The 144,179-nt window shown below is 36.6% G+C and overlaps 8 protein-coding genes and 5 long non-coding RNA genes across 16 annotated transcripts; 11 read left to right on the top strand and 2 right to left on the bottom strand.

Annotated features, from left to right (window-relative positions):
- The first annotated feature begins 2,958 nt into the window (after nucleotides 1–2,958).
- Nucleotides 2,959–5,316, top strand: LOC139152066 (uncharacterized). The gene is made up of 3 exons (XR_011556545.1): nucleotides 2,959–3,132; nucleotides 3,578–4,125; nucleotides 4,816–5,316. It is a non-coding gene; the product is annotated as an uncharacterized lncRNA (long non-coding RNA).
- Nucleotides 5,317–6,335: 1,019 nt separating this feature from the next.
- LOC139152065 (uncharacterized) lies at nucleotides 6,336–9,747 on the top strand. The gene is made up of 2 exons (XR_011556544.1): nucleotides 6,336–6,921; nucleotides 8,043–9,747. It is a non-coding gene; the product is annotated as an uncharacterized lncRNA (long non-coding RNA).
- Nucleotides 9,748–18,452: 8,705 nt separating this feature from the next.
- LOC139152063 (uncharacterized) lies at nucleotides 18,453–23,764 on the top strand. Of its 2 annotated transcripts, none has more exons than XM_070725154.1 (3): nucleotides 18,453–19,609; nucleotides 20,399–21,118; nucleotides 22,903–23,764. In XM_070725154.1, the coding sequence occupies exons 2-3, from the start codon at nucleotides 20,442–20,444 to the stop codon at nucleotides 23,150–23,152; spliced, it is 927 nt and encodes a 308-aa protein (XP_070581255.1). In that variant the 5' UTR covers nucleotides 18,453–19,609; nucleotides 20,399–20,441; the 3' UTR covers nucleotides 23,153–23,764. The 2 variants fall into 2 exon arrangements, with proteins under 2 accessions (XP_070581255.1, XP_070581256.1); XM_070725155.1 differs by having other exon boundaries at nucleotides 18,600–18,738.
- A 4,880-nt stretch (nucleotides 23,765–28,644) lies between these two features.
- LOC139152056 (uncharacterized) lies at nucleotides 28,645–31,329 on the top strand. The gene is made up of 2 exons (XR_011556542.1): nucleotides 28,645–28,822; nucleotides 29,651–31,329. It is a non-coding gene; the product is annotated as an uncharacterized lncRNA (long non-coding RNA).
- A 17,569-nt stretch (nucleotides 31,330–48,898) lies between these two features.
- LOC139152062 (uncharacterized) lies at nucleotides 48,899–52,973 on the top strand. Its single transcript, XM_070725153.1, has 2 exons — nucleotides 48,899–49,097; nucleotides 51,508–52,973. The coding sequence occupies exon 2, from the start codon at nucleotides 51,533–51,535 to the stop codon at nucleotides 52,202–52,204; it is 672 nt and encodes a 223-aa protein (XP_070581254.1). The 5' UTR covers nucleotides 48,899–49,097; nucleotides 51,508–51,532; the 3' UTR covers nucleotides 52,205–52,973.
- A 2,673-nt stretch (nucleotides 52,974–55,646) lies between these two features.
- On the top strand, nucleotides 55,647–64,349 carry LOC139152061 (uncharacterized). Its single transcript, XR_011556543.1, has 4 exons — nucleotides 55,647–55,931; nucleotides 56,652–58,222; nucleotides 58,554–60,365; nucleotides 61,226–64,349. It is a non-coding gene; the product is annotated as an uncharacterized lncRNA (long non-coding RNA).
- Nucleotides 64,350–65,468: 1,119 nt separating this feature from the next.
- LOC139152060 (uncharacterized) lies at nucleotides 65,469–91,593 on the bottom strand. Its single transcript, XM_070725152.1, has 5 exons — nucleotides 91,410–91,593; nucleotides 89,079–89,253; nucleotides 79,802–79,919; nucleotides 79,252–79,540; nucleotides 65,469–67,460 (listed from the first exon to the last, which is right to left on the bottom strand). The coding sequence occupies exons 1-4, from the start codon at nucleotides 91,460–91,462 to the stop codon at nucleotides 79,494–79,496; spliced, it is 393 nt and encodes a 130-aa protein (XP_070581253.1). The 5' UTR covers nucleotides 91,463–91,593; the 3' UTR covers nucleotides 65,469–67,460; nucleotides 79,252–79,493.
- On the top strand, nucleotides 67,293–71,734 carry LOC139152057 (uncharacterized). The gene is made up of 3 exons (XM_070725145.1): nucleotides 67,293–67,531; nucleotides 68,432–68,614; nucleotides 69,207–71,734. The coding sequence occupies exons 1-3, from the start codon at nucleotides 67,293–67,295 to the stop codon at nucleotides 69,610–69,612; spliced, it is 828 nt and encodes a 275-aa protein (XP_070581246.1). The 3' UTR covers nucleotides 69,613–71,734.
- LOC139152058 (uncharacterized) lies at nucleotides 71,782–74,493 on the top strand. 3 transcript variants are annotated; one of them, XM_070725149.1, is made up of 4 exons: nucleotides 71,807–71,864; nucleotides 72,343–72,750; nucleotides 73,388–73,720; nucleotides 74,125–74,493. In XM_070725149.1, the coding sequence occupies exons 2-4, from the start codon at nucleotides 72,449–72,451 to the stop codon at nucleotides 74,213–74,215; spliced, it is 726 nt and encodes a 241-aa protein (XP_070581250.1). In that variant the 5' UTR covers nucleotides 71,807–71,864; nucleotides 72,343–72,448; the 3' UTR covers nucleotides 74,216–74,493. The 3 variants fall into 3 exon arrangements, with proteins under 3 accessions (XP_070581247.1, XP_070581250.1, XP_070581251.1); XM_070725150.1 differs by having other exon boundaries at nucleotides 71,811–71,864; nucleotides 72,373–72,750; XM_070725146.1 differs by having other exon boundaries at nucleotides 71,782–72,750.
- On the top strand, nucleotides 74,698–78,440 carry LOC139152059 (uncharacterized). The gene is made up of 2 exons (XM_070725151.1): nucleotides 74,698–76,127; nucleotides 76,946–78,440. Exons 1-2 carry the CDS (start codon nucleotides 75,721–75,723, stop codon nucleotides 77,046–77,048), a joined length of 510 nt encoding a protein of 169 aa, XP_070581252.1. The 5' UTR covers nucleotides 74,698–75,720; the 3' UTR covers nucleotides 77,049–78,440.
- A 2,639-nt stretch (nucleotides 91,594–94,232) lies between the features above and the next one.
- On the top strand, nucleotides 94,233–98,664 carry LOC139152055 (uncharacterized). The gene is made up of 3 exons (XR_011556541.1): nucleotides 94,233–94,786; nucleotides 95,387–96,313; nucleotides 97,645–98,664. It is a non-coding gene; the product is annotated as an uncharacterized lncRNA (long non-coding RNA).
- Nucleotides 98,665–99,967: 1,303 nt separating this feature from the next.
- LOC139152406 (uncharacterized) lies at nucleotides 99,968–102,252 on the top strand. Its single transcript, XM_070725530.1, has 2 exons — nucleotides 99,968–100,741; nucleotides 101,596–102,252. Exons 1-2 carry the CDS (start codon nucleotides 100,170–100,172, stop codon nucleotides 101,717–101,719), a joined length of 696 nt encoding a protein of 231 aa, XP_070581631.1. The 5' UTR covers nucleotides 99,968–100,169; the 3' UTR covers nucleotides 101,720–102,252.
- Nucleotides 102,253–113,076: 10,824 nt separating this feature from the next.
- LOC139152053 (uncharacterized) lies at nucleotides 113,077–142,083 on the bottom strand. Its single transcript, XM_070725144.1, has 5 exons — nucleotides 141,742–142,083; nucleotides 125,664–125,713; nucleotides 120,463–120,586; nucleotides 114,504–114,674; nucleotides 113,077–113,572 (listed from the first exon to the last, which is right to left on the bottom strand). Exons 1-5 carry the CDS (start codon nucleotides 141,770–141,772, stop codon nucleotides 113,535–113,537), a joined length of 414 nt encoding a protein of 137 aa, XP_070581245.1. The 5' UTR covers nucleotides 141,773–142,083; the 3' UTR covers nucleotides 113,077–113,534.
- Nucleotides 142,084–144,179: the final 2,096 nt, after the last annotated feature.

The raw sequence follows: 144,179 nt of genomic DNA, 5'->3' as shown, positions 1-144,179 counted from the left end.
GTTATGAAATGCCATGTCGTGTCGTTCACGTCATAGCTTAAGTTATAATGAGAAGCGATACGATGTGAAGCAGTGTGATGTGGTATACCGTAATGTTACATGCCATCGATTAGATATTATTGTGATGTGATTTATTGTTACGCCAGGTTGCCAGTATGTCATATTTTCCCATAGCATGAGATGTCCAATTGATATGATATCGTTGTGATGTGATGAAATGGCATGTGATCTGATCTGATCTGATGCGATGCGATTCCATTAGATGCAGTGAAGCACGGTGCAGTGCAGCGCAACGTGACGCGATGCAATTTGGTGATGTGGTGTGGCGTCATCTGATGAAGCGTTATGATATGATGTAAAAAAAACACTGCTTTGCTGCAAACAGGTCAACAAGTTTTCCAACTCAATGATATCATACTTGCCACCTCTGTGATGACAACATTTGACAAAATTTGTAACTCTAATTGTATGCAAACGGAAGTTCACTCATTCGAAAAAACAAACAAAACAAAACAAAAAAAAACAAATACAAGGTGCAATGCACATTAGTATGGAATTTATCCAATGTTTGTTATATCCAGTATCTCGATAATAAGCCTGACCCCTGCATCACCATTTATAGTCAATACACTCAAACAGAATAGTAATTCTATATTCTCAATACTACAATAAAAAGTAAAACCCTATTCTTCTTATACATTAACAATATTGGTCATAGGGAACGATTCATTTTACTTTAAAGGTACATATTTCTATATCCTTCGTACGAACTGAAATCTAACTGTCCCTTGAAGCAACATTTTAAAACAAATTCTTAAAATGGTCAGGTGTAATTGTATGAATTAAAAGAACCTGGTTACTTGTTAACACCTTCATCATGTATTGATAAGATTATAGCGGAACATTTCAGGGATTTATTTATTTATTTATTCAGCAAATCATTTTTATTCTTAGCATCATATCATGATAAGACAAAAATGTAAAATACGGTGAAATAACTCGAATGAACTAAACACACTACATATAAATGTCGATTGTTCAAATTGTGACACCTTGTACCTTATTAAGACTGTTACAGGTGAATGCGCTGTTGAACCCGATCAAAATAGACCACGGCGCAGTTAAGCCGGCCGCACACGAGAGAAATTAGCTGAGCAAAAATCCTCGCGAGGAAATTGCTCAGCAAACTTCTCCCCGTGTGCGGTCGATTTTTGCGCGTTGCATCACTCTTTTGCGCGTTGAGTAAAATATCCAACATGTTTGATATTTTTTTCCTCGCGAGGAAAATTACTCACCGTGTGCGCTCGACTTAGTAATTTTACTCACGACTTTCTACCTACGCGCATGCTTGGAATCACATGACAGTACAAAATGGCTGCCCCTATGGAAAACGATAGTATTATTAATGATGCAGTTATTGAGGATAAATTAGTTGAAATTAATTTTCAGGGTAAATTTCCCTTTAATTATTTACACACCAATTGGTTTCTGATTAAAATTGACAATTCGGCCAATTGTTTAAAAATTATTTTTTATTAAAATGAGAGAAGCCATAACTAATTTATAAAAGTAAAATTACTTCCTGCAAACATGCTTTTCCTTCTCTCCACCCACCCTTACTTGATAAATCAAAAAGGCGAAACATTCAGATTTTATCCTGATCTTTATAAGATAAATATAAAAAAAATTATATGCTAAAATTCATGATTGGTTTTTTCCTATTTCTTTTTTGTTTATGTTCCCCTTTTTCTGAAAATCACATAATTGCCTATGAGTGCCACAGTATCGAAATGAAAGGCGCCATACAACAATAAGATATAGGCCCCATTTAGCATTTTTGTAACAGGTGACAAAGTGCTTCGCCGCCATAATAAAATTAAAAAGAAAAAGTGACACCTCCCCACCGAAGATACTTACCTGCCCCTGTTATGCTAATTACCATGTCGCTGTGCCTTTATTATTATTCAAATTATTTTGTGACGGTCTTCGCATATGTTTAATCAGCTTATAAGTTTCGTCGTGCGGCGCACGCTTCGTGAGGGTGTCCCCCTTGTTGAAAACATATCCCAAGATGCCTCACTAAATCAGTGGCCTTTCTGTACGCAAAAACGAACTTGCCAAAACTAACACGCAATAAAAAGATCCGTTGATCCAATTTAAATATCTGCTAAATATTGAAAAAGGATTACATTATATATGTTAAAATCACATACGGGTTGCATAGAGTAAGGTTTGGACAGTTACTATCTCACCCCGATAGAAACCGAGAAGTTCTAGGTGTACTAAAATAGATGTTTATCAACATAAAAGTCGCGCAAGCGCGGCACGACGAGACTAACAAATGAGGGAATTTTTAGGGGAGAGGAACTCTCAATCTCCGGAGCGGAGTTATATGTTTGACTTGAAAGAACACAAATATGCGAATCTCCCATTTTTACCTATTTTTCCAAGCTTCGTCCCTATCGCTACAAGTGCATGTTCTTTTTTGTCCCTATTCTTAAAATCGGGTGATCTAACGTCGTATAAGGCGGATAACTTGACCAGATTTCAACTAATTTATCCTCAATAACTGCATCATTAATATAACTATCGTTTTCCATTGGGGCAGCCATTTTGTACTGTCATGTGATTCCACGCATGCGCGTAGGTAGAAAGTCGTGAGTAAAATTACTCAGTCGAGCGCACACGGTGAGTAATTTTCCTCGCGAGGAAAAAATATCAAACATGTTGGATATTTTACTCAACGCGCAAAAGAGTGATGCAACGCGCAAAAAATCGACCGCACACGGAGAGAAGTTTGCTGAGCAATTTTCCTCGCGAGGATTTTGCTCAGCTAATTTCTCTCGTGTGCGGCCGGCTTTATCGTGTTCCCGTTTGATGAGCGCCACCATGTGTCAATGTCCGTACTTTTTGCGTCATGATCACGATGTAAATAAATAGACAGAGCTATCATTTATTACAGATACACAACAATGTGTAACATTTTTACTACTTATCTATTTTGTCCAGAGGCGATAACACTTCTTTCCCGTGTACGCTAGAATACTGTCCATCAGACAGAAATCACATCAACATTTTCACAAACCACCTGTTGGTTGTCGTCCAGGCAGCACTCACGACATTTGGCTCACTGTAAGTAACAACTTTCGAATTCGTATTTTCCTCCACCTTTGTAAATTAAGTTAGTAAGGTAAACATTGCATTAGTGTGAACCAGTACAGCGTATCGTTTGTTCGGTATTATCATTTCAGGGGTCACAACCAACGTTTCGATACGAAACCATATTTGAGGTGAACAATATAGACAGTTTTGACTGTGGTGTCGTTTAGATATTTAATTTTTTGGGAAGGTTACCGACTGACTCTGTATTGGCATAAAACCATATCATCAACAAATAATGCACGCTATGCTTCTATAAACTGTACTATAGCTGTGTGAGGGCGCTACTTACAGAACCTCTGGTGTCTGATAACCGTGGTTGAGCTCCAGAAATAAAATGGTGGATAGGAACAGGTACAAATAAACAATTTAAGTTCATTGCTACATTCAATTTTTATCACTCTGTTTTTCTGAACAGATCGAGGGGGAAGTGACTTTTGATTGATTTCAAACACTGTAACTGCTAAATTTGGACGTAGTCTTTCGGACACTACCAACATGTGTGTCTCCACATCGACGAAACACCGTATCCTGTAACTATATCAACTTTGAAACAGAGAAGAACATGGAACTAAATGGTCCTTTGCCTAACTCTGGTCACACTGAAAATGGAAACTTTGAAACGGCAGAAAAATACGCTGTCGACAGAAGTTGTTTGTATGTGTCTACTGGGATGGGAATCATACTGGCCATCAACGGTATCACCTTAATTGTTGTTGACAGAACACATGATAACGAGGATTCCAAAAATTCACCTTTACACATCGGTGGTGTGGTGATATCCATGGTTGCTCTGTTATGCCTGTCAATGTCCCTCTTCGCGTACCGTAGAATGCGATTACTGTCGAAACAAAGGCGACACGATTATGGAAATGAATTAAGCCTTGCACATGACCAAAGTACATCGCAAACACACGCTAACACCGCCGACTTAAGCAATGAAGACTGGTGTCTGAACTCTCAAAGGTGAGATGGTAACAAAATGGTCATCAAATCAAAATCATCATTGCATAAACAAACACAGATGTGATCATTCTGTCTATATTTCACCGATCCAATCCTCTTCCCCTCTCTGTTACTCTCTCGTCCATAAAATTATATCTAATTCAAGTGCACATATCAGTTAGCATATGGATTTGTCAGTGTGAGTATGGAGTGCGATTGCAGAGGGTATTTACTGTAAGAATTGTATATTTCTATCTCATACAGACATAGATACACACATAGATACATGCAAGCATGCATACATACATACGTATGTACGTACGTACATACATACATACATACGTACGTACGTACATACATGCATGCATGCATGCATGCATGCATGCATGCATACATACATACATACATACATACATACATACATACATACATACATACATACATACAAAAATACATACATACATACATACATACATACATACATACATACATACATACATACATACATACATACATACATACATACATACATACATACATACATACATACATACATACATACATACATACATACATACATACGATGCAACCCTTGTTTATCAGGAAAACTACTAAGCTGGGCTACGTGTCCGATGATTGCGGAGAAACCAGAGAGAAACGTAATTACAGATGAACGTGAACGTAAAGATCTTATCTATCATTTTATTGCAGTATACTCACTCAAGAGCGACTCGATTGGTTTGCCAACACTAGCAACACGATTCCATACGATGGAACTCATAGAAATCGTATTCCTGGGCTGCCATCTTATGAGGAAGCGATGGAACAAAAAGATAAAGATGAAAATGTTACCCTGACGGAAGAAGCAATCAGAAACCCATTAAACTCACTTTAAATTTTTTACAAGAGTATACTGTTTCGAAATTTTCTTCACCTTCAATATCCGATAGAAGACATCGTATTATTAGGTGCAAACGTTTTTGATATGAAACAACTGTAAGCTGACGCGCTGCTTCGTTGTCAGCCACTGGTCTCTCTTCGACCAACCTGGGTAGCTACTCTGAGTAGCTCAGTTTCGCCATGGAGCTACCAAAATCGCGTATCTTCGTGGAGCGTACTTACAGCTCTGGCTAGCAAAAGTATGTCTATGGTATTATTTTCTGTCAGTATATAGTAGAATAAGTCGGGATTTTATAAGTTGAGCATAGCTACTGTGACATAGCAAGAATACCAGAAAATGGATATGAAATGTATTGTTAGAATGATTTATTGACATTAAATTAAGACATTTTCGAAGTAATTCAGAGTTCTGTAGTTCTTTTAATGAGTTGACCACGATTCGTGGGCAATAAAATCAATCTATACACGCAACGAAAGTTACGGCAATGTATATATGTATATGCATAGGCAATGTATATATGCATAGGCATATCAAAAATATGTCAAAAAAGAATCCCTTGGTCCCTTTTTGTCATCTGAAAAAAGCTTGAAAGGCTCTTGCCACGAAAATTATAGAAAACATTGACTGTTACGGCACTTCAAATGCGTAGTATTTATCGTTATTATCTCGTCTACTAGAAATGTAACGAACGAGTCAATCATCTGCTTCGTATAGAAGTTTTCAGTCTTTTTTTTTCTCACACGAAGTCTTGCAGAATTTCGTCTTGAATTTTTAAACAGTAACTAAGCTTATTGATTTATTGTGTACGTTCATTCCATCGTAGGACAATTGGCTAGCTGAAGAGGCAGAAGATTAATTCGTGATGTTTTAAATGAAATCATAATTGGATTTGCACTGCAGTTTGTTCGTTATTTATTTCCTCCGTAATTGCTGCAGCAGAACACAGGTGAACTCAGCTTGTAAAAAACTTTGAAGATTCGCTGAGAAGAAATATACATAACTGTGTAACAAAGGAGAACATTTTTTTCAAAATAACTGGAGTATTTCTCACTAGAGAAACATGATAAGAGCAAATTTGGTTTAATAACATTAAAAAATCGTATCTTTGTATTTCACGTAATGTTGTCGTATTTAGTATATCACGTCACGTGTATCTTCCACGCTAGTTTGATTTACGAAACATATTGTCACAAGTGCATGTACTTCATTGTTACAACTGAGCATGCCTGGGAAAATGCAAATTATATATTGTGCACCAATCAATGCCGTGTAACACAGATGTTTCCAATCTCATTTATATTCAACCGATTTTTGAATTATCGACATGTTCACCTCTCCTATCTTGCCTGCCCTTTCCAGCTGTCTTGAACACAGTCCTTCTTTACTGATATGCGGTTAAACTGATATTGCAATTACAAACTGTTTGTTTGTTAGCTGGACTAGAATTGCCTTCACTCCCCCGTCTTTGGTTTGGTTCCATTAAAATTGCTGGAGGAGAGACTGGTGTGCCGGCGTTGCACCATCAGGTGATTTTGTTCCTGTCCTACCGCCTGTCACTCTGCACACACACTCATCAAATATTAACAGCTGATATTAGTAGATGTACAATGTCCAAAGCGAATAAGAGGCGAATCGTGTTTGACTTAGATAGAGGGCTAACGGTGACATTCCTTTATCTACGGGGAGAAATATTAACTTCAGAGTTCCATCATCACGTCATTGCATCACAATAGGGAGAAGTGTGGCAGTCATCTGGTCAGTGAAGTAGCAGTTGCGGAGTGGATAAACGTGGGTAGTATTATTTTTCCATCTAGCAACGAAAGACATTCGGTTATTGAGACGTATATCAGTAACATTAGCTATGGAATCTGCGTTGACAGTTTGGTGCTGACATATGGATGCTGCCAGAACTGAAGGTAAGAGGTCATTTCTTTATGAAAACAGAGGGGTCTGCCTTTTCAGATCTAGCCCTGGGCAGTTTCCTGCTGTACACCTAGCAAATTCAACTTGAAATTTACCTAATATTTTTGCGAATTCGAGAATGTTCTTTCTGTGTCTTTACTGCGTGACCGATGTGAACGTTACGAAACGATTTAACCTCCGTCAAATGATGGTGTTGAACGTTAGATATTGAATCTCAAGATGAGATAAGATTGTACGATATAGAGACTGTGCCCTGGATGTAAATATCTTGAATATGACAGGAACGATATGGATTGAAAAAGGAATTTTAGGGCTGCTACAGACAGTATAACTGCTTCATTCAAACCCCATAAATTGTCAGACTGTATATCGCAGGTACTCTGTGCTTGCCATGGACAATCCTGTATGTCAGGTTATGATATAGACAATGACCCTGTCGATTATAGTCCAGTTTTTATGTGACCTATCGAAATGAGGTACATATTAGACTGAGGTTTTTACAATTTTTGTACTAAACCTCCTGGTAAAATGCTACTATTTTGATTCATTTCGTTTTATGCAACTATGACGTCTCGCACACCGCTTTATCTGTATCGGCGACATGACTCACAAACTGGGGTGGTTACATACAAATAAGTACTGTGTACAAAGGCTACTACCTTGGTGTGTCCATAGGCTATGGGAAGTGGCACCGTGTCAAATAACAACTCTAGTAATACATGCATTGACACACCAGCGACTTCTCGATTATGTTTTCCAAGCTTGATTCATGAACAGCAAGACCATAATCACCCATCATTTTCATGGTAACCATCAATGCGCCATAATCACACTAAAAGTGGCCATAACTTCGCCATGAACAACAAATTACTCCGATGACTTAAAGTACTTACTAGACAGTAATAGCCAGGACTGCATTATTCCATGCTGATGATTGGGATTACACTGTTATTTCCACGTTGACACTACAGACCAAACAGTCCAGGATTCAATTATTTAACATCAATCAGGAATACTCCAGGCTGTCATTTTACTTCACTAAGTTCCGGTACCATTTTCATAAAACATTTGATAAGGAGTTTAAATTTGGCTTTATTTTCTTTTTTGTCGACAGTTTGGTCCTTTATCTTTGAGTCACGTGGAGATGCAGTGAGTGTGCCCATCAGGGACATGTATTTTGTGAGTCAAACCTCGAATCATGCTTCCAATAGTTGATCTGCTGTGCTACGAATGAAGCAACATGCCTAATAGGTCTAATAGAATCCGTACACCAACAGAAATTCACCATCAAATCATTCAGGACAAGAGTTACAAGAAATACTCCTATGCCTCGTATTGTGGTTTTGTTCTTCTTGGCCTTGGGGTGATAACCCTCCTCCCAATGATAGCCATAACAACCTTCCTAAACAGATCAGAATCAGGCGGCGAAAACGGAGACAATGAGCTGGATGTTGTCTTCACCTATCTGGGTCCAGTGTTGATCGCCTTTTCCATTGTCGCCATCATCGTTGGCCTGGTGATTTCGAAAACCGCTTCTCGTCGCAAAGCATCACGGTATTTACTGAGAAGACGCGAGTTGATGAACAACGGCGATGAATCAGATAGCGTTTCACGATACGACATTGAACTTGTGCCTACTGATGTGATTATGGGGCTTCCTTCGTATGAAGAAGTTGTAGGAGTTGAACACCATAACGGTGAATTCAGCGTAGATGAGATGACAACTACTGTCAACGAAGAGGTCACTGAGTCACGTGACAACATCACGTGTTTGCCTGATGAACCCCCTCCCCCATACGAAGAATCTCCCAGTGTGCTTGAGTCAGGACACGATCAGTAAAATGGAACAACTTTCGAGAATGTTGGGAAATATCATAATATGGTGGATATCGGATGTTTGTTCTATCACTTCTTGTACCGGACCATTCGTGATATTCTCACATAATTCGGTTTAATTACAATAAACCATTGGTTTTTTTTCTGCAAACTGCATCTCTTCAGGAACGGAAGTTACGGCGTATAAAATGTCATATAAACATTTCACAAAACAGAAAGATTTACACAGGCTGAAATAAAAGGCTGAATAAAATTTACACGTACCATACAGCATAGGTCCAATATTCTGAAATACATTTGTGGAATGTGTCAATATTGACATGGTAGGATCGCATGACATATATGTAAGCAAATAAATGATACTAATGACTTATTAATTTTTTACTATACAATGCCGTGACAGCATTACGCATCATCTTGACATTACAGTAAATTTCCCGCTGGTTTGTCATAACAAGATTCTTTTGTGCTGGATATTGGTTGTCACACAAAGAATAGTACAACGATAAAAACACACTTAAATTGGCCTTCACCTGATACAATGTCAATTTATGCAAACCGGCAGCCAAAATCAACATCTTCAAGGCCATTGTTGCTGCATAATCAAGGGACGTCTAATCAACTCATCGGGACAAGCACTGAACAGCGCATGCCCATTGCCAATCGGTTGTCCCACTGTCCCCACCAGAGCATGAGTATTACAGTGGCATATATGATCTCTTTAATTTAATTTGCTCAGGTATCAAGTTAGCAAATCAATTTGCATATAAAAATGAAATTCTCCCTTATTACAGTGCGGATTACGTGGCCAAGAAAATGTAAAATGCCGAATGTTACGGGTGGAAAATTGTTGAAAGAGTTGCCATATTATTGGATAACTCCTGTAATTAATTTTGATAACGTTAAGCTGCACGATTCTGTTAATATACTTTTTATATATATACGCGCTGTATCAATAAAGACATGTGGGATATGGTATCGTACGTGGATAATTTTATTTTGGGTGTGAGTATCACAAGCATCGTTGCCCTTCATGTATTTGAACATTAGAAACCGTACACCAGCTTTGTACAGTATTTTATCGGCGATAGAGTGTCTTTATCAATGTTCTGCACAGTTTTTGATATCACTGAGATGAATATCTGTTATCTTTCATTTCTACGTGCATACATTCCTGTAAGTCATTCCTCCCATATCCATACATTTCATCTCTCAGGCACTCTATGAAAACACTGCCATCACTCTGTCAGTCTCTGTATTTCAGTTCGTACGTCCGTTGACCAAATACTCAGGGCTCATAAATTGAAAACTAAAGTTACTAATTGTCAACGTTTTTGGTAATTCTCTAGAACTTATATGGGTCTTATAGATGGGACTTACTAATGAAGATAAAACTCAGATTATGTAATTTTTTGTAAGTTACTGTAGTGATATTTGGTAAACATATTCGTATAGATTCCTTCCACAGCTTGAAATTTTGTTTCAAAGTTTTTAGTAAACCTCATTTAAATTTATCTGCGTGATGATAAAATTCGCATGTGTAATATGTAATTGTAGGGTAAATTTCTCGTTTTTAGTGGAAACATCGTATGAAGAAACAGCTTCCTCGAGTAGTAAATATATTAATTATACTGGACCAGACTGCTATAATACTTATCTATGCTCGTTGTTTTAAGGAGATAACCTCACTCCCATTACTTTAAAGTATGATGTAATCAAATATTTTAATTAAATATTTTGGCTAATTTTGCCGTGTTGGACAAGATTCGTTTTTTCTGAAATTTGCTTGCTAACGTTTTCATGTTCACCCTATAGATTCTCTGCAGTCTTCTCATCAAGATGTTTTGGCTAGTCTCGTTCTCCAATTATATAAAATGATATGTCAAATATAATGAGAACATAATCATGACAGCTCTTCCTCTTGACTTCATGTTTTAATAAGTTGGTTTGCACCATCCTTTTATTTCCATCAGATGTATTTTTTTACACTCAGAGCATGATGGAGATCTTGCTTTCATTTCTACTTTCGAATGGAGATCTTGCTTTTATTTTTACTTTCGAATGAATATGTTTGTCTGCTGAAAGTTATCTGCGCTCTCTCTCTCTCTCTCTCTCTCTCTCTCTCTCTCTCTCTCTCTCTCTCTCTCTCTCTCTCTCTCTCTCTCTCTCTCTCTCTCTCTCTCTCTCTCTCTCTCTCTCTCTCTCTCTCTCTCTCTCTCTCTCTCTCTCTCTCTCTCTCTATATATATATATATATGTATATAATTAAATCAGATTTGTGTAAATTTGTGATTTATGTAAATGTTATATGCAAGAATGCGATGTGAAAGTGTTTCCGCCCAAATTCTATTGTCAGAACGGTACTATAGGAATGCTTGTTCAATCCTATAGTTACCTCAGGCTGTCGGCTGCTGACGACGCACAATTTCGAGATAGCTAAACCGTTTGTATTGACGTAAATTGTTTTGAGCAAAATTACAATTTTTCAAGGGAAGCGAGAGCTTCTAGCGATTTGGAAAAAAATCATGTCCTGTCACAAGTTTCCCTGTCCCAACTCTCCACCAGAAAAACCTCCCCTTGCCCTTCCCCGAAATACCAAAGCGCCCCTCCTCTACAGAATGTCTTATCTCCCCCATCCTCCAAATGAATTTCCTTTCCCATGTAAACCCTGCAAATGACGATTCTTAATACTTGTCTGGCCTCTGTAGTTCCCCCAGGTTGCAAAAGATTAAAATTTTCAAGCCCGATGATGATAAAAAAATCGGTGGCCCGCCCTCCCATTTACCTCCCGTTTATATGAGAAAATTAGAACACTCGCCCACCTGCAAAGGAATAAAACTACCTACGAAATCATCGTAAAGCTTTGTTAAGTGCTACACAACGTTGCATCGGTCCATCGAGTACAAAAGTGTGGTAAAAATAACAAGATTGCTACGTGATCAAATTCTCGTACAACTGCCATGGGAGTGACGGCCATTGTACTGGTATTGTGTAATAGCTGCCCTCGAAGTCTGCTATCTAACACCCTGTCTGGGGGCTGTAAACAGATGTCTTTGTACATAGATTACAGCGCAATTCCCTATTATATAACCGTAAATTTCCGTTCTGTTGCACAAATCAAATGCAAATGGGTGACTCAGGGATGTGCTTTTGTCATCTGTGCATAAAACCATAGACCCTCCTAAAACAGCTTCTCATGCATCACATTACATTACTCTTGGAGGTACCCTACTAAGCCATAAGGGAGCGTTCTGTCAAAATTTGTGAACCCCAAATTTAAATAAACGAATCGATGACCCCCCCCTCCTCTTCCGCCCTATTGCTAGAGTACATACATGATTGTGTAAATATAGTTTTCCTTATGTTATTCAAAACTATGTTCACATAAGCAGTATAGTTTGTTTGGCATCAAAGTTTACAGGTATTGGGGGCGCTGCACCCAACACAGCGTATATTGCTCAAAAATCACTTTTTAGCAAATATTAAATTTAATCAATTTGTTAACTGAAAATTAAAATGTTGGTTCGGTCCACCTTTCAGCCTGTCAAGCAGTTGTAAGTTGCTTGATAAAGAAGTGTTAATGTATGCAAATGTATGCAAATCACCCGATTTATTGGCTTCTGTTTTCTCCAAATTTCAAGATTTCCAAAGAACTCCACTTTAGCTGGGTCAAATTTTCTGAAATGTTCACATTATGTTCAGTAAATACTGCATAAAAAACGACTATTTTGTTTGGCAATGAAGTACTCACATTTGGAATAAGAGGCATTTTAATTTTGCTAGACATTTTTTTCACTTTTTTGCGTGTCAGTCTTTCAATCCATGCCATTTTAGAGTGAGGATAGATATAGTCGTTATTTTTTCTGCATGTACTCTTCTTTCAAGCGAAATATTACATTTAAGGAAATAGTGTCAAGTTTTTGACTTAAATTAATTTTTATCATTAATACCAAGATTGAGGTGTTTTACCCCAAATATACACCTCTTCATCTTTTTAGTAAACTATTGCTACCATCCTGAACTTAAGATTCTCTGTTTTTATGAAAATATATAGTATGAGGGGGTTTCCTTGTCATCTAAGATGAGAAATATTCCTTTGAAAAAAAAAATGTGTTGGCAACGTGCAGCTCCACCTTTCAGTCCAAAATTCTGAATCATGAATGTCCTACCCGAAATACTGAAGTGTACGGCCATGGATGGTCACGAAAATGACCGATGGGTACCTACCGCCTATTGATAAGGTAGAAAAGCAAAGAGAACTGAAAGGTCCTTGTTGAAGGACACAATATCGCAACCATGTCCAAATATGTCAAGGCTCCCTGCTAGGAAAGGATACTATGGCCCTCGCGGTGTGATACAAACCGAATTTTATGTTACAGTGTTTCAGAACTTTCATTTTCACTCTGCTGCCTCAATTTAGAAAATGCAAGTTTTATAGTCTTACCAAGGCAGGATGTACTATGACCGATAGTAAGTCTTGTATTAGAACAAATGATGAAGTGACTTCTGAAAGTGAAAACATGCCAAGAAAAAGGTCCAATTTTCTGAATATTCTTGTACGCTGAAACAAGGCTTTTGAACTAGATTGACACTTTTTTCAAACTCAAGTCACCCACCGTCTCTTCCAATGCTAAGCGAAAAATGACCCCACCCCACTTTTACCTTCACAGTTCTTTCAATTTAAAAGATAACAATCCCCTCCCCCCCACCACACACACATGGGTTTTGCCGGCCAAGCCCCGACCATAAGTTAACGCTTCATTATCTTTAATTTTTTTACGTCACATCCGCACTGCCCGACAATGTATATTTTGGAAATCTCCTCGGCTTCAAATCCCTTATTTCGTTCCAATCTCATCAACTCGCCCGCCTTGGTTGCGGTAAATATCGTATCAGCGTTTGTTCTAGCAGTCATGGTTCATGCAATTTATCTAAGTCAACCTGTATCAGACCATAGGGTACTATTGTCATGTCCGTCCCTAGGGGTGGGGCGGAGGAAGGGATGTCTTGGTCCCTGCACAGGTTTCTTGTTGCTATCGTTTATTTCAATACTTTGGAGCATGTAATATAGTTATAGAGATGGAGTATGTTATCTATTGCCAATAAAGATTTATACTTGGTCTGCAATGGTATAACAGAGTACTGTTATACCCTAGTTGATTAGTTCATTGTTGACTTTGTCAAAGTTAATCTGGTGATAATCTGGTGACAGCGTCCACAGAGTAGAAATTTACACTTGCATGCTTTGGGGCATTAGACAACCATACAGCGTAAGATTATCACAGGACAAGTACATGACTCTATGCATGCAGTCATACAGGGTTTTCTTTCGACTGCGCAATTGCACAAAGAGCGCATTTCGAGCCACTTTTTGCCCTTTTTTAAAAGTTACTGACAGCGCGAAAATCGCGCACAAAATACAGCAAGCAATTGCACCCATATGATGGTGACCCAAGCACATAGGGTAACCTGTTGTTTCTGCCCCCCTAAAATGTCAAGTCAAGTCTGCCCCCTAATTTTGATGAATGGGGCGGAAATTGCCCCTTCAGTGAACATACAGAGAAAACACTGAGTCATAGACTGGAGAAAACTAGGGTCTATGATACAGTGAAGAGAACAATTTCAACAAGAAATATTCAGGAAACTAGTTCTATATGAAGTTGATAGTATAAATCTTTATTGCCAATACATATCATACTCCAACGTCTAGCGACAAGAATCTGTATTGAGACCATGACACCCCTATCCCTACCTTCACCCCTGGGGACGGACATGACAACTGTTCCCTATGATCAGACCTTCATTCGAGGTCCTCATTCAATGGTCCATCGCCTTTTTGAGTAAACGCAGTGTGCATTTTCAATCGACCGTTTTGTAACCGCTTTCAAACCTCGTGCTCTCTGAAGACACTTTTGAAGAAGGTGGCCTATATTTAAGTGTACCAGTGACTTTTACATGCTCCATGAACACAATTGGAACTAATTTAGGATAATTGGATATCATATTAATGTTGGTTTAATCATCAAATGTAAGCTCATCAAATTTTCCTTCTCGCAATTCACTTGTTTTTCTGAGTAATTTGTAATATCTCTACTTTCAGCTATATGGCACCGGTCACTTTTGATAAATTTGAGCAATTAAAAGATCCAATTATCCCAAATTAGTTCCATTCTTATTCATGCCAGTCATGAGGCAAATGTATTTCTTTTCCCTGTCTCCGGTGTGGCTCAGCAACGTTCGTATTATGTTAACATTATCATTGCAAAAAAACACACCTGGCGGGTCACACGATTTGAACTCGACATCCTTCAGTAATTTCATGAGCTAATTTGTTTGTTCAGAAAGTCATTATTGACGCTTAATCACAACCTTCATTCATTGCATTATCACAGTAAAATTAAAAATTAAAACAAGGAAAGGGTGAAGATAGGTGTTTTCAAAACGTTTGTCGTCAAGCAGTCTTGGGTATTTGTTCTTTCATCCTATTTACATCGATGTAAGATTTAGAGGCAGCGAGAAACATTACTGGGGGATTAGCTATTTCTTTTCCGTCTGTTACTAGGAGTGGAATTATCCTTCAATTAACTTAAATTGCAGTTCTTGTCGTCGAGTTCTAGGCCTATATGCACAGGGAAATCTTTGAACAAGTCATAGTTAGCTGGCTTGCTAGGAGGATCAAGTCATTGCTTTAATTTCATTTCCTTTTTGCACATCAACAGGTTACCTTTGGATGTGGATTGATATGGTCAAACTATAAGTACCAAGACATGGACACATCTGAATACTCTACAATTTACAGCTGACATTCTTCAAGCAAAATGGCGCGTCATCACGAAATCCGCACACCAACTGCAATCCACAATCAAATCATACGCGACAAGAAATATAAAAAATATTCCCGCGCATCATGGGTTGGTGTTCTGTTCATTGCAGTAGGTGTAATGGTTCTTATGCCGATGATTGCTGTAACTACGATGTATAGGGCAGGCGACGATGAGGACAGCAAATTCGACGATGCGGTGGCGTATATGGGTCCTATCCTTATTTCAGTTTGTATCATCGTGATAATTGTTGGCGTAGTGATTGCGAGGCTTGCATCGAGACGAATGACATCTAGATATTTATTGCGACGAAGTGAGTTGATGAACCGTGGTGTGCTGCCAGACAATCACGATCGCAGTGAACATTACGACATTGAACTCGTCCCTACAGATATGATCATGGGTCTTCCTTCTTATGAAGAGGTTGTTGGAGTTGAACAATATAGCAATGACTTCACAGCCGATGAAGTGACGATTCAACCTGAACAAGGAGAGCCAGGAGACTTGCGTTACAACGCTGCCTCGGTACCTGATGAACCTCCGCCTCCATACGAAGAATCCCCGAGTCAGCAAAGTCAAACCGAAAACGTTAATTCAGAATGAAGATACTCGTTTGCTCAGGATGAAATAGGGCAAATTGACAGTGGATAAACTATGCATAAAGTGTGAATTAATCAACTGCACTTTTACATTATATTTACATCGTAAACTGAGACTTATTACTCGTCTGTTCCTGCGACGAAAATGATAACTCGTTCGATTGACAGAGTTTTAATTTTGCATTGCCACGACAGGTAATGGTAACATTTAGATGGGATATTTAAGACAAAGGATTTGTGAAGTTATATCCCGACTTTCTTATTTGCATCTGTTCTTGAAGTGCCTTAATATAACTTTCTGATGACGTAATTCGGAGTCATGTCTTGATACTGGATCCTCTATCACGTGACAAGTGGTCACCTTTATTCAAAGTCCATTAGTCATATGAAGGTGGTACGCGTCTCGAAAGTGAAAAACTTAAACTAATTCTGCTCAACCTTTCCACAATGAAACTTTCAACCGCCATTTTAACAAATTAAAAAGGAAAATCTAGGGTCACCGTGCAAAGTTTGGAACTAGAAAAATACATGAAATTTACTCATTGATAGTTGAAAATCAAAATGGCTACCATCCCTGTGTTAACTCTATGGGAAAAATGAGATTTTCTATTTTCAAAAATTCGAGACAGTGAAATTTTTTTCTTGCGCCAAGATCTTAAAACGAGCCCCCGCAAGTAGACTAGAAAAGTGTTTGAGAAACTTGAGTCAGAATATCTGCCCCCGAGGCGCGTCAAGATAGAAGACTATCCTTCCTAGTACCTCGACAGCTAATTCTTAATGCTTTGCATGTGACAGAAAATATTCACGAACGCTTTAGTAACGGAAGCAACACTTAAAAAGGACATAAATGCGATCGATTTCAAAACAAAACTGCAAAAGAATAAGATGCTAAAGATAACTCTCTCACCATCCCTTCACCAGTAACACAAGCTGTCTTCATATATTTGAAAGTCACATATAGAGGATCGTTTTAGAAATCTAAGACAATATTTCTATCATAATCAACAATGCCTTGATTCTTTGAAGGCTGAAACTTACCATAAGTCGTGTAAGTCGTACAAAATCATAAGACAAGATGTATTTCACGCTGTGTATCTGACAAACTATGTCGAGAACTTTGCTGATCTCTGATACATACGTCATACGGAATTATGAATCAAGTTACGGGCTGTTTATTTTAAGTCTCCGCCATTAAGTCATTTATGCAATATTTTCTTATCATTGTCTTCGAGTTCTTCTAATTTAAAAAGTATACATCGTTTTGATGCATATTCCTTACATTTATGACACAAATTAATCATAACGTAGACGTAACTATGTGAAGCCTACGATACTCTGAATTGTGTCTTTTTACGTTTTTGTCATCATTTAGTAAATCTGCCAGTGTTAATGTCACATTTGTCACATTGTGTATTAAGTATTTTTGTGCTTTCAGTGGAATACTTACAATTAAAATATCAAATCAATGAGTATTAAAAACTAACGCAGTGGGCATTTACTTTAAATTTCCCTGCTTCAAAATTTTGACGTCTTTCGATGTCTAAAACATTTTTTCTTACAATTTTTCAAGAGTGGTTTTGCAGATCAGTGCTTCATTTCTGACATTATAAACAGGAACGCAGTCACCGTTCGACAAATGTGCAAAGTATTTAACGCTGTGAATAAAATATGTAACTTTTTTGAAATAGGAGATGTCTTCTGGGTCTGTTCAGATACTGTTGACTGGCCGAATTCTATGACGGAATCGTCTAGAATTGTAGATGTATCAAAATAAATATAGGTTGGCATTTGCAATAAGGCAAATATGACCTATAAGTAGAGGAAGCTCAACAAAAGTATGATAACTTTCGCTTCATCGTACTGAGTAATTTGACAACCATGATCTACAGGCACGTCTCGAAGACTGGTTTGATCTTTTTTCCAGGTTAGAAACAACATCATACTGAGTTTTTCCTATATTGAAACGCCAGCTAGTCTACTGCAAGCGTTGAATGTGTACACTGATATGAAATGTGTTGATGTTTGTTGAACCCTTTGACCCGACCAACCCTGACTTTTGTATGTTGATGCTATTGTAGAATAGTTGCTCCTATAACTCAACATAGCAGTCAAACTGAAAATGTCGTGATGCCTAAAATATCTCGTTTTGTAATTTGGAAGCCTGAAAAGCATTGAAAACATGTCGCAATGTTTATACAAAAGCTTGTGGATGCTACTGTTTTGTAGATTTTCACCCTTGTTATTTATGCCCAACATGGCAAGCTATATTTAACCTACGTCAATTTGGAAGGAACGGGCTTATCGGAGGCATACAAGCTAGTGTTGACAGTCGAACCTGAAATCATTTGTCATGTCGGTCTATCACTTTGAGGTGAAGTGTCAACAAGCAGGAATGCACTGTGTGTGTTTCTCCAAAGATAACTGTCAGTTCATTGACAAAACTGCAAACAGTTTCAACATGCACGGATGTGAAATAAGTGGGGGATACTTTTACAGATAAAGCATGCAGACTTTGAAACAGGATTGTATTCACTGAATGGGAACATTGGTATCCGGTAAGTTATTGGCAACCGAGATTGGGAACGATTAGTGTGGTTTAGCGGAAGGCAACTTGAAAAAAACGTGGGATAACGAGGACACGGATGAGTGGAGACATTGAGTAGAGTACAGTCCCTCTACCCACACTGTGAGTAGAGTGTGGTTACAATGAAACAAGACAATTATGTAGCCGCACTATGTTGCTGTGACTGCGTTACTTGTTGAAGAAACACTGAAATCAGTACAATCTTAACGTGAGTGTCTGCCTATCATGTTGATTGTGCTTTGCCACAAACAGACAGGGAGTTTTGATTCCAAATTCCGATGCCTTATAAGGCAGTCAAGGACACGTTGTGTCTAAATAAATCACACTAATTCCCTATAAATTTTGCCATAATAATCGATACTAATTTGCAATGTAAACCCATATAATGTTTTCATAGATATATTTGTCGTGACCCTCTGTCAAAGTTTACATAGTTTTACATTGTGCTGACGCGTCCACGCAGTAAGCTGACCGCAATAATATGCGCATGCGTGTGACACCTGATCCGAATTGTCTAAATTATTTCCCCCTCAGTTGAAAATTAACAGACGTGTTGTACAGCGGGTCATAACTATCGCCAAACATTGGTTTAAATTTGACGGCTTATTCGAACATACCCATTAGTCTCAACCTCGGTACTATTGACTACGTAGCTGCGTAGAGAGACGTCATTTGTGACCTGACGCCCGGCGCGTACCCCGAACTCTCCCAGTACTCTACGCGGTGTAGCAGGAACCACCCATTCAACGTGTTGTGTTTCCCCGCGTACTCGGTGGTTCATTCACTATGATGTAATATCAAACCGTCGACTGAATAGCCTGCCTTCCAGATAAAACCAACAGGTGAGATTAGGAAATATAGAATTGGTAAATACTGCCTGAGGGCATATATCGTCCTGAGAACGATTCACAGTGTTTATAAGGGCAATATTTCATCACGTTAAGTGTCTAACAGTATGTACGTGGACGTTGGGCTTTAAATCTATCACAGTGTATAGCGGATCGATAGGTGTGTTTATGCTGTCCTTACTGACATTTTTAGTATTCTATCAGTCGCCATCAACTTTGATCCAACCTTGTGATATAATCAATAAGACTAGCACATCTCAGGTATCCTAGCCAAGTTGTAATGTGTGTGTATGTGTGTGGTCAGCGACGTGTCTATTATGAGCGTAAATTGCCTGGCTGCCGCCAACAATGTAAAGGAATACATTAGTGTTATTATGAGTTCGAAAATAAACCTCTATAATCGGGTATTCGACGCAATGCTACAGGCAACATATATGCCATCGCCACGGTGCGGCAGGTTTCATAATACACCATTTTCCGAAAGCGATAGACATGTAACTGTATACATTGAAATTAGGAGCGCCTGCGTGGGTGAATGATAAGAATACCTGTTGGTTTTGTCATCGATCAGCGAAGGAGTGTTTAATCCGTTACGTCATTGTTAAACCTATCCGTCATCATACCGAGCACATATTTACTCTCATAGTAACGTGTAGGTGTCAATTACAATTACAAGGACCAAATATTATACCGAGTATGTGAGGCCGCAGATATATTTCAATAAGAATAGGCTTACGTGTTTGACAAAGACTGACAAAACGCAACTTTTGGTTCTGTTCACAGCATCACGCTTCCTTCATACAGAGAGTAAGTCGCAGAGATTAACATGTCGTCTGAGCCTTTCCTGTCAGAGACCCAGCCCACGACAACATCCGGAGAACAGGATGCGGCGAGAAGCCAGAGTAGGACAAGTTTGAGGCTTGAGTTGTCGGCCATCGATACCACGTCGGCAACCAGTGAATCCAAGTCACAACGGAGTAGGAGATCATCTGTGCCCAGCATACCATCAACACCATGCACGCCTGTATCGGCCATTCACGCTCAGCATATGAGCGAAATAGTCTACGAAGAAATGAGAGAAAAACAGAAAAAATATCGCATTATAGCAGGCGTGATTTTCAGTATTTCCCTTGTACTTTTGATATTCGGTCTTACAGCTGTGATACTCGGTGCAGGTAATAAGATTAATGTGTGGGCCATCGCTGTGGGTTCATTTTGTCTTCTTCTCGCAGTGACACTATTTTTCGTTGGACTAGGTTTATGTTACAAAATAACGAGATTAATGGACCAAACGAGACAGTTGGCTTGCTCTGAACATATCGAAAGGAGTTCAACACACACCTACACCCATTTCCAAATTGCTCCAAGTCCAATGATTCTAAGGAGTCTGTTAACATCTGTCAAGAGGGACTTCCAGAGCAAGAAAACCACAGACGATAATCTGAGCAATAAAATACATCGAGTGTCACTCAACGGTACGGTAGAAGATGATAACCGTCAGAGGTAAGGTGTATTATTCATTGTAACATTCCATGGTTGAGAAATACATACTAAACACGTTTGTTACTCAGCATCCAAAATTGCAGACTAAATCTCAAATTATATTGACGTCCAAGTTAAGATCCTTATATGTATATCTTGTCGTAATCTTATGTACTTTGGAACACATATTTATTACATAGCACCTGCATTTTTATAAGATACAAATCCTACTGGTCCCATGAAGAATCACGTTTGTTTGAACAATCTTCCAGAAACATATTTTTTATAGAATGTGAAGAAACTATTTCATAGTCTGTTTGGCCTCCCTTAACTTGCGAGAGGATGTAGATTCACTGGAAAATTTACAGTATTCACCATCAACATGAGAATACAGTCCACTAACAATGATTTCTTTGAGGACAGTTAGGTTAAACACTCATAAAACGTTTGTTTCCGGTAACTCGACTCATCTTTTTCTTTCATTACTGACCCTCAACGTATTTTCTGATTATTTAAAAATACTTGGCCAATTTACCAAATCTGCCATTTTCTCTGTGTATGGAGAACAAAAATGCCGATTTATCTAATTTTCAGGGGTGTGATACCGGAAACACGTTTTTTATTTGTTTTTTTGCCTACCACTTCCTACAATACATGTTCATGGTGACTGTTAATCTCTCATCGCGTGTCTGATGTCTGGGGTACATAGAATTGTGAGTCCGATGGTATACCTTGCGGTTACATAATGTGATACATATGATATTGCAAGTTTTCAGTTCAAAAAGATTCGAATTTCTCTATCTTTATATTTTCTCTATTTCTCTGTTTTCAAGTCAGTGAAGAGAACCAGATATCATTTGATGTACAACTTTTACGTCGCACGGAGAGACATCGCTTGATTTTTTGTAATTCAAATTAGGTTACTGTATCAGTCCACTTTGTGATATTATATTGACATTGAAACATTGTCAGAAGTAATAATAGGATTTTGCTGAAATTCACTTCAATAAGGAAGTCAATGACGATATAGCCATGACGATGTGTCATAATTATGTCGTGTCATATTTGTCTTTAGTTTCAAATAGACGGTCTGCACGTATGTTTGTTATCTTTCCACAGTTACGCATGACGATCATATATCATATCTGTAACGTTAGTAACATTGAAAGACACCAAATTGTATGGCGCATGCTCATCTCATTATACTAAATAGATTAAATCGCTTTTCGATTTGTAATGTGTGACAGGAGACTAAAACAAAGAATTTTCTGCTTCGTTCTCTTTTCTCCGGCCCATAATTTCACTGCCGTAAATGAACCAAACGAGGCCTGTTTTATCGTCTTCATAGGCCATTGTCGTCGACTTTGTCGTTTCTACATCCCGTGTTATGTTTCTTTCGCAACCACTCAAAATTTCCGTTTTCAATTCCCTTTTCCTTTTAAACGCAACTTCCTCTTGTATGAAGTGAAAGAGAAATTTTCTTCAGAACATGGCCTAGATAGTATAACGTAGTCTTCCGTCAGTAATTTTAAACCTTGGGTTGGTCGGGAAGTTTTCTAGTTTACAGCTTGATCCAGTCACTAGAGGTCGCTCCTTCGTATATGAGTTGATGCAGGCGGGTGAAGTTGAACGGGGAGTTATTTATGTTCCGTTATTCTCATCAAGTGAACCGACCCTAACCTATGTATAACTCTCAGAGCAAGTCTACGTTTTGAGTGCTATGCTTTCATACATCGCTTAAAGCCAAGACAACAACATAACATTGTTCACATGTTTCTTTTTTGTTTCCGATTCTTTTTATGCAGAGGGGAAACAAATCGCCAATCATCAGCATCGCCCTCTTCACCGTCAAACAACGTCAAAAATCACACCGCACAACAAAGGGATTCCAAACAGTTAGGCAACACAAGCCTGTCTTCATTGGAAGAAATACAACGTTCTGGTAGCCATTCTTCGACAGCACGCCCCCAGTCGTCAGCACAGAGAAGTTCTCCTCCGACACAAGACATTCAAGTTGAAATAGAAATGTCTGTCCCGGCGAAGGAAAGAAAGTGAGAGGCTCCTGTTGTAAAACTTACTCGTTTTCAACCTTCTATTCAACTAGGAAGAGAGACAAAATATTGATACCTGCGTGCATGAGTTCTTCACGTGAAATAGAGAGGAACATTACCATGAACCTGCATTTCTACAGTCTCAGTCCAAACTGGCCAATGAGGCTTGGTCGATGATATCATCAGTGACACCAGGCAATATCGATTCATCATTTTGGTAGTTACAAACACTCCTAACACATATACAGGTAATTCATTCAGGATGAAACGCTTGTACATACTTGCCTGACATTAATGTTTGCACCTTAGAGATTGCAATACTGCACATAAGCCAATTGTCTTTCACATATGCACATGATTTAACCACTTGAATCAATAAGTAATAAGCCGTATCGATGTAACAAATGTTGCTACATTTTTGAACTTACTGAGAAAACTTTCCATTTTACATCATCTTTACCCGTTCATCATTTGTTCTATACATTTCCTTTTTTAACTTTACCACAAGTGTTTTGTACAGGTACGATGTGCAAATGCACATCGATATGACTGAATATTGTCTTATTGAACTATTTTTACACGTTTTCTAAATAAAGATATCCTTACCACCAATCTATCAGGATTAGTTTATGAGAAGAGTTTTACTTTTAATGACGACTGTCCATGCAGCGAACAGTCTCTTCCCAAGTACATACATGGCCTCACATAAGTTTTCGACAGTTTCATGTGAAACATACGGGACCATATCAGCCAGTGAAATCAGTTGGGTGAAAAATTAGCCGACTTTGAATTAGCGACATGTCATCATTGTAAAGGAAAGTCACAATAGCAAAAAAAGGCGATGAACATTAATAATGAGGATACCTTTCTCAAAGTGCAAGCTGTGAGTTTACAGTTCTAGTGCGATCATGTATTGTACCAATGTAATACACTATAGGAAAAATTGCGAGACTGGAGAGAGAAAGTGGCGCTTTCTCGCAATTGGTGAGAATCTCTTGTTATTCTCACCGCTGTCGGTGAGAATTTTTTAATTCTCACCGGTGAGCTGCGAGAAATGCACTTCTTGGAGGTAATAGAGTATGATAACAGATCATCACCGGTGAGACTGGAAATTCTCATCAAGCACGGTGAGAATGTATAATATTCATCATTCACTGGTGAGAATCAACCAGACTCGCCGTTCATCGGTGAGAATCAACCAGACTCACCATTCACTGGTGAGTTGTCGGGTAAATCATATAATTCGTACCTATTCTAGGGCACTATCTTGCCTCACTGTGTACGTAAGAATTTTCCAGAAAATAGGCACATGCGACTCTCGACAGCTTAGGTTTCTCCACTCAGTCCATAATTAATTGTACAATATAGAGTTTCTCTGGACACTTCCACATTTAATCAATGCACGTATTTACTGGTAGAGAATGTTTTACTGTCTCATTGCTTGCACAATTTACCGACGGTACTCTGGCGATTCAGAAAGTAGGCACTGAATATTTTAAGGTAGACTTTACGTGAAATACTATGGCGAAATTAATCTCTCTTCTTCGATATCCTGATCTCACACAATAATTGAAAGTGAAATTCTGTTCTCCGGCTATGTCGCCCTTTTTATGATTTTAAAGCTGAGCTTATGCAATGCTCGAATGAATACACAAATTTTATTCTGCAATGTTTTCGGAATAGAAGGCCACAACACAGGGAAATGCTGGCTTTGAATTACTGACACCACAGCACAGACGATTCTAAGCCAGGAACTCCGATGGGATTAAATTCGGAGAAGTATTTCTTTTAAACAACACGGTCACGATTATAGAACAATTCTCTGTAGCTTAGCCTATACAATCGTTCTCTTCTTTCTGCTTGTAAAATTTTAAACACACAAATCGATTGTGAATTATATGTTGCAGTAGAGTTATCACCTGGTTTCGACAAATGCAAATTATTAAAGCAACTGGCCGTCGTTTGCTTTGATTTGAATTGCTGATACATACAGAGCAGAGTAGCAAATCAGCACGATTGGCGTTGTCTTCAACAGCATTTGACGACCATCGACCATGGAGATGACAGGTGGTGGAAGTCACAGCGATTCCAGTTACAACATGTCTTCCAAGATATTTCTTTGGACGATGCAAGCAACTGTATCAGTGCCGAATTAGACTCCGACGACTTTCTGACCAACAAAGTTACATGGCAGCAAAGAATCGTTGGTGAATGCAAACGAATTAACGACGTCGAACGTGACCAACCGTAAGACATTTATCAAAAGTTACATGGCTGACAATATTTACAAGAAGAGACGAATTAGACATTGCATTCGTTCAAACCATAGGGAATTACGATAAAGACCTCTGTAGCGAGAACGAAGTTTCTCGCCCCATAGTGCTTGGACCCTTGTTATGGAAATGACGACTGCAATCGAAGACGGTAGGAAGTGCATCGACTTCCTGGTTGTAATGTCGTCTTCAGCATTCTTGTTCTGACACCACAACTTGAAGCCTTCATGAAGTACTCGGAGTCCTGAGACATTGCAGTCACTGTGCCAGTTATCAGAATACCTAGGCAAGAATTGGTACACTCTCCAAACTATATCAGACCATATACTGTACCAGATCCTTTGGCGTCTCTACTAGTCAACACTTCATTACAGACTTGACAAGACTCTTCAACAAACAGTAGCTACGAACAAAGCTTTAAACCAGTCGCTGAAAGCCGTCACATTTAAACCCGGTCGTTCCATGATTGTCGTATGGCAAACATCAGCTGTGCGTCTCTCAGTGCATACTGAAAACATGAGAGGGCGGCTTTCTCATCTAGGGCTAAATGACTTTGGAATTTCCGTATGACATTCTGCAAGCATCGACCGTAGGGATGGCGGGGAACATCGATAAAATTATGAACATGACCCCCTACAAATGGGTCATTTGATCCTTTACACAGTATTGAAAGAGAAGGGCATCTGCTTTCTAAAATAAATGTTTAAAAATATCAAGTCTCTCAAAAGAGTGTACAAAAATATTCAGGAAAATAGTAATTCCGCGTGTGTTGTCGTTCTCTGGAGCCATATCAATATTAGTCTGAATATGAGAGCAGTCGGTCTCATAAACAATCTTGCCTTGCTAAATCTATGAAGAATTGCCATAAAGTTGTGGCAGCAGAGTGGAATCATCCGTTCCTCGAACTTTCCACTGTGCAATATGTTTTATACAGTCGTTACCGATCAAAAACTCTTCTGCTTAAATCTCTTCTGCTTTCGATCGCGCTTGATCGTGGGACGTTGTCACATCAATAAGGTATCGCTCGCGCGACATCGTTGTCACACCTTGCGCTTACTATACCTGTTCGGGGTACATGTAGACCGTGCTCTGACAATGGTAGGATGTTTGCTAACTGGGAGCTTGTCTAAAAAGTTACAAGAACCTTAATGGAAAACCCACGGGAAAAAATCACAGAATCCAACATATTTTTCCTCAAAGCGTTTCAATTTTTTTTATGTCGGCAACATCGCATCGCAGGCTGAGAGCAACATTTCCTTTTTTTCTTTGTTTACTATCAAGTTGCAAATGTAGTTGGGAACAGTTAACAACTGATGACGTTTATCGTGCATTCCTCGACGTTTACCGTTACTCTACGGTAAAACGTCACCGGATGAAGCGCCCTTTAAGGCTTTGAGACGCATTCTCTGTACAATACGTTGTCACAATCACCAGGCATTCTGTCAGATTCCGACCCCTATCGGCAAATGTTTAAAGCAAATCCCGCAAAGAATAGTAATGTGGCATCAGGATTGTTGTCCGATGTTAAGTAATAGTTACTTTTTCAATACGTGTCAGTAAAGTAATTTTGACAAACCATGTAAACTTACAGTGTAACCAAAGCTTTAAGACATTGGCAGACCCGACTAGAGCATAATATTATTTTCATAGTCGAAGAAACATCACTTTGTTGCCAACTTACTGAAACACAGAGAAATACCCACCATCGATGACGTGTAAAAGTGACTGTTGAAGACCATACTGTCGACACACACCCTTGCATTTTCGAAACTCTCTTGACAGGCCGAGTATCCTTTGCCAATTCACAGGAGTTCGTCAACTAGCATGCATATCCCGATTTTCTTGCCAAAAATACGGGATAACGTTGGCACACGAGTGGTCATCTTACCTTTCAAGTCAATTTTGATGCGAAAAGAAATTCTTTTTACAATTGAAAGCAGTCAATGGTACATGATTATGGCGACTTAATATGGCAATGGTTGAGATCTACATGAAAATCACTGCAGTTTGCCATCACTGGTACATGACCATTGTAGGGTACCACAACAGTCTTGACCGTTGGGTGAGAGGTGCTAATGGTAAACTTGTGCAACTCTTCGCATGGTTAATTGCGGGGTTTTTTTGATAAACAGAGGGATGAATCATCGTGCAAGCCGATGATCTCCATATTAATGGTGATATATATTATGGCATATTTGCAGGTACAAAAAAATGCGTGCACTCTTGATGTAAGGTCAAAATTCTTAAAAGTTTTTCTTGAAGGAGGGAAATGGAAACCAGGCACATACCGTGGAAATCTGAATGATTGGGGAGTTTTCTATTTTATGTGTTTATACAGTTACGTAGAATTTGTCGGCAGGATTTGCCATAAGAGTAGCAGGTATACACTGTACCTCATGCAGTGGACAATCATTTACACAATGGTGACATTTAAAAAAGGTAAAATAATATTATAGGGGCCATGTGTTTTCAACCATCTATCTTGTAGCTTACCTTCGAATCCCTTAATAACAGTGGAATGTTGCACGAAGCATTACAATACGTAATTTAAAATATAACCAATGAATCACTGATGTCTTAGAATTGGTTGAGAGTCGAATTGTTGTTTGAAATTATTTACCAATCGTGTCAAAGGTTTAACACAGTTCGATATTTTTCGGCTCAATAAAGACTATGAACATTGTTAAAGTAATCCATGCTTTGGCATTTTCCTCGATCTTGTTCTCGTGACGATTCGGCAGAACCTATGAAATAGCACAATGACCGTTGACGATGGCATCTGCGGAGGCCATAGTTAGCCCCTCACTCCCGGTTTGTCAAATATAAATCTGTAGGATGAATCTTATGCCACCGAACCAGTTTCAAGTTTTCGCCGATGCGAATAAGGCGGAGACTGAGTTTACTTTCAAGGAGTAAATATTTTACCTTGAACTTGGATTTTAGTTGTGATGATGCTGGATTGAAATGTAAATCAACACTTTCGGTTCCAATCAATATATTCACTACCCCTTCTACAGGAGTTCAATGTAAGTGGTCATTGTGAAGGATAAACATTGTGAAATGAACACCGCAGTTATTGGAATATTTCTGCTCTGACCTTTGCAAATAATAACAAAGTGTCTGTGTCAGAGAGCGAGTTAACGTACAACCTGATAATTTGTTCAAGCAATATTTAAAACACATGGGTACGAAGGTCATTTGAAACCTGACCAAGATTTATGAGACTGCGCAGTTGGATTCGCCAACTTCAAGCGAATATATCGTGTTATTATGTCGATTCTTAAGTGGAATTCTAGAGATCCAGCGGCGCAGTATAGAAACAGAGATCCACAAGAGTTGACATGACCGGAGGCCATCATTGAATGCGATCACACGCTGTGAGAAACAAGTTTAATCAACAAGTGAGTAGTATGTAGACTGCAGCTGTCAGGGCAATGTCCAAGGGTTATCCGAATGTTCTTGTTGTCAGATCTATAAAACGTTCGTAATACTGTTTGCAATATGACGATGTGAAGCGATCAAGCTCAATTTTAGGTCACCTGGGCATGTGTAACAACTGTATACTTAAGGAGAACTATCTATACCTTCGTTTGACGGATACTATGGGAAGAGACTGTTCATAAACGAAGTAGATATGCCACTACCATTGGACCAACACCTTGCTTTCAGTAGACAAGCCATCTGAAACATACCGCGGTTATGCGTATCTGTGTTGACTATTTATTGCGTCTCTGTCCCGGTAATGTCGCCTCTGTCCCAGTAATATCGCCACAGTTATCTTGAAGAGTTATGAGAAACGTCACATGGATTGTTAAATTTGATTGACAAATGAAACATTACATTGTCAATCAAGTGATCTTGTATTGTCATAGATCAAAATTCTGATTGGCGGAAGGAAACTTCTATAGCTCAACAAGAACCATGACGGCCAATAGCAGCCTCTCTCAGGTAAATTCGCCCTCTCTCATAGGAAGTGTGAACGCTGTCGTTCTGGAATCTGCAAGTTTTCGGACGAGGCCGCTACGTATTGCCGATACGCAAGAACGTGAGATATTCTATGAATCAATCCGTATACATAGAAAGAGAGTCTGGACTTTTCTTTTACTAGCTCTTGTATCAATGGTTATTGCTTTCATATTTTTCGAACAAGCTTCCGATGATGTCTGGGGACTAACTCTTGGTATTACACTCGCAATATTCTGTGTCCTGTTTTCTATTCTGGCGACCAGAAGTTGCATTAAAGTGGAAAAGGCAAAGGTCGGACTTCAGAGCGTTGACTTCCGACCTGAACCAGTAAATAGTCGCAGACGATTGGGACCAGACAGAGCTGATCAAGACTGCAGAAATATAGACATGACGCTGGCTCACCCAGACGACCTCAACGAAGAACATTACTCACCATCCTTGGATTTCGTGCCAACTGCGCCCCCATACGACGATGTTGTATCCATGTATGATACAACATGTATACCAAACGAGTGCGCCCCTGATGAACCTCCGCCATCCTACGAAGAGACAATAAGGGAAAGCGTTGAAGTAGTGGACAATACGGAATCGCGTGGTGAAAGTGCTTTCCTTTCATCGTCTTTGTGCGAACAAACTATCGTCTAATTATCATTTCAGACATTTAATACTGGCCGACAATTCAGAAAATATTGAATTGTGGCGAGCCTTCTAATTCGTTATATCTTCAACCAAGTGAAAATAGCTAAAATGTACAAAGGACAATTCTAAAACGATACTATTGCTCGACAGTACACTTATGAACTTAATACAATTTAGATCACAATAGGGCGAAAGCTCAAAATTATTTATCAGAGGTTGGTCACCATCATTACTTTGTATTCGATTGTCATCAACATTTTCTAAAAGTCTTTCAAGAACACATTTTTTAACATTGTGCAAAGTACATCTATTTTTAAAGTACCTTCAATATTACCGCTCAACATAATAAGTTGGGCGGTTGGTCTAGAACTTTATTATCGAATTAGAAAATGCTAAGGTTTCACTCATCGATGCACTAATACGTGTACTTCTAAATCCAAACTTCTATGAGTTTCTTCTCCATTACTGAATGTATTTCAAATTTCATTTACAAGTAAAACTACTTGACATGCTGAAACAAAACATAGAAAACATATCTTCTTGTAAACTCCGTCACTTTCAGATCGATGATTGAAACAGATAAGAAAGACATAAGGATATTATGATTGATTGCAATATTATCTCATTGTCGGTATCTTCACATATAACAATGATACGAATTGAAAGGATGTTACTCTGACGACAATCAATTGATCAATTCTTATTTTAAAAGATAGGTCACTTGCTTTTCTTATTTCCTGATTAAAATTTCTATTTTGATATTTCAAAAAACAGAGAAACCGAAGAAAATCCTATCGAAATGTAGCACATTCATCATGAAGACGCCAAAACAAAATTTAGTATATTTTGAGAAATTTTCTAAACAAGCAGCTCTTTCAGACAATCGCGTTTATCTAATGACAATATGACTGGCTAGCAAGGCCAGAACTGGAGCAGTGATAGCTTATTACAGTACATATGTGTTCTGGTTCGCGTGGTGCTTATTCGTGTTGTGCTGTCTCGATATTTGTTACAAGATTTTTTATATCTCGATATCATGACTTCCATGTAAAGGCCTGGTATTTTACCGCCTGTTGAACTATCGACTCCAAACAAATAAATTTATCATATAATTTGTAATATCCATTCGTTTGTCAACGCGAGTTAACTTACACCAAATTCATGTGAACGGAATTATAGAAAGACTCACCAATCAAAATGCTCTTGCGAAAAACCTGACCGTGTTGTCTCGGTATTTTCTGGATTTCAACGCATCTCAGACTTGTGTTGGCGTAAAATAAAACACACATTGTATACGAATATATTAACCTTGTACACATGCTTAATTCCCATTTTGAAAGTGTGGTTTGATAGATATCTGCAACTATTTTGTCCCATTTGACGACAATGGTCAGCACAACGGCTATGGTATTGTATTCAAACCATGTATTGTGTGCTCACTAAGAGTTAACTGTTGGAGTTTAAAAATCAAATATTCATGGTTTCCCGTTTAGTATTTTGGCATTTTTCAAAAACACCCCACGCAATCAACAAGTACGTTACGACGAAAAGTGCGAAGATATTATCTATTATCGATTGAGGTTTGATTTCGCAGAGGAGAATTAGAGAATGAAAAAAGCTGAACAGATACCGAACAGATTCATAAATTGAAATAAATATAATTCAAACTGAGTGATGTGAAATCATATGGAAAATCAATATTATATTGCATTTGAAAGTGGTTTTATTTTGATGTGAGAATAAGTAATATATTGTCATATTCTGGAGATATGTTGAGGGAGTAGGTAGCACACTGGGATCAACTTGGTAATATATTAAACATGAGCTTTTGAAGACTAAAAATCTTTTCATTCACATGCTGAAATGAAAGAAAAAGATTGCGACAAAATACCCGAAAAATTATTCAATCTGACAAAATGTCTTAACATACAGAATAAGAGATGTGAAAACAAACAAGAGAAGTATTCAGGACTGATGAAATAGAAAACAACTTAGTGTACCATTCAACCAGAAACCAGACAGTTATTTTTAATGTGCTGGAAATCCGTCGTCCCGGGAGAGTCTCCTCTTTACAACAAAAACCTGATGATGATTTTAACTTCATCTATTTCTCATTGTGGTTGTATTTGTCCTCGCCTTGTTGTCAACACTGCCACAGACAATCACAAATGGAAAGCCCTGGCTTATAAAGAAGCTATGCGACGGGCTTATTTTTATCCATTGTGTATGTCAAATAGATGATCAGATATTCGTTTACAAAGTGACTATCTATAGTTGACCTGTGACCTACAGTATGTATACAACAGTGGACAACTTGTTGCAGATGATAGCATGGGTGATATTAGTTGAGTCACATTTGAACGATCTTTAAAAGTTAAATGTTTTTATTATGTCTTTTGCTGTTGACTTTGATTGTGTTGACTCAAGGTATAGTTCACAAATATATTTCTAACAGGGTGAAGTGCCATGCTTTCATTTTGTAGTGTACAGTTTAATGTCCAAGGTGTGTTGTTTTGGGTTAAAAGGCTGTCTTTAAGTAATGATAGGCTTGTCAGTTATGGCTTCCTTCAACGAACTGTTTTACAGGGAATAGATGGTAATAAGTATGAATCCAGATCTGATTACTAGAAAGATATCACTTACGGTGGAGGTACAAAAATTTAATGGGTTTTGTATGGATATGTTTTCAGGAAACGTTAATTATTCCAGGTTAGCCATAAATTATGTTGGTATACTGTGAGATAACCATGTTACCATTTGATTTGTTAGGACAGTTTCTCGAAGTGGAAATCAGTGCAGATGTACATAAACGGGGCAACTTTAAGTCTACAAGCGGCAATTCATTGCCGTTTACGGCATTGTTTATAACTTCCAGTCAATGCGTGTGTTATATTTAGTATATTGATGTTCAACGTCCGGAGTGACCGGCAAGTTAAAACGCAATAGAGTATGGCCAAGGGAGGAAGTCTTTTGTATCATGCGTGTAGTTTGGTTATTTGATGGCAAATTATTTACACATTGCCGAAATTCTCTTCGTGAATATTCCGATGCTAGAAATGACAGGACGGTTTGAATTACCCGTTTATCTATTTTTTGCAGGACGTAAATATCCAAGGGTAGAAATTTTCAATGTATTCCATGAATTTGCTTCTCGTTCATTTTCTGTCCGCTAGATAGTTGGATTATCATACTTATAAGTGAAATTACCTATAATCTGATCTAACTCACTGGTTCCATCCAGTAGGCCTTAGGTAAATTGTTTTCTGAGAAAAATACGGTTCATTACCTCAAAGCACATTAATTATGGATACAACGTACGTCTTTTTCCGTTCCATACATAATTTTGAACAATGTTGGTTCGTTTCTCAAATGAGATAGCTTTACCTTTTTACGAGTCTACATGCCAATGTCGACCCAGGTGAACGAAAGATGATGCTCGGCTTACACCGTGAATACATGGTCAACCAGTGCCGCAGTGGCACCATAGATTGCGTTTGGCGATGTGGTTGTATAGTTGTGGCCGTCTTTACACGTCAACAAATTCTCCCACTTTTTAATCCAAGTAATTGAAAACCTTCAAAGGCGACAAATAAGCGATATCAACCATTACAGTGATTTTAAAGCCTCAGATAGACCTCTGCTCAATTACGATGACGCACTAAAATTATTTCAATTACAAAGTACACCGACACATTTACACGACAAAACCGAAAGAGACATATACAACACAACTTTACATGGTTTCAGTTAAACAACACACATTGGATTCATGAAAGATTTTTCCATTCCCTTAGTATGCATATTCCATTAAATATGAACAAGATTTTCTAACAAGGAGCAAAAGTTGCATTGAAAATAGGTCATCATCTTGCGTTTTTAGTTCAGAGAATACATGTATCATTGAGTACAAAGTAAAATTCACTCAAAGCTGCATTCGAAGGTCAGGTACTGTCCTCTTCAAGTACATGTCAAACTGGAGGTGACAAGGACGATATCACGACTAAATCAGTCTGACAGATATAACGATGACACGTTTATCATATGAAAACATCTTTCTTGCTAATGATGATGTACAATCTTTCTCAGACAAGACATATCTGACTACAGGGAATGTTTAGAACATGGCATGTAATTGGCCATTGTTCTGTTTGTGTCGAGATATCTCCACATCCAAATGTTTCAAAGAAATATAGGCTTTATCTACTGCAAAGTAACAACCGAACCAAAGCTGATGAAATCAAATTGTTAAGCTAAAGATTTGAAATGAAAATCATCTGTAGACAGTACCCATGACACGGACTTGAGCTCATCTTTAAACTTGAACAGTTCAGCTGGTAGTAAAAATAGCGATAAAAGATGCATTTAGTCTTACAACTCAGGATAATATTCGGTAAGCTACATGAAAATCAGTAAATGCAGTTATTTTCACTTTTGTCTTGGACTCGTAGGACCTGAGTTCAAAGGAATGGATTGTTATTTTACAAAAACATGCGACTCACAAGTTTGTCGCCGTATGGGGTTTCAATTCGAATCTGCAAAGGATGAGGATCCTTGTATATCTATTGGTAATGTGGTCTTATCATTTTACCTCTTTTCAGTCATCACATGATCCATGGTTTCGTTCCAGGTTAATTGAATTGATGATAATTTCATTAAAATTCTGTGAAGCTACTTTGATCGCAACGGAATCAAACCGAAAGAGACTTTGGCTGCATTCTATGAAGTCAAACAATAGGTGCAATAGTTAATGCATAACGTAGTCCACCACCTCTAAACAGTTTATATACGTGCACTTTGCTTTATTTGGCCCATTGCATGAAATTCATATACATTGTATGTTCGCTGTTAGTCTGACGCTCTCTCATAAACATCTCTATCGTAATCATCCTGCTGGGTATTACTGTAAACCAGTCTATTTCACCAATCTTCTTAGTCTTACATCCAGATAGTTACCAATGTCGAATATACCAATGTCGTCGAGTTGTGGACTTAGTTACGTTTGCATGGATTGTCAACGTGAGAACACACATGTAACAACTTGGAGACGTGGTACTAAGGTAACAAAGCATAAGTACATTACAGGTTAAACACGCCTTTGCAGCTTTGTACTCTGTACACAATACGGCTGGAAACAGCGTTAAGCAAAAAGCGGAGATATACTCCTGAGAAAGCTTCCGAGGAAAAGCGAAAGGTAGTCCTGACTGAGTGTGTGAGGCCGACAGTCCGCGACAATAGTCCAGTGACGTATAAGACATTTAAACTGGTTGATCACTCTCTGCTTCAAAACCTTAGTATTTTGAACATTAAAGTGCCTTCCTGAAGCTGTTGCTGTACACAAAGGAAGTTATGTCAGGCACTAAAGGCTCACATCTTGGTAGATACGGACTAAGATCTGAAGAGGATAAAAATTACAGATCTGACTATTTCATAGTTCATTTGGTAATCTGCATATGTTTCGCTATACTGGCTATCCTCTGCGTGGCAATGACGTCCGTGTATGCGTATGAAGTACATACGCAAATAATCAACGGCAGAGAGCAAAATCTGCAAAAAGTTTTGTTGATAATTTTTGGCCTGCTGGACTATGCGCAGAAAGCATACGTAATGGTATACGTTGTTATACTATTGGCAAGTCTCATCAAAGAGCCAAAACCATCACTCCAAGGCTGGCCAACATTTCAGCCGTGAAACTGCAAACTCCAGGCAAGACATCAAGCATCGACCTTGAACTTGCAGCATGCGATAATCTAGACAAGTGTCAGGAATTTTCTCCTCCGGCGACGGAGTTCTTCTTCATACTGCGTGAAGATAAGAGCAGTTGCGTTCAAGACGGAAAGTCAAGATGAAATCATACTATCTTAACGTGGTTCAACTTGAACAAGAGAATAATACTTGACCTTACGAAATGAACGAGTAGTGAGGTATATTCATTATTCGTAGGGATTTTATTGTTCTTCCAAAATATGCTTATGCTGTATGTCTATTGCACTTCAAAGTATTTTTCACATCAATGGTGAAAGGATTTCATAGTAACATGTCCATGAGTTATGTCTCACATATCTACTACTAGATACTCATGTAATATAAAGGTTATCAAACCGTTTTAATTATACTTTGAGTAATCTATAACATGCCTGAATAGGTTAATACCGTAATCGATTTACACATATATAGTGTATGGACAAACCATGTAACTTTTTAATACATTGTTGCCTATTTACCCCTTAGCATGCTGTAACCAGAAGCCAATGCTTAAAGTTATCCAAGTATAGACCAATTTATGATCGTTTGAAGGATCGTTTGAAAATTTTGCAAGCATTTTCATCGTCACTTCAGATAGAATGTGTCACCTTTCATATTCTCTTCATCTTTGTGATGAATATCTGAGCATTTCTTTCATTTTCACTTATATAGTCAATGTGAAGATATATTTGAGTTCATGTCCTTGACAACGAAGTGGTTGCCATAGCATTAAACTAAACACAATATCTATGTATTCATAAAATAATTCTAAAAGCGAACCATGAAAATAACAAAACACCTACATCTCCCCTCTTGTAGTGTTTAGTGTTGCCGATCTGTCGCACCAGATTGCTTTGTCTTCACATGAATTCGATATTATGATAGCAGTGTAATCAATGTTTACATGGATCGGAGTTGAAAGATTTGGTCTTTCAAGTCATCTATACCGTAAGATAGTATACTATTGTGAGTATATTTGTTTTCATGAGTTTTTCTTACCTTTGAATTTAAACTAGTCTTATCGTACATCGGTCAGTTTGATTTTTTAGACGGAGTTACAACATAATTATGGTTCACAACTTCTGTGATGCATTGTTGGACTGACTTCTAAAGATTTCTCTGAATTCAAACAGGCAGTATTACAGCAAGTTCTATCTATATATATGGTCAATAGAAAATATGATATCGTCTTCATTTTCTTTCTTTACTAACGTACAGTACTTTTGTTGCATCATTTGGTGAAATGTACGATACGAGTAAAAATTACATGGCACAAACATTAGATTACGAACTGTAAGAGCTTTGGAAAGGTATCAAACTAATTACCGTATTCCCGGTTTCAACCCTTAACCCGCTTCTAAACGACTCCCTAGGTTACTGTAATTAATGAGAAACGCCGTCTTCACTGTTCCTCTCTCTTTCCAAAACTCCGGAACATCATTTCAAAAGTGTATGCAGTTTACTTATTCATATAAACTTGGCGAGTTTTATGCATTTTGCCTTCATATTTCCTGAATTGAAGGTGAGATAAACTGAGCGGTCTACCTTGTCTGATCAAATCAAATACTGGCATTCCGCCAAAGTCATATTATTGCAGACCATAACAAACTTTTGATAATCAGACAGTAGTTCAGGTCTTATAGACACAGTAAGAATAGGGATACGAAGATTTCCTTGGTGAATTTTACCAAGAACAGTATTACTCTATATTTGTTTCAGTATTGCCATTTATAAGTATTGTGTAGAGACCATTAAACTTAATAACCATCATCTAACCGTCATTTTCGAATAGGTCCATATCAGCTGATCTCATTTTCCCAGGCGTGATACAAAACATGAAAACACACTAACATTCATTTTAAAGGTAGAAATGACCGTAAAATGTATTTACATTGTGCGGCGGAGTAGTCTAGAGATCTTCAGATCTACATTGTTTTCCATGGATTGATAATCTTTTGGATTGCATGCATTTTTAAAATTTGAATACATCTATGATTCTTAGTAATGTAGACGACACAGTCAATACTTGTTATGAGTTACCATTTCTGGCCCAACATTTGCCTTATACAGGATGTATACTACTGGACATGAAAGGCCATAGCAGGAAAATATGAACTTTTTCCTGTGTGAACGATTTTTTATACGAGGAAGTAAAGTTCAGACAGTTTTCTTAATATCGAATTTAATTCCCAGTCACTGCAGATATACAGGTATGCAATAATATTAAAAAACACTTAACATCATAAGAGTTTACCAGAGAAGCTGAAACTAGAAAAGTAGGTACTGTATCTACTGTACGTGTGTCTCTGAAATAGCGTTTCCTGGTCGACAAGTGTTGTTTGTTTTTGTATTTTTCATTATTCTCTTACTGTGTGTGCATTCAGTTAGTGTAGTTGTTTGGTATGAACACTATATTACTTTAATCGAGTGTACTAATATACTTTGTTACATGAGAAATTTTACAGATATTGAAATCGCACTACATTGACACTTAAATCTGTTGGCCAGCAGACAGTGTAATTCCTTTAAGATAGTTTGAAAAACTCACAAATGCTGCATGATTCTAGAATAAACATAATGTCTACATGAAAACTGGCTTTAGAATTCTTCTTTTCAATAATTATGTTGTGAATGCTGCTAAAGGTTATTGTAGCATTCGTTCTTAATTTTTCACAAAACTCGACAGCGTACCAGGCACAGACAAAAATAGAAATGTCAGTACATATTTCACGTCAAGACGCTGGACATTGAACTCACGCATGAGAGTATCAACGCAAACAGGGGTGCTACGACCTTTAGTCGCTGATGTGAACAGTCATCGCATTTTAAGTAGAGTCAACCAGGACCTCAGAAGAGTAGTGCTATCAATTGGTCGTCGATGTGTCCATAGTCCTGTCTGCATAACTTGGTTATATAGGCGTTGCTGGATGGTCCCTGCCAAAATAGACAACCTTAGCTGGCCAAGTTACGATTTGTCCGGTCCACAAAAAAGAGGACCAGTTGTCAAAAGAAGCGAGTATTTTTTGTAGGGAAAAATCCAGGAAAAGTTTCCGACTACCTCGACATCGTAAAATAATTCAAATTTATTTGTATCAGGGACGAGTACCAGTTCTTTCTCGGCAACGAAAACTTAAGGTCAATCATTTAATCGGATGCAAGTGGCGAGATAGCTTCTATATCAAAACAAGGACTTCAAGTGCATATAATGGTGTAGTCTAACATCGAACAATTTTCAAAACGGTACAACACACGCGGGGCATTGTCTTCTCGCACATCAGAATTGCCAAGCCATTCGAAGTTCATTTCACCAAGTAAATATCGTCAGGTAAAATAATAAAATGCAAAAAATACGTCATTAAATTCTTGCAATAAACTTTAGGTGAGAAGTAGACTTTGTGTTACAGCCAGGTAATGACAGCCTTTAATCTTAGACGACCTGTATTATTTGTTTGAATTCAAACTTTGTACATTGAGACAAGTCCGTCAACATGGTAAACACCTTGCAAATTGAACTTGAAGAAGTTTGTTCTCTGACTACTTTCATTTTACAATGAATTCATCGGATCTGATGCAAACCTTACGACAATCATTATTTATTGCAAATTAATTAGTAAAGCTGAAAAAGATTGGTGCTCGATTTAAACACGACTATCTACCTTTACCTTGGAACACACTAGTTTGAGAATGTCTATTACCATGCTTCCATATGTAGGTATAGCTTATTTAGGTAGGGTTTACGACCATCTTCCTCGTTTCAACAATAGACAATTGTTTCCAAATAGTCACGATATAACAACGTTTGATCATGAAACAGTCGTGACAACCTCCTGCTTCATTTTCAAGTACTGAGACTTCGGAGCGTTTTTCCACACAGATATACCTTAGCGTGCGTTTGTGATTGAATTGAAACTTCAAAACGATTGTATTGAAATTTTCATATTTTACCATTTCTTCCTTGCAACACAACCATCAGATGGTTGTTATATTATTAGTTTGCTTTCTTTGTTTGTTTTTAAAATGACGTCACAGTGGGCCCATCGAAGCTATCCCAGGTAGTCATGGTCACGACATGTAGTGATCAAAATAAATCATACGGCATTATTGTCAAAGTCTTGTTCTATTGAATCATTCGCAAGGTAATTACTGTAGCTATGTCACGTAATTGACGATAGCAATCATCTTTAGTTCAACAAACTTCAGGGTGGCATGATATTACAACACAAAGTTTCGACGAATCCAGTGCTATATTTGAACATTCCGTCTTTTAACCTTAGACACACATCTCGTTAGGGCATACCTGTGCAAATTTATGTGCAATCAACCGTACCTGAATGGTTCTATAAGTATATTGACATATAATTTGTGCTGACTCGACACAAGATGATGCTCTAGTCTCCTCAAAGCAGTACTCGCCTCGATATTGAACGACTTAGCCTTCGCTCAAAATTTCCTCAATGAAACTGTAAACCATTTGTTTTCAAAATCAAAAATAAATGTTAGGTATTACCGTGCAAAATTTTGCACTCAAGAAATAAATTACTTTATATTTACAAACACTAGGGATTCAAAGTGATCACCATCCTGTGTGAACTCTGCTGGGGGGATTACATCTTCGATTAACACAAAATTAAGATGACTTGAGGTTTCTTTCTCTGTGAGCTTCAAAATTAGCCCTCAAAAGTGGTAGACCAGAAACGTGTTTAAAAGTAAACGCATTCTATCTTAAATTAGCCTAGGATTCAGGCAAATTTTTGGTGACATACGTCAAGAAAACAACACAACTGTACTCATTGGCACAAATAAGATGATGATGATATGTGCAAACAGATCAGTGATTATCATTGGAGATGCCATTTTAGAATAGACTCGAATACCGAAACTACACTTAATATAATGAAGCTTCGTGTTGTCTTTCAGTGTTTTGTACATGAATGTAATCGTTACTTGAATAAGACTCTTTGTCTGCAGTATCATATTGGAGAAAGCACTGAGGTCTTACTTTGCAAAGAACGAAAAAATAAGTCCTATCGTATGGCAATTATTCAAGTACTGTCATGACCTATTGTGCCATTATCATAGAGTGAAAAAATGGTTCCCATGGTTTCAATATTATAACTGAAGAAGATTTCTGAGAAAAAAACTATGAGTTATTAAATGAACAGACATTGTCCGGTGGTCGAAACGATTCGGTGAATTATAGAGTTATTGAAATATCGGTCACATTTTGCAAGGAGAACCAATGAAGTTTATATATCTACCATACTAAAAAACTGCTTCCCAAGCTCAACCGTAGAAAACATGTATGTTTCCAATATTCACTCTTGTCACTTCAAATTGTCCTAGCACCTCAATTTGCATATGTCCAAACAATTTGCACGAATGATCGATGATAGTCTCTCTGAAAGGTGAGAAAAGTTTCAAACCGAAAGAGATATAGTGACACCGTAAGTAAACTCTTGAACTTATTTTTATCAGTGACTCAAATATCACTGCTAATTAATTTTATTGATATCAGCCACGACTGACACATCATCGTTCTACGAACACATCGTTTAGATAAAGCCCGTTTGTAATCACAAGGTAATTGTAAATTCTTTCACAGAGATCTAGATCAATAGAGTGCACATTAATTATTATCGTGATACATTTGGCAGGCACAGTCCAGATCAGTCGATCCTCTTAGCCAGAAGTTAATGTTCGATGGAATAAAATGGGCGGCAAAATGTCTCTAAAGTTGAATATCTCTCGAAATGACATAAATAAATTGAAAAGACACCATCCTGTAAGAGGTTATGCACAAAAATGCTTGGACAAGTTAGTAAAGGTTTACAGAAGCCACTTTTGAAAGAAAATGTAAGCCTTCACATCATGAAGATATAAATATGATGGAAGACAGCCAAATTTTAAGCTATGAATATTGTGAATGAGATAACTTTCACGAAATTTGGGGAAAGTTTCAGAATTGAACAATGATATATATTTGTTGTTACGGGGAGGTCAAAGAGCAACACTATACTGTGAAAATAAGCAGCATTAATGCCCCTTAGTAGACTCAAAACTGGATAAATCAGCACCCCTAACACGCTGTCACAGTCACACAGAGCGGTTAGGATTCTGTCAAAACGCAGGGAAATCTAAAACCTAGGGCCCTGGAGCAAGCTGCCGTCAACAAAACTGATACTCGTTGACGAAATCGACAATATTTACCAGTAGTAGACATTGAGATAGGCGACACTGAGAAATAACGAAGATCAACATCAGATATACCCTGTCTAAAAATCGTACACTAGGTTTGAAATCAAACCTTTGTGATGTAGTTCCTGGTTATTGACGATCGTTATTATCTTGAGGACATTTTCCAATTTTCAGTGATGTTGTGACAAATTTCCACTCCAATTTTTGAAAGGAAGATTAGGAGTATCAGAAACCGCAAACCATGGACTATTAAAGGTATGCGGACGAGTACCGGGAGGATTACACATTAAACCGTACAGTTGGCCGTAAAACTCCAGTGTACTGATTAATTCCGTAATCCTCCCAGTACGATTTCGCTTTATATGTTACACCACGAGTTTACAGAGTTTTAGAGACTCTACTGATTTGGCTTTTTAAGGAAACGAGCATTATTAACGGCAGAAGGGGCGGAAGAGAAAATAATTCATCAGCTTTTTTTCGCGCCCCCTTCCACATGACGTTAGCCAACAATTTCAGAGCCCCCTCTGTTGGCAAATAAAACCACTTTTGGCGCCCCCACCTGAGTCCTGCCAACATATAAACGTAGATATGACCGGCAACAACTTATCCCATACTACAATAGTGTGTTTATATGTTTGTACTAAACAGAAAGAACAGTAGCTTATAAAGCTATGCGCACACATATCAAAGTAGACACTATACCTTTTTATTTTTAAACACAAATTTACTGTCAGAAGTATGGTGATTTATAGCACATCTGTGAACAAGGAATTCGATCACTGAATTTCACCTCAAAGTGTCATTTCACTGTATTAGGTAGTCTATGGCGCAAAATGAGAACAGCGTTAGCCCGGTATCCCCCAAACAAAACTAGTTATATCTATGCATTTATATATGTTTGACAATTGATATGGATGTATTTCACGAGGATATGATGATAAGAAGAGTATGTGGACAAGAAATTTGATTTTTGAAAGTTCGCCCGATAGTGTCATTCCACTATACATGGTTGCAAAATATTATCATTTTCCAATACAAGTCTGTTCATGTATGCATCTTTGAAAACTGATGTGAATGTTCTTCATTAGAATATGATAATTAAGAGGTCAACTGAGTACAAGAAGTTTGATTTTGAAATTTTTTGTAATCACACTTTGACAGTTAGCATGACAGTGTTCACACACGACGTGTCCCCTTGTCTTCCGCCCCCTCTGCTGTTAACAATGCTTATCCCTAAAAGCTGTATTCGTAGCTTCTGTGCAGCGTTGGTTAACATTGAAATATTTTGTCACAATGACCAGATTGAAAGAAAATGTTCAAAACAAGCGGTGAGTAGATAAAATAAAATTGACGTGCGTGTTATTCGATACCCGAATTAAAAACCTGGGTCATTTCGAATTTTAGAAATTTCTATAATTGGTTGAAAGGAAAATGGACAGATATAAGCACCTGAACGTTTGAGCCATGCCTGTCTCAATTTGGTCGTAAACTTTTAATTGAGTACAAACACAATTCTAGAACGCTCTACGCGCATATCAGTGTGGTCGACTCGACTCACTCATTGGCACGAGCGACATGGAAACTCAGTCGATGTTATCGCGAGTTGATATCGATGATAAGAAAGGAAGACTTGAAGTTAAAGCTGCATCATGCTAAAGATGGGAGAAACGAGCCCTGCATACACAAGCTGCCAAGTTGAAAACCGATCTGTACAATCAGGTCAAAGTAAGCCACCCTTCTACCTGAAATCATTAGTATAGAAAATATCTGCGTAAAGCTAAGCGAGTGTGATAAATGTGCTAGTTTGTGAACATTACTTTACGAAAAGAGACAGATAAGTCAAGATAAACTTTCAAATCAAGCAATTTATTTCGAACGACGCACGTAGCATCGAAGTGAAAGAGACAATGATTCATTTCAATAATTTGGTCGTAGTTTTATTCTCACAGTGGTATTTGATTTTCATGATTGGTACAGTATTTTGAATACTTATAAATAAGTGTTTCCTTTATTATGTTCCTTTCTTTAAAATACTTATTTGTAAAACACATTCCTTCAACCAAGGCCTGTTGCAATGGTCAATTTGTCACTTTCCATTTGTTGAAAACTATATGGTTTACTTTTTCTTTAGAACTGTCCGGATTACTAGTAAACTTGGCACTTTTTGTTAAAAACTGTCTGGTTTGTTAGTAAACCGGACAAATTTAAACTGAGTCAGGAGACAATCATAAAATAGTCTGTTATGTGGAAAGAGGCCATGGGTAGACTAATTGGACGAAACAAAGACTGGTATAACTAAATTAAAAGTCGATTGATAAAGAAACAGTTGGTCGATTAAAACTATCATATCGGGTCAGAAAAATACAAACGATAAAGAATATAAACACCTCCTCAAGTAAATATCCCATTGAAAGTGACTGATTGCACAGGGAACCGATGTATGGTGAATATTATGAACTATTACGAGCACATTACACAGACCAGCGAAGCAACCCCAAACTTCATGTTATCCATGGTCATTTATTTCAGAAAATAGTGTGTCCTTTATCTGTGATTGAATGTATTGTGATAGGTGTAGGAGGGATCTAAACGCATTACAACATGCGCATCACCCAATCCACTTCTTTTGTGTGATTCGACGTTGGTGGCGTTATCAATTTTAGCGACGAGGAAGTCATTCACACGAAGTTTTCACATGTCGTCTAAGCAAATTTTCAATTTGACATATAGGGTAAAGTTCTTTTTTATGTATTAGAACGAGTCGTGCGTTGCTTTTGAATTCAGTACATTTAACTTATCCAGGGGAAGTTAATCCATTTCGCAAGTTTCATTTCTGAATCTGATATTCGTACTCATTATCCATTCTTCATCCAAACTTCAAAATAAGAACTGTTTGGTTTTTACTGTTGATTTTCAGAATCCAAATTCAAACAGTGGGATATCAATATTCCCTGTTATGAAATAAATACATGACTATTACAGCATTTTCATAATTTAAAATCATTAACAACTTGACTCAAAATCAAGATATTATTATGACAGACAAAAACACCATTGATCCAGTGAGACACTACGCAATTAAATTTAACATGATAATTAGATGTTTTCACACAAAACCTGTTATCTTGCAATTGACCTAGATAAGCTTATCTTCTCACTGATAAACGTGTCATTTTCGGCAATATTTGGAATCAATAATCATGTTTATTAGTTAATAATGAATGCATACCGACCGCAACATAATTATTAAAAGAGAAACCTGAAACAGTAACCTGAAAATAATCTGAAAACCACCTGATCAATGACGGTTTATGGTTGATGGGGGCTGTACACGGTAGTACTCACTGATAAAGCTGGATGGAAAAAATAACCAGGCAAGGAGACCTTGAAGCTGAAAATGGCAGAAGATCATTTTCCAGATGAGGCAAGTGTCCACAATCGTGTTCGAACTTACAGAAGAATAATGGCAGGGGCTGGCACGGTATCTCTACTTTGTTTAGTTCCAGCTGTTTTGATATGTTTCACTAAATCGTTTTTATTTCAGATGGATACTGTGGAAGTATTTGTACTCATAGTATTGTCCGCCAGCGCTCTTTTCTTTGGAATTATGACTGCGCGTTTTGCGGCTAAAATTGATCGGTTAAAGTCGTCATATCCGGGGTATTTTCTGAAAAATGAAGACAGAAGTCGACAGAGTCGCATCGGGCTAGCTGACTCATCTGCTCAAGGTCAGGATGCCTCAATGTCAAGTTCACGCCTGACTGGAATTACTTCTCATAGATCGCTGACTGATCAAAGTGATATGACTCAAAATATGACCGAGAGGAATTTAAGAAGCAGTGGACCTACGTATAACATGTGCGCCGAGCCCTTACCAGATGACCGTGCAGAGAGAAATCGGATCTATGCTTCTGAAAACGCGACAGTGACAGACGAAATCGTGCACACTCAAAGCTATCATGTGACTGCGGGTGATCCACCGCCATCGTACGAGGAAGTAGTCGGAGAGTCTTTAGAACTTCACTCTCGTCTGTAGACATTACGAAAATGAGGAAATAAAGACAGGTATATTGGACTTATTCATCTTGCTAATCGTTTTCTTCATACTGGTAGTTCTTGAAATTAAATAATGATTATGATTGTTCTTACTATGTGAGCAGGGCTGCTGTGTGCCTTGTTAGACAAAGCCATGCAGTCAGAAGGATATGGATGTATTGCAACGGAGAGATTGGATATAAAGTAGTCTAGGATCCCTCCCTGCTTTTTGTAGAGTTTTCGGGGGTGTGGCGATTGAGAGTTCTTGGACCTAGTAGATTAATATTACAGATACATGACTATCCTCACCTCATTTGTAGCCACCTCTGCTTATCAGTTAATACTTCATACCACCGTCATTTACAATCTATCTGGCTACCAGCAAGACTGGACTGTCTCCGAGTCCTGCCGACAACTCCGACTATTCTGTACATGTGCATACCGTCCGGCATCATTGGTATGTTGAATGGCATTCTATAACTGACAGTATAGTCTGTCTTAACATGTCCACAGATACTCAACTTACATGTGCTGCAACTTCTCAACGATTGTTTTGCGCTTATACTGACTGCGCCACAAAGGATAACGCAATGTCGTAATATCATTGCGTTATATACAGTGCAGTATTATACGGTGAACTAAGAGGGACTACGGAGCTACTTAAAAGAGCAAGCAGTTACGTGTACGGTGGCTAAAAGCCCGATGTACGTTCACGTCGATCAACGGGAATTTTCTGGAAAGTTCATGCGACACAATACCGTGATCTGCAAACTGTCAAAACAAGTCTGTTAACGCAATGCGAACATCATGGCCCGGTGTCAAGTAGAATGCTGTACACAATGAAGTCTTCAAAGGAATATGAGAAACCAAATGAGTGTTTTGAAATTTCAAAATTTATACACGCCTTCTTGCTCTTCCTTATCATCGGGATCATGACCCTATTGGCCGGTGAGTTTGAACAGAACAACTCTCTTACGGGCATAGGCATGGCTATCATTGCGTTCGCTACAGGACTACTTGGCTTTGCATACGCTGTGTTCCGATATACGCGATACCATGGAGAGGTATCTTCAAGTGACACTTGTAATCAAGAAGATGTGAAACCCAAGACGCCTCCTTAAACACAATATCATCAGTAAATAAAACAACGAGTTTTGCACAGTGCTGTTTAGTTGCCGATGATATTTTTCAATCTTTGATCGGGTGGAAAGAACTATGAGATATCATCAACACACTATCTATGACTTTTTTGCCGAAATGTCAAATGCCACAGACTTTGTTGTTGACGAAGTAATTATAAGACATCATCTCATTGTTAAAGCTGAGCTACAGATTTTGTGATTAAACATTATTTTGCATCTTCTGTACATGATACTTTCTGCCATCAGCGCAGTGAGCTAAAACTATTCAGTAAATACTATTAGACGAGTTTATCCACATAAAGATGTTGATTGCGCAAGCGCAGTAATCTTCACTTGCAGCAACACTGTTTCCGTTGCCAAAGCTGTAACCTCTTTAAATAAACAGTTTCTATAGTTGTACATTTCATTTCTGATCGATTAATCTCTCATGCTTTGTATTGATTCTGTGATTAATCAAAAAACCTTGGACTTACAACAAATTTTAAATCACTCTCTGAAAGTTGTACTTTATACAGTGAGTATTGGAGTTTACAATACTTGAATGAGCAACGCTTTACGTCGGCTGACATTTTCAATTAAGAAAGATGTTGAATTTTATTTTCTTAATCGTCAAATGAAATATGTCGACACGACGGGCTAGTTTAACACATTCCGGCATATACTTCAGCTTCGAATTCCTGTGCACCTTCGACAATTCATGTTTGTTTCTTCTTTAAAATTTTGAGAGGGAAATACGAACGAAAATTGGTCCACTACTTTCTGTTTCTTCACGTGGATCATGGTTACATGGATTATAAAGCAACATTATTTATCAAGAGACAAATTAACTTTTCTTTGAATTGTACTTCAGACATTATATACGAAGGAGTTGCAGTGTTCAGGTGTAATTATATCTTTAAAAAGTGATATACAAACCAGTTTTACCATTGATTCATGTGTTGTGTGTTTCTGTTACATTTTTGGTTTGTAGTTGCGCAAATAGTATGGAGTAACTGTCCTATTTAGTGCAGATTATCCTTTGCTACTTAGTGACAGCTAGTTCTTCAAGTTACAGAGACTACCGGCGAATCAATATCGGCTCAGATAATTATCAGGTTTTTTTTCCTGTTTAAGATTTACTAAAGAATATGATTTAGGTATCCCTGTCATATATGTGTTAGTTTTAAAGTTCTCAAATTTAGGTCTCTAAGTACCAGAAAAAAAATGGAAACCTTGGAAAGGTTCAGAAAGTTCAGAAATGTTCAGAAAGGTTCAGAAAGTTCGCGGGCTTTTTGAAATAACACATACAACTTTAGAAGCTTGCTATGCCTCAATGTAGTGTCGTAATCTGTGGGTAACCTTTCTTTCATTTTATGATGATGCATTTTGAAGTTTGATCTCGGCTTTGAATTCTTTTGCGAAGATGTGAGAATTTCGGTGTTTCTTGTCATTTCTGATGGAATACTTTATTTAATTTCATTCTATTTCCTGTTATTTTAGCGGATGCAATACTACCAATTTTCGTGTGCTGTCAAATGATTGCCATGTTCTGAATTAATTTTTGCTGTATTGTCTTAGCAGAGAGACAGTGCCTTGCGGATCTACATTTGTAATAAAGCACAGTGAAAACTAATATTGAAGTCTAGTCATAAATAATTTTATCACGAGATAAAGAGAAAAAATAATTTTGATACTTTGGCAACCTACTTTGTCGCTGCGAGGTTATTTAAATATTGATATAAGGCACGGTGGTAGAAGTTAAACATTAACTGATTAAAACAACGCGAACACAGAGCATATCAAACGACCAATCGTGCCTATGAAATCATGTGATCACGCATAAACAACATCACCACTGATCTACAACATCGCTGTCAATTTCTGTAACGATTCGGTGTTGATGCTTTCTCCGGATACTGTGTGATACAGAAACAGTATCTGCTACGGGTGTTTGAGATCAGATCACTGAACAACACAGGTAAGTTTGGCAGTTGACAGTGGATTTACTGTAACGGGAAAATGGCGGCCACTCCCGAGACATTGACAACATATCAGTGGATCAAGTCTTCTACAGGCCCCACCGTCTATCAACGAGGCCGGTTTATTTTACAACTGGTGGGACGGAAAATACATTTCGCAAAAGTAGTCTTCTGTAATTTCTGATCACGACCGTTTATGGCGGCAGTAATACAAAGGCAGAAGTTTTGTGGCGGGAGATCTGTCATTGTGAATGTCAATAAGTTCGATGCAACACCACAAGTGGTTGTCGTAGGTCTAACTTTAACAAGACAGCTTTGAAGATTGTAAAAATTGAGTAGTGTTAACTCGAGTTTGACCATAAATATGGATGAATCAAACATTTACTGATATTTAAGATTTTTGGTTCCGTAAAACCAACTAAGAATACTACCTGGCAAAATAAATAAATAAATTCTTGACATTTTTTCATGCGATTGGCACGAACAGGACGGTTATTTATGTTAATGAACCGCTCTTTGAAACCGAGCCGATGAGGCAGGATATGTTAGTATGATAACCTCGTCATAAGGTATACCACAAATTGAATGCCTGCCGTATTAAAATTCACGCCCCTCTAGACAGTTTACACGACTACTTTCAGCGATATTGGCGAACACATTTTATTTCTCAGGAGAACAGAGGAAGAGGTACTTGCTAATATGAAATGCCACTCATCTTAATCCGATATTACTGTATTTACTGTATGAAATGCCACTCATCTTAATGCGATATTACTGTATTTACTGTATGAAATGCCACTCATCTTAATGCGATATTACTGTATTTACTGTATGAAATGCCACTCATCTTAATGCGATATTACTGTATTTAATAAGCACAGTCCCTCTGTGATAGAGGGACTGTGATATAAGTATGTCCGCGTAGTACTTAATTGCACATCTGAAAATGTAATTTTCCGCCCGTTTTTTTTTAAACAATCGTTTATTAATGTTTAGTGCGTGCCTTAAATTGAAAAACAAAATTTTACTCAAACTTTCCGTTAGTAAAGGTCATATAATTTCCTTTCGAAATCAATAATATAAATCTCCGTGCAAAAAATGGTACTTGAGACACAGATTACAAATTATTTACCGAACGTTTGGAAATTCAAAATAGCCGCCATTCCTGTGTTACCATCTCTATTGAGGAAAATTAAAATGTTCGATTTTTGAAAAACTAAACAGCTGAAAACTTGCCATGAGCTTCGAAATGAGCCCCCACCAGTGGTAGACCGAACAAAGTACTGTAAAAGTTTGAGAGTCTGAATATCTGTCCCCGCGGTGCATCATATTTTGTAGTAAGTTCAACACATACAGACTTCAGATTTTGTTCATATGAAACATTAAACACTAGCAGTGATATAAATTTAATAACTTGAAATACGTTCACTTAAGTATTTTAGAAAGGTGCATTCTGAACTGCGATGCAAGTGTGACACTGATCCAAACCAATACGGGTAATGCGTGGGCGTTCCTTTCTGTGACAGTGTTAGACAGCGTGAGATCTCAACGAATTCTGTTGGGGTTGAAACTTAGCGCAATTCAATCACTTCTCGGGATATCAATTTTACTGATATGGATTCCATCGGATACTCCTGATTTGACGTTTTGTGATGAAAAATGCTCCATCCAGTTACATCATCAAATGTATATTCTTACTAACTTATTTACTGACTGACTGACTGACTGACTGACTGACTTACTTACTTACTTACTTACTTACTGACTTAGTACTTATACTTTTACCATAGGGTATTCAGTAGTCGTTAGTGATGATAAAGAAATATGAAAAATATTATTATTATTATCATTATTGTTATCATGAGAAATATGAAAAATCTGAAAATTATTGTTGTTATTGTTGTTATCATTATTTTCATCATCATCATCATCATCATCATCATCATCATCATCATCATCTATCATCATCATCATCATCATCATTTTTAAGCACCCTTGGCGATGTTTAACTGCTCACAAAGTTCGCCAGCCTAGCAAAAAGTACTCTGTAGATAGAGTACTTTTCGATGGGCTGATGAACTTTGGTAGGAATTCAACATTGCCAATGGTGCTTCATGATGATGATGATGATGATGATGATGATGATGATGATGATGATGATGATGATAATGATGAAAATAATTACAACAACAACAACAACAATTTTCATATTTTTCACATTCCTTCAATAATTTCCATATTTTTCATATTTCTTTTAATAACAATAATAATACTATTTTTCATATTTCTTTGTTATCACTAACGACTACTGAACACCCTATGCTTTTACTGAGCGACTCATTCAAAGAGCAGGGGCTCACCGAACACAAAAGATATTTTGTATCACTTTCAAAGTTTCCTTCTCCATAGATAAAGATTGACAGCCACGCTAAGCATGACGGAGAAAGACGAAAAGAAAACTGAATCCAAGGACGATGGTGTTCCGCTACTGGACTCGAATGCGGCGTTTGATATGTACATCTCGGCCTGCTCCTCACCAAATTTTCGTCTGACCAGATCTCGATCAGTCCGTTCACATGAATCGGAGAAGAGAGAGGCGCTTGCCAAGTATAGAAGATGTGCTGCTGCATCTATCATTCTCGGTGTTCTCACACTGCTGTGCGGACTTGCTGGAATTCTACTCAAGGTGTTGGTGAACGAGGGCGTCTTGTCTCCAACAGATTCTCTGCAGACCGGTTCAACCGCTCTCATCGCTGTGGCAATGACGTTCTTTGCCGTTGCAATCATCGTTGACTGCTGCACCAGGCGACGCTTCAACAATTTGCGAAAGACGCTGAAGAAGAGGAAAATCAAACTTTTCCATTCAGCTAAACCTTCAAACCCTGATGACGTCAAGAAAACCGCAAGCACTCATAAGAACATTGACCGCGTACGAATTGATGTCCTGGGTGTAACGCCCTCAACGTCTGTACCCGACCCCGGTGTTAGTCAATCAGCAGTGATGAACTCTTTTTCAGTCACAGTACCAATGCAAACTGGGGCTGTCGTTAGTGTAAGACCGAGCAACAGTTGCCATGAAAACCAGTGCTACAGCACTACCGCGTAGCTTCTTTCATCATTCCTGCTTGATGTACAATCGGTTCTCAGTCATGACCTTACAAGACTCATCAGACCACTTAGAAAAAACCGTGTCAATTGACATAAAAAAGGATGATATAACTATTTACTATTCTTGCCGACCCCTTACAACACATTTAGCACCTTTCCATGGTTTTTAGGATGACATCAATGCAAACAATCAAGTAACCAGACGACAGGATCTGATTTCAACATTTTTCACACTCACTATTTACGAAACCGCATCAAGTGTCACCACATCATTTATTACAAAGTCTGCCTTCAACCATAGTGTCCATACAATATTTGATTTTAAGAACAATATAAAATCATCTTGTTGTTGTTACAATTAATATTAAAGCATGCTGATATATTACTCTGTCAACTGTTTCCCCTTTGTTCTACATGCTAGTATTTCAGTGTATTTTACTACCATTTACTAAGAGCCTTAATGCTTTACTTTAATGCGGCAAGAAGATATCGGCCGAAATCAACATACAGTAAAATCTACTGATTTTGTATAAAGAACCTTCCTTCTTCGTCACACGAGCACAGGATGGAGTACCACATAATTTGCATTTTTCTGTCTGAAAATTGTACTTCTGTATTGTATTAATTCTTGAAGTACAGCTTTCTTTGTTTACAGCTGCATTCTCTGTGTAAGTAGGACTTTCCACTTGTAAATGCAAATTTAATGCTTTAGAAAAGACCAAGAAGACATCCTATTCAGGTGTATTAAAACGCTTGCTTTAGCCTCATTGTTTCTTTGTGTGTTATTTTTATAGTTCACTCTCAGTGACTGACTCTGGGTGTGTCGGAGTGTTTGTTTATTCGTTTGTCTAGGTATTTGTTTGACGTCTGTCAGGAACGGATATATGGTTATGGCAACTGTTGTATTCTGGCGATTTTATGACATGCTGCGTAAAGCTTTATCCCTTTACGATATTGTAGTAACATAATAAACTGAGCCTACATATCATTATCATAAATCTTCTTTTTTTGAGTCTCACTGAATACAACACAAAACACAAGATATATATAAAGACTTTGCAACATATTTCAGTTTATTTTGGTCTTCAAAAATGCATTTGTATAAATGTAGTTAATCAAATATCGTTTCCTCCAGTTGCTCCTCGCTCGACAATGCAGTGAAAGCCTACAAGGTTTGTCAGGTGACTTGTTCTTATTGGTAATGAGACTCAGGCGATGTTGTCTTATCAGTTGATCCTGATTCACAATATTATGAGAGCCCATAACATTTACCGAGAAAGTACATTAAAATGTACAGTTTAAGTTGCCCTTCGCCACAGTTGGTGCAATCATGACTTGTGTTTAAAACTCAACCGACTGTAAGGGGAGAACCATTTGATTTCTGGGGGGGTATGGAGGAAGAGGGTATGGGAGCAAATTTTTTTTTCCTGTCAGAGTGACAGCAATTTTTTTTTTCTACTGTCAGACCTGCATCAATTTTTTTTTTCCAAATGGAGTAGCAGTGCAATTTTTTTTTTTATCGGTCATCAAGTTTGTAATTCGTTGTATATAAGGGAGCCGTCATTATTTACGGCCTGAAACTCCGAAATTTCGAGTGACCCCCCGCCCTTCGCCAACCCATGATGAATTTGAGTAACCTCCCTCTCTAACTCTGAAATTTTGACCGATCCCCCACTTAGAAAAGTTAAATACCAATACATGTAATTGTAAAATTCACAAAATACAGCAACAGTAAAGACCTATCAAATCCTGAAGTACCCTGCTAGACTATCATCAGTTATCTCATGATGGTTCAAAAAAGGTGAACACATCAAAATGAAATTCAAAGTCACAATAAAATAAAGATATAAAAGATCACGCAGTATCTAATCATGTAGTACATTGTTCAATTTGGATGGATATTATGACAGGGTTTTCACTAGGATATCTGACCGGGCAGAATTTGAAAGTACAGGGGGAGAACATGAGAGAGGCTTAGGGGGAAGTGTCACAGGGGCTTTCTCCTATCTTGCATGGAAATGTTTAAGATATTGATGTGTGCAATGGTGCAGTCTGGTGCAATCTGAGAGTTTTTTTAATTTGTTTAATAAGTGAAACTGTTAGAATACCCCAAGGGGGAGAGCACGAGAGGGGGGGGTTCCCCCTCTCGTATTGGAAATTTTGAGAAATTGATGTGTTTAATGGTGCAATCTGAGAGGAGTTATTTTGCACTCAGTAAAACTGTTTGAAAATGACATTGAACACTGATATTTTTTACATTTTTTGCATGATCAGTTTTTGAGTCACAATATTCAACAACCAAACAATGACAATACAATTTGTGAAAAACAGTTCTGTTTGCCAGAGACTGAAGACAAATGAATATACAGGAACGTAAAATCTGTGACCTTCTTGTGTCATTTCTCCAGCTGCCAGCTTCTAATGAAAAGCCTGAATATGGTATGTTTGCGATCCGGTGTTTGTGGTCAGAAAAACAAGGCTCACACATTGTATTTCATTATATTTGTTGTTCCTCAATTTTTCATTGTCAAGGTATATCTTTCTAACAAATTTATATTGAGAAAATAATATATTGGTTTTAACACTAGTTTATTGACTCCTGTCTTGTGTTTTAAATTTTCACAATTTACAGAAGTCAAATAGTCCCCTTTAGATAGTGCCTATGCCATTGAGATATTGCAACAGAAATCCTGAAATATGATTTCTTGGGTCAGAAAAGGGAAGGAAAACATTGAGTGTACTGAGGTATAAAGTAGACCTATGTAGTGCATGTTTATATCATAAGTGCTGGGAAAAAAACAAGAATTGCTTGTGGTAAAAACATTTGCGCCGCCTATGGCGGCGCGCCGGCAAAGAATACATGAGAATAAGGTTTCCAAATTTTGCTTATTTCTGGTGCATTGTGACAATTTTTTTTCTCTTGTGTCTGTTATGACAATTTTTTTTTCTCAGGCCATGACAGGATCAATTTTTTTTTCTTCTCTCTCACCTGGTGACAAATTTTTTTTTCTCAAAATCCTCCATATCCCCCCCAGATATCAAATGGTTCTCCCCTAACTCATATGTATTTAAAATAATAGTGTCAGTTTGAAAAAAACGATTTTTGGTATACTCTGAAATTCATGCCGTGCCCATCAATTCCCAACTTGTCACCATAGCATGTATTTGTATAATCTAATGTTATTGTCGATATATGAATGTTGGTCCAGGCTAGAATTCATATTGTCAACAATAAAATTGCATATTACAAACAATGCTTTATATAAGCTAGGTCAATACTTTTTATTTCGTCAGGGAGAAGAAGACGATGTACTCGTTTGTTAAAACAAACATTACAAAGAAATATTATCGAAACTTACAGCATTTAAAACTGCTATAAACTGTCATTTCAGTTCTCTATGCACTTCCAGTGCAGTAGCAGAGTTATTAGTTCACTAGTCACATGGTGTCCGCCATATTGTGAGTCATCGAAACACTGACCCACAAGGTCACAGGTCTACCTTTAATCTCGTTACTACTCGGCTACCTTCCATACTTCTTTCTGGTGAACATCCAGTCCAAGTAATTGGCCAACCGTAGTTCGAGATAACATATAAACGACGAATTATTCCAAACCGGGTTTTCATGTTCTACAGAGTGGATCTCTACTCGACGACCAAGCAAACTATCGAATGGCGATTGTTTCGTGGATGTGGAAAGGAGAAGTTCTACAGCTACATGTATAGGTAAAACATTACGTTCAATACGACAATACCATGACCTGAAATGTGTAGTACAGAACTATTTAACTCAGCAAGGGTTTTCAAAACGAAACACAAAATATCACCATCAGACTTTGAAGGTTTCCACCAAGTAAACTATGAACATTAAGAGTTAACACCAAATGAATAACAACAAAGGTCACAAGTGGTGATGTCATCGCCTAAGCGATAACAGCTATGGATAGATTTAACATAACAGTAATCCATAGTCGCTAAGATTCTGGCGTTTTATAAGCGACAAAATTAAGGCTGTCTATCACAACACACACTGACTGCCATTTTGGATTTGGAAATTTTCTCTTAAACAAGAAGTATAGTCATAAACCCATAAAATGTTTATTATCCCTTCTACCACCTCGTCACGGTGACCTACGAGTGACAGCAGTAAGCGGGGGTCACTCCACTCGTTGCGCCCTCTGGAAAAACAAATACAAACATGTTTTCTTTGGAGCAATATGGATACTTCTGTCGACCCACGGAATACATTCAACTGTGGTTTTCAACATAGCGCACATTATTTTGTGACTTCATATCAAAAGAAATTACAACATTTTGAATGTATCAGTTACATTATTATTCAAAATGAACCAATGAAACTGGACAACTGAAAGTACTAAGTGTTGTCAGGGAACTGTTTATTGCGTTGTTCGATACACTTACCGTGTTGTTTTTACTCTTCACCAGGTACCCACATTCTGGGGCGAGTTTCCTAAACTAATATGGCTGACAATTACTGTCCGGATGACGAGAAAACTGCCTTACTTGCAGATAAGAGAGTGAACGGCATTCAAGAGACACACAGACATCTGAATCTGACGTAACCAATCAGCTTGACTTTACGACCATTCACAATGAACTAAAAAAGCGCGAAAAGTTTGCCTTACGTTTTTTAGTCTCATCCTTTCTGATTGGTATGATTGGTGTTACTATGCTTTTCATTTTAGATCGAATTAGATTTCTTGACAACACTTACGTCACACTTGAACGAGTGTCTTTGGCCAGCCTCGGAGTGGCTGCTATTTTATTCTCCACGGCCCTTATAATCGATTGTGTGACTGAGAACAAGTTTGCGTCCAAACGGAAGAAATGTCTTGAAATGAACATGACAAGTGCGGGGTCGAACTGCCAACTTCCAAGGCTGAATTTTGGCTGCCCTCCTAGTGCGGTCAAGTTAACTGACGGATTGGACAAAAGACGTGGATTTCAGTGTTGAAGAGTTACACTGTACATTCTATTCTATGTAATGTTGTGACTTCCTTAAATTTTCCCAACCGTTGGTCACTACCACAGTACAAGCTGAAAAACTTTACGCATATCTGATGATTCAAGTTGCGCTTACAAATAGTCCTTTATTTTTAAATCTATATCCAGGTGTTTTATTTACAGTTAACTGCACTAGACATGCAGTACTCTTATTTTCATCAGAATTACAACTCTTGCTTGGATTAGTTTGCATCAAGGAATGCGTCATTGCATTACAGACTACATGGATCTATATTTTATTTTTGTTTTTCTTTATTTACATAATACATTTATTATTACAAGGAAATGGGTATACAATGTTCAAGGGGTTCAAAAGTAACGTTAGTTTTTAAAGCTATGGTGTCAGTCTTTACGATGGAAATAAAGTATATCGACCAGAGGGTGTCAAGGGTCTTGATTTCTTCATTATTTTATCATTTATTTGTGTTCCTGTTAATCGTCCAATTGTTTTCGTTCTACTTGAATGTCCCCTAGTCATTTATAAACTGTAAATAAAAGACACAAATTCACCGTTGACTTGTCACTTATAATTCTAAAATCACGTGAACGTGGTGATCCCGCACTCTTTCACATTGATATAACGTGCCCGAACCTGTAGCACTAAACACTTGTCGATATAAATGTCAAATACAACCTACTAGGGCAAGGGTTAAATGACCTCCATACCACGCTGATAACATGCCTTCAATAAAGATGATAATCCGCACATTACCAGAATGGATCAGGTAGCCATATTTAATCTTTTGGCCAGAACAGAGGTTTCGACTGGGAAGGATCTGTAACTTTAGTACTTGAAGCACAGCGGCATAAAACATCAATGCGCCATTGATTTCGTTGTTGTCTGATTTTAACCAGTTTTCAGTTAATATTTGATACATCTATACCATTGGTTGAATTTCATTGATATATCATTGGTTGAATTTGCTGACTTCACTGTGGTGCAAGGTAGTTTCTGCAGAACAAGTCTGAAGTTTTGTGGGCTTTGATTTTAGGTGAGTTCCATTTTCCTATTATAAATTTATCTAAACAGGACTACTATTATTTTCAATCTGTATTTGTTTAAAGCGCTCCTAGTCTTATTCAGAAGTTATATAACTGTTGACTCTATTTTGGATGCTGGCATGGCGGACGGAACAAAGTACACGTACGTATACCTGAAAGTCAAGCGACTGTGGTTTCTTGTTCATTTGCTGGTCAAATCTAGCCCATACTGCACTCTCTTAGATCATAGCGTCTACATGTAGTTCTCAAGTCTGTTGACGCGAAATTCCAGTGATTCGCTTCGCATAACGACATTCACTAGTTTTTATAATCTTTTTATAGATTACTGTCCGACATGAGTGACGACGAGGCCACAGCGGATCAACCCTTACAAGCTCCACAGCATAGAGTACACAGACAACCCACGTACAATCGAGTGGCAGTAGCAGATCAGAAAGAACGGGACGCTAAATTAGCTTCTTTGCTAAAACGGTACAAGCTGGGATTAACAATAAGTATTATCATTGCGGCAATCTTTGCCGGTGTCGGATTATTGCTCGTCTTTCTTGGTATCTTCGTCAGCGCCGAAAACACCCCCATCGGTATCGGTGCTGGGTTTTTCTTTGCAGGACTGATCGCTTTCTTCGTGGCAGTTGGATACTACAGGAAGGGTAAGAGTGTGAAACAAGAGCAACGTAAGCTAATACGAAGCAGTATACCGAACACACCTTTACTGTGACACTGCCGTCTTGATGAAGGCTACGCCTGCGTCGACAAACATTGTGTAAAGACACTTGCTCTGCAACCGAGTGATTGGTCGAAGGAAATTTCATGAATTATTGCAAATGGAAGAGAAATGCGATTTGACGTCGTACAAGGTCATGGATAAATACATAGGTGCGGAATGTACTTAAACGTGTTTGATCACAGTGATGTCTCAGCGTTCAGTTTGTCTCTACCAAATGTATTTGAAAAACGGACTGCAACATTCCGGCGACTTTGTAATATTTGACCATTGTCCCATGAAGTACCCCTCATGCTTTTCCTTGATATAGCTTGCATTTTGTAGCGGGAAGACTGAAAGTCTTCTAAACTTGAATACTTTCTTGCATTTTTCGAAAGACAAAAGAACTTACAGTCAATCATTCTCAGGCGAAGCACATAGGACAAAAATAATCGATATTTTAATTAGAGCAGACAGACTTTTATAAAACTTTAATATTGGCCCGAAAAGAAGAACATTTCGATGAATGTACATAATTGTCTTCATAACTTTGCCATGGTTAATAATTGAGTTGTAGCCAACACGTATTTTATAGATGTGATATATGTCGAAAGCCTATCACATGTTGATAATCATTCCCCCGTTCTGCAAGGATTGTATCGTGTCCCTGTAAGCTTATGGTAAAATAAACATACTCGTTTTTCTTTAAAATTGCACTATTGTACTTTTTGTTGTTTTTTATCCTTAAAAATTTGGGGTCGGATAATTGCGTTTGTGTAAAATAGAGTAATTTGTCGCGTCAATATTTCCTTAATGAAAAAGAAAATGGTGGCCATAATTTATAAGTTACACAAATAGACAACCAGTAAGCTTCCATAGAATTGTCACAAAAAATAATCAATGTTGATATTTAGAATGAGGCGACCAGGTCAAAACGCACAGCACAGGTACACCTTACCTTTGCCCTCAATGCAAGGAGTGCTGGCTGAAATTTCTACACACAAACAGACATAACTGCGTAGTCAAGTGGTCAATGTCATACAAAGGAGTTGATGAATCAATTGACCAGATTACGGGCGCATCCTCTTTGTTTCACCAATTTTAGGTTCCAGCCAGAGATATCTACGTCTGTCATACATTAACCCGCGGATTGAAGCGACTCGCCGCGTTTCCACCGGTAAACTTTGATATGACTCGTATGCTGTAGGGGGTTATGAACTGCAACTTAAACGCCAGCGAGTTACCAAAGGACAGAGCTGAATTGTACATTTTGTTCAGAAGCGGTTCACCAGGGTGGGGTCGGTGATTCAAATCACGCTGATGGGGATATCGTCAGACATTTGACTGCGTCACTCTTCTTTTAAAAGGGTAACTTTTGCCCGCAGTGATGACATAATGTAAATGTATTGTAAATCTGACTTTAAATACAGGTAAGCTCGCCTCTCTATTTATCGCCACTCAAAATACACTGAGTGTGTTCAGATATGATTGGATATTGTAGTTATGATAATTGATATGAAGTGTTGTGACATCATAAAGATAAACGGCAGACACATTTATGACTCTTTAGGTCAGTTCAGTTGTGAAATTCGAAACGACAAGGCAGAGACAAAATAATATTTGCATGAACTCGTTCGACTGATTCATCAATGGGGATAAAAATGTGATGAGTACTGTTTGAAGTGAATATCCACTGTCATTCAAAGAAATCTGAATTTTTGACAATAACATTTACTTGGTGTTCCTTGGGAAATCTTAACATGCATGATGGTACGTCATTGAGGTTTCAATTTGTCATGAACAAAGTACAGTTAAGTACGGCACATTTTCAAAATTTGGGCACCTCAAAACATGCACAATTGCGCAAGTCTGGTGTGATTGTACTGCTTGCTGCTCACTCTAACTATTCACACTGTCCATTATTCTTTTCATAGAAACAATATTTAAACACGATGAATTGGCCCAGTCTTTCTTGATCTGTACGATTCGCAAATCTACGATACAAATCAGTAAAATATCATATTTAGTTTAGATCCAGTCTAAAATGAATTTCGAGCTGTTAAATTCATGTAATTCGACATGAATTACACACGTCACTTATACATATTCTGTTGATGGGATGGGACAACTTGCAGTTAGGACAAACTTTGAAACAACCCTAAGAAAGTTACAGTCGCTATCCTCTTGATGTTATATTATGATGTTTCTGATAGAATATGTTTAAATCGTATTTCTCTTCATTTAAATCCAAATCTTACCAATACGTACATATGCATTGTTTATCCTTTAGATATTCACTGTTTCCTTTGGGAATACGTGTACTGGAATACTAGTTCCTGGAGTTTTGAACAACATGGCAGGTACGCAAACAGCTCCCTCAAAGACAATTTATTCTCAGGTTTCACAGTCTGAGGGCCTGAGTCCTGAGCAGGTGATGCAAGCCCAACAAGTCGCCAAATATCGCCGAGCTAGAAAGGCTATGCTTATACTTATCGCTGTAGCTGCCATTCTTGTTGTCGCTGGAATTGTACTGACAATATTGGGCGCCCTCATCGGCCAGATCTTGGAAATTGCCCTGGGAGGAGCGCTATTGGTGTTTGCCTTTATGCTCCTCTTTCCGGCTCTACTTTGCTACTTCAGGATGAAAAAGATAGCATTCGACAGCACACATGGCAATGCAACTTCGAGTTACGTAGTTCAAATGACAACTACCACCGAATCCACGCCGTCTGCTGCAGTTGTGCAATCTTCAAGTCCAAATGTTATCGAACAAAGTGATGCACCAGTCGCCAAAATATCTGAAACGTCATCAATCGATGACGTAACGGAATAACATTTTCGGAATTCACATATCATCTTCTCTTGAGGGGGGTCTTCATTGATGGTATTTCCAAATGAGTATAAAACGTAAAATGATAAGAATTAATAATTATTTTGATTCACTCCAATAATTTAAACTTACTGTGACAGTTATAGGTGGAGGACTATGTTACATCGCATTTGATTGATTTTCATATAGAATAGCAGGGAAATGTCACCAACGCGGTTTCATCATTACAAACTTTCCACAAAACGTTCAGTAAGAACAGATGTGTTGAAAATTATTTTTTTATGAGTACAAAGCTTGATCACAAAGTAAATTATTGTTTATGAAGGCCTCATTGGTTGTATCTTTTGATGTCTTTTCAGTATTTTGGAAGTTTTTTAATTTACACCTTATTATTGTACGCCCAATATCATTTCAAAATGTTTAAACTATTTAATTTATGAATATAAACTGCAAGTTAATTGTTATGTTCAATTTCATTGTTCACAACTGAACTTGAGCCAAGGCTACCCAATAACTGCCATCAATAACAACATTGCGTATGGTTCACCATTAATTGTGTTAGCTGAGCTAATAGGTAGTATTTCGTCCTACTTTAAGAAGAATAGCAAGAAAATGTACCGGGTTTACACAACAAAATAATATATTATCAAAAGTCACAGCTATAGTCGCTTGAAGTGTTTCTTTAAAAATCCCTGCGAAAAATTACAAAATAATTAGTCTTATAAAGAATCTCTGTGACCTACATGTAGCAGAAATTATGTCTTTATATATATTTGAAGTAATAGAGGGAAATCAAAGCCGGGGAAAAGTCAGTTATCGAGTCTCAATCAGTATCCTACTTTGAAGGTTAAAACGTGTCACAAACTAACAAGTATTGCAAACATCCAACGATACACTATTTCCACTCAAAGTATCTTAATATTTCCTGTCTCCTCATTGCCACCTACATAATGAAAATGACTTCACCCTAACTTAATTTAGGGAGTGCTCTGTCTTAATGGACGTGTGATGATTATTATTCTGATGTTCCTTATTTGTCAAATGTCACATTGTCAGAAACCACCTCTTGGCCAAAGTTTGCAAAATATCACAAAACATATTATGTTTAGAGTTACAGTAGCTTACAGAGTCCACGAGTTACCTTATTAAATTTTGAATTTATCAACGTCAGCACAATGTGCTGTTTTACTTTGGTTTACTTATGCTCAGTAAAAGCATGTGTAGCATACATCAGGGTATTGGTGTAAAATCAAGTGGTAGCTCACAGAACCAAGATCAGGACGAACCATCATACAGATTCCAAGAGTGTCGCAATACCAATTTACACTGTGGTTACTTTATGGAAAACAACGTGACTGTTAAGATTCCCGGAAAGTGTCACAGTCACTAAGTGTACTTACATGTACACCAGACAGTTTATCACTTCATTGGTACAGCCATGCATTTGAAAATATCACAAAAACATTGACTTGTAAAGTATTTCCCTAGTTATCAGCAGTGGTGGTGAGGAGTACATATAAGTAACAGGACTAAGTCTTGGAGTTTGATATCAATGGTCATACATTCAAAATGAAATGTTGACAATCTTAATAGAGAAACTTTATTCATCTTTCCTTTCAACCATGAAAAAGTTATTGGGCATTCACTGTGAAGGTTAAAAGTACAATTCGTTTTGTTTTGCCTTGAGCATTAGTGAGTGACGTAGGACTCTGAGCCCTACCAACTCATCATCCGGCTTTGAAGATCTATCATGACCTAGTTGTTCTTTTCTGTTCTGTCATTTCCAACATGCTCTCCGTGTTTGTGTGTTGTTTTACGATTGTGTTTATTCTGTTCACATTTCATAAATTCAAAAGTCATTAGTTTGGCGTGGTTAATGACATTTAAATTTTGTCCAGCTATACTTAGCATTTTGACAAGATGACGGTGATATAGATGCTTTCAGTTTTGTTTGTGAAATTGCTTTTTTAAGGATGAACTTGTCTGCTAGTACAAAGCAATATCGCCCGAAGGCCTTCGTTTCTTCCCGAAAACTTTCTGGAGTTCATTGACGCACACTGCGTAGGTACAGAAATGTAACTGACAAATTCATTAATACAAATGATTTATCAGAAGATACATGCTGCTTAGAGAACTGAGAACGCAACAATGCATTATCAAAACTATTCTATTTTCATATGTCAAATGAACATATCTGATACAAACAAAGATATCGATTTATCAGTCAACACGACGTAAACTCATACGGTTCACAACTGCAGGTGAAGATGAATGTTTTGTAATAGGTATTGTGAAACCTACAGTGAAACATTGGGACCACTGAATATGGTGACAATTCAAAATCTTTGTTGAAAGTCTTGAACACGTCCACTTTTGCTCGAAATTATTATGTGCACCGTAGCAAAATGCAAACGTATTGTAGGTTTTTCTATTACGTAGGTTTTAAAGAGGATGTAAAATTCCAAACTTGTCACGCTCTCTATGAGAGAATGATTTTCGCTTGAGTCTGGATTGACTTTAAATGAAATGTATTATTGATCTGTCTTCTGTTTCAACAAATAAATATTAATATGTAAATACTAAAGTTAACAACTTTCTGCAGCAAGTTGATCTAGGGATAGGTAGCTATAGATGACTCACAGAAAAATTACCAAACAGATCAAAATCACAGTTAGACATCGCTGTACATTTTCACGGCAAAATGTTGCTTTGAAGGATAAAATTGGCGTCCCCCAGTAATGTTGGTAATGTGAAATTTAAGCTTCGTCGAGAAAACCGAGACTGCCAACCTTTTGTCCATCAATTAAATTGTACAAACAACGAACAAATTTATTAGCAATAATAATATGTTAGCATCTTGACCTGAAGGAGCCAAGGTTTGTTGCTGATTCTGTCATTGATTAACATAGCTCATTCTTTACATTTCCGTGAAAATTTGATTTTGTGAATTTGATTTGTTTTTGTCTTAATTTGCATGATAATTCAAATTATTTGCTTCATGTGATTAATGAGAAAACTGCAATACTCATGTAAGATATTGTGTGTTTTCCATACAAGACGAGTACCATGAATTACAGAAAAAATAACACTTAAATTAAATAGGGATATCTTTCTGTTCCATTTGTGCCAGTGTAGAGCTTTCATACGCTGTGAGATAATTGATAGCCTGAGCACACATGTAGATACACAAACTCTGATGCATGCTTGAGTGGGAAAGTTGGCGCAAGTCGTTAAATAAGCCACGTGGATGGTAATATTGGATGAAAAGTTTCAATTTACAACCATGTAATATTTTGTTTGTCGTCTATTGGTAAATCTTGAAGCAGTATATCATGGTTAGTCAACATCCCACACTGACGTGGGCCAAACATTTGACGGAGAGAGCGAAAACCATGCAAGCTCATTTTGGACTTCAATCAAACGTATAAGGACGAGTAAGGATTATGTGAGTTTAGTGGAAGACCTATGTTTGGAGAAAAAATATTCTGCCTTCTCTAAGTTGTATTTGGTCACACTGTTTGCCAATACAATTACTCATATAAAGAATGATTACACACCTGTCAAATTTTACAAAAATAAAGACTAATAAACAATGTAGCTGATTATATGGATACAGAAAAGACAAACATGCTAACGTGACGCACAGTGGTTAAGTAAAGGCACGAAGCATAGCTCTAACAAAATGTTCAATTTTGCCCTTGGATGCCGTACTGAGTATACATAATGATAGGCTAGCCATGCCTAGAGAGCCCCATCCTACTAGTGTTTCTGAAAATACAATGAAATAAACTGGCATTGCTGCTGTAAATGGGCTTTAGGGACCTGAGGACAGTAACCCTTACGAGTGATAAAGTTGTGTAATGTGTGTCAGGGGTGACTCGGTCTATCAAAGCACCGTTAGACAGCTGAAGTTTTCTTAAATGATAACATTCCTGTTCAGGTGATACTAATAAACCACAATATACAAAATGACCCCATGAATTTCAAAGATAATAACTTGTCATGACAGGAGTGGCATCCTGACCCATTGGCAATCATCATCCTTGAACTAAAATCTTAGCCAATCAATGCAGATCTTTTGAGTGGTAGCTGTTGACGACACTCAAACCAAACATTTTATTTTGAAGTGTCATTTTGCTTTTTGTTCAAGTTTATTTCTGTACAAGTACGTTTCAAAATCGCGCACAAATATGATATTGCCCGTATATTGATGTTCTCTTGGCATTTTTTTTTATAAACCACACATAACATTTGATTCGCGGCTCGTCTTTCAAAATGACAAGATCACTTTGATGTTCTTGCCTCGTCATCTCTTTGATTTTGCCGAGTAAGGAAAATGTAGACAGATTTGCCCTCTTAATGTTGCCTCAGATTTTACTGATTCGACTAAATCTGAATATTTTCAGGCTGTCATTCTGGTGCAAGTGTCACTCCAAAATCCTACAGCAATGTCCGTCCGAAGGCAAAGTTGAATTCTAGATCAATAGCTTTCATCAATGACCGGAAGTAGACTAGATTGTAGGTCCTGGTTGGGTCCTTGAAATTTGATTAATCAGTTCCGTTGAATATGAGTACGTTGTTTTTCAAAGTGTTGTCGTTATATCTAATAAATTCAGAGTAGATACCGTTAGTGTCATTCGTGTAATTGATTTATTAGTTGAGATGACCAATCTTAAATGATGACCTGATAGCTATCGACGGCTTCCAGGTTCCAGTTTGTGTATTTATCAATAAAAGTCAGCACTTCTGTATGTCAGTTGGTCAGCCATAGCTTGCTCGCAGGTGAGTAATATTGTCTGTTATTATGTTCAAAACATGAGATCTGTCTTTCTTTTATTTTATCAATTAAACTGAGTTGAGAACAACATTAGACGATAATGGCTCATTTTTGCGACCATAAAATATGCGAGACGCCTCTCCAATCAGGCTGCTTCTTATGGTAAGAAGAAAGACAAATTTCGGATTCATGAGTGGTGTACCATGGGACTAGCGGAAATCAACGTCGCCAAAAGATACTAAGGTGACGTCATGTCGTTATGTACGGTAATGGCGGACTTTGTTGGCACGTAAAATCATATTACCAACGGCTGGCATCTCTGAAAGCCGATGGCATAGTGGTTCGAGTGCATACCATGACAAATCTGCTTTTCCTTCCAATTGAAACAAACGACAGGACGTACCAGCGATAACCTTTACACCGAAACAGAAGTAGCAAAACGATGGGACCTGACGTAACGCTGCCAAATATAACTGAGCGATAGGTTTGCCGCGTCATTATTTGCAGACGTCCGACAGTGACGTAGGCGTGTCTGATTGTAGTTTTAACCGGACGACCAGGGATTCCCAATTCACACTGTTAGGCACAGCAAGGAACCACTATAGCCCGTGGTTTCCTCTATTTCATTGAAGTATTTTTTCTGTACAGCTACAAGAGTGACCTGTAATCGAAGTGCATCGGCAACGAAACAGGTAAACTCTCCTGATACTCAATTCTATAGCAGAAGATTGACCGCACCATACTTGAAAGATGGTGAAAAGAGGTTCTTTATTGGATACTGCTGTCTCAGTCATAGCCTTCGCTACCTGTCTGATAATGGTTTCCATAGCGACTACACTAGACGACCCGATGACGATGATCATCATGTTGGTATTGGCAGTGATCGTTGGAAGTGCATCCATGGTGACTCTTGGTAGTCTGATAAAGAAGAAAATGAATAGAAGACTTGAACAACGGCAACTTCAACAGCAAAACGAGGCTTTAGAAAGGTGTGTTCTGTGAATTGTTTATTGACTTAAATATAAATATTTCGAATAACTGCCTATATATGTCAATAAACGAGTTCACACATCTGACTTAACAGTATTTGTTCGTTTGACATCTCTATAGCTATTTTTTCGGTTCACTTTAGATTTGTGTGTTTGCTGACAGCCATTATCGTAAAACAGTTCAAAGCTATATGTTCCCTATGTCCTTGAAACTTACACATTGACGACATGTATATCACTACAGCTGTACCCCTTCTGTTTTCATAGGGAGTTGGCTACATGAACACTACAAACTTTCGCCCTACCCCTCTCTCTCTCTCTCTCTCTCTCTCTCTCTCTCTCTCTCTCTCTCTCTCTCTCTCTCTCTCTCTCTCTCTCTCTCATACTACTTAATGACTTTGCAATTCTTCATGACGGAAACCGTTTCGAAGCAACGGACTGACTGTACAATTTCGCCAAAATATTATTTATTCAGAAATTCCATTATGTATGAACAGTCAAAGCCCCTAACAAAGACTTGATTGTTGATGTTTGCAAATCAAAAAGCTTCTTTCGTTAATGATTTATGACTAGGGCAACCCCATTTTGCATTGTCTTGCATAAGAAATATTGGAATTCAACGCCTTATAATTATAGATTTCCGACGTGTAATGTAAGTCCAAATGAAAATTATAACTGTCTTGCTGGCTACAGGTTGCCAATGTGGATTGCCCTCAGCAAATACGCATAGGTCGACATAAATGTGCTGATACTGTTTATGAATCCATTGATTGCCTGCACAATGCTCTTTATTTTGATTGCAAACACGTCATTGCAATCAATTTTACAAATCCACACAGAAGACACACTAAACACACATTACATGCACATTATACTTTATTGCATTATTTACATTTCCAGGCAGATTATTCCCAATGACCTCCCGCCATCTTACACGGAGTGTGTGTCGTCGGGTATTGGCCTAGAAGTTGTTGTCGATGTTTCTGTGACAACGCTACCACAGACGGATCAAATCACCTCAGAGCAAATCGACGGCGGAAATCAACCTGCAGTCCTTGAAGTTGTCACAATACAAGATATGAGGTAAGAGAATATATACTAACGATGATAATGATGATGATGATGATGATGATGATGATTGATTTGTTATTGTTGTTGTTCGTATTGACTTTGTTGTAGCTGGTTTCTGTCGTTATTAAAATACTTATAATGAAAAACTTTATTCAACAAGTCAAACTTGGAGATTTAGCTATATTCATTGTCATATGATCAAAGACTGACCAAATTTATAAGGGTTTCACGTCTTCTACAGTCAGATCTCAGCATTTTCATTTTACGGCTATTTGTAATTTTGATGCAATGAATACAATGTTAATTTGAGAATCATATATATATCGGCTGACAATAAGCTTACATCTCTCGGAAAGACAAGAAAATGCGATTTACTTCAATTTTATAACGGACCAGAGGCTGGTAAACTGTCAAATTGTATACAGTGTAATGTGTCTTGATTTTGGACAACCTGAAGGGTGGAATTTCTCGCCATTGAATGTGTTATTTTGGTTTTATCGCAAGGAATTTAATGACTTTTAAGCATATATAACTAGCACCTACGCGACAAGTCGTAAAATCACACATGATAACATGTACTAACTACACTCGAATTCTACCCTAGACATTACGGAGCTAGAGTCAACGAGGGTTTTGTCAATGACGAAGAACCTCCACCGTCATATGAGGAAGCTTTAAGACTGAAAGAACTTCAAACTGATTCACCAAGACAGAACTCAGTGGTGTCGAATTACCAGCAAGTAGCTGACCAGCAAAACTACGGCCAACACGTATCTGACCAGCAAAGAAATGACCAGCACGTATCTGACCAACAAAGCAACGATCAGCATGTATTGGACCAGCAGAGAGACGACCAATTTGTTGCTGACCAACAAAGAAACGACCAGCATACCATTGAAGAAGTCGAGGATCGGCAAACAATTGAACAAATCGATGACCAATACTCAAATGACCAGAGTCATGTCCGGAATATCACTGAACATGTCGATGACCAACATATCAGTGACTAGGGCCACGTACAATGCACTACTGGACGCATCGAGGACCAGTATATTGGAGACCAGCGCTGTGACCAGAATGCAGTCAACGATTGATATGTGACTAGGTTTCTTGGCTAGAATTCTGACCGCATTATGAAGAGAAACAATTTTGTAGACTGCAAATGCAGTTCGAAGAGATTGGATCCTCGACAAGGAAAACTAACTTGCGCCTAGAGCTGATGTCGTACAATAAATTCTGGAATGCTTTCACGTGACAAATATATTTTTTTCAGTTTCACTCAGGACATTCATTAAATTGGATATTATGACATCTATACTGAGATACACATCAACTGCATCATAACACGACTGACCGAATCGAATCGGATAGCTTTCATAGTGTTGGCGGCAATGCCTTTATGGAGAGACAGCAATAAGGTTCATCGATATCTGGGACGATTTTTCAAAATTTATGATTATAGGTATATTTACAACGACATTTACAACTTTGTATAGGAGCCAATATATGCTGTAATGTTGATCGAGGAATTATCAAGTACGTAAATTGACAGTATCGAATTGGATTGATCGAAGTAGAGTGTGTAAATTGTTCTACAAAGATAAGTTGTCGCGCGACTTTGCCAAACGGCCATCGTATGGATAAGTGCCTACCCTTGAATGAGTATTTCTGTTGGTTGTCATGTAAAACCAGTGATGACGTCAAATTTTTAAACTTTGAACTGACCCCAGTAACGCTAAAATGTACGTCAAATTGATAAGCGTGGCCTTGATTCAGATTTCCAATGATTCATAATATCACTGATATCTTAAATCTTGTAGAATTCAGCTATTTGCAAGGGAATGAACCCAAGTCCAAGCCTTAAGTTGAGTTTACATGTGACCATGATGACATTTTTCACCTCTGTCCACCATGACTGCACTCAAGTTCTGCAAAACCATAATGAAACCATTTTGATCTAACATCCAAACTTTTTACCATTTAAGGGCCTACGCCCGAATTGATAGAGATTCCATACACCCAGCTCTGTAGAGTTTTATCGATGTATGTCGTTTTATCAGCAACTTGTCAAAATATTATTTTTTATTTATTTATTAAAAAGCTTTCTATCCTTTGTAGGATGTATGCCAGACCTGAAATTGTGAATCTTACATTCTATGACAATACTTTGTATAGTTTTTCGTCTATTTGAAGGCCATCGTTGCAATTTATCAAAGGGATGTAAGTTATACCCAGAGCATTATTTATGCATGTTGAAAAGTATCCGTTTTAACTTGGCTTCAAACAAAAAAAAAGTTGTTTGATAGAAAATAAATGAATCTGTCAGAGTAACGCGTTTTAAGGCTTTGTTTTGTAACTTTCATACTTATACAGATCGCCATTGCTACACATTCAAGCCGCTCAGTCCTTTCATAGACCTAGAGAAGAAAACTCCAGGGTCTATAGTCCTTTCGTTTCAGAATCTATTTCAAAATCTAAAATCTATAAAATTTATCGAGAAGGTGATCTATCAGGCGCTGCAGTGTAATGTGACATGATCTCAACTAGGTCGGATGAAAAATGACACCAAATAAAATGTCCAGGGTACACCAGTTAATAACATGACAGATGTAATATTGATGTTTGTAATAACATGAGACTGAATTGATCGGGACAAACATTTGTGTGTTTTATATGTATCTATTATGACAGTGTCTTGGAGCACGTAGGCATTCAGTCAGATATATAGGTCACGATACTTTGCTATGTACTTTATCGAACAATGAATTAATTAGTAAACCAGCCGTAACGTATTTTATCGACAAATATTTACACTGCCTGACAGAGATGGCTCTCCTCCATATATCTCCACGGACTACGTCATTTTAATGGCGGAAATTTCGGTCACACCTGTTATAAAATTCCACTAGGTTTTCTATTATCACCCACGTAAGACGATCTGCTTCTAGCAACCTTCTGTTTGCTTAAACAACGACCGTACACGTGCAAGTTGACAAGGTTCTCAGCCTACAGAAGATCACCAAATTGGACCGTACATCATACATGTACACCGTGAAATTTGCAAGTCAAGCGTGTTCCCAGACACTGTGACTAAGGCTCATAGTTATATACAAATCTGCGCATGTCAACAAAGTAAGTCATTAACGAGATACGTCATAATGTCACCAGTCAAACGTGTTTGTTTAAACTATAGAATATTCCAAATACGGTTTGACTTACATGGGAAGTGGATTGTCAATTGTACTAATCAACGACACAGAAGGTGTGTTATGACTTCTGCCTATTGTAATTTTCGGTGACGGTGAACTATACGTTCTGATACGTTCTCAGCTACGAAACTAAGTGACTTGTGGGATTCATCCTCGTTATATTCCAGCACAAATTCAAACATAGGTGTTACACACAGTACGTAACTCGCCAAAATAAACACAACAGAAGGTCCTATTTCTTCTCTAGGCAGGTATTCATTCAGCAATGGGATTTTACTCCACTATGTAATGCATTTCAGGCCATTCCCCTGTATACTGAATGTTTCAAAATAATACTAGTAGTTAGCTATCGAGGCATTGCTAATAACTTATAAACCTAGTACATTGCCCTATTTCTACAGAAAAATGTCTTTCTTTACATTAAATATACACTCTGTAACATATAGCAGGTAAATTTAGCATGGTAATACTAGTAGTCTCCTGGACTAAATAGGCAGTTTGTTTTATTTTATTTATTATTTTTTCACACAGCAACTAAAACGTAGTCGTCTTTCTCGGCAGAAAAAAACAAGACCTGATCGATGACATTCGATAAACATCTTGTTGCCTATACTGTAGACGACCATACCCATGAAAAATGTCTCAGTCCAGAGACTTGATCAACATCACCATTGGAAGCATAGCGTTGCTGATCCTGATATCCTGTGTCTTTGTATCCGGCATTGTCATAAATGATCCGGTCATTACACTGGTTTTGGTTATCCTGTCATTGATAATACTGGTGTTTTTTATTTACTCGGTGTACAAACTGACGAAATGGTTTAATAATGAACCAAACGCGACAAATACCGGACGGATATCCCGCAACACCCCAGTCGACGATACTGTGGACCCTAGGAATTCCATTGAGATGACACCACCTTCTACTTGGCAAGAAGGGTAATGAGATATGAAATATTAAAACTTTGATTGCTAGATCATATTCAGATCCATGTAGTCTGTATGAAAGTAAAAATGGTTGGAGATCAAAATCTTAAAATTATTATAACCTGTACACACTTTCGGCGCGTTACATTTGATATATATTTAATGTCAAATTAAGTGATAAATGTAGATGACCATTCCCATGAAAACATTATTAAGCACAAAGATTAAATTCTTATTTCTTCACTCAAGTTCTGTGAATTTTCTATATGTGATTGATCCTTTGATAATCCGAATGATCTCTCTCTCTCTCTCTCTCTCTCTCTCTCTCTCTCTCTCTCTCTCTCTCTCTCTCTCTCTCTCTCTCTCTCTCTCTCTCTCTGTCTCTCTCTGTCTGTCTGTCTCTCTCTCTCTCTCTCTCTCTCTCTCTGTCTCTGTCTGTCTGTCTGTCTGTCTGTCTCTCTCTCTCTCTCTCTCTCTCTCTCTCTCTCTCTCTCTCTCTCTCTCTCTCTCTCTCTCTCTCTCTCTCTCTCTCTCTCTCTCTCTCTCTCTCTCTCTCTCTCACACACACACACACACACATATCTCTTTGCGACCTTCAATTATCTTTACGCACAAACTTCGTTTTGCCTCTTTTTATGCGGTCTCAAAGTCATACATTTCAAAATGGAAACCCTCCTCCATATTCAGAATACGAAACGAGTAATTTCACCATTGGTGCTACGTCAGAGGGAATGGGCCGCAGCGACCAATCATTGTCTGCAGTAACTGAGGGTGCTGCATGCAGCGTGGTAGCCACTAATATACCTATCGGTGTTCACCATCACACTAGTAACGAACTGTTTGACACTATAAATGAACCAGACATTTTAAAAAGTGGTGATTTGCCTCATGATGGTCAAGACGCGAGCGGCAGTTCACAGGATCAAAGGAACAATGAATCTAGGCAACCAAGTGCAATTGATGGAGTTTATTTATCGCTGAGGTAAGTTCGGCTTACTTTTGTCAGCAATCACTGTGCTGAAGTCATTCTGCCTGTTAAACGGGTGATTGAGTAGAAATGAATCGTTTTAGATATGGATCAGATCGGGGCACACAGGATATAGGAACAGAAAGCGTAAAAGCAAGCCAACTATACTGTGTTACAAAATGATCTATTTCTGTACTATAGTCACACTTTTACAGCGGAGAAAATGTGTCTGTAAAAGGTATTATCATTTTTGCATTTCAACTTGAAAATATGATAGATTCTTAATGTTGAGTTAGAGTTTAATGTTGCCCATTGTATGAATACAATTAATGATATTTGAGAATTATTGAGCAAAATTTGATTATTTTATGTATCTATTATATTTGTTTTGTAAAATTTTACATCTCCATATATTTTAGCTCCGGATATGAAAATGTTGGATTTGTATCTGATGGCCATCGCGTTTCTCTGCAAACGTCAACAGAACAAATGTCAACGACAACCGTGTAGGCTGTCTGTTTGTCGACGACAACCGTGTAGGCTGTCTGTTTGAAGACATGTCCAACGGCTATGGAATACACAATATGGTGATACGTTTACATTTACAGAAAGTTTGGAATTAAAACCCTTGCATCAAACATTTTGTGTTTTTGTTCACTTTTGTTGTATGTTTTGATGTTGTTGTTTTTGTTGTTGTTGTTGTCTTGCAATAAACTATGTTTTTATCAAAATGTTTTGGTCCTATGTTACCTTGTCATTTTAAGTAAATAAACACGTATTTATATTCATTTGGACCTCTTTTTTCACTTCCGTAAATGTCCGTTCTGCTTTCAATCTGTATCGGTGTTAATATGTCAGTACTACGAATTTAGGAAACGAATCGAAAAAAAATAATTGGTACATACATCTGTTTCTACTTCTCGTTTTTCGAGTCAAACATGTACGAAGGATGTTTTATTTGTAGATTATTATTTTAATTTTTCTTTTAACTTCAACATTACTATCCAAAAAATACGAATACCAACCAGGGAATAGCATTGCTTACATATCAAAGGAAAAGTCCTCGCCTGCCAGCCCACTGCATTTATTCGAATGTGGACATTTCGCCTCTATTTGCAATATAAATCCAACTTATTGATATACATGTACTTCAGCTGGCAAGAAAATTTACATTCACAAAAACATACCTATCTATTTGTAACAAACAAACTATTACCGTTAAGTTAACGAACCAATAAATGTCTCAGGGAATTGTTGAATGTTAAGATATGTCGTCTTCTGGAAATCTAATGAGATCAGTATTAGTTAATGAAAGATCTATTACCTGTAATCTTTGGTGTAATTCTGTCTGCATTCGTGTTCCACTCCAAAAATATGTTGAATGCTATCTTTCAATATTCATCGCTATCACAACCTATACTGAACTTTATTCGGTACTAGAATTCACCCGTCATATTGCATATTACTCTCGATGTCTTGTGTTGGCAAGGCTAATACTCTGTATTTCATCATACCTTGGAAAGAAGAATAAAATGCATTTATTTTATAGTAAAATATCAACAATAACATTTTTCAGGCTATATTTTCCTTGACATGATGCTAGTTGACACGTCAGCGTTGGTTTGCTGTATTCATCTTATCTTCTAGCTGACGTAGGTAGGCGTTGTGTATTGTTCCACAAACTTCCATAGAAGGTTAGAGCTCTGTGACGTTGATGCTAGGACACTGACGATTTGCAAAACAGCGTAATGAGTTTTCAAGTTAAATATAAACGAAATAGCAAACCGATGATACTTATGCTCTGTTTTGAAACAGAGGGGAACACACAGCTCCAAAATTACGTCGATATTGTGTAAAGAGCTTGAGTTACTAATGTGTGAAAGTCTTGAGATTTTCAACGTACAGGACGTCTTCTTGGGTTTCAGCTCCTCGTCACGGAGCGATCCAAGTCCTTCAGGTGGAGAGACCGAGATGAGATTCTCTATAGTCTGTCGAGTGTGATGTTTTGATCCAAAATGGCGGACCAGGATATCTTGGACGATAAAACTCTTCGTTATTTTGTCTTTGGCATGATAGCCGTCGGTGCCGTTGTCTTCATAATTATTGTTATCATATCCGCAGTGGTAAATCTTACAGCTGTTATGATAATGGCGATAATAATATTTATCGCACTTCTGGTTGGACTGTTGTACATGTTTTATGCATGGGTCTTCACGACATCAGATAATTCCCAACGAACACCGCCAGATCATCCAAACGGCGCACAGGGACAAGATGTTGTTTCTGGGACCAACTTTTCAGAAGCAACAGCATCATCACCCGGGACAAAGGAATCGATCATGATATCCAATAAACAAGATCTGACGCCATCAAGCGGTGAACCAGCTCTATCCCCTTGTCAAGTAACCTTGCAGAGTGAAAGGTAAAGATATCTATGACACAAACTTCCTTTGAAATTCGCATTGTGAGTCCATGTCCGTGTTCAACTGTGTCACAATATATATTGTGCAAGTCACTGTACATGGCATGGCATGCGCGGAAGGTACAGGTATACCTGACTGTGGTTTTGAACGACTTTGCTAAATGCGCTGACTCTAGGAGATCTTTCAGGGTCATGTAAGAAAGGTCAGCAATTTGATATACTCTTTTTCTACTCTGTCTTACAAAAATTACTGTGATTATAAGTAATGCCATTACGATTGAAAACTGTAGACTGGCAATGTATTTTTGTACTTCATTTATATATTTGATATACTTATTATCATGCTTGCTAAAATCTCTAGTATCCTTTGATAAAATGTTATAAAATCTCAAGCGCACATTTCAAAGGATGACTTCATGAACAGTTGACGAGCTGAAACGGATATCCGGGTCAGAGAGATTTGATGTCAAATTTAAAGTTCAAGAGAGTTAATGGTAGGTCTTGTCACATGGGTATTGCTTCCAGTAAACGATACCATGTAATATTCAAAGCTGGTCATACCTCTTGATAACTATGTGTGTCGTATCTGATGCCGGATATTGAACCATTTTATATGGCTTGCCTTAAGAAGTTTGATGTTAAGTTTATTTAAAATGTGTCACTGATCACAGGAAAAGCTAATATTTTCAATTGCTGGTCAACAATTTTATGTGTTCCAACTTTATTCCTCCGTTAAAAATAAACCATTGCGTTCCGTATCTCTCTTTGAAAAACCCTTATCCATAGTTATGTTAATTTAACTTTATATTTATGTTCAGTGTCCCAAGGGCCTACGTGAATACTGCATACCAACATCATCCTGAAGACAACGATGAAAACGGCTTCTCTGGAAATCCAAGTACAGTCACTTCAATTGGGTAGTTTAAACCAGTGACTCTCGACTTGTCAAGCAAGATATATTTTATACAGTAGATCAAGACGACATTGCCAAGGTTGTTTGTGGTGGGAAACTTGCTGGGCAAGTCACTACACATTGAGAACAAAGACATTTACAGATAGCGTATACTGAGTAGAGTACAGAAAGGCGTTTCTTGGTATCAGACTCACTTTGTCTCAGCTAGCAATTCAATACAATGGAAGCTGAACTTTACACGAAATTCTGGTGCTTTATACATGTATATCCACCAATGGTACCACTTCTATAGAATGTGTGCATTTTTTCAAAGCAACCTCGTTGTATTCCATATCTACACGGGACGTTCGCCAATCTTTGATTTAACGCCCCCCCCCCCCTCGAAACTAGATACAAATCTCAGGGTTCCTAAGTTTCATGCAATCATTGAATGATTTTGTTTGTCAAGCACGTGTTTCTGACATACAATTTTATTGTTTTGCTACCCTATGGTTTTTCCTCCGTCATTTTTCCTTTTTCACTTGGCCAACTAGGGAGCGGTGGCTTACATATCACAGTACAATGCAAGGGCACCAAACATCGTCATAGACTTCCAGTGACAGGCTAATTAGGGTTACAGCTACCCTGAAAAACTAATCTTTGTACCACGGGTCAGGTTAAGGTAGAATGCGTCTCGGGGATAGATGTTCGTACTCTCAATTTATCCAATTTGCTCTACCGCTTGTGGAGGTCCATTTTAAAGCACTTTGAGTAATACAAAAAATACTGTCTTAATTTTCGAAAATCGAAAAAACTTTATTTCTCTATGGAGTTAACATAGGAATGACGGCCATTTTAAATTTCAAATATGGGTAAATGTTTTCCCCTAACTGACCCGTGATTTTTATTCTTGCTTTGACGAGAGAATGGTTGAAAGTTTCCTTGAGAGAAATCCATACTACTTTACCTCGGTATCACGGTTGTTTCCGGTACATTTAGAACTCTGCTGACAAAAACAAGATGTCAATCTGACTCTACAGAGAAGAATCATATGCACAAGGTATATCAATGTTTTCAGGAGATGTTTCAATTCTTTCATACAATTTAAAAATAAACTCAATGTAACTTCATATTCCTTTGAGCGGATTATTATACAGCATGCATAAAACAAATTGCATTTCGTTTATTTTTTCAATATAGGTATTGTTTAAAGTTCCTTCTTTTTTATTGCGTTTTGTAATTTTTGTCCTCCGACTTTGCACCTGTTTAATTTCTGAAACATGTTCTTATGTTACGGATAAGGTTCCAGATTTTCACAAACAGGCTCCGACTGATTTAAATTTGCTACGCCTTCTATCATTAGATACAAAAAGGGATTAAAGCTGTCATCCAACTCTTCGTTGGTTGCCCTTTCTACACGATATGTACCCATAGACTATGACAGAATATTTCGACGACTGACTGTCACGGACCGTCGGCGGCGTCATGACAATTTTATCACTTTGATTAAAAAATTAATGATACATTCTGTCTATGACTATCTCATGATAAAACGTGCATATCAGTCTCATGTGATTAACCTATTGACACGATACCATCGCAAAATAAAATATTCAACGGTTAAAGGTTCCCTGTGAAGGACGGTAATTATATCGATAGTGAAACCTTTAGGGCACTACTAGTACGACCTGGGAACAGCTTCTGTTTAGCATACTTTTAGATCGAGTCCTAATTTACATGAAGTGGTATACCCTTATAGGGCAAGAATTTTGCAGGAATTTCTCGAAGTTATTGCATTCTTGCCTAGGCTGCCATAAAAAAGTCTCAAGGAAAAGTGTAAGCTTAAAAGTCTCTACAGAAATGCAAAAAAATCTCAAAATGATTATAACTTGGCGAGGAATATGTCTCTCTTTTGATTTGTAGAGGGAGATGGTTAATGCCTACATGCCTGCAGGAGACGACGTCTTCCACTGTCGTGATATTTCAAGTGTTTCAGCTGACTACCTGCAAACAGGGCTTTATTCTTGTCCAAACTCTCAGTTTATTTTATACGCCAGTGAGTTTTTATTGTTGTATGTACCAGTACGTATCAGTGTCAGCCATACCGGACTTTGTCACCACTCTACGCAGCTATGGCACTCTTACTAATGGCCAACAAACCAGTAATATCAAGTCCTGATTGTCACGTGACGGATCCATATCTATCGATACCCTTCAATGTACGACACTCACCTTGATTTTGTTGTATGATTTGAGTTAAGGCCGTTATTCAAAGTTTTGCATTGTCGAATGAAAGTTCGAATTGACTGCAGCATGCATTATGATTAATTGTACACACTACGAGGGAGTATAAAGGTATGCATTTCCCCAAGGCCGACTCAATTTCTTTTGGTGACCCAATGTTCGGTCGGTGGCTGTAGTTCTGCAAGGTTGCACAATGGAGGTCTTCAATACTGCCAAGTGTTCTACGACTTTTACACATGCAGACCCAGCAGGTCAAGACGAAACTCCTTCTGAACAACTGAGGAGAAAGCAGAAAAGACGCTGTGTGTTCATAGGACTGGCTATTTTTGTCTGCTGCTCTGCAACAGTAGCTCTCTTGGTGATTTCATCGTTCTTCACAGTAGGCTCCGTATCGTTGACAATCGTTGTCTTATTAGTATTGTTGTCACTGATGATACCAGCACTGCTTTGTACATTGGTATCTTGGATACGATCAGTCTGTCGGGAAAACAGAGTGAACTCACACAGACCCAATGCAGTAAAATCATGGACTACTCACCGTCCCAGGAAGACGGGTATGCTTCACGACTTCGAACTTTGTTTTGCGTCTGAAGAATACGTCGAGGACGTGGATTATTCTCCTCCTCCTCCTCCTCCTCATCATCATGGTGTTGCACCTGAAGATGTGTTGATATTGAACATTAGCCGACAGTGATGACAATGGTAACACAATCGTGTAGATGAAGTTAGGTTGTTGCTGTGATAGTCTATGTTGTCCCACGATTACAATGACATGTGTACAGCGACGATACTAAGTCACGTGTCACTTTGGATTCTCACCACTAGGTGTGGTTTACCATCAAAACTCGCGTTGCAAACACTAATTTAAACTTTCACGGCTAAAAGATTATACTATTTCATGTTCTGTAACTTCACTATATTGTACAGAGTACAAGTTCAGATTACTAAAGTACAAATCTGATTCTACGTTATCACTTATTTTGATGACATATCACTGAATGCAATCGGTAATTTTGAAATTATCAAGGTAGGAAACGTGACAACAACAAAAATTAATACTTTAAGGTTTTCAAGAGTTTCAGATGCGCATTTAATTTCGTGCATTGTTTTCATACCTTTAAACCGATGCATGGAACCACTGCACAGTTTAAGAGACACATGAGAATTGAACATTTACTCTTTGTGATGTCACTCCTGGCTGTCCTTATGAGGTCACATTCAGTATAGTAAAGGTATTTCTGTGTAGCCTACATTAACGAGGTCAATCATAGATTGCTGGAGTTCACCATAGTTTATAGCCCTGACACACGTACTGTGTTAATCAATAACACTGCGAATGTAAAGAATAACCATTTGTGCGCCATGTCCGTCAAACAGTATTGAGTTAGACAAGAAATGTTCGAATACGCAAGGGGATGGAGATGATTTAACACATCTAACTTACAAATATCAAATATGTTAAAGTCGTAATGGCTTTGGTATTTAGAAGAGAATTATTCATCAGTTTCCTGTGACATCACAGATTTAGTCGCAAGTCTTTCCACCAACCATAACGAATGTTTATAAATAAAGGCATATAAGTGCTTTGACCACATCAGTTTTGCCTATGTATGATCAGTGGAAGTAAATACTTCATATGGTGTTAATAGCTCTTAATTCTGATCATGAGAGATTATATTTAGTCTACTGTATGGAAAGTTTTATGACATTTCCCCTTTTTGATTTGTATCTGACTGAGCTGTATGTACAACTGTTTGACTGTGTTTGAAGACGTTCCTCCCAGTCAAGGGTATTGTGAACAAAAGTTAGGTCACTGGGAATGAATTACAGTGACGGGATTACACTACGCATGCTACGTCTACATACACAAAAAACTTTGTTAAACACCCCATAGGAAATAAGTCTTGAGCACAAATTGAAAACTGAAAAGTACGTCTGTTCATCAGTCATGTTATATAAAGTTGATATCCAAACCAGGGAACGTTATCATGTCTTGATACAAAATATGTGGTTTTGTATGGTGTGTATAACCTGAGACACCTGATAATCGAAAGTGACATGCTATTATTACTGGCTACAGTTGAATAATTGTGTCTCTGTGCAATTTTGTAACGAGTCAAAAATATCCAAGCCCGATATTCATAACTTTACATGAATTCATGAATTCCATGGACTCTGCCACTGAGTAAGAAGAGATGTAGAGTTTAAGGGAAGCAACGTTTTGGCTGGTTTTTTTAAATGCCAATTTGCATAAAATTTATATATATATATATATATATATATATATATATATATATATATATATATATATATATATATATATATATATATATATATACAGGGCTCGAAATTAGCGGTAGTCCCGCGTCCACAGACTACCAACTTTTCCCTGGGGCTACCAAAGTCCTTGAAATGGTAGCCCTCACGGACTACCAAAGCCTGGGACATGAAATACCTGGCGTGCGATGTCCGTTACTTTCGGACGAGCTAAATGCAGTCAACATACAGTTTCATTTGTTTGAAGCAATTATCCTTCCATCTGCGAAGAGTTTTTTCTGGTGACTATTACAATTTTCACTGCTATGTTGTTATTTTCACAAGATGCAGAGCGTTTGATACTAGAATGTTGAGTTGCTTTTCCGTGTGCAGTCTTTGCATGCCAGTTCCTGCAGTTCACACTATGCTGTTGATCGGCAGCATACAAGACGTACTTGTGTCAAGTTTTGGGGTTTTGATGCTGAAATTTCACAAAACTGTCACTTCTTTATCAAGAGATTGTGTAATCAGTTTGATTTGAAATAGTAATACAAAACATTTTGTCAGTTAAGCTTGGCTGAGTTTCGCTGTCTTTTATCTATGGTTGTCGATCAGTATCAATGTATTACGTTCTGTATAGACAGACTCGGGTGTAGCAAGGCATGCCAGTTCATAAAGATCATGAGAATATTTTTTTTTCTGTTTTTCTTTACTAGAGTTACAATTTCGTTGGATGTGTAAGCCGATTTTGAAAGTGATAGAAAGTATTAAAATGTATATAAATTAGCATAAATTAAGCGTTCGTGACACATAACATGGGGTTTCTCGAGTTGAAGCCCCTAGTTTTACTGCTATTTTGTGTTGCTGAACCGGGGCTTATACTCGGACGAGTAAAGTATCCCTACACTAAAATATTCATGGACTACCAGCCATTGTCACTGGGCTACCAACTTCAGCAAATGGTAGCCAAGTGGACTACCAGGGTAAAAAGTTAATTTCGAGCCCTGAATTATATATATATATATATATATATATATATATATATATATATATATATATATATATATATATATATATATATATATATATATATATATATATATATATATATATATATATATATATATATATATATATTCTATATATATATATATATATATATTATATATATATGGTTTCTAAACTAAGTCTCGCGACTCACGAAACAACGTTGTAGAGATGAAATTGTAAAATCAATTCTCCAGCAACCCTTATATATCTCGCTCTACTATTGTATTGAGCACTTTTTATCGAACAAGTCGAACCGCATACTTCGTATATATATATATATATATATATATATATATATATATATATATATATATATATATATTATATATATATATATATCATACATACATACATACATACATACATACATACATACATACATACATACATACATACATACATACATACATACATACATACATACATATATACATACATATATATATATATATATATATATATATATATATATATATATATATATATATATATATATATATCATAACTGTATGATGTATGATGTATGATTAAGTTCAACGATTACATTGTGATAGATTTGGAAACCGGGTTTCACTTCAGGGAGCGGTCGTTATTTTCGGCCTGAGGGAGTCGGAGGAATTTCATCGGAAAATCTGAAATTTCGATTAACTTCCCCTGTCAACAATGATGAATTTGAGTAACCCATCTCCTCTAACACAGAAATTTTGACTGAACCCCAACCACTTAGAAAAATAACATATCGTTACATGTATCTTTAAAATTTACAAAAATACAGCAATAGTAACGATTAATCAAATCCTGCTGTACTCCTCTAGATTATCTTTGGTTATTTCATGACAGTTGAAAAAGGTGAAACCAAGAAAATGATATTCAAAGTCGTAACAAAATGTAGATATAAAAGCTCGCGCTATAACCAGTATTCAACCATATAGTATTGTTTACTTTTGGATGAGCGTGATGACAGACTTTTAACTAAGATATCTGAGACAAGACAGAATTTGAAAGTACAAGGGGAGGAACAGGTGGGAGGCTGAGGAGAATTTGAAAGTACGGGTGGGGAGGAATATGGGAGAGGTTGGGGGGAAAGTATCAGAGGCGGTTGTCCCTTCTCTTGTGTGAACATTTTTTAGAAATTGATGAGTGCAATGGTGCAGTCTAGTGCAATTTGAGAGGTATTTCCAATTTGTATTTTTTTCTAAGTAAAACACCCCAAGGGGAGAGCATGAACCTAAAATGTTTAGAAATTGATGTGTGAAATGGTGCAATCTGAGAGGTGTTTCAAGTGATTTCGCACCAAAAATTGAGAAACCCCCTTTTTTCTTTCCACATTTTGAGCAACCCCCTTCTAGCTTTCGATTTTCTGAGTGTCTCCCACCCCTTCTGATTCCTCCGACCCCTGCCCCGCAAGCCGTAAACAATGACGGCTTCTAATCTTCATTGCGTGGTTTTGAGAGGGACATACTCTTACAGTTTCTCTCTACTGTAAGGGCAACCCAACCAGCCTATTTCATGATATTGTGTTGAAGGGGTACGTGTCACAGCATTTTTAAGTTTAAATATAGGATTTAAAGAATTTCAGGGAATAATTAACAGCTGTTCGCAACTGCCCTTGGGGCCCATCACGGTTTGAAAAACTTGCCCTAGGCCTCCCATCCACAATTTTTCCCGTCTCCGCTCCCCGCTACAAAAACTCCCAAAGTGCCCTCTTCACATGACAAAAGTTCCCCTCTCACCTCTCACCTATACTTGCTTTCGTTCTTCCCATTAAATTGTACTTAAAATAACAATACAGTTTTTCTGCCCACCGACGTGAAAGAGATGTCCTCTTCCCCGTCCAACGATAGAATAAAATAAAAACCTTTCTGCCATCGAACCCCTTGTAAACATCTCTTTAAAGGAAGAGCTTCATTGGCTACCTCTGAACTGATGTCAGAAAAGTTCCATATTGAATTAGTGACCCATTTTTTCCGTTGATTTTTGCAGCTATTAGATAACGACCCGACAGTTCAAAAAGCGTTTTGAATTTGCTGTGTAATTGTGCATCTAGTGTTTGTTGTAATGTTACGACCATAAAAAACAGGCGTCCGAATGATTTATCCATTGACAGCGTTGCTGATTATTATCTTAAAAGTCTATCTCCTTGAGTGGTCAGCTGTACCAGTCTGCACAATGTCCATTTTGGCAAATATCGTTTTGTAAATCATCAGACTTGGAGCAGGAAGTATTCGATAAAAAAACGCGTTAAAAGAACAAATTCCATAACTTCGAACATATACAGTTCGTATCAAAATGTATCTTAAATAATGTTATAAAAACACCTGCTGAGCGTGTCAATCTTAAGACAGAAGATGGACTTTGTTTGATCGTACAATGACGTTTCTAGTTCCACTGTGTACCAACACAGTATATTGGATTAATGATTGACCTGAATATTGTTACACAAGGGTACCATACTGGTAAATTTCTGTCATGCTGAATTGCATCGGTACAGAGGGATCTCTGGCACAGGTCGATAGTCAGTAAATTACTCTCCCCTTTCTTAAGACGTTTAGGAAAATCGAGAGAGCAGTCTTGAACGCAGGACCCGAATGCAGTTCTTTCAAGAAAAGGATTAGAATAACATAGCGACCTTAAGGTACGTCAGCTGACCTTGCGGAACGATAGGCTAACGGACGAGCAAAACATGTACAACTGACAAACAAAACATGTATAGAAGGGCCTATTGATAAGTACAGTATAATATTTGGAACTATAGACTTCAACCAAATAGGTCCTACCTAAAGTCTGTTGTCAAAAATGTTACTCTTTGTACATTTTTCTACCAGGACCAGTGTTTAACATATATACCATTGTCTTTTTCATGTCGATAGTTCAAGTTGCATTATTGTGTACATTTTGGAAATGTTTACCACAGTGTCTTAACAAACATTGATGATTCCTATTGCACTCTACACACCATGCGGCGACTATTCGATTGAACATTTCTGTTGTCAGAAATTTAAGTCATCATTAAAAAAACTTAACTTCAAGAGACAGCTTTTGATTCGGTCTCCTCTTGGTGCACTGTCAAATTCATATAGTAGAGGTCTGCAGGCTTACGTAATAGTCGATTTTAAACCATATATAACATTCTGTATTTGCAAACTTGTTCAATAAATGTACAGTCACTGTGTCATAGTCGTAGGGTTCATTTCAGATAAATATCAAACCATGTGTTAAATTCAAGAGCTGGTGATGCATGAATGCCAGGGAAGCATGACGATAGTGAATTTGCTGACAATTCAAAAATGAGATTTAAAGATGGCAGCTAACTTGGCTACTGAATAACGTACACTATTACGTAATCTATGTGATAGAAGAGCATCACGCTCCAACCATTACAAGGTGACTCCATGTAAATATGGCAAATGAACCCTTTGAAAAATATAACATCACACGCGATATTTCCATTCTCAATATTAAGCAATTAATTTCACTCATAATTAATTTGAAAAAATCCATTGGAATTTCTTTCATAGTAGTTTATTTTCATCTGTAACAGTGATAGCCTACCCCATAAGGCTGGAAATAAGGGAGACCATATATTGCCATATATCAATATTTGATCAAATTGATGCCTTCAGTTGGTTCAGAAAGTTTTCGACGGGTCACAACGGATACTTATATTTGCAAAGACACTTGGTGTAAGAGAGGGAGATTAGATTTAGTTTTCAGGTAATGTCAAGGAGTGATCAAAGGGTCCTATTATATATTTTCATATACATGCAGCCTAACGTTTTATATTCATTTTGAGATTTAATATTTATTTTTTAAATTGAAAACTAAACCCAAATAATGTGCACAGGCAGTGTAAACTTGGCAAACGAAAATAGTTTAATCCGGAGTATCAATGTTACTGGGACTTTTTCAGAAAGCCATAAATTAATAATGATGTGAGAAATTAATTTATTTAGGAGATCTTTGCCCAATTATATATCTACTGAAAGTTTCCATGAAACCATCTAGAGACACCAAAACTAATTTATTTCCTATTTGAGTATTTAACGTGTCTTCAATTACACTACCCTACACTAATTTCCTACATCTCTTTCTTCACTTTCGATTGAGGAGCGATGGCCAGTGCCTTCAATTTCGTTTCCGGACAAGCTATTACATGAGACCTTAAACAGGTATACTTTGGGATGACACAGCGTTGCATAGTGATTACTATGAAAACAACATAAATGCAGTGACATTAAACTTCTTTACATTTAAATGTTAATTATGAAGATTGTTCATTCTATATCGAAGTAATCACCAATATTTTGTCATTTAAAGTTCAACGAACTTTTGTCCAAGGTACACCCGCGTCAACAAATAATCCCTGTAATGTTTACTCAAATTTACCACCGCAGCAATCAGTAAAGATAGTCGTCCCTTGTTCCTACGATCATGGATTTTACTTATGATTTTTGTACGAACAAAACTGTGATCAATACGCCCAGTCAACTTCACCTATTTTCTATTCCGACAGATGCTGTGACACGGACCAAACCTTAATAGCCTAATCTTTGAGGTTTTTGCAAAACCACGTCTTCAGAAAAAGGAGAATCACACATAGCATAAAGAATGGATAACGAACGAACAGAAGGGCAGACGGATAGGACACCTGTTCTTCGTTCCCGTGCCCAGCGGTTGCTACCACGGAGTAATATTGTACTCTGTGCCTCGTGTATATGCATGGTAATTGTATTCGCGATATTTGCAGTTTTAACCGTCTTCTTTCCGGTTGTTGGTTGGATGTTAGCATTTCCTATGGTCTTCATGTTCCTTATAATAATGCGTCACCTGACAGCCTGTGTCACGGGAGAAGGACTCAGAGCCCCTGATCGGCTAACCTTAGACAGAAATAGGAGAGTGGACGATTCCAGTTCACCTCATGATCTTCCGCCCTCTTACGACGATGCAATGGAAAATCAGTCATCTGAAAATAGTACTAACGATTCTCAGGGAAATGGCGTTCAAGGTACCCTGTAAGTATCATTATATATAACGATCTTCATGTTTCAAGTATTGATGTAACTACCTTATAAAGTACCTGAATACTTGTCACTGACATACAAAGAAGGTACATGTATATTAGGTAGCTACAAGTTAACCGGCTATTGAACCACTCTTTTTTGGGAGTGGAGATTTAGCCGAGTGGTTCTGTCTATGGCCTCTCAGCTAAGCGACTGATGCCGTATGTTGTGGGTTCGAATCCGATTGAAAACTAGACGTATATTGTAACATGAACATTGTTATGAAGTCTCGAAATTAATTATCGAGGCAAAGTACATCTAAACTTAATAAATTATATCACACAATATTCATCTTCCTTCTAATGTCGTTGTACATAGCTGCAATTATATAGAACGTGTTGTGGAGTTCTATAATAAATTTATGCAAGTTGTTGTTATTCTATTTAGCGGCTGCTTTAGCAGAATTTTGTTACATAAGCTACTTCGTCAATGCTACATTTTCGCTCAACCCCTGTCTGTCTGTCTGTCTGTCTGTCTGCATCTCTCTCTCTCTCTCTCTCTCTCTCTCTCTCTCTCTCTCTCTCTCTCTCTCTCTCTCTCTCTCTCTCTCTCTCAATCAGTGACCCCATTCCTCAGACCCCTCTGAGCTTTTAAATTTATTACACCCTCCTTGCACTATTTCTGGGGTAAAGTCGGGAACACATATTCAGACTTTAATTTTTTTTACAATACTTTGATGATCTGATGTTTGTCTCGACTTGAAACCCGTTAAGCAAGTGGCCATGAAGTTTACCTCTTGCTTCTGTCAAAAACACAAATTACTAGAGTGTAGTTTTTCCGATAGAGTTAGAGGGAGAGTAGCGGCCGTGAGGGATTTCAACTAGGGTGAATTTTGAGTAATTTGTTATTTATTACCCTCTTACTAGGCTTGTTTGCATAACACCAATTTCTTTTTGCCATCATGACCCAAGATTTATGTTCTTGATTATGAAAGAGGATGGTTGGTATAACGTTTCAATGGAGTAAATTGGAGCCAAAATTTAAAATTATCCGGTTTTTGGGGGTTTTTTTGGTTTTGTTTTGTTTTGTTTTGTTTTTTTTGGGGGGGGGCTTTGAGCGTCCATGATAAAGAGACTTCAAATGCAAAAATCCACACTATATGCATCGCTTGCTCTTCATGTCCAAATCTTTGATAGTTGATGATAACAAACATTCAAATATACCTTTCGTGTATATTCTTTTGTTTTTATTTTCCATTATAAGTTTTGTAATCTGTTTAAAAAAACTGTTAGGTATCAACAACACAGCTATCCAAAATATCAAGGGACCCCTCTCCCCCTGTCTGTGTCGTATAATCAACACCCACCCCCTTCAGTTATCAATTATTTCGTATGACACCCCGCCCCTAAACTTTGCCGACAGCCTCTGAGTAACACCTGTACTTATGTAGTCTGCAGTGTTGTGTTGAATCGCAAACTTTAGATGTGTATCTAATTGATCATAACTAACCTTAGATTGATCGATTGATTGATGATTGATTGATTTGGTGATTGATTGATTGACTGATTGATTGTCATCTACTTGGTTCCCTTCTCTTTGTAGTGGTGGATATCGTAATGAGAGTTTCGAACCAGATTCAAGCGAACAAGAACCTCCACCGCCATCATATGAAGAGGCTATAAGACTGAAAGAAGAGCAAGAACTTGAACTAACAAGGGCAAGAACATCTTGATTTTGTTACACTTAGATGCAGAATACGTTGCTGATTTTGATCTTTCCACACTCTCAATCAACTGTCAAGGAACGATGAAAGTCGAACAATGGCACTATATATTGATCCGTTGTGGTCGTTTGACAGGTTTTCCGCAACATAGTTTGTCCGCTACAAACATCATAGCGTAATGGACCATCCAGTCTTTCGTCTCCAATTCAGTAGTGTACTGACTCAATACAGTTGTACTGTCATTATAACGCCAGCAGAGACCTGCATAGTTGGCGTATGTAAAGTAACCAATCGGACATAAACGTACAATATTTCATATTTTTGGATATCGGAAAATTTCAAACCGAAACCTTCTCTTGATAATGACATTTACAGTGATAATAACAGTGACATGAAAAACATTTTTCAAGTTCTTCAAAGTTGGTATTGACAAAATCCAATTTTGAAGAATCATACATATATTTACTTCCGTATTATTCAACATGAATATTCGTGACAAGTGTAAATTCGTATCGTTGATAACATTTGGCAAACACTGGCCTGTATCAAGTATCATGTAATTTCTCACGTATGAATTATCATCCATTCTGATTCCGTATAAAACGACAGAAATATACATTATATATATATATATATATATATATATATATATATATATTACGAAAACAAATTACAAGAACAACGTGACAATATATGTTACTTAAGTTTCATCCATCCTGCAATGCTCAGTAGAACAAACGGTATCTAAAGTAAGTAAATATATTCGAATGAGATTTTGGTCGATATATCATCGAAAAAATACAAATTTGACATTAATGTTGCAATGACTGCACTCAATAGAAAAAATATCTATTTCCAAAACGTTTTTAACTACCTATCACGTATTTAGTAAACGTGTTATATCCTCATAATTGTAATGTATTACTGAAATATTTATTTGGTTATGTCAGTAGCGTCGAATGCCTAGTAAATAATCCGACTACATGGCAAACATTACATCAGCCGTTGCCTGTACCGGAAACTGTAACCGTTCATATCAACTTGGTATGAAATTAATTTAATATGATTGATGCCATTGAAAGACATTGTATGTCATTTTAAACCTTGCAATCACCTGTACAAATACATGTTATTGTCAAAGATTTCACTACAGTGAATGCAAATAGTCATTTACAATCATTTTCAATCGCAGAAAAACTACTGCGAACATTTTTTTAACAAAATCGGTCTTTGATATTCTACAACAGTACAAAAAGGAATAAAATAATGTCATAGGAGAAATAAAAATCATTTATTTCTTCAAAGTGGAATCTATTTATTTAGTGGCTACGATTGAGTTTTTATCAAACTTTTTCCATGTTACACAAAAGCTATTTTGATTCACAAGACCAATTATCCATGACTTCATTTTCATATCATTTGAATCATGGCAACCATATTTTAAACTGTTAATACACTTTCGTAAACGATAGTCACCAATATTTTTTATTGAATCTAATATGAAGTGTTCAGGTAGAAGCAAGCCTTGAACAGTTCAAAGTCGACCATACTATAGAAAGTTAATTCTTTTGTATCGCCTTGTGCATTACAATAACATGAAATAGTTGAACTTGGTTTTCACAATCGCGAAAATTTGTTTTTGTAATGCTTGGAGTTAGAAAAGGTGGTTAGACCTGGAGGTCGGTTCTTTGGTTATTTAATCGCTGTGATGTAGTTTAGGGTAGATGGACATTTGTGATCAGAAAAGGCCTGTAACAGAAGAAGCTCAATGTATGATGCCTAGACTAAAACAAAATTCAAACAGTCCACTGACGATAATTTGAGTCCTGACACCTAACCAAGATTGTCTTAACCGCAAATACGTTACGTTTACGTTATGTTGATATCGACCTCCATGAAATGAGTTTTCACAAACCACATTCTACAAAACAGACTTGTTGACTTCAACATTTGGAAATTTGCCAGTGAAAAACATACTGGTCAGAATCAATACGACAGAGTGACAATCCTCTTTACGTAGTCAGCTAACCGGAAATATGTCTATTGGTTAGTTAGAGAAGTAGAAAATCGATTAAATGTACACAATTCATATGAGTACAAACCAAACGCCATTTCACCTGCACAATATCCGAGGTACACCAACATCCTGAGGCTTACAGCGCATGCGCATCACTGCTGTCGTTCAAGTTTGCGGGAGCCCTATTTCGTGTGTTTCTTCACAGCTTGACAGTAAATCCAAAGTGATAGAGACAGAGAGGTACATTGCAATATGTACAAGATTTCAATATAGTGTCCTGACACTGCTACATGAAACCTTTGACATTTAACATTTTCAATGCAAAATAGCTAGTTGTTGACACACCTGAGTAACCCCTTTCTTTCTATACGAAACATGACCTCTCGTAAATTTCCAAGTGGCAACATACGAATGTTTACTCACAGTCTGTTGACTGCGCAGTTTACCCACGATCACATCTATCAACAACACACGCACCACTGCTGATACATTTAAGCAATAAAAAACATTACATCCAACGACGGGCACACCACAAAATTTTCGCCAGTTCACAACAGCTATGCGCGAGCGTTTGTAAGTGCTTGGAGCGAAGTGAGCGAAACCAGATGGTATACCCGTTGCTGTATTGCTGCAAGATCAAAAGAGATATTGAGACTTTTGCGCGAAACGGTAAAAAATAAGAATTTTTCTCGCACTGAAAGCACTGAAAGCTCACGCATGCTCAAACTTGTCTCTGTGTTCCAAGCTGTATCGCCAATATAGCAGTTATACAGTCTCAACCAATCAGGTCTGATTTACTGTATTTTCGCCATGAGTTTTATTGTACAACACACAGCCCCTTAGTGACTGGAGGGAGTGTGTATAACAGCATACCTATCAGAGTGACACCTACTCTACTGATAGTGTCATTACCGCAGACATAAGCCAATTAATTACCCCTCTAAATCAAATACATTCACATATCACAGAGACGTCAAGAAAATTCACTTGATTAGTTGTCGAAGGATAAAATGGGTTTTTGAATAATACTTAATTAGTATGCGCCTCGAAAATGGAAGACTTAATTTTTTTTGCTCAATCTTCCCTCAAGGAATCTTTCAAACATCTTCTTTCAAAATCACGAGTAAAAATCAGGGGTCGCCGTGCCAATTTTGGTACTAGAGAAACAAATTACCCAAGATTTACAGATACTTGACAATCAAAATGGCCGCCATCCCTGTGTGAACTCTACGAAGACAAAATAAAATTATCGATTTCGAAAAACTAAGAAGGTGAAAATTTTTCCTACACCAAGAGCTTTAAAATGAGTCCCAACAGCTAGTAGATCAGTGAAGAATTGTAAAAGTTTGATAGTCCGAATGTCTGTTCCCAAGCTGCATTCTACCTTTAAGTTCGCCGTTACCATATCAAAATACAAGACAGTAGGGAAAAGATTATCTATGATTAATGATATATATCGCACTTTATCGGCACATGTATCCGGTCTGTATCATATAGGCGTTGTAGATACGGTTCATTCGAAAACTGCTGTACTTCAGTTGCCCGTCTAATAATATTTGCAACTACGAGCCTACAGTAAGATTAGAGAACTGCACTACACCTGGTTTCGGAGGGTGTTACGCTCCGTAACTATGACCTGGTGCCACGCTGACATGCTTTTTTTCGGTGATTAACCTACCTGTGGTTCACTGCACCACTTAAACGATTTGTGACTGATAAATCTCTCTAATTAAATGAGTATCTTTAGGATATTCAAAGCTCAAGTGAGTGGGTGAACTAAGGACTTGAGTCAGCCTGTGATAAATGTTTTTGAATTTCAATAAACACAGTTTGGTTTCCATGTGAAAGACCGATACAAGTATTATGACACATCGTGGGAGATGCTAGTACGGTACATGTACCAACAACTGAATGCCACCGTTTATAACTATCAACAGAGCTGATGAAGTTTTTCCATACCCAATTTAAAGGAAAGTTTTTCACATCCATCACTGGCAAAATCAACTAGTTCCACTCGATTCTATCATTTGTCATTACTACAAACAGAACCTAACAATAATTGTTATATCATATCATTGCATCATTGGAATTGTTATCAGCACAAGTGAACTCACTTATACTGATCGAGGAGCTTGCAAATACCGATGCATTCTGTAGTTTGTCATCGCCCACGCACTGTTCAAATTGTTGACCTATTACATATGAAAATGGGTCGGCAGAAGTCAACTTCTCTCTTTGTATAGCTTGGTATTTTGGGATGTGTTTTCACTGTGATTAAACATTACCGCTGTGTTCCGTTCACTTGAAATGGTAGAACATGAATCGCTGAGAGTTCGCTATAAAGCAAAATATCTATCCCGACTAAATTTTTGTTTGTTTACACAAACGTTTTTGTGTTCACAGTGATATGTTTAGTAAATAAAAACAAACCCTGACCTCAAAATTAAACTTGAACGAGGCCTCACTTTGAGATCTCTATCTGATAATTCAGACTCGTTGACACATTTACTTCCAAGTAATGCAATCTTGACTGTTGTATTATCTCTTTAAGAATGAAGCAAATTGGTTTTAATATTATTTTAGATGGCAAGCTGCCGTAACTGTTTTTGTGTTGTGTTGTGCTATGAGATTGCTGGCCTACCTTCGACAACAGACAAACACTATGCATATATGGCAGCTACGGTGTTCCATACAAAGCGTACCATGCCAGTATGCAGCAAATCTCATTTCCCTTTTCGATGACTTCATTCTATTCACTTGCATTCTGTGTGTTTATTCGACTGACATCCATTACACATACCTACCCGACTGCTTAAGTTCAGGGTATTTCAAAGTCCCTGGATATGGTAATGTTAAGAGAAAGTCCTTGCATTCCATCACAATTTGTGCACTGATTGGCGATGGTCATAGTGTCATCAACTTCACTGTCATAGTAGCTGGAGTAAAATCAACATACTCGACTGTGTATCGACAACCAATACTGAAATCAATGAATACATCACTTGTGAGAGTGATGACGTCATCCTACCAGTCGTCGTGACTGTGCCAGATGACCTGTCAGCGTTGACCAATAGCTGAAGTGAAAACATATGTATGTTGTTATAGCCATATCATGCATAGCATCATATCGTGTGACGATTAACGTAGACTACGCGAGATTTACATGCGTTTGGCGGGTGAATGGAAAGGGTGGATCACAAGTGCTGTGTGTGATCGTTCGTTTACGTGGGCGGTTTAATAACACAAGCAACATTTTTGGCTGCACACACTACATGCGATTCGTTTTGACCGGAGAGGAGATCAAAGAGCCACCACAACAACGTTGTGTTGTTGTCTACGCCTAATTCACGAAATCTTCTGTTAATTTCAACGTAACCGGCGTCAATTCGTCAGGGACGACATCAACCTGATCAACGTTAACCGGTGTCAATTCATAAGGGACGACGTCAAAACTTGTAGCCCGCATTGGAATACACCGTAAGTAGTGTACCCGTGGTAATCCACCATTTTACAGCGCTTGTAAACAATTAACCAACAGAAGAATCGGGACTGGTCAACCGTTCTTTCTATCGTTTCGATTTGTATACGCAGTCGTATTAAACATAGCGTGGACTTTGTTGTCAGCCTGAAAGGAATGTTAAGAATTCTGAAGCTTAGTATCAATGATTCCTCTTTTGAAATCGTTTTGACTACAAAGGCACCCGCATGTAGGCAATGTGTACGTAGTTTCCTGCAGTTTCGTATGTGTTATCAAGACCAATGGTGTAGAGTGTATCAAGATTAACAACATAGTGAAGACGAAACACAGTGCGAATCTAACGAATTAGATTTATTATTGTGATATGCTATTGACTATTCGAATTGTTTTTATTTTTTTTAAAGGCCGGATATGTTAAGATAAATAAAATATTCTAATTTAATGCTGCAAATCCTTCCAATTTCAAGTGAAGACGTTTTAAGTTTTTACCTTGAGATAAAATTAAAAACGATGTCTCTTTAAAATCTCATTGGTGTCACCATTTGTACCGAAGTCTGAAGGAAACAAATAACGGATTAACTGTTCCTCTTTGATTTCAGGGCACTCTCATATCCACAGGGCCTGTTGTTGATATCTGGGTGGGATTTTTTGAGTGGGCATGGTGAAAATGGAGAAACAGAAACTTAGCTACGTCAAAAAGTGGCTCAATCAAATTCCCCAGGACAATGAAGGTAACGAAGTCACGGATGATAAAACGCAACGCCATTTCAACTCTGTTGACATGAAGATAGATAATGACGAGTCTGAAATCAAACCAGTCTATGTTCCAACGAAATCGCACATTGACAATTATAAATGTTACTCAATATCAACATTATGTTTTGGATTGATGTTGTGGCTGAATGGAGCTGTTTTGACACCTTTGGGATTCGTCAGCTCTGCTTACCTGTATTATTACCCATTTAAAATATTTGGACCTCTATTTCTGACCCTTGGGATGGTTTGTTTGACATTGTCGTCAGTCTTCTACTGCAAAAAACGATTAATGACGAGACGGCGGATGCACTATTGGCAAGATTCTTCAAGTTTCGGAAGAACAGACAGTTCTGTAGGTGTTCAGGACGAACAAGAACGTAACCGTTACAAATGGGGAGGTGTCATCATCATGGTGTTTGGGGCTTTACTCATCGTGAACGGAGCTATCGTCACACCACTTGGTGTATCTGGGAAACGCTCAAATGTCCAAATAGAAGGGTTTGGACCCGTCATCATTATCATCGGACTTGTCTTCATCGTGGTGTCAGGTTTTCTGTTTCGCGGTATGAGGAGAATCTCCATCACTAGATTGCATGATGTTGAAAAGCTAAGAACAAAAGTAGCATTTGTCTCCCCGAACGATGCGAAAGTAGAACTGTTGGGAAACGTTGACAGTAATAATAAATCATCTACAATCATGGAAAATGATGCGGAAAGTTCATATAGCTCCTATATATGGTTGAAAATTGATAAAGGTGTTCTAAATCCAAGTAAGTGTAATACACTATGTGATATTTGATTCATTTATTTCTAAAGCTGGTAGATTGAAATTAAACAGAACTGTATAAATTGGCTTCGTGAAGTCAGAGTAGTAAATCTACATATAATACATAAACATTTTATTTGGCAAGACTTCAAGTCATAAATGATCTCAGTCCCGTGACCAAAACAATGTCAAAAGGGAAAATTCCCATTCTCCTATTTCTGTACAGCGGTTCCACCACGCACCATACGAATGATCATAACAGGAAGCCTTTCAAAGGGACATGCGGTTTTGTTGATTTCGTGATTGTAATGTCATGTATACCTTGAACTGTGACCTAGCTCCATGTATACATACATGCTAGGTTTATTTCCATCGTGAGCCCGCGTGAGCATGACAGGTATTTTCTAAAAATAGATAGAATATCCAAATACAGTTTGCCTGCACAGTCATTCTGGTCCAACTATTGTCAGATCTAAATAAACATCTTCCGGTCTCAAAAAAGACAGTTTTGTTTTGAAATCGACCACGGCAACCATTCACCTTGAAAGTTCGAGAAATTGGCAAATCCCCAAGCTGTTTCAATATCTGATTGTATTTAAAAACAGGGTCATAAATGTTTTTTTCCCATGGAGTTAGATTTCGTTCAAGAAAGCAAAACAGCACATCTCGTATTGTGAAAAAGCCGCGTCGTTATTTTGACGCTTCTCACAGTTACTTGTTCATTTGTATGTCTAACGACTATCGTATTTACTAGTTTTACTACCACTCTGTTGTGTTGTCAAATGAATACATCTTCATTTGTTTTAAGTTTGCATCGATTATTGCTACAAAATGTTTACATATAAAAGGCAATTGTTTTTATCAGATTAGGGGGCGTTCAGTCATTATAGCTACGGGTTAGTCGGGACATTCTTATCGTCTTATGGCATAATGAAACTCCTCGTCGCTGTTTTGATAATCCACGGGACAAAAGTGAATTATCATAAGTGCGGTAAAGTTCTTGATATACAAATGCAATCAAAGCGATGATAATGCATTTTTGTAACTGGTTTAGAATAGATAGCATTAATTTATTAGAGCGGGTCAATTGTAACAATAAAAGCAGAACAAAGTCAGCACTATTAAAACTTGGGTTTTTTAAGACATCCGTTTCCTGAAAGCTTTGGGGAAGCATTTTAATACCAAAAGTAAGATAGCATAACAAAACCAACTCAGATGATAGAGTCAGTTTTGAATTTCAAGTTTTGCATCGTACACAAACGTCTGATTTGTGAGTTATTGATGTAATAAGAATGAAAGTGCTAACACATATCGTTTTAAATTATCTGATTTCAGAATGAAGAAACCCCAAGGACTGTGTACTTTGCGACCACGTCTTGGTAATAGAATGGTTTTATCCAAGTATTCGGCGAGATGTTCAGAGGTTGTGGCGTTTAAGTTGATATCAAAGTCGAACAAGATAACCTAAGAAAAGGAGTCCTGAGAACCCAGTTGCTTAAAAATTGAGTCGTGAATCGAATGATCGGACGCCCAAGGCTGCACTGATCCAAGTGAAGGGTGGTTTTTTAAGTTGTATGCCGATACAAACTTGAAGGAAAGAGTTGCAAAATGCGTGAAGTGATTGCCAAGGGACAAACATTTTATTTCAAAGGGGACGGTCCTCATGGTGGGGAAGGTGGGAGTATGAATATTACAATGCAATTTCGATTCGTTAGTTTATAATGTAAGTGCCTTCCGATGTCTATTATGGCAATGAGATCATTTACATGCCAAAAATTGAAATCATTTGAAATTGTTACTGCTTTCAGACATTGTTCAATCGGTGCTTTTATACCATCGTAAAGTATTTCACTCTTATTTGTCAGAAAAAAAGTCAGAAAAGTAAGAAAAATCTTGACACCATGATGATTTAACATTTTACATAAAAAGATATATTTTGCAATGGTAAGACAGAAACATCTTGATACCACAATGATTTAATGTTGACATAAAAATACTTATTTTGTAAAGTTATGTAAGGCTGAAAAATCTTGACCCCGCGATGATTTAATATTTTACATATAAAAGTACATACTTTGTAAAGTTATGTAAGGAATGTTCAGAGCAATGCTGTCGCTTTCCACACTACAACATGTCTCAACACAACAAAACAAAAAGAAATGGAAGAGAAAAAAAATTAATTTTCGCTCAGATCTTATGCCTTTATCTTTGCCTTACGCAAAAAGTATACGATTTTTTTAGAAAACCAAATATTTAAAGTATTATGATATTCATTCCTTTATCGGCAACGTTGCAATGTCTCACATTTTTCGATGTTACTCTCACAAATGCAATTAAAAAGAAGTACATGACCCACACTGCAGTCTATTGAGCTAGATTGTAAACCGACTGTCTCTGTTTTCGCCTTTTTACGTAGTGAAGATAGTCTTTCTGTGTATTCTGTGTGTCGCTTTAATTTGTATTTGTCTGTGTGCCTCTGTCTGTAGGTCTGTCTGTCTCTATTTGACTGTGTTTCTCCGTCGTTGTCTCAGTGCTAAGCTCTTGAATCGAAAGTTATTATAAAGTCTGTATAAATTGTCGCCCAATATGTTTAGGTGCAGCTGAAGAAAGCTTTTATTTTAAAGACAATAAGGAGTTCCTCAGGGAGCTACTACTACAATTAACCACTAAATCAAGTTGACCTCCTTATGTTAGTTCGGAATATTGTCCGGTTTACGTTTGTCTCATCTTCTTCAGTCTTGTCAAGTTTTATGTCATGCCTAACATCTTCTCATATTTAAAATATCAGAATTTAAAGTCATATTGCCGTCCTTTGTCATTGGTTGCTTATCGAACGTCAGCTCAGATTTGATTTGATCATTTGTGTAAGACGATATGCCATCCCATTAAGTTGGCCTTTACAACCAACTTAGAGAATTGATTAATTGTTCTTAGTCAGCATGTCGTAAATACATGTAAAATAACCATGAACCAATGTGTGATGTTCAACGAAGTCTGCAAAAGCTTGCCATGAAAAACCTGTTACAACTCGAATTATTTAATTTTTGTCTTCGAAAATGGTTTTCTTCAGTTTCTAGGCATCTTTACAAGACGCATTTCTAATTCATAAATTACATTTCATATTCGTCTTCTCATATCTCACCGTATGTCAATGACCCTAATAACTTATACACGTGGAGAACGTTGTAGAATGAAGATTTTAGAATGTAGTTTGACATCATAATCGGAGGTAATAAGTCGCAACTCACTCTGGCAAGCACTCAGTCAAAGCGTTTGGTCATCATGCAATTTGGAATGTTCATATCGTTATCAAACTGATGATCATTTGATTTGCTGGACCTGCACAGGGCATGGTACCATCAAACCAAGATAACGTGCAAATACTAACTCATCCTGTACACTTGTCATTTTAAAATACAAGGAGACTTGGATTGCTCCCATCGCTAAATGGCCGCAAATCGAATTTTCCAATCTGGGGAGATCAAGAGTATATTTGCCTTGAATTTTAGTGTCATTTAATCACTCATCTGGGACATTTTTAATTATCCATACAAACTGTGTGTTAATAAGTACTTCATAAAGGGTAAGGGTCGTGTCTTTAGCCCTCTATACATCGTGTCAGCTTTGCTATGCTTTTCGACCTATCGAGGGGAGTGTTTATTTGCATCGAAGAACTAGTGACTTTCTCACGGAACGTATAACCCAATAGTTGTTATCAATACGATGGTCAGCTTTACATAGCTGTTACAAGACTGTCTTCAGCGATATTGTCACATTCACTTCAAGTTTGTGTGGTACAAGTCAATATCTGGTGTGTAAGCACAAACAGCAGACTCTAAACCATCCACGGTGTAAACAAAATGGAAGATTCAACGCCAGATAGAAACTTCCACTGTACAAACGACTCTTCAGTTCACGATGTACAGGATGTAGAAGTGAACATAGAAGAATCAAGCTCCCAGACGATACGCAATGACGATACAACTCTTGAGATTCTGGAAGAAGTCAATGAAAGTAATTTGAATGGAGACTCTAGCCAATCTCCAGCAGAGAATGCCGTTGAGACAAATGACACTACCAATACTAACCCTTCATGCGAAACTCCTGAATGGTATGAGAGGTGTGCACACGAAGAAGGGAACATAACTCTGTGTTTTTTACTCCTTTGTCCCAGATTTGGAATGCTGTTGATAATAATATGTCTGTGTGTATTTGTCATAGTCATAGCTAATGACGTCAGATATTTGGCATATATCCTCGGCATTGTATTGGTAACCTCCCCTTATTTCTTATTTGTCCTTCCCTGTCCGACACCTAAAAACATGGCTGGTGTAAACAGAAATGCCAATCAAACAGACTTGACAATGGACGTCCAAAATCTGGAAGCTGGCCCAGAAAATGAACAAGATCTTCCGCCTAGTTACGATAACTGGTAGGTATTGCAACAAAGCCTATTGCTACTTATTTTTATTGTATACGTGATTTGTGACATACACATTATTTGGAAAGGCATACGAGTAGATCTGGCAGCGGGCCAGAAGGGTACGTGTCGCCATCATGTAAGACCGCGAGAATATAGGAATGTAGGCCTACATGTAGATGCATATATGAGAGTTCGACTTAACACACTTAAAACGGAACATAACCGCTTCCATTTAAGACCAAGTTTTTCACTAATGAATTGCTACACTTGAGAGTTCACTGATCTTACAAAACTGTCCCGGACCCTTCACTTTACGTTTGATACAAATTTGCAAACAAAGTGTAACATCACTACCGCCGTCGCTGATGATGATGATGATGATCATGATGATGATACTCTTAATGTTCTTTACAACATTGACAGTAACATAGAGTGAACCAATGAGAGTGGCATAATACCGACAACAGTGAAACTGATGCTTAAAAGACAATACACAATTTGCGGCTTTTTTCTAGTGACGTGTTTCAAGTTGGTATTGTTTGTTCATACAGTAACATGTCAAAATTTGCTCCTTAAACTTTCGATTTCAGACAAGCATTGTTACATAATCTACACATCTACGTGTTTCCGTTGCTATCTGCCAACTGATGAAATCCTCCAGAGACTCACATAAGTCATTCATGATTTGTCAAGTAATAGGCCTATGTGAAACAATGTGTGACTTTCCATGCGAAAGGTGGGTTAACGTTTGAGAATATCTTTAAGAATATGGGGGTCGCGCATCAGTGAATATGCTAGAATCAATGACTGTCAAATGTTACAATACAAGCCAAGTAACGTTTTTGTAATTATCTCCTATATAGCGTCACCTTTTTGAACCCAGCGTTCGAAGCGGATAACATCAGCAATGTAACCCCTCCACCCACGTATGAAGAATACATCAGTTATCGCGAGGGCGCTCTTCAGAATGATGTACGGTCATCATGAACTGATTTTAGTGGTTGAAGCAAAGTTTCATAACCATCGTCTCTAATAATTTACATTCACAGAAATGAAATATATTTACATATTTTGGAAGTGCAATGGATTTTGAGTAACAGATTTAAACTTTGAGAAACAGATTTAAACTACCTCGAAAATATCAATAATACCGAAAACGTCGTCATCGGTGATGTGAAATAAGTTCAACAATGCAATGCCATGTGATGGTCATGTATGTTACACATTTTAATTATGGTAGCCAGCAAGTCATCCAACTAGGGACCAGTATCGTAAAACGGCAACAAACAATGTGATAAAAGAAAACATCATTTCAAAATACCAGATGCTAGCAATAGCATTTCATATTTGACAAGCTCAGTGTACGTTGTTACAACAGAAACGATGGAAATCGGTATGCTGTAGTGACATTAATTCACAATTTAGGGGTTTTACGTAAACTTTTGTTATCAGAGACTTAAGTACGCAATTAAAGATGTTTCTGAATGTTGTCTTGGTTGCCTCTGGCAACTGCATAGATATTTTGTCGTCGCCTATCATAGCTACTCTGTTGGCAAACATGTAGAACACTGGACATCTCCTCTATGTGGTGGTAACCTGTGCCTGTCTCCAGGGGGAGGGCGCAGTTCATCATGATGATAAATAAATGCAAACATATTTGCAAACACAATCTTGAATTATTGCACCACATATTCTTGTTCGCCACTTACTGTTTAGTCTTGAAATATGACTATCACATTTATGTAGAACACTTTAAACCTTCAAACTTTACCAGTATCACATTTCACCCGTGACCGTGACGGTATACGCACAGAACGATCGACCTTTCCACTGTGATCGACCTTTCCCACACAAAGAGTACAAACTTAGGGAATAACAACTGTTTTAATCAGTACCTGACCCTTTTGGGAAGTGGGACGTAGTTCAGTCCGAGATGTCAGGATCGATGAGACTTATGAAGAAATGATTTGTGATTTGGATTTTATTGAATGGTAACTTTATCGAATTAGTCTTTTCGGTGGTGCCAGAAGCATATTGTCATTGTACTTATTTAAACATCAACGCCCCAGTCAGTATGATTTTTTGGCAATGGCAAAATTGTTGAAAGGTGAAAAGATGATGGTAACATAAAATATTTCATTTCTGGGTAGGAAAAGATTATTCTTGACGTTTGACTGACGTCAGTAAAATGGCAAATTTTTGCGATCCGTTCAGAAGAATGGGAGCTTGTCCCCTGATTGTATGATGCCTTACGGGTCAATGTGTATTTGTAACGATCTAGATGACAATGACGATTAATATGTAACAGATCATCGTTACCCATCCTCCTATACACTCAGTGTGATCACCAATATCTTAATAGTAGATACGATTAATGGAAGAATCTTGTGAAAGTCACGTAGAAAATACCGATATTTATTTTTAAACTTGCAATGCGCCAAACATGGTAAATAATAACAATAATTAATGACATTTATATTATGTTATTGAGAGACTGTCAATGTAATCGCATAAGAATCAGACCTATTAATGATCAACTAACTCAAAGATATGGTGATACATAACATGACAAATTGTGTTTTGTCAAAACATATCATCTTGCCGCAAATAGTGAAACGATGATAGCATGAAGACACCGCATAATTGAAATTTACTTTCCATTTCTTTCAAGCCTAAATTTGTTGCAGTTGGCGGTTTTGAAATTTGTACAGGTGTGGATTCTATCATCGATAACGTGAACGTATCAGAAAACAGGTTATTCAATGATTGATATCAGTGACAGGTAATGTGGCCCAGCTTGACCTTTGACCTTCATTCCCTTTAGTTTTTCTCAAAACATGTTGCAGAACGAATGATACCACCAGTCATCCGGAGTTTACACCGAGTAATATCGAGTGATGCATTCCATTTCTGTATGACCCTGGATCCTATGCAGCTCTGCCGATCGGAGTATTCGGATTACAACGAAAAACGAGGGATATTAGTTGCTTGAAAACTTGCACAAAATATTTACCGAATTGAAGACTTTGTGACAATGGTTGATCGTCCCTTGGATACCGTAAGTGATTTGACCTTTCTTGTATAAAGTGTGTTGGTCATGTAACCGTTTTGAGTTCTAGCCTAGCGGTGCTACTGTAAAACTGACGTAGAACATCACACCAGTGGATACATGTAATCTTAATTTCTGTATCTGTGGACACACACTTTGTGGCAGAAGATGTCCCTAATTTTTACCGTCTTCGATGATTTAAGCAGTCGGACACATATCAAAGGGAAATAGGATAACATGGCGGTAGAAACGGCAGACGGAATTACTGACAACACTACAGACGTCGAAAATGGACAAAGGGCAGAAGATCTAAATGACAATAATGTCCAAAGGCTTGGTCGTAAGAGGGCGTTATCTTTTTTCTGCGCTGTCTCTTCGCCCTGCATCGTCATTCTTTTGGCTCTCATTTTGATGACAATCGAAAGTGACGATCCCTCCAAGGTGATCTGGTACTATCTTGGTTTCGTCGCTGGTTGCATAGCACTTACTTGCATTCTACTGCCGTGTAAATATTTCGGCAGCCGACGAGCGATGGAAATCTACTTGTCCAGATTTGGTCGATTCGGTCGGCTGAGTCGACCAAGCCGAAACGACGATAGCGGAGAAACTTCACAGCAGAGTACGGAGGAACATGTTGAAATCGAAAACTACCCTCCACCAGCATATAACGAATGGTAAATACAACATTTTTCTTTCTTAAAATTATTTTTCGAATGTTATATTGAACTTAACACGATTGGAACTAATTTGGGATAATTGGATTTTCATATTTTTCAAATTTCTCAAACGTGTTATGTGCCATATAGCTGAATGTTGCAATATTGCAAATTACTCATAAAAACAAGTGTGTAATATAAAAAGAAAAGCAGATGAGATTACACTTGTAGATTAAATCGATACTACTTCACCATCCAATTATCCCACATTGGTTCTCACGACATCTCTACTAGTAGGAACATGAGAATTGTCAATTTGTCTTCTTGGACCGAGAAAAGGAGCGTGCCAAGATCATGGGGATGCGGAGGCTTGGCGCTAAGTAAATACCATTTTGATAAAATGCAAAAATTAAAGTCACGTGTACACTACCGATTAGCATTAAAAGAAGACACAACAAATGAAATGGACCTGTCGAAGGGCAGTTTGATCTTCAAGGCTGTCAAAAATTCAACATATTGAATTCAATCTCACCAGTCTGGTACTTTGAACTGTAATCCATGGGATAAAATACACGTATTCATACTAGTCACACTGATTTGATGACTGTGAGGGAATCTGGATTGTTAGCTTCCGGTTGAATGATTTGAAAAATTTACGAACATTTGGTGTCTTGATATGCTTTAAAAGAGATGACAGAAGCTTTATGCTTGTTCTGAAACGGTTGCTTCTATTAGAACGATGTAATGTCGACTGACTGACTTACCTTTAGACTGGCGGAAATGCAAAGTATTAAACGTCACTTGAGGGTGATCGTTTTTCGAGCACATGCATAGTTATTAGGTGATATAGTTCACAATAAGTAATAATTTGGCAGTTGACCGAGTAATCGTATTGACTAATTTTTTTCATCAGCATCGCATTCCAGAATCCTGCCTTTGAAGAGGAGCAAGACCATATCAGTGACGTCACTTCCCCTCCGACGTACGATGAGTTCATGAGCCAACGTCAACGAAACCTGGAAGAATTAGACATCTCTTAAAGTCAGATCACGTGACACCAAAGTCTGGAGAAATAGCGAGTCAGATGTGACTAAGTTAGACAAAAAATGACAAAAACAACTAATCTGACCTTGAACTTGCAATTGTGTATGAACAGTTACACAAAACTCAAAGACTTCTAGTTCAAAAAATTCCAGTATTAATATACGGTACTTATGTTTATTCATCTACTCATGTATGACAGTGAACGTCTGACAAAATGCACAGCAGACAGAGCGATATTCGCCACTTCATCACCATGACTTACTATTTCAAATGATAGTCGTCGGCCCATCAAAGTATTGAAGTGGTATTGAAACTGTATCGACATTGGGTGAGTGAAATAGATCGTATTTGATACTTAAAGGTGACGCACAGCTAAAGCACAAGATAAGACTTGAAATATTCAAGATATGAAGTTCAATATCCAAACGCACCTCAAGACTCTGCTGGTTCTTCGTGTGATTTATCAACACTTAGGGGAACACTGTTAATCTCTGCATCCCAGATTAACAACACAGAAATCACTCACAGCAGAAAACCAAGGCAGTATTTTAGGTTCGAAAATGCCTTACACAATAACAAATCTAAAATCTGACATTATTTACGTCATTGTATTAACTAGCTCTTCTTGATTTAGTCTCGTTTTGAATTGCCATAATGCGTAACGGATGTAAAAATAAATTGATGTTATCAATTTAAAAATATAAAGAGCAAACGCGTCCAATTTTTCTAAAAACGTTATTAAAGACTGTTTTAAGGTAATTTTAACCACGATAAAAGACTGTTACATCAAATCAACTACTTCTACTCGTTTCATATAGCAAATTCGTGGTACTCTCTTGCCGCCATCTCTGGAAGAAAATGATAGCATAATCATTTATAAGTTCATATTTCTTCGTGAAATAAAGTTTAGTGATAGGCGACAGCAAGAGAATACCACGTAAGTATAGACGTCGCCGTACTCTACATCTGATTTTAATCAGATTGTGCCCCGTCATGAGACGTCATGTGTACATAATAGTAAGTTAGTAACGATAAAATATACAAAGGAATGATCTGAAAAGAGGAAGTGTGGAAGAAAGCATCTTTTACATTCAAGTTTATAACTCTTGAAAATTATCAACACTGTATTTCTTATTTTCCACAATATGTATTTCACAAGTGAAGTGATACAGTAAATAATCTGATGTCACATCGTTGCCGTTCAATTTCTACTGTCAATAATTGTTGGTATGGGTGTTTTACATGAAATATTTTCTGACAAAGGAAGAAGTGCATTATTCCATATTTCTCTTTACAGGTTTTTATACTGTATACTGTTTCTCAATTTCCTCGGGCATTTGTGTACCTCCTCTGGTCTAAATGCGAAATCTTTCACTCTTCTCGACTTTTTTTTGAAACATAGGATAATTCTACTCATTATTTACACTATCGTTCTTCCACCGATAGCACAATGAAAGAAGGCAATATGAGGCAATCATTTACCCATGCCTTCGGTAGCGTTAGGGCGCCACCAACGTTAATTTTTATCGGTTTATTCATCATTCTTTTTTAATTTCCAACTTACAGGCTACTCATATTCATGAAATTATAGTGATGTATAGATGACTCCTCTATATTTAAACGGCAATATTTACAGTTGTGCTGTGTAGTTTCCTTGTTGTCCTTTTCGTAACAAGTTGCCCATAATTCATGCCTGTTCTATTTCTCAGTAACCCCTCTTTATTTAATTCCACCTATATGAAGGCAGCGTCATAAACAGCATTAACTCACACTCAACCTCTATTTCAGAAATATCATCAAAATTGGACAAAAATGTACAAATATCAACAGAAAAGAAACAAACAACATAACACAACCATTATGTATAAGCCCAGAGGTCCCAACAGTTGGGAAATCCTGTAGTCTCCCCCAGCAAAGTAGTATAAACAGATAATTGTGGATGTTACCTATGGATCATTGTCATTATCTCTTGCACTTTCCAAAGTATGGTTGTTATTATGCTATGAAGTTGTAGTGTACTTATTAATCTGTTATGCAATACTTAAGCAATATACCAATCCCAGCGATGGGCATATACCAAAAGATTTTGAAAAGTCCACAACATAACATGTATGCATGAACTTAGCATTGCATGTATGGAGTGAACTGGTCAAACTTGAGTTGTATACCCATTGCTGAGGTATTTCTTGCAATCATATCAGTATACTAAAATTCTGGTGTAAATTGTTTAAACAAGCATTTTTTCTCACTGAGAGCTTGTGTGCATTCCAGCTATGCAATATCATGACTATAGCACTGTTATTATCATGTTCCTCCACCAATCAGATCACTTACTTGCACCATCAATATATCGGTATGATATAACATGTATTATATCATACTACTATATTGATGACGCAAGTACAGCAATCTGATTGGTCAAGACGTACGTGAAAAGAACTGTGGTATTCGTGGTACACCACGGCTGGCACACACATGAGCTCTCAGCAAGAGCAAAAAGCCTCTTTTGACGTTCCATGCCAGAATTTCAATATACTGTTATGATATAATAGCAAAAATTCACACCAAATGATAGTATACCACTCACTTTTCACCAGTTCACGAGTACTTCAGTTCAGCTTGCTATCGCTCGTTCATATATGGCATGAATCTTCTGGTATACCACTGCTGGGTGTGCTTTATTGCTTAAATAAACCACACAGTGAATTTCTCACCAAAACACAACTTTATTTCAAGAATTTACTGTATGATACAATATATAAATAAATAAATATAACAAGTTGGAGTTAAAAATATGCAAACATTGTTAGTTTTCTGAAGTGAGCCTCGAACAATAAGCTGATGCTGTGAGGTGACATGTGTGTGATGGAACTCTATTTGAAGCAATTATATAGATTTTGGCGGTATATTTACTTGAAGCAATATGTATACACTAGCACTGGCAATCAAAACATCCCTTACAACATGGTGCTATTCTGACAAGAAGAAATGGTCAATCTATTTCATTACACATACACAAAATGTGAGATAAGACATATATCATAAAGATGTTGGCATCTGAGATTGTAAAATTTTTAACAATATTTTTTAAGGATGACTTCCGACTGTCATCTGTAATTGAATATAATGGAATTAGTATGGTACATTATCCATCCACAGATGGCCATGTGCATTACTGTGTTGCTGGGAGTGACTAATATAATGTTGTACATCTTATCTGTTTGAACTTATGGTATCAACATATCCCAGTTCTATCTCACACATTTGCTAATTCACCAGCAGTATGCCGCAAACCATCCCATGAATGTATTTATAACAAATACTAAATACAGTTACTTTGGGCCATTGAATTCTGGAACAATGTTTGGACTGGACATACCAAAATTACTTTTCTTCTAAATTCCAATAGCATCAATATCATAGACATTTCTCTTGCAAGCATTTCTTGCATACACATGGTGTCATGAGTGGAAATGTTACTGGGTATTATGTGGAGTAAATACTAAACAAACATGGCAGCAGATGTATTGATGTGATCTACCCTCACCGTGAACAACAACAGCGACCTATTTTTTTCAACTTTGATGAGATATTGAGAGTAACAAATAGTGCATACATCATACAATTTAATTTTCATGACAGAAACATTGTCAAATCCATAAACACTATTAGTTGCAAGGTAAAACAAGGCATTTTTGAGGCCTGCCATGACAGTGACACTGTATTGACTACACTACTACCACTTCCAATACAATTTATGTACAGCACAGTACAATACATACATTGAAAAACCTTGTAGAAATTGACACAAGCATACTAAAGATAAAAATACTATTATATTTATGTATTCATTGAAATCCATATATGTATTTTTTCATTAATTGAAGGCTATCTGAACATTGTGATATGAACATCATGATCATAAATTCATCATGAATTAATAATTGTTCATAAAATATTAATTTTTGAAGTCACATGTAGACACAATGATATACAGTGGAATTTGTTGTTGTTGCAACAATGCATTTGCTTGCAATTATATGGGCAGCTAGAATCTATTCCCTTGGACAGTCACTATGTATATCAAGCAAGGAACATTCAGTATACACTAATATAGTTGATAACTAATTATGCAAGGTGTAACATGGCTAGATGATCAGTTACACTTTTGGTAGAAATTGAAATTTTTTATGAAACATCAAATCCACTCTAGTATCATTGATTTACAAACTGTAAATGTTACTTAGCTTTTATCAAAAACTTTTCAGTTTTTTATAGAAAAGATATACTTCTTTCAAAAAGCCCTTATCAATAGTAGATGATATGTAGATTAGTAAGATTTCTCTCTTCAAGTCATATTTCCAAAAGCATATAAACGTCTGCAAATTTTCATCTCAACAATATAAAATATTTTAAGTTTCCAATTCAAGAGGTGCATGGTCATTACTTTGTACGTTGTAAGCCTGAATCTCTATGTCTCGAAACTTGAGACTGAAAAAATAAAGCATATAATTTAAACAAATTGAAATATGTCTTTCTCAAACAATCACAGGTTAGGCTGCTTTTATAAATCTATGGTACGTATTTGAAATACTTAATATGAAATTCCCACACAATAGCCTTCATCAAACATTACACAGTTCTATTAAATGAGCAAAACCATAGTACAACTGTTGAAGGTTTAAATTCTAAGGCGGCCATCATTATTTATGATTGAGGGAGGGGGGTCACTCAAAAAATTACTCAAAATGTGGAGAGAAAGAAGGGGGAGTTACTCAATTTTTGGTGCAAAATAAATTGAAATACCTCTCAGATTGCACCATTGCACACATCAATTTCTCACAATTTTTGATGCAAGAGGTGAGGGACACCCCATCTCGTGCTCTCCCCCTTCGGGTGTCTAACAGTTTTACTTTGTAAAAAAAATTAAAAACACCTCTCGCAATGCACCATTCCACACATCAATTTCTCAAAATTTTCCACGCAAGAGAGGGGACACCTCTCTGATACTTCCCCCTCAGCCTCTTGTGTGTTCTCTCCCTGTACTTTCAAATGCTGTGTTCTCAGATATCCTAGTGAAAACCCTGTCATGATACCCATCCAAATGAACCCTTTCAGCACCCAAAGTCAAATTTTGTTGCTTTTATAAAATATACCCCAGTCAATGTTTCTCGGATTATCGTCAAAATATTGATTAAAAATGTAGACAATGAAACATTATGTCCATTTTGTCCAAAATTATCAAAAAATTCAACAAAAAAAAAGTTCATACAAATTGGTAAAATGTTGCAGTAAAATTTTGGAGGGAAAAAATTACAGCTCTCAAAGGGTTAAACAATATTATATGGTCGGATACCAGTTTACAGCGTGAGCTTTTATATCAACATTGTCTTGTGCCTTTGAATTTAATTTTGTTGGTTTCACCTTTTTCAACTGTCATGAGATAACCGATGATAATCTAGCAGGGTACTTCAGGATTTGAAAGGTCTTTACTGTTGCTGTATTTTTATGAATATTACAATACATGTATTGATATTTAACATTTCTAAAATTTCTGTTAGAGAGGTGTGTTACTCAAATTCATCATAGTTGGAGGGAGTCACTCAAAATTTCAGAATTTCTCATGAAATTCCTCTGATCCCCCGGCCCGTAAATAATGGTGGCTCCCTAAAATTGCAATTCACTCAATTCTGGAAACTACTTCTATGGTAGATCAGAACTCATTTCATGGTCATACTTACATATAAGTTTAATCATTCTGGGCAGAAAAATGTCTTTGCAAAATCAAAAGAAGAATCAGACTGCAAACTACAAGCAAACTGTGAGAGTCATGGAATTTATAATTATCCGTTATGATGTCACTACTACAGTAAATATCCGTGTAAAAATTGGATTCTGACCAAAATTATCACATTTCTGAGCTTGTACACAAAAATTTAGTCACATTTGCTGTATGAGTCACTTAAACCTTGATTAGATGCAATAGATGCTCGTTCAGGGGTTTTTGATAAGAAAACATGGTTAAATGAAGTTTATCAATTTTAATATAAAACCATTTCTGAAGATACAAATCAGGCATATTTTGACCAAAGACCCTCTAAAGTATGCATTTTCTGAAGGGTCTATCTTTTGACAAAGCAACTCACTCCTACAAGTAAACATTATAAACACCGTGGAATGAGAAATCACATGTAACTTACACATTACATTGCAGAAATGAAACCAATATAAGTTACAAAATTTATGGTTGGACTCAGATCTACTGTGTAAAAACAAAACATGATACATTAAAGAAAAATTGCAGAACCCTATCACATATGACCAAGACTTGCTGAAAAATTACTCATTTATACATTTAAAAGCATAAACCAAAGGTCGACTGATTAAGCTCATCAATTATTCAGAGCAGTTTTTACATTTCTGTATTTTCCTTGAAGTACATTAGTGACAGCAATTATCATAAATGAAATAATTATCACAGAGATTGTCATTGAGACAAACAATTCCTTACAATTATTATCACCATGTAACACACACAACAGTATTATGCACATTCAGTATGTACAGTATACCAGTATCATCATAATCCAGGGTCTGTGGACTAATGCATAAACTGTCTCCTCAAATAACCACTCATACACACGCATGCATTTAAAATGATTAAAGTGCAGTCATCTCCATTATGGCATTTAGCAGAATGGTCAACTCTTACCAGCAGTGACATTCTGTCAAATCTGATCAGATTTGTAAGATACTGAAGACCTCATACAGAGTAATATATGGTCCTGACTGGTCACCAGTAAAAATTAGATGCGATTATTAAGACATATAGGTTATACAAAATGTTTTAAATACTAGAAGTTTTAAACTTTTGCTTGTTTTGATAAAGGAAACTTTGAAGCATTTTCTTTCATAATTCATGAATACAAATGATTGATGATACTTCGCTATGGGGCCCCTCCCTGACCTTATCACTTCCATTTAATAAATTTACTTCTCAAGATAGATTGTACTTCTTGAGAAATGTCACACTTAGAAAATCATCATGTTTTCATGCTTGTGTGGGTGAATTAAAGCTATTAAGGATTCTCAGTTGAATATAAAAATATTCCTCTTCACACATGTGGTATGACGACAAATCATTACACACTAAAATATTACAACGAGAAACTGACACCTGGTACAGTGTAAATTTTTACCTGTTATGTCCTGATTTGTGCAATTTACTACTTCAGGTACGGAACTGTTCTACATCTCTAACATCTTAATGAGATGTATATACCAGGAGCACCATACAAAATGTCATAAAAAAGATAACATATTGTACATATATCAGTGTGTATGCAATTATCAAGACTTGCAAGATCAGGACACTTTCACAATTTCACAAATTAAAATCCCAGAAACCTGAACATTTTGAAGATATTTTCCATATAATGCTTGTCATACAACATAATGAATAATGAGTTGCTGAGTTGCTGAACATGTACAAACACATACACAGTGTAACAGCAGTATTGCATCGATGTCTATAACTTTCTATATCCGTATTGAAATTACTTGTGAGAGAGTAACTTATTTCATAGTGCATATAGTTTTTTTAGTTTTCAGTTTTGTTTATTTCAAATCGAAGGAGGCTTGGTTACAAATCTTCAACCAACCAGTGTTGAATTCTAAAATTGTGAAAAACACAAACATGTATTGAGTTCAAGCATTGAGACAAAATTAGATGTCAGTTGAATTCTGCAATTGTAAAAAAGACACAGATCTGCTATTTGTAGGCATATATGTCATAACATACACAAAGTAATACCAGAAGTGCATGTTTACTAAGCAATGACAACAAAACCAACACTAATTGTTACGGAGAATAAACAGTTTGAAGTTGCAATGACTAAACATGCATATACATGTTCATTAGTAGATAGAATAAATATACCCTGCTTCTAGTATAATTGGCAATGCAAAACACCATGTATGCATGTTGCCACATTCATTATCAAATTCAGTCCATTGTACATGTACTAATGTGTTGTTGGATCAATCGATGCAATCAAGTTCCCATCCATGTGTTGCCTTCCATTTTATTCTCTGTAATAGAAAATATGCATTAAACAGTCAGACTGAACATTTTAAATCAAAATACAATATTACACTGATAATATTATGATGTATGATTATTAAAGTTTACGTTTCTATACCCTCCTGTTTTAAATACACCAGTAATTCATTTATTTATCTGCAGTCTATATTCATCACTGTCAATTATAGATCATTCTCCAGGCAGAACAAGCCTGACTTCATGATTTTATGTGACTGTATACACAGCATTTGTATTTAGCAGGTTATAGTGACTCTCACTACACTTATCTAGGTACACTGCACATCAGGGTTGAAGGTTGTGAATATAAGTTACTGGTGGGGATTTTAATAAAAGTGTATGGTACTACATTTTTATACAGAATTTAATGTTTACATGGTTGATAGGCAAATGACTGCTGTACTATTTCAAAGGGGCAATATCTTTACACATACAAAACTATTTCTTCTATTCATACATTTCAATAAAAATTTGTTTGTTTTAGAGCTTAAGGTAGTACACACATCGAAAGTGAAAGACTTAAATTTTTGCTCAAAACTTTCCAAAATGAAACTTTTAACCATTTTCTTACAAAATCCAGAATAAAAATCAGGGGTCACCATTCGAAGTTTGGTAGTAGAGAAACAAATTACCTAACATTGACCAATATTTGAAATTCAAAATGGTCATCATCTCTATGGGGAAAAATAAAATTTTTGTTTTTGATTTTTGTTTTTTCTCAGAGCTTTAAAATGAACCTACACAAGCGGTAGATCAGAGAAGTAATGAAAAAATATGGTATTCTGAAAACTTGTCCCTGCTGTGCATTCTGCCTTACATGTATATAGAGTATTGAAAAATACTGATGTGCATTCTGCCTTACATGTACATAGAGTATTGAAAAATACTGATTAGTTCACAGCAGAAAGGACAAGTACTCACCAAGCTCATTCAAGAAGGTAACAACTTTAGTCTGACCCCTTGACTTGGCCATGTAGCGCGGAGTGTGGCCCTTATTGGTCTTTGCTGAGGTACTTGCATGGCCTTTCTCTGTCAACCACTTCACAACATCTAGATAACCATTGGCTGCAGCATAGTGCAATGGAGTCTGACCTGAAAGAACAGAAAAATGTATGTGTCTCATTTTTCCCAGTAAAGGTCCCTGAGAAATTCTAGGTTCTGGTATTTCAGCAAGTTGCTAAAAATTTCAAGGGTTAGCATATCAAAGTTCATCATAATAATAGTCCATATACATGGATTCCACACATACTACTTATTTGTCAGAGAGGGATCGAGCTACATGTATATTAATTGCCTTCCTGTGCTATGCTGTTGCCATGGAGAAGACATATTCTTGGTTTTTGACTTTGTCAAAGCTAACAGAAGAGCACTAGTGACTTGCATTCAGTTTGAAACAGATGTACAGAAGTTTCACATTACAGTATTGCTGTAGGCTGTTGTTTGCATCAAAAATAGTGAATACTTTTAGAATTATTGACCCTATATACTTATCTCCATGTATTATGAATCAAGTTTCAGTTTATTCATTCAGATACTTCTCAGGTACAGAAAGAATTTAGCTTGCTACATGCACTGGGCTATCATTTCATGTAACTAAGCCAATTAATCCATTATTTCACATCAAATATAGGCTTGCCACGTAAAGTACACTAAGTTCAAATCTGTTTGACAATCCTCTTGTGAAAATATACTGTAGAATTGTCCTCAAAGGATTCTCATGTACTGGTATAAGTTGAGTGGAGTTACAAAATGAGATTGAAACAGAATGGCAGTTATCACTTTCAAATCGTTACAAATCAACAAAATTCTAGTGACAGAAATTACCTTGATCAGTCAAGTAACACACTTGCAAGTAAACTATTCACACAGCGGGGCTGATAAAAGACATACATAGCAGTTACCTTGAAAGAAATTTCTACTATATAATATTTTTGATCTTGTCTCTCAACCCAAACCTCTTGAGTAATATTTTTTGCTTTCACTTCAAAAGTGATTTTGCATGCGAGAAATGATGACTAAATAGAGAGATAAGATGCATGATTAACATTCACTGACAAAAACCAGAAATCTGAATGTTTTACAAATCCTTAAGATAATCTAAATTGTTCATCAAGGAGTTTATTGTCAAATTCTGCACAAAAAAATGTTTTCTTTAGGTAGGTAACAAAATATTACTGGCTTTGTAATTTTGTTCAAAGTAAAATACCAAACATGTTGTTTTAAATCTGTGTTCTAAGGTTAAGTCTTCATCAGTGGTATTCCTCCATGATTAGAAGTATTATTGGTCACTCTTTCTAAAAATATCATTATTAGATTCAAGGCTGAGATAACGTTTCTTTAGAAATCCTGAGTGATTAAATATTACTGTAACTTGTTGGGTGGGGCATGCACATTTATAATCTAAAGTCGTTTAATGTTAGCTGTATGCTGTGATGTCAATACTGATCTCAACAGACCTGAAATTGTTTTGGTTCTAGTGGTACTATATGGCAGAATGGCCTGTCCTTGGCTAGGTTAATTGGCTGTCCGTACAATTAAGCATACCACAATAGTTACAATACTAGTGAATGTTTTAATAAGTTGGCATTGTACATAACACAGTGTATTTTGCTCAAAAATAACTTTTTGCAAAAAAACATTCAAGTTCCATAAATTTGTTCACTCAAGATTAAAATACTGGTTGGGTTCACCTTTAAGCGTGACAACCAGTCATAAATTGGGTGAATAAGACTATAAAATTATGCAAATCACCAGTCTGAGAATTCCTGGTTTCCTCCTGTTTTCAACATTCCAGCCTCTGGCTAGGTCAAATTTTGTGAAATTTTCACATCTTTAAATGACAATTCCCTTTTGCAATAAAGTTATTACATTTTGAATAAGAGTATTTCAATTTTGCTTATCATGATTTCAATCACTTTTTTTGAATGTCAGTCTTTCAACCCCTGCCATTTCAGAGTGATGATATATATATGGAAAACAAATTTTAAAAGGCCTGAATTTTTCTTTTGTACTCTAGTTTTAAATTAGATATTAAATTTCATAAAGTAGTATCGAATTTTTGATATAAATTAATTTTATCATTTATACCAAAATTGAAGTTTTCTATCACAAATATGTACCCCTTCATCCTTTGAGTAAACTATTGATACAGTACTAAACATTGATTCTCTGCTTTTTGAAAATATATAGTATGAAGGGGTTTTCATATGTCATCTTCAATGAGAAATACTGCTTTGAAAAAAGTGTTAGTTAAGTGAAACACCACCTTAAACATGTACCTTGTGTTACATTGAAATATAATCGAAATGATCTTTTGTACAGTTTGGGATGTGACTCTGAAATTGCAGTTTCATTTGCCATTTGGATATCATATTAATTGTGTGGATTGATATTCTATGGCATAATTTGTGATACATTCATGATCTCAGACTTCATATACATTCATAACAACACTCCATGCTCTTGTCATCACTTCAGAACACTATTTCTCTGACATTAAGTGAAACTCAAACAAATAAAATCATTCCATATAAACACTCGAAATATCATCCAAACTGTTGTCAAGTAAAATTTTGAAGTACTTTCACTGCATGTTTACATGATTGTGAAGTTTGTTAACAAAGTAGATCCTCACTTTTATACACCTAGAGTGTGATACTGAAAAATAGCGCACAGAGGGAACTAACTTGTCTCACAGCATTACAATAGCACATGTAGATCAATATAAAGGTATGATGGCATATGATTACACAGTACCCTCTTAACTGTTTTGGATTCACCTCTCTGTTGTACAGTATCATGTTGTTGTTAGCACTGTCTTGACAATAGCTGTGTGAGTGGCATTGCAGGACACTGCTGCAATTATTTTGATATTTTTCTGATGGTTCTGTTTGTAAAATTCACTTTCTTTGTAAAATTCACTTTCAAATTCACTCTCTAATATGTCAGACTGCAATGGGATTCACGTTTCAATACAGTCGATGCATGTATTATGTACAATGTTATTATTGACAACTGAAGATTTGTCAACACACTCTTCACATTAAAATTTTATTAATATTGATGACGGCATATGTCATGCGTATACAAAATGTTATTATTGACTGAATATTTTTATGAACAAGAATTCATTCGTCCAGAATAAGATGGCATTTTGTGCATAATGTGTTGTGTTGGAAAGGCTTAGACATTGTAAAAAATATAGTTTTAAGGAAAAAACACACATTCGTTTATTAGAACAAAAATGATGAAAATATTATCAAATGTCACACTTCCCCTTTTAATATCTGTACAACAGGATTTTAAATCTGGATTTAAATATTTAAATCTACCCTGTATCTAACAATGTTAATGACAGGTATTTGTTCATTGCTGTTACCATGCTGACTGCATGTAGTACATGTATTCTGATATGAATTAAGTTTCATCTTCAAATACAGAAATACAGAAATGATAATAAGCTGCAGAATCACTATTGCAAACAAATAATATCATCAATTTGGAAAGATGTTATTTTGTATCTTCTGTTGCATCATCTCATATGTTACAATGCTGGTACTGTAGCTTGAAGACTACTGTAACCAGTGAATTCAATGATACAAGCATCAAACAAGTCAGCTTATATACTCTGTACAGCATTCATGGCATTTCATATTTCTTTTGAATGAGCTAGGTCATTGATAAATGCTTAATTGATAAAAGGTCACATTCGCGATAATACCCTTTGCACAAGTCACATTGTAATCCTTTAACAGGAAGAAAAAAGTGAAGTGATTTTTGAAATGTTCTCACACATGTCAAGGAGAAGACACTCACGTTCACATGAAATAGATATGACATCAAATATTGAAAGTTGAATCGTGCGTAGACCCTGCAGAAAACATCATATGAGCTCAGAACAAAGGGTAATAATCAAGATTATTCTACTCTCATCCAATTTCTTATTGTCATGGCAACTGATTACACAAAAAGTGAAAGCATCTTTCATATACTAACCTAAGCCTTTGGGTATTGATTATTTCATCTTGGCTGTCTCCTCTACTGCCATGGCAACTGATACTGAAGACACTGACTGTCTTTGGTGTAAAATATCACAGTTTTACACATTTGCAGTAATATCATTGAAATGACATGGTAACATCTTTTGTCTAGTGTCTGCGGTTTTTAAAATTTGTAATTCTTTGCCATATCATATTACCTTGAAATAAAAATATACAAGCTTTACAAGAGAAAGCCTCGATCATCTTCTTAAATTTATTTTTTTGTGATACTTGTACACAAACTACTAAATGAACTCAGGCACAGAGTTTTGTACTACACATCAAATTTGGATGTGTAGGGTTCAAACCCTTCTGATGTTCATTCCGATACAAAGATGTGTTACACTATAGACAGTTTCTCTACTATCTATGGTTGCACCAATGAAGATTCTTTCTGCAATGGATGTATTAATTTTAATATTTTGAGATCTAAACAAGGTCATGAATCAGAATATATAAGATGAACAAAAAATGTACACTGAGGTTTGAACACTAAAGTACACCTATCTGTACAGGGTTGACCCAACATCTCTATCTAGGGTAGTACATCTCTATTTCCCAGTTAACTGGTTTCAGTTATGATATGGCAGGACTGGAGTAGTACCGCCAGCAGTAATGAGCTACATGTATTGCAAACCCTCTAAATGCACTTACCCATGATGCTTATCATTGAAGATGAAATCTGAAATAATGTTAGCATTTTTCATACGTATAGTGACTGATAATATAAGTAATTGTGAAATGTCAATGATGAAAAGAGTTCACAACTTGTAAAGCAGACCATGACATTTGATATTTAGGATCTACTGAAGTATTTACCATTCCAATAGAGACTTGTATTCATTAAAATTTCACGAACTAATGGAAAACCTCCTCTTTCTAGGATCAGATATCCATTAATATTATGCCACATACCATTAACACCATTGACTGTTCCCCTCACTAAAAATTTTTACATCCCATTAAAATGAGTAAATATTGTACATCACAATAAACCAGGCGATGAAATGGTCAGACTCTGATATACCTATTTTGCTATGGCAACAGATTGTTGTTTAGGGCATTTAAATGTGTGTACATACAGTTGAAGCAAAGAATTATTTATCAAAAATTAGTAAATCTAGCTGTATGGTGTAACACATGGAGAAAATTTTGTTTCAATAACATTAGATGAGTCATAACACGAATACCAAAAATTCAGTTTTTAAAAATTCTTTTTAAAGACTACAATATATTTTCTTGGAAAACCAGCACAATCAGAGTTTTTAGCAGACTGAATTCCTAGAAAGTATTTGCTTTCTTTTAAATCATCTAACTTTTGCAGACTTCAATCACTTTGGAAAAAACCATCAAAGATTTAAAAAAAAACACAGGCACTTAGAAGTCATCAAATCAATATCCATTGTACTCACATATTAACAAAAGATTGCGAATGAATTTATTCTACTCGGATTGCTCTTTGGTCCAAATGACTGAGCAACAAAGAAAAGTTTCTTTTTGTTGAACAAATCCTTTGATTTTTGAAAATCATTTTATGGAAAAAGTTATTGTGTTGTTATGTTTTGATCAGAACACTGCATTGACAAGAAAATATCACTACAAAAGATCTTATACATCTACGTGAGAGAGGTGCATTATGTTTTGATCAGAACACAGCATTGACAAGAAAATATCACTACATAAGATCTTATACATCTAAGTGAGAGATGTGACTCTTTGGGGTAAAATGAATTCTAAAGCAGTACTAGAATAAATATCACTGTTTTCATTTCTAATTGCCTGACAATTAAGTCCTTTTATCATTTGCTATTTTATGTACATAGACTACCATTTCAACTTACCGGTGAGATCTGTTGTATTCACCTGTGCACCTCTTTCAACCAGTAATTGCACACACCTCAAGGCACCGTTCATTGCAGCTTTATGAATTAAAGTCAATCCATATGGATCTCTTGTGTTTGGGTCCTGATTACAAAACAAAGAATCCATTAAGAATCACACTTACTGGCTGTAGAATTGAAATCTGCATGCTGTAAATGTGGTACCTTTGAAGAAATCATGGTGTATGTGTAGCAATGTCATTTTGCAAATTACAATCAGAATCACTTATATACAATTACGCTACTGGTGACTATGAAATGTGATTTGTGTGTTGAGGTAGTTGTATTTATGTCAACATTCATCTTCACACGCCTGGTGCCATCAATAATACAGCACGACAGATCAGAAATACTAAATATCAAGCAGTGTAGATATTGCACACTCTTTGAAAGCTTAGGTTCCAAGACAAGAAATTGACCTCTTTGGTGATTATAAGCTCAGAACCCCCATACATTATACATTTTCTGAAAGCCTAGATATAGGGAAAGATTTTGGTAATCACAGTGTCACCATTGTTTACATAACTCTCACGTGACAGGTAATTTGCATAACCTTTCAAAAATCGGTTTTCCCTACCTCAAAATATCTAACTCAAACTTACTGGAATGCAAGCTGTCACTTACGGTCTTCAAAAGGGTGTCTCAGATTTTTTATATCTTGCTTAGTTTTTATTTGAACACAATTTTAAAGAAATCAACTAGGGTTAAATTCACCGCTCTGGACATTTTTCAGGCATAAAAATTGTTTGAGAAGGTTTAAAAATATTCTGAGACACACTTTGGAAGATTCTTAGGACAGCTTGCACTCACACAAATTTCAGCCACATATCTCAAAGCATTGTAACAAAACATAAGGAACACCGATTTTTGAAGATTATGCAAATTACCTGTCACGTGATAGTTTAATATGTAAACAATGGTGACACTTAGTGATCAAAATGTTTCCCTAGATCTAGGCTTTTTAAAAATATATAATTTACGAGGGTTCTGAGCTTATTAACAACTAGAAAATTGTTGGCTTAAAAAGGTCGATTTCTTGTCTTGGAACCTTAATTCATCCATGATAAGATGACATTTACTGTGACTCTTCAATATATTCCATACATCTAAAGACTGGAATAGTAACACATGGAGCTCATCCATGTTCTCTTGATGTATGCCTTTGTTTGTTTACAAACATACATACCCATGGTAGAGTAAAAAATTACAATGTAGGTGAACCATATGAAGATGAAAGTTTCCAGTCATCGGTGGTGAATTACATGTGGTGTTGTGTAAATCTGTTAGCCTAGCTTGCAACCCTTGAGAAAGTTATACATTTCATGTTTTATTTATTACTTAATTTCACATCGTCATGTTTCAGCTATGTTGTACATAATTACTCTATTTGTGTATTTGTAAACAAACAAAAACAAACAACAAGAGACCATCAGAGATTGAGCTCCCTGTGGTAGAGTCTCTGATTCTGCAGTGCAAGAAATAACAAGCGACCTAGTGGCCGATATAGCTCCGCTGTGTTTATGTAGAGAATAACTATTTTTGACACATGTTGATGAAGAAGGTGGAAATCTTTGATAGCTCAATGCAGTGGCCAGAAAAAAGTGGCTAAAATAGCAGCAAAAATACACAACTGAAGATTTCATCATACTTTGAATATATCACATTGGATCATCCCTAAGAACATGTCAACCAAAGCTATCTGATGAGTAGTTTTTTGAGAATAAAATTTTCTGACCAAAAATGGCAACAAGTACCCCCAAAAATAAAAATTGCAGATTTCATCATAATTTCAAAAGATCAAATTTAGTTCATCTGTAGGAACATGCATATCAAATTTATTTCAAAGTTATCAGACCAGTACTTTTCTAGAAACACATTTTTTGACCAAAAATGGAAAAATTGCCCCAATTGCAAAAATACGAAATTGCAGATTTCCTCATTGTTTCAATAAATATCATTTAGATCATCTATAGGAACCTGTATACCAAATTTCAAAGCTGTTAGACCAATACTTTTTGAGAAAAACTTTTTTACAGCAAAAATGGCAGAAATTGCGCCAAAAATTCAAAATTGCAGATTTCATCATAATTTCAACAAATATCATTTAGTTCATCTATAGAAACCTGTATACCAAATATCAAAGCTATCAGAGGAGTAGTTTTGGAAATACACATTTTTTGACCAAAAATGGCAGAAATTACCAAAAAAAATACAAAATTACAGATTTCATCAGAAATTCAATACATATTACTTAGCTTATCTGTAGAAACCTGTATACCAAATTTCAAAGCTATCAGATTAGTAGTTTTGGAAATACACATTTTTTGACCAAAAATTGCAAAAATTGCCCCAAAAATACAAAATTGGAGATTTCATCATACTTTCAATAAATATCATTTATTGCATCTGTAGAAACCTGTATACCAAATTTCAAAGCTATCAAATGAGTAGTTTTGGAAATACACATTTTTTGACCAAAAATGGCAAAAAATGCCCAAAAAATACAAAATTACAGATTTCATCAGAAATTCAATAGATATTACTTAGTTCATCTATAGAAACCTGTAAACCAAATTTCAAAACTATCAGACCAGTACTTTTTGAGAAATACATTTTTGACCAAAAATGGCAAAAATTGCCTTAAAAATGTAAATTTACATATTTCTGCACAATTTGAACAAATCTGAAATAGATCATCCCTTGGGACATATGTACCATATATCAAAGCTATCCGGCTGGTAGTTTTGAAGAAGAAGATTTTTAAAGATTTTTTTACCAAAAATGACAAAAATTGCCTTAAAAATACAAATATGCAAATTTCACCACAATTCGAACAAATCTGACTAAAGTCACCCTAAGTAAACTGCATATCAAATTTCAAAGCAATCGGACAAGTGGTTTCGGAGAAGAAGATTTTTTTACCAAAAACACCAAAAAATGCCCCAAAAATACAAATATGCAAATTTCACCACGATTTGAATAAACTTAAGTGAAGTCACCCCAAGTGAACTGCATATAAAATTTCAAAGCAATTAGACTCACGCTTTCAGAGGAGAAGGCAATTGTTGACGGACGACGGACGACGACGACGACGGAAAATCAACCTCTTTGATAAGCTCCGCGTCGCTAACAGCGGAGCTAATAACATCACAAATTGCGCTGAACTTACATTTAAAGCCAGAATTACCAGTGTATGCTGACATCATACAAACTTTAACAACAGTTAGGGTATGCTTTAAATCTAAATTGCAGCTGTACATGGAATTTGTTTCAGTAATTATCCAGGTAAACTGTACAGACAGTAGAGTGGGGGGGGGAGGGAGATCCCCTCCACTATCCGACATGCCAGTCTCTCTGATGAATAATTAAACCCCAGATGCAAGTATTATACTCATGTACATGTACCGTATATGTTCTCATCTTCTGATGATCAAGAATATGAAACAGCACAGCAGTACACCTGACAATTGATAAAAAATTTTGTAGATGACAAAATACCAGTACCTGGTGCAAAATATCATCACATTTTATAATAATTGTGTTGGCAGAAATCTGTTGATGAATGTATTTGCCCATGGTTGGCAGGAAATAATTTCATGGCAGATGCTAACAGCATTATTGATATAGCAGTAAGTTTTTCTCTGCAATCTTTCGGACTGTATGGCCTTCCTTTCATCGTGATAATAATACAGCTCTTGCTTTAAATGTCAAACTTATCAGTACACTGATATGAGATTACTGCCCTGAGAACATAGCAGTTTTCTTTTCATCAGAACAGCATTTCCAAAGGGAAAAAGTTAAATAGCTGTCATGTGGATGGAAATACTGCACGGAATCTAATAATTGAAACATCCTGATAATCTGCACTGATCTATTTTACATGAAATTACTGTCTTTCATAGTACATGCAATATTTCTATGATAAATGTTTCTTTAAAAAGCTTATGAATACTTTTTTGTGAGAAATACAAGTATAGTGACACATTAATCCAAGACACACTACAGGCTCAATGGACATCTACCACATGACTGTCTCTTCTTGAAGTTAAAACATTTCTTTCACAATTTTCTTGACATTTTGTCTCTTTCGGTGGATTTTATCACCATGGATACTGACGTCTCACTGCTATCAGTGATGTATTGTAGTAATTGATTTCAAGGAAAGATTCAGTTGAATGACTTTGCAATGCATGGATTTACTATAATACTTTCTGATCTACGTTGTTTTGCTTCATAACAGCACTATCTGTGGTTGTCATGGTAAACGGATGACGAAGCCATCATAGACACTATTTTTCTTTTCACCAGCTGCGGAATACTTGCAGACAATGTTGAGCAAAAACAAGCTAGTTTTAAGAGAGGTTTATATCGCAATGCATGTACAAGCTGATTGTGGATGTACCATGCATGTTGCCGTGGTAACAGCAAGCTACAGTGATCAACACATAAATTGCTTGTAATTGAAAGCCTCAAGAAATGTAAGAAAATATTATACCTGAGCATGCATGCATTACATGTGTTGAGTAAAATTACAGAAAATCATGTTAATATTTAAGTAATATCAATTCAACTAAATTACATTAGCAAATGAAACCTGATTTAGAAATAGCAATATCACATTTCAACCCACAACTTTTACTTTGTTATGACCAATGCAGAAAGAACTGACATCTGCAGGCTTCTTGCAAAAAAAAGGGGACTTCAATTCTGTCATTGTATTTGTTCGGCAAGGTAGCCTGGAAAATGCTAAGGATTTAATATAACAAGATATACTTTGCTGATATTTACAGTACCGGTACTTAGGAAAAAACAACAACATCAAACACAAGTTGTAAGCAACTCAGAGAAATTAATTCTAACAACTATAATAATATGCTTTGTTCTATCTACAGTCAAATCTCTTCACATTACTTTAAAGTTCAAAACTATTTAAACTACATGAACATTTATGATTGTATGAAGAGATACACTCACATCTAAATCAACACCACATATCATTAACTTGAAACTGAGTACAATGCAATTAATGCTAATAAATACCAGAAACACATTTTATTTTGCCTTATAATTTCAAAAAACGTAGGTATCTTGATCTTTACAGAACTTGTCCATATATACAGTGTAAACTTTTTTGATGAGAAAGCATATGATTATTTACTCACCAATCCTGCATCCAAGCTTGCTTTCAACTCCCTAACCTCACCTGTAAAGGCTAGAAACAAAGATGAACTATTTAAAAATTATCTGAATTTCAAACCCTGTGCTAGCAACCATGTCAACTTCACATCTAATAAATGTGCAAAGCAAAGTACCTCAAAGATTAAAAACACTTTAAAAAAGAAAACTGTTGGTTGATAAACACATTATAGACAAAGAAATGTAAATAACAAATAATAAAAAAATGTTTTCTGGTGTTTTGGAATAAAACTGAGATCATCAAATCCCACACTAAACTTGGCATTAATTTGCTTCACATGCATGAATATATCATAATGCTCTCCAGATCATGCATTACATTCTATATAAATATTAACACTTAAACAAGTGTTATAAAACTTTTTTGCAATAAACATCAACTGAAACACCATCTGAGAAAGAAGACAACTTGGCCATTCACAAGAAAATCCTGATATAAAATGTTACTCTGTGACTGAAAAGGGACAAATTTTAAACTCTTCTTAAGTGAAGACCATTCAGTGATACAGTGACTTCAGCAAATACTACACCATGTACCAGTGGGGATTTGAAGGAAATACTTTAGCATGGATTTGATGTTTCTGTGTCATGAAGTTCCAGTGAAAAGAGAATGTGATGCATTATGGGTAATCTCTATGGTTTAGATATTTATAATACATTTCTATCAACTTACGACACACAAATTGGAAAGCTGACGATGGGATATCATTGATAATACAGATTTGTAGCTAAGGCATTTGTCATTTTATTGCACCATAGTGTGTCCTAAGACCCATGATCAGTTTTTGTTGAAGATGCTCCAATATTGTGGATCTGAATGACTTAACATATTGTTTAAAATTTATGTAATTGCTGAACATGCATTGCTGATGCAATTAGTATTGACCAATCAGGTAGCCAAAAGTATAGACGTATAAACTGTATGTGTTTTCATGGAAAAATCTGGACATATATATCCTGAACAAATATGCTGATACATTGCATATATCACTTCATTTCAGCTGACTGATATCGCTCTCCAAATACATTGTATGGAAGATATTAAGACTACACAGCTGTCATGTCATAAGTACTGTAAAAGATTTCCCAGAAAATGATGAGCCAGTTTAAAGACTTGTCACTTCAGATTGATGGGGATCAGCTCTGAAATCTGCACACAAAGAAATATTAATTCAACAATGTGACAGGATTTACACACAAATCATTGCCTAAATAGCTGTTGCATATGAATTTGAAATTTAATTGTTTCTTTGAACATCAAGACTACAACAAAGCAAGCATAGTAGAGCATCAGGTTGTCATGGCAATGGCATGGAAACTGAAGATCTAGCTGTTCTAATGATGTAGAAAAGTGTCAACTTACTACTTTTCAAAATAAAGCAGAAATGTTATTTTTACTTTTTAACCAGCAATCAAAAACCCTTCCTGTATACTGTATACATTTTTCTTCTCTCACTTTGGTAACTTTTACTGTACATTGATGTTTTTTTAAAAGTTATCGCAATGTACATCTTTGTTGGCAATGAAAAAATCCCTGATTAAAGATTTTATTTTCGGCTTGGCTAATTGGTTTTAGTCATTCAATGTGTCTTAATAGTCTCACAAAAGACATAAATGGTGAATTGATAACGTTACAGAGTTTACATTCAAAAAGTCCCGGGTGATAATTTACACAGCATGGAAACAGTCCCTGGAGCAAAGTGACTTTTTTCTCAAATTGCCTGTACCGTACATCATCCAATCTTAATATTACGTACAGAATTAATCCATGGATAAGCTCCTTACATCCTTTCATAGTTGAGCTGTGGAGTTGTACTTTCATGTCTAATGACCCTATTATTAAAACGATCTATCAAATTAAAGCTTTCCACACATGGAGAAGGAAGTATGCCCGTAATTGACAAAATGAGGTCATTAGCTGGGAAATGCATGGGGATCTCTTTTTCTCTCTACAGGATGCCTTAATGTCACAAGAAACACATAAACACAGGAATGATGTGTTGCAACCAAGTACTGGTGAAACATTAGACATCATAATTAAGGTACCTGATGCTGAAGATGCAATATCCTGTTGTTGCTATTAGCAACATTCCAAACACACCCTACTGCATTAGACAATTTGCAAAAACATAGCTTTCTAAGTTCTTTGGGTCCTGGAAATGTTCAGGTTTTCAACTTAAATTCTGATTCTACAATGCTTGATGCTTATACATTCTGTATAAGCATGAATTTGCAAATTCTAAATATTTTAATAAAATATGAGGTCAATTGAGTTAAATTTCATCCAAGTAATGATTTTAAAGTGAAAAACACATTCACTTTGGCAGTGTGCACAATCATAAAGAGGAGACACTTTACTGTGCTTTCTCTTGCAGTAGTTTGGTCTTGTAGCATAATTTAACTTTTAAACTTAATTTGCATTTTGATGACATCATGTTCATTGTCTCTACAACTTGGCTCCATGAGTCACATCATTATACAATCACTTGCTACACCATTCTTTTTGAGGCTATGAACTTTCCCTAGCAACTAATGCTTGGCAATTTGAATCTCTTTCGTTCAGAATTCATCTAATGAAATATTTTTGTAATGTTCTAGGTCTGTTTCACAACATAGAAATGACTGTAAACGGCTCACATGTAATCATTGTAACAAGAATGTTAAATCTCCTTACAAATATATTCCACTGTCTGTGATTTCACATATTACAAGTATTGCTTCGTGAAACTTTTGAATAAAAAGAGAACATAATAATTTCAATCCTAAAATGATGTTAAAAAATTTGAAAATCTTTGCAAATCTCTCTCTCATATACATACATACATATATATATATATACATACATACATACATACATATATATATATATATATATATATATATATATATATATATATATATATATATATATATATATATATATATATATATATATGGTATATATATATTAATCAATTTCCAAAATGATGTCACTTTCGATGAAGACAGATACAGGAGATGACAATTTTGACTTTTGTATCATATATTCTTACATAATAAAGCATTTTTACTGAAAAAGCAGTACAGTAGAATGATATGTTGTAGATGATATCAACTGACATGAGTGGGTTATTGAGGAGTCTTTTCAAAGACTCAATTATTGTCTGTTTCATTAATATCACATTCAATTTATGTGAGAATAAATTTCACACTTCCATAAACATTTCACAATCTCACTTTAGAATCTACCCATGGTAACATGAGTACGGCAAATCTTTGTGATTGGCATCTGTATTGCTCCACGTTATGTTTTCTTTAGGTATTGCAGTTTATGCATTAACCACACAGCTTATAGGACTAGAGTGTTTTGTTCTCATTCAAGTCACAGTTAATCTTGCATCAAACTTTTCACACGTGTATATTGAATTCTTCAAGCAAGATTTGAATTATCACAATTGATACAATTCTGACTTACTGGCGTAAAATATATCAGCAGATATCTCCAATATAGTATTTTTGACATTAATTCTATTGATAATTGTTCCTGATATTGCAATGACATTAAATTACATACAGTAAGTATCATTACCCCATCTACCAAACCATATTCCTCCACTGAATTTTAACATTTTTCAAACAGTTACTAGTACATATAATTACCACTTATCACGACCACAAATGAGATCTTTCTATTAGTCTCTTGATTTTTCTGTAGTAGCTTTTAGCTAAACCAACATTGCATGTATTGAGACATTCATACTTTATTTTCTGAGGTCATTACAGCGCTGATAATCACCTGCTTAATTATTTGATTTTCCTGGACATACAACAGGCTTGTTTGATTCCTGTCTGGCACAATTTGCATCCATTTCTATAACTTTGCCAAATTAATTAATATTTGAAATTTTTTTCTACTAAAATGGATTTTCTATTTATTCTATTTCAGCCCTATAAACTCAACTTAGCATTTCTTCCTGCATGAGTTTTCAGAATAAAATATTAGAAAACAGTAAGTATTTGATTTTTAGGAAGTTTTATTTCACACAATATGTTGCAGGGTTCGAAATACCCGGTGGTCATGCGTCAAAAGACCACCAATTATCTCATTTGGACCACCAGATTCTATTTTGGGTGGTCAATCTTGACCACCAAGTTTTTGGAGGTCACAATAGTGCACTGCAGAGCTGTGAATCTTACATGCCTCTCACAGTTTATTGCTAGGAGTATCCAGAAACAATATATTGTCCCCAGAGATAGATATTTTAGCAGTTTAAGTATTTCATCTAGGCTGCGCGATTCCCCCATTTCGTGTGCTGCGCGCCGCCAATTGTACCTAGAAGGGGCGACCCATCGCGCACTGCACTGAGCTGGCTGGAATGGCATGGAAATATCATGGGTGTCACACTTCGATACTTTTGACCCATTATCAGCACCTGTTAATACTTTGGCATTGTATAGTGTAGCAAGAACATTTACATGAAAGGAACTAATTTTAGTTCGATTTTGATACTTTTTGTACTTTCCGTATACTGATTTTGCATATGAAAGCCTTTCAGCCCATGGAGAGTTACGTTCACAAAAGTTCATTGCCCTTGTCTCATTACCTCAGTACGATCGAGAACAGGAGACAAACTGAAGTTTTTGTGCATAGTATGAATGTCTGTAACACTATGAAAATAATTCTGGTAGCAAAAATTGACTCGGAAATTGGACTTTACTGTTACAGAAACGTTTTCAGTTCAGTGGGATTGCATGCAATAAGAGTCACAACTTGACACAAGCAAGCTGTAGTGTCAATGGGACCGGTTTTTGAATTCAGTGAACATACATTGACTTACTTTTCGGGCAAATAAACCCTAAAGTTAACTGTTGGCGACAACCAACCTTTCTGTTTGTTATTTTCGTACTTTAAAATGACTGACAAAAAGCAATTGGAGCGAATCTGACATCGAGAAACTCCACATTCAGAACACGGCAGACAGAGACCTCCTAAGTTGTTCGTTGCAACTCTACTGAGTCTGCGCACAAGACTACAAGACCAGCTAGGTCACTAGAAAATGCAGCTAACTGGTTTATATAGGGCAATACAAACTCTACGGTGGTTAGGGATGATATAAGCATAGTAAAAACGTGACAAACAAATATATGTTATTTTTTCAGATGATAGGAAAACATTCCTTTATAACTACTAAAGATTTTTTCTTGCTTTGTGTAAGTGCACACAGTTCATAATCATTTAAAAATGAAAAAAATTTCCAGTGGATTTACTGGGCATCCAACATACATGTAAACCAACTTAACATGTGTAGCAGCATGGTGAAATGGTTTCAAAACAGCATGTACAGCCCACTATTCAACCCATGGACCCCAACCTCCACAAGATTTACACTGTGATATGATCAATTTTTTTGACCACCAAATTTTGCAATTGACCACCAAAATTTGAATCTGGTGGTCAAACTTGACCACCAAACAAAAAAATAAATTTCGAACCCTGTGTTGTGCCCACAGGCCAACTGTATGACAAGGCAGTGTACATTTTACATTCAGTTGTCAAACTAACCATGCAATAATAATGTTATTAAACGTCGAGTATAATCTACAGTTAAGCTAGTTAAGAAATTTGGAATCATATTTAGATGCATTATTACTCTAAGTATGGGAATGATCTCCACTAATTTTAATATTTAGAATTATTTTACAATGCCATAATTCTCATAACTGTGTGATGCATCCACAGTAAGCAACAGATGGTGGCGTAACTTATGATTGACAGCTGTCACATTATGGAAATAACGAGGAAAAGTAAAATTGATTGTTATGAAGCGATGACACACAAAAATGTAAGTTCATTGAAAGTGGTCATGATTTCGTAATAGAGAGCTGTAAAAGGAATGTTGTTAAACAAACAACTCATAGAGATCCTAGAAGCGTTAGCTCTTAATAATTGTCTTTTTACAGAGCTGTTTGCTGTTGTGTATCATTACTGAAGTGCGAAACCCTAAAATTTGTGGAAGAGGTTGATTAGTCATGAGGTATGCTGTGTGGAAAAGTTTAAAGGATAGCGACTTACAGTCAGACTAGTCATGAAATTTTACATTGACAAATGAAGAAACTAGATAATAGGTAGAACTTGCAATAGAATCTGTCAACTTTGTTATGTCTGAGTGCAGAAACAAAACTTGTGCTGTATCAGTGTGTATGCTTAAAATAAGAGATTGTCAGGAGAGGACACAATACCCTGTGTACATAACATTTCACAGGTTTTGCAAAACTGCTAGCAAAAACCGGTTTTCAAAACTGCTAGCAAAAACGGTTTGCAATACTGCTAGCAAAAATGGTTTGCAAAACTGCTAGCAAAAACAATACTGCTAGCAAAAACAGTTTGGCTACCAAAAACAGTTTGCAAAACTGCTAGCAAAAACAGTTTGGCTACCAAAAACAGTTTGCAATACTCCTAGCAAAAATGGTTTGCAAAACTGCAAGCAAAAACAATACTGCTAGCAAAAACAGTTTGCAAAACTGCTAGCAAAAACAGTTTGCAAAACTGCTAGCAAAAACTGTTTGCAAAACTGCTAGCAAAAACAATACTGCTAGCAAAAACAGTTTGCAAAACTGCTAGCAAAAACAGTTTGCAAAACTGCTGGCAAAAGCCGTTTGCAATACTGCTAGCAAAACAGTTTGCAAAACTGCTAGCAAAAACCGTTTGCAAAACTGCTACCAAAAACAGTTTGCAAAACTGCTAGCACAAACAGTTTGCAATACTGCTAGCAAAAACAGTTTGCAATACTGCTAGCAAAACAGTTTGCAATACTGCTAGCAAAAACCGTTTGCAAAACTGCTATCAAAAACAGTTTGCAATACTGCTAGAAAAACAGTTTGCAAAACTGCTACCAAAAACAGTTTGCAAAACTGCTACCAAAAACAGTTTGCAAAACTGCTAGCAAAAAGTTTTCAAAACTGCTAGCAAAAACAGTTTGCAATACTGCTACCAAAAACAGTTTGCAAAACTGCTAGCACAAACAGTTTGCAATACTGCTAGCAAAAACAGTTTGCAATACTGCTAGCAAAACAGTTTGCAAAACTGCTAGCAAAAACCGTTTGCAAAACTGCTATCAAAAACAGTTTGCAATACCGCTAGAAAAACAGTTTGCAAAACTGCTAGCAAAAACCGTTTGCAAAACTGCTACCAAAATCAGTTTGCAAAACTGCTACCAAAAACAGTTTGCAAAACTGCTAGCAAAAAGTTTTCAAAACTGCTAGCAAAAACAGTTTGCAATACTGCTATCAAAAACAGTTTGAAATACTGCTAGCACAAACAGTTTGCAATACTGCTATCAAAAACAGTTTGCAATACTGCTAGCAAAAACAGTTTGCAAAACTGCTAGCATAAACAGTTTGCAAAACTGCTATCAAAAACAGTTTGCAAAACTGCTAGGAAAAACAGTTTGAAATACTGCTAGCACAAACCGTTTGCAAAACTGCTATCAAAAACAGTTTGCAATACTGCTAGCACAAACAGTTTGCAATACTGCAAGCAAAAACAGTTTGCAATACTGCTACCAAAACAGTTTGGCTACCAAAAACAGTTTGCAAAACTGCTAGCAAAAACAGTTTGCAAAACTGCTACAAAAACAGTTTGCAATACTGCTAGCAAAAACAGTTTGCAATACTGCTAGCAAAAACAGTTTGCAAAACTGCTAGCAAAAACAGTTTGCAAAACTGCTAGCAAAAACAGTTTGAAAAATTACTGCTTTCATGATACTTGATCTTCTCAGAGTTCCATCAACTGCATTTTTGCATTTCCATACCAAAAAATTCCATCCAATCATGACAGAGATATTTTTATTCCTGTTATTAAGCCAAATTGTCTTTGAAAATGTCAGTATTCCAATGTTTGGTGCTTGATTTGGTATATTAAATTCACTTGCTTACACATACATATATGCAGCGGCCATATTTGAGTTGCGACTTGAAAATTGTTTTGTGGTTAAAATCTAACTTGTGCATTCGTCGTCAATGTTTGAACAATGTTCTCTTTTTTACATAAGTTTTATTTGAATTCAAATAATCTCATCACAAAATTCAACAGATTCAGTTAATGGGGCAGTAAAATGAGGCCTTATTGGGAGTGAGGTAATATAATCTAGTATTTCAAACATGTTTGCTGTCAAAGAACATAGTGTAAATACAAAGACATTAATGTGTTGTCTATCGAAAACAATATTAGAAATTTCAATAGCACATTAGTGTACATGTATACCTTTGTCATTATACTGACAAGTAATGGATTAGCAGCATAGCTACTTAGGGATTCACTTCCTGGAATTGTTTTTTTTGCCATGACCTTGGAATACTTAGGAAGAAGGGATTTTTTGGAGGCAGATGGGAACTCTTGAAGAAAATTATGGAATATAAGTCACGTATGAAAATATGAAAACTTTAGTACTGCACAGCAACTCTTTATTGGATGGAAAAAAGTGCTGAAAAAGCACACAGGTATCTTGAGAAATCATTACCGGCATTATTGGTAGAATCACATATCTCATGAGTCTCATCAAAATTCAATTCACTGACCAAAGCAATACCATATGGTGCTCATTAATGCATTACAAGCTTTATGGGTAAAATCACAAATCGCATGCGTCTGATGAAAATTCAAATTCAATGACAAAAGCAATACCATATGGAGCTCATTAATGCATCATGGGTAAAATCACAAATCACCGGCTTTTTTCATTGATTAGAGAAATACACATGGAGCTTATTATTATATAATCAACCTAAATTTAACTTTTCAATTGTGATATAGCAACTAATCTGTTTGTGCAGTAAAGCATATGATATGTACAATACCAAATCTGACGGCAGCTGATAATTCTTACTCACTTTAACAAATATGGATTTGGAATAATAAATATAAATCCTAATAAAAATACATGCTAATGATGGACAAATATCTTACTGACAACAATATATCAATCAAATGATAAATTACCTTAATTCTGAAACTTTTCTGAAGATTGGAATTCTACATTTGATAATTGCCTAACATTCACATCCAGAAGATATCAAATTTCTGATTGACAAAGTGAAACATCAAAAACATAAGATCTAATTTCAAATATCAGATACAATATGTGTAATTAAAATATGAGATTCTAATAATTCATAAATTAAATTGTAAAGTAAAATCATGAAAGATACAAGACTAGCTTTTTTTGAAAAGACACCTTGGTGACACCATGAGGAATCTTAAAATTGCACAACACCAACTTAAAATCACAATACCTTTGAATATACTGTAAATGATACACCATGGAAATGAAGAACATCTGCAAAATTTGTTTCAACCCAGTCTATATTAACCTATACTATACTTGGCAATTTGACATATGGTTTCTCACAGGAAATTTTTTCATCTAAATTTGGAATCTAGAACTAACACACACATACATCTATGATCCAAATTTGATGAATTTTTTTTTTAATCTATTCATTAAGCTGCAACTTGGTGACAGTAGAATGAAATCTGGTATAGTTCTTATAGTTGTAAATGTAGTGAATATTTTCTCCTAACACCTTGAGGATTTTCACTGATTTCTGTCTGTCCACTGATATTCATTTCTACATTGTAATTCATTATAACCCCCCCCCCTTCCCGTTATCTGTATGGTGCATTTATCAAAGCCAGTTTTCACATTTACTTTGCACAAGAAGTCAAGGTTGCTTTTATCCCATTTCCATCGTGAGAAGTACAACTTTACAACGTAACCACATTCTACAAAACATGGTTCTGAAAAAAGCAAACAATTGATGACTTTTCTTTCTGAAAAGACCGTAATGGATTGTATGATTTATCCACTACCTGAGTGACAAATATGACTTTATTAATCCACCTACATGATATTAATGTTTCATAAACTTTATTAACAACCAAACCTGATATCACTACTTGAAGTCAGCATAATACTAAAACAACCTATACAGCTAAATTTCTATAAAGACAGACGATATTGGAATCTGATCTACTTTATATCTACATTGGCGTATATAAATTCATCACATAATTTATTGAAAATTATTTCATAATTGACAACAACAGTTTGTTGAAATAGATGTTTTAATATGGTAAAAGCCTGACAGAGAAGAAATATCAAAGATTTTTAAATCAAAAATTTTGAAATAAAGATCAAATGTGCCAAAATATACCATTGAAGTCTCTATGAAAATATAGGTACCAGACTGAATAACCTGAAATAACTGCATGCATGCCATGTGTCAAACTGAACAGACATCTGAAACAGCTTGTTTGTACCGTACATGCCATATGCTGAATTTTGCATTGAAGGATTTTAAGCACAATCAATTAGTCTTCTTTAAAAAATATTCTATCTTATAATGTATGCTACACTTGCTGAGAGCATGTCTTTTTGAAAATTCTTGTAAGATGTGCTGGATTTTACACTTTATTAACTGACATCACAGATAACTGTGAATTACTTCATAAACACAAGTAGATTGTGGTGACATATTGTTCACATGGTCTAACCTAACATCATTGCAAAATCCATTTAGATTTTTTCATTAGTATGCAGAGAAACATACTGAGTTTAGCAGCTCAACAATCACAATAGCTTAATAACTGTCAATGTCGATGATGAAAAAGCTTGACTTTTTGTTAGTGAGACCTTTCATGACAAGACAGCATAACAAAGCCCTTAATGAACATCCTGTGCCATTATGCTTGATGTCTAGGACAAATTGCCAATCATTAATGATTCTTGAAAAATGTGCCATTGCAGAGTTGTATATGGCAGTTTGAGTCATATAATTTTGAGACGTAGAAATACATGACTGTATTTTCAGTATGGAACTAAATCAATTGATCGATGAACACACATCAACATAGAAATACTTACATTTTTTCAAATCAATATTGAAAATCACAGTCTATACATTTATGTGACTCACTCAATATTTCATATGTAAACTGAGAGCAAGCTTCAATATTATACAATCAGATTGCAGTTTAAGGAAAAGAAAAGAATCTGCCTGACTTACCATGGTACTTCATCCATTTCATGATGAATGACCTTCTGGCTGAGTTGGTCATAAAAATTACTTTGTCAATAGCAATGAAGGAGAACAGGAAATGGGGTTTAAATACTCCAGACAGACGGGATGCTGAACAACTTGATAAATGGATTCATAATTGCTGATAATCTCCCACACATACAGCAATACTGACCAACACCATGCAAGATCATACAACAGCTATTTAGAACATTTCTGAACAAAATTTTCTGAATTCAAATTCTATAATGTGTTTACCAGCTTTAAATAGCATAAAATGAGAGAGTTGTTCCATTTATCAATGGCTAGTACTTACACACGAGTGACAAACGTCATCATAATGTGTACCTACAGTCACATAAAATCACTTAATACAGTCAGGATAACTGCATTGATGTAATCCAAGCTTTTACACATTGATTAAAAATTGACTGATAGGATAATCAGTCTAGTCATTTTTCAATTTGCCATTACTTTAACACTACCACAAACTTAAATTATTGTCTTTAAACACACAGACATATTCCTGTATTGCTGGTATCATTAATTACAATATCGTATTGTAGAATGTAATTGACAATTATACTTGTTTTCATCATAGATTTTCTAACTGGTATTTTCATACAGATAGCTTTGTTATCTACCGTACACTTCAGAAACTCATCAAGACACTGAAAGCATATATGATGCATTTGACTTATACAGATTAACTTAAATATCTTTATGAGCCATTTCCATGGCAACTGAGGGTAATCTGCTCGCCAAACCCAAACTTGAAATAGAACTATAATGATAGATAGGGAGATACTTCAGCCCACATAATTTGAATACAAAAGTGTCTCAAAAGCCTAATTTCACAACATCTTTGTACTTTGACAGATCCCTATGAGTGATAATTATTAATTATGTAACTATTAACTCCGTTAAGAACTATACATGACATTTGGACCAGAGTATATTCCTTTTATTTTGCCTCCATTCAAAATTTTGAAAAGCAACTGGCTCAAAAACATCCTGAAAATCTACATATGCAAGTTTTATATTTATTTCCTTGAGTATTTCCCTGTAATATGAATGCCCCTTCAACAATGAAACAGAAACTTGTTTTCACCACCATAATTTACACGACAAAGTGACATTCTACAGGCATCATGCAGACCTTTTATGCATATTTTACGATATTTGTAAACTAATATTTATAGGTAGAAAAGCTATTTGGTAGTCCTTTTCAAATATACTGAGTTTTCCATGAAAACCTCCAAACCCCTACGCTTGCAGGGGATGCAAAATAAATAATTGAATGCTTTTGAGTTAAACAACTTAGCAACAGATCCCGCAATGTTACGTCTATGGTGCATGACTGCCTAGGGGTTGTGCAGAGTGTGCCAATTCCACCAACTTGCTTGTAAAAATATTTAAAAATTCAATTTTGCAATGCCCTTTGAACTTTCAAAAAGGACTCCATACCAGAAGCCTTTTTTAAGAATTATAATGTCTTTAAAAGCAGTATAACAATGCTAGAATTTGGGACAGAATGGTGAGATATTGCCTTTTTTAACAAAAGCAGTTGCAAAATATGCCGACTCGGCAGTTTTCCTTTGTGCGGTTGATTTATAGTCGTCTATCACTTTGCACCTTCATTGCTTGGTTAACAAACCACTTGTTTATTCTTACATGTGAAATTCATTTGTAACAGATTTATTCTGAGATCTACACTGGAAAGGAAATGTCAACATTTTAAAATTATAATCAGATATCCACTGCTATAACGGCCAAATTTGTTGTACACTTAACTTTTAAGCTGCATAACATCAGAGATTGCACTGCATTGCTGTACCATACGTCTCAAAAAGTAAGATGGGACACTAATTTTTTCCATCATATTTCTTATCTATTCACTGCTACCCTCATTCTATGCAGCTGTAAAAAATGACAATATTCTTACTTTGCACAATTTTCAACCTTACAGGTAGAATCCTAAGAGATAGATCTTGTACTCCCCCACTTTTACAAATCTTTACTGGCCTACCACTTGTGGTGGCTCATTTTGAAGCTTACTGAGTAAATACATTTTTTAATGGCTTCATTTTGTGTGATCAAAAATCTAATTTTCCTATATTTACAAAAGGGATAGCAACCATTTTGAATTTTCGATTGCCGAGAAACAGCGGATAAATTATTTCTCTGGTACCAAATTTTGCATGGTAACCCCTGATTTTTATTCTTGACTTCACAAAAGTCAATTTTAAGTTCCTTTACGGAAATTTGAGCAAAGTTTTACATCTTTCAACTTCAAGGCATGAACTAGGTGATATTGGCCATAGGCAGTTTGTATTATAAGTATTGAGACAATGCATACACAAACTGAGCATAGACATGGGTGGGTTGGTAATTTGTATCTCAAAAAACTGCAGACAACATATCAGAATATTATTTTGGAGTCAAAATTGTTGATATCAATAATATCAATAATATCAGCAATGAATTCACATTCAATTAACTTGACTGGTATATTACTTTACCTCACTACCTCATCTTTGGGTTTGCGGTTTTGAATGGATTAATTTTGTAGCATTTATTTCTGTTAGACTAGAGGCAAAAAATTTGTCATGGCTTTCTTTATAAAGGACTTGCAAAATTTCTCCCGTCCCCCTCGCCTCCATTATCACATGAATTAATTTCTCCCCTCACCTCCATTATCACATGAATTAATTTCTCCCCTCACCTCAATTATGACATGAATTAAAATAACTCTACGGAAGGCATTCATGACCACATTTTAACCAAAGGTTTAGCATGGCCGGCAAAATCTGCAAATTCATAGTTCAAGCACAGCTACAGTGTAAACGCTACCAGCATCCAGGGGGCTGAGATGTGTACCATAATTGGACACAGAAGAATTAAGTAACTCCATAGCATTCACAGCAAATTACTACAGGGAGATAGATTTGGTGATTGACCTAGAGGCCAAATGAGTGATGCATTTTTTTCCAGCCTGGAGTCCTTGCTCAGTCAATTCAAATGAACATATTTATTTTATGGCTTTAACAGAAAATCGGCAGAATGCAGAATGCTAGATATGTGGCTAGTACAGGGTGCTATACTAAAACTCAGTACCACAGAGGTTCTTGACAAGCATGAAATCATGTACAAGCTTATAAATACTAGTAGACATATCTTGGACATTCCATTATAATTCTTGAGCTATGAAGACTGATAGAAAATAAAACTAAACAAAAACCTGAAGTTTAGCAAAACGATTCCTTAACATGACCTCCATGACAAAATAAATTTTTGTTCCAAAGTATGAAGAACCTGATGATGTTGCAGAAGTCACATATAAAATAATGTCGTTCTCTGAACTAAAAATCTGGGCTTTATTCAATTATACTCTACTCTTGATCAAGACTTATATTTCAATTTTCAAATTTTTAACGTCAAAGGAACAGTGACAGTGATCCACCATGTTCGTTTTGTGTGTTTCTTTGTCGGCAGAGTAAAAAGGTCTGTAGCAGTAACTTATGAAGACTTTTTACACTATATTTGTTACTATTTTTGTCCTGTATGTCCATTGCAAGTTCTTCTAATACTCCCCAAAGCATATTGAAGCACCTATTTATGTAGCCACTCTGATTACAAATTTGATGTAGAGAGGGGTCGTTCTTTTGCGCTAGCTGTCATATTAGAGTCTTTATTTTCCTGTGGTCCTCCCCTCACTACTGAGGGCTCAGGACTACCGAAAAATAAAAATCATGATGCAATAGCGTAAAAGACTAACCTAGCTCTACCGGTACATCAGATTATAATCAGATTGCTATTTAGCTTGCCAAGACAAGCACTGTTATATTGTTTTCAGTTGAACTCTGGTGAAGACCAGAATTCACTTGTCAACAATAATTGCAATGCTGTGTTAGTTCACATAGACATGTTGTGTTGAGTTGACAAGCTGAATACTGTGTTATCTAAACATGCGTTTGGGAGTAGAACAAGAAACAGTAGTTCACATTAAAAACAAAACACTTAAAAAAAATCATCAAAATTTACAGCTACTAGCCCTTTAAAATTATGTAGCCTTGCAGACAATATGAAACTAGAGCTGATAGATGTTATATGAAGCCAAAGATATTTGAATCGAAGTAAAGGTTGTCTTTTATGATAAGCTATACAGTCTAATAGAGCAAATAAATATTATTGTATGGTATTATTGATATCATCATTACCACTTCATGGAAATAAATAAACTGATACAGATATGTGCTGTGACTGTAAAGTTCTGTAATTATTATTTATACATGGCTTCTGCAATACATGAAACTATATGACCCTGGGTAATTGGGGGGAAAAACAAAGTATCCTTTGTTTTGATCCTGTCTGTGCCGGCCAGAATTTCTTGACCAGTTGACCCTGCGTGCGTGAACGCGCGCCAATGTGTTCTAGACCGTCACGGTAGCAAAAGATCCACCTAGAAACGACTGAGCAAAGGGACTCCCTACCCCACTGGTTTGTACCACAGGCTCTCGAAACGTTGGCCAGATTAGTCACCCTAGGGAGACCTTTACCTTTTGTGCATATTGCCACCGGCCATAGGCTAGCTACGTGTTGCTCACAATAATACTTTTTTTAGTATTGCAGGCGGAAAATTCGCAATAAACGCAATAGACCTCGATCGCCTAAACTTTAAGTATTTACGCAATGTTTCGACAGCCTGTGCTTTCTACAAGTCGTATAACTGAACGCGAACGCCCACTAGGGTCTTCAAACTAAATTAAATATAAATTACTTTCAACTTTTATCGACTTTGGCTTTCTAATTCATTAATTACATATACACCATTACATTCCTTGACAGTGAGATAAAGTATCATTGTGAATGAATCATGTGAGTATGAGACACGTTTGCTATCGGTCGAGCTTTCAGCAGGAACACCCGTGAAAAAAAAATATTTACAATAACATGCAAAAATATTAATAAATGATCAAGTGATGTTACCTGCTTCATGTGGAGATAGACGTGAGCGCATCACGATCGATGATGATGATGCAGTAGACGACGTGTGTTTGGACCGTCGTCTCTGCTTGTCAAACTGTGAGGAAATCAGTTTGAGAACGGAGCTGAACGAATTACTGCAGCTGATAGTTCGGAACGGCACGCAGCCTGTGACTCAACTAGTTGAATGGGGCACGATCCATGTTTACAAGATCTCGTCAAAAGCTGCAGTGATAATAACTGGTACCTACATCAACGATAGAAAACTTGGATTGAAGCTGTGACTGCACGGTGACCACAGCGAGACTATAGCTACCAGAGGCGCAGCGAGTCGTAGAGTCAGTTGGAGCCAATCACGTCCCGCATATCAGTAGAATGCAAACGCGGAAGTCAAAATTTGTGACCATACCATTATAGAGCAAGGGTATACGCTTCTTTGTTTGTATACTACGTAGTGTGGGAAGACTAAGCCATCGTCATGGTACTGAAGTTTAGCCCGATTAAAACTGTCTTCCTTAATAACAATAGCATACACCACCTATTCTTCTATCTATAAACGCACATACCATACTGTGGGCAATATGCTTGCGACCGTCGACTTCAAGTATCACCCCTTTCCCGCATGTTAATAACAAGGTCACCGGAAACCGAGCGGGTACTATTCTCTCTGTGTTAGATAACACGTAATGTATTATTGATAACAATGCTATTAATTTATATTCTGACACAAATATCGCAAAGATTCCACAATTGTGAAAAACTGTTGTCACATACGGTGATACCACACTGTAGATACACAGTGGTCGTACGCGTGGACTTGATAATTCCTTCTTAAGACAGATGTACTTACATTTTTGCTGAAAGTTTACTTTCCTCAATGAACCTTGAAAACATTACCTTTCGAAATCAAAAATATGAAAATAAAGGGTTACCGAGCAAACTTTGGTACTGGAGAAACACTTTTAATTTTTGTAATTAAAAATGGCGGCCATCCTCATGTTAACGGGGGAAAATACAATTTCAATTTTCAAAACCATATGATCGTGAAAACTTTAGGCTTACTTAACGAGAATCAAACTGAATCCCAACAAGTGGTACACCAAATGAATATTGAAATTGAGTTCTATTATCTGTCTCCGAGGCGCATCCTACCTTTAAGGGGACATAGGTTACTTTTCTGTTAGGGAATGGTCAGTTTTATTTCTCCAACCAGGGGTCTAATGGCTCGGTGAGGGTCACCCTGTTTTTAAAAAGCTCAATTGGGGTCACCCTCTTTGGGCAATGTTCGATAGGGGATCAATTTGTTCTTTCCTGTGAGAGAATTGTGGATTTCATATCATGCCAGCCCTAACAATTCAGTGGATAAACGTATCACACCAGTCCGGAATGTCATTACTCGGTGACATTTTTCAGGCGCGTAAATTCTAAATCTATATTATTTGAAATCCACATTTCATGTTTTAATCACATCACGTTGTCTACAAATTGTGTCTTTTTCCGTTCACCAGTACTATATAGTCAAACTATTGAACTGACATGGATCGGCGCATTATTCCACATACTATCATATAGAATTACATGTAACTGGTTAAATAGCGCTGCAGGGCTTCCTTGGGCAGGCCATCCCTTTCTGTACCTGATTATAGAATAACGTTAATCATAGCTTGCGGTAGAGCTACCGTTTCTTGAAAATTATTCCACTTTTAGTGAACATATTCTTCAATTTAGTCATTACAAATACTAAAATATAGCAACATCAACAAGCCCCTTTCAGGTCACCTTGCGCAATATCAGTACATATAGGATATTAATGCCACATTTAGTGATAGAGACTGTCTTCTGGTGACAATTCAGTGATAGGCTTTGTCGGTTCAAATGTTTCATCTTTTGTCGGGGTCAAGAAAAGTCTCCATCATTCTTTTAAATACCAAATACCTGTATATTAAATACAAAATAAATGTTACGTTTACTTCTTGAACCATTGCATATTGCACTTCATTACATAAATTATAACCTCGCTGTCAACTAGGAACATTTTGAGAAGCGCGTCAATATCCTGAGAGGTTGAAAGTATTTTTTGTTATTATTTCTCATTCTCCTATGCATCTATCTATTATGGTAGGTGCTCTTGACTGTACAACAGAACGTAGACTCCTAAATTTTAACATTTAATCCTACAGTTGAATGAAGGAGGCAGAGGCTATTAAAAAACAATGCAAGCTAAACTGTGGTGTTAATGGGTTTCTGATTGCTCAGGGAAGAAGAATGCTGCTGGGTCACCCTGTTTTAGGAATTGGTCACAGGCCGGGGTTACGCTATTTTTTCCACGTGGGTCAGCGACTTTTAGTCGTGCACAACTCCTTCCCTCTCGCTAGAGCGGGATCCCTTAATCGAGTGCTCAATCTTTCATGCATAGTTTAAATAACGTTATTTGTATGTAT

The sequence above is a fragment of the Ptychodera flava genome, chromosome 15 (genome assembly GCF_041260155.1).
Source record: "Ptychodera flava strain L36383 chromosome 15, AS_Pfla_20210202, whole genome shotgun sequence".
NCBI lineage: Eukaryota > Metazoa > Hemichordata > Enteropneusta > Ptychoderidae > Ptychodera > Ptychodera flava.
The sequence above is the reverse complement of the archived record's forward strand: the minus strand, read 5'-3'. Positions and strand labels throughout refer to the sequence as shown.

Excerpts from the sequence above, each read along its gene's own strand:
- LOC139152406 (XM_070725530.1), top strand. The coding sequence starts at position 100,170 with ATGGAAGATTCAACGCCAGATAGAAACTTCCACTGTACAAACGACTCT. Across the intron at positions 100,742-101,595 it reads CCGCCTAGTTACGATAACTG|CGTCACCTTTTTGAACCCAG; the intron begins GTAGGTATTGCA and ends TCTCCTATATAG.
- LOC139152053 (XM_070725144.1), bottom strand. The coding sequence starts at position 141,772 with ATGCGCTCACGTCTATCTCCACATGAAGCAG. Across the intron at positions 125,714-141,741 it reads TCTATCTCCACATGAAGCAG|CCTTTACAGGTGAGGTTAGG; the intron begins GTAACATCACTT and ends CTTTGTTTCTAG. Across the intron at positions 114,675-120,462 it reads GAATACAACAGATCTCACCG|GTCAGACTCCATTGCACTAT; the intron begins GTAAGTTGAAAT and ends CTGTTCTTTCAG.
- LOC139152058 (XM_070725146.1), top strand. The coding sequence starts at position 72,449 with ATGTCTCAGTCCAGAGACTTGATCAACATCACCATTGGAAGCATAGCG. Across the intron at positions 72,751-73,387 it reads CCTTCTACTTGGCAAGAAGG|TCATACATTTCAAAATGGAA; the intron begins GTAATGAGATAT and ends GCGGTCTCAAAG. Across the intron at positions 73,721-74,124 it reads GGAGTTTATTTATCGCTGAG|CTCCGGATATGAAAATGTTG; the intron begins GTAAGTTCGGCT and ends CATATATTTTAG.
- LOC139152063 (XM_070725154.1), top strand. The coding sequence starts at position 20,442 with ATGTCGTCTGAGCCTTTCCTGTCAGAGACCCAGCCCACGACAACATCC. Across the intron at positions 21,119-22,902 it reads GAAGATGATAACCGTCAGAG|AGGGGAAACAAATCGCCAAT; the intron begins GTAAGGTGTATT and ends CTTTTTATGCAG.
- LOC139152059 (XM_070725151.1), top strand. The coding sequence starts at position 75,721 with ATGGCGGACCAGGATATCTTGGACGATAAAACTCTTCGTTATTTTGTC. Across the intron at positions 76,128-76,945 it reads GTAACCTTGCAGAGTGAAAG|TGTCCCAAGGGCCTACGTGA; the intron begins GTAAAGATATCT and ends ATTTATGTTCAG.
- LOC139152062 (XM_070725153.1), top strand. The coding sequence starts at position 51,533 with ATGACGGAGAAAGACGAAAAGAAAACTGAATCCAAGGACGATGGTGTT.
- LOC139152057 (XM_070725145.1), top strand. The coding sequence starts at position 67,293 with ATGGTGAAAAGAGGTTCTTTATTGGATACTGCTGTCTCAGTCATAGCC. Across the intron at positions 67,532-68,431 it reads CAAAACGAGGCTTTAGAAAG|GCAGATTATTCCCAATGACC; the intron begins GTGTGTTCTGTG and ends TTACATTTCCAG. Across the intron at positions 68,615-69,206 it reads GTCACAATACAAGATATGAG|ACATTACGGAGCTAGAGTCA; the intron begins GTAAGAGAATAT and ends ATTCTACCCTAG.
- LOC139152060 (XM_070725152.1), bottom strand. The coding sequence starts at position 91,462 with ATGCGCATGCGCTGTAAGCCTCAGGATGTTGGTGTACCTCGGATATTG. Across the intron at positions 89,254-91,409 it reads GTACCTCGGATATTGTGCAG|TCTTATAGCCTCTTCATATG; the intron begins GTGAAATGGCGT and ends CTCTTCTTTCAG. Across the intron at positions 79,920-89,078 it reads AATCAATCGATCAATCTAAG|GTGCAACACCATGATGATGA; the intron begins GTTAGTTATGAT and ends ACACATCTTCAG.